At 50.7% G+C, this 138,455-nt stretch overlaps 5 protein-coding genes across 12 annotated transcripts; 3 read left to right on the plus strand and 2 right to left on the minus strand.

Moving 5' to 3' along the window:
- Positions 1-28,495: 28,495 nt before the first annotated feature.
- On the plus strand, positions 28,496-31,497 carry NXT1 (nuclear transport factor 2 like export factor 1). Of its 3 annotated transcripts, none has more exons than XM_004325659.4 (2): positions 28,496-29,458; positions 30,832-31,497. In XM_004325659.4, the coding sequence occupies exon 2, from the start codon at positions 30,891-30,893 to the stop codon at positions 31,311-31,313; it is 423 nt and encodes a 140-aa protein (XP_004325707.1). In that variant the 5' UTR covers positions 28,496-29,458; positions 30,832-30,890; the 3' UTR covers positions 31,314-31,497. The 3 variants fall into 3 exon arrangements, with proteins under 3 accessions (XP_004325707.1, XP_019783117.1, XP_019783115.1); XM_019927558.3 differs by having other exon boundaries at positions 28,496-28,803; XM_019927556.3 differs by having other exon boundaries at positions 28,497-28,803; positions 29,178-31,497.
- A 5,152-nt stretch (positions 31,498-36,649) lies between these two features.
- Positions 36,650-46,340, plus strand: GZF1 (GDNF inducible zinc finger protein 1). 3 transcript variants are annotated; one of them, XM_033839033.2, is made up of 6 exons: positions 36,650-36,796; positions 39,220-40,639; positions 41,788-41,882; positions 43,298-43,465; positions 43,900-44,057; positions 44,379-46,340. In XM_033839033.2, the coding sequence occupies exons 2-6, from the start codon at positions 39,243-39,245 to the stop codon at positions 44,712-44,714; spliced, it is 2,154 nt and encodes a 717-aa protein (XP_033694924.1). In that variant the 5' UTR covers positions 36,650-36,796; positions 39,220-39,242; the 3' UTR covers positions 44,715-46,340. The 3 variants fall into 3 exon arrangements, with proteins under 3 accessions (XP_033694924.1, XP_033694923.1, XP_004325708.2); XM_033839032.2 differs by lacking the exon at positions 36,650-36,796 and adding an exon at positions 38,100-38,317; XM_004325660.4 differs by lacking the exon at positions 36,650-36,796 and adding an exon at positions 38,529-38,718.
- Positions 46,341-47,681: 1,341 nt separating this feature from the next.
- Positions 47,682-87,425, minus strand: NAPB (NSF attachment protein beta). 4 transcript variants are annotated; one of them, XM_019927562.3, is made up of 11 exons: positions 87,247-87,425; positions 70,862-70,941; positions 66,193-66,309; positions 64,617-64,663; positions 64,448-64,525; positions 59,901-59,956; positions 59,645-59,729; positions 52,689-52,793; positions 51,922-51,990; positions 51,537-51,587; positions 47,682-50,621 (listed from the first exon to the last, which is right to left on the minus strand). In XM_019927562.3, the coding sequence occupies exons 1-11, from the start codon at positions 87,342-87,344 to the stop codon at positions 50,511-50,513; spliced, it is 897 nt and encodes a 298-aa protein (XP_019783121.1). In that variant the 5' UTR covers positions 87,345-87,425; the 3' UTR covers positions 47,682-50,510. The 4 variants fall into 4 exon arrangements, with proteins under 4 accessions (XP_019783121.1, XP_019783119.1, XP_019783118.1 ...); XM_019927560.3 differs by lacking the exon at positions 64,617-64,663 and having other exon boundaries at positions 87,247-87,305; XM_019927559.3 differs by lacking the exons at positions 64,617-64,663; positions 87,247-87,425 and adding an exon at positions 78,118-78,264.
- A 14,052-nt stretch (positions 87,426-101,477) lies between these two features.
- Positions 101,478-105,370, plus strand: CSTL1 (cystatin like 1). Its single transcript, XM_004329246.4, is given in 4 exon segments — positions 101,478-101,613; positions 101,997-102,342; positions 104,527-104,630; positions 105,287-105,370. Coding segments are annotated over 3 exon segments (414 nt in total). The 5' UTR covers positions 101,478-101,613; positions 101,997-102,116.
- A 4,558-nt stretch (positions 105,371-109,928) lies between these two features.
- Positions 109,929-112,869, minus strand: CST11 (cystatin 11). Its single transcript, XM_004329247.4, has 3 exons — positions 112,383-112,869; positions 111,705-111,809; positions 109,929-110,112 (listed from the first exon to the last, which is right to left on the minus strand). The coding sequence occupies exons 1-3, from the start codon at positions 112,605-112,607 to the stop codon at positions 110,029-110,031; spliced, it is 414 nt and encodes a 137-aa protein (XP_004329295.3). The 5' UTR covers positions 112,608-112,869; the 3' UTR covers positions 109,929-110,028.
- Positions 112,870-138,455: the final 25,586 nt, after the last annotated feature.

Genomic DNA, 138,455 nt, shown 5'->3' on the forward strand with positions numbered 1-138,455 from the left:
ACTGTGGGGTTGAGAGAGGGTGGGAAGGAGGGCCACCGTGTATTCTGTGCCATTTCCAGGCTGCAGACCTTCTGCCAATACTGTCAAGAGATTTAGGAAAACAAAACACACCAACCGGGAAGCCTGGGATACAGAGCAGGGGTCCCGGGGCTCTGTCCTGAAGCCTGGCCCTGTTCCCGGATGTGTCCCACGCAGTGTGACACGGCTAGGAGAAGGGGCCCCAGAGAGAGTGGGCACCCAGGGGTTCATTCTCGGGTTTGCTTTGATATGACATGCTTCCCTGATATCAGGACTGAGCACCTTTATCAGCAGGAAAACATTTCTGCAACAACAGCAGGGTCGGGTGACATCATGTCTTCATTCCAGAGGCGTGAGGTGCTGGGCGACCCCCGCCCCCGCCCCCGGTGCCCTGGGACGTTCTTCCAGGCAGAGCAGCCAATCGAAGTCACTGATGGTGGTGCCCAGCTGTCAGCTCTGCCCGGACGTGGCGTCATCACCATGGGAGCATGAGGAAGGGTGCGGAGCAGGCCACCAAGAGGAGACACAACTGTCTCACTGGACCAACCTATCCCGGACGGAGAGATGGATTCAACAAGATACGGGGCTACACACTGGGAGTCAGGCTTTCTGCTTCTTCTGACCTGTTTCCTCCCTTCACAGATGTCTCATCTCTTAATCCCTAACACGAATCTCTCTCCCCAGCTACCAACTCAGTTTTTAATACATGAAGTGTCAGCAGTAAACCTAATGCGGCAGAGCTTTTCTTTGTGGAAGATTTGATTACAGACTCAATCATCTTACTATTTATACGTCTATTCAAATGTTCTGTGTCTTGGGTTCATGCCTGGTAGGTTTGTGTTTCCAGAGTTTGTCCATCTCATCTAGATTATCCAATTTGTTGATGTACAAATGTTCATAAAACTCTCTTATAATCCTTTCCATGCCTGTAGAATCAGTAGTAATGTCCCCACATTAACTTCGATTTTAGTAATTTGAGTCTTGTCTTTTTCTTAATCAATCCAGGTAAATGTTTGTCAATTTTGTTGACCTTTTCAAAGAACCATCTCTTGGTTTTGTTGATTTTCTCCATTGTTTTTCTTTTCTTTGCTTCATTTCTCTCTACTCTAATTTTTATCAGAACTGAGAGACAATACCTTTCTGTTGTTTGAGTCCCAGTCTGCGGTCTTTTGTTTCCACAGCCTCAGCAGACACACACTGATACATTTACTTCCAAGGAGAGTTACCCGGGCAGGGTAATGGGGAGTCGGGGTGTCGGCAAGGGCAGGGAGCAGCTGGCGGGTACCTGGTCTCATGAACCCAACAGCAGGGTGTGGATAATGAGCCTCCCGGACCCCACATGAGGGACCCAAGGCTTACAGAGGTTGGAAAGTCCCCAAGGTCACAGATGGTCCAAGGTCACAGGGTGATGAGCAGAGTAATGTCTCAAACCTGCAGGGCAATTGCAGGGCTCGTGCTGAGCTGTGATAGGAACTTCTAAACATCCTCATCCCATCCAAACGTGCTTGCACGTTTCCAGCCGAAATGAAGAAAAAAAAAAAGATGAGACGTTTCATTGAAGCTAGAGGAGGATCTGGAAATCTCCACTGCCCGTCCTCGCCACTAGCAGAGATCCGGCGCTCACACATGCGGTCCCCTCTGAGGGCCTGTTGGGATTTTCGACGGACTCTTCTGGCATGACTGATCCAGGGTCCAAGGCCTTAGGGAGTCTGAGTAAGATGCTCAAACTCCTAAGGAGGTGAGCCCTCCAGAGGGGAGTAGTATGAGCACCTTAGGGAGGGCGGACAGGACAGAATGGGGAGGAGCCCCGCACACTGGGCATGGTCCCGCTTCAGCTGACCCGCAGGGACTGCTCTCAGAGTTCCGAGCACTCAGCAACGGCACCGGCAATGGCACCGGATGCAGGGCAGGGCTGGGAACCAGGGAACAAAGTGAACCTGCAGACGGAGGTTCTGAGCAACAGGGCAGTGGGAGCCCAGGTTGAGGGAGGGGAGGGGGAGCCCTGGCTGGGGGAGGGGAGGGGGAACCCGGGCTGGGGGAGGGGAGGCCTCCAGGGGTCCCAGTGCTGCTCAGTCTCTTAGTTTGCACCCTTGTTCCAAAGGAGGAGTTTCTACTCCATCAAAAGACCGTGAATGGGGCCAGCTCCCCACCACTGCACCCAAGCCCCAGGTCAATAGGAGACAGCGACCCCCCAGCCAGGCTCAGCCCCAAAGCCCCAGCCAGAGAAGCCAGGACCGACAAGAGTCCCACCTGGTGTCCCAGAGCTGAGACCCCTGGCGGGACACCTCCGACTCACCCACGAACCCATCTTGCTGCCGACATGCCTCCACCCCGCCCAGTCTGGGGGTCCGTCCCTGGAAAGGCAGCTTGGCATAGAAGAAAGGGACCCACATTAATTATTCACCCCGCCAAGCGGCCTTTCTCTTACGAGCAAAATAGATAATTTCCCTACTTCACAGGGATGTGTGACTAAAGGAGATGGCACAGGTAAAGCACCTAGCCCACAGGAAACATCATGAATTCTAGGCCTTACCATCAATCCCCTGTCCTGGGAGAGAAAGCCCGGCAGGCCAGGCCTGGTACCAGTCACTGATGGACGGAGCCCCACCTGCCTTCCTCCATTCTTCTCCGGATCCCAGCACAACCTGCTGCAAACTGGTCCCCAGGCCCAGACCCCCTGCCGCTGCCTCCCTGCCAGACCCAGACCTCTGCCCTCTCCCCGCTCCCAGGCCCTCTGGCCTCTTCACACCCGACCCTCCTCAGCGAGAACTGATTCGGGTTATCCACCAGGCCTTGACAGCCCTCTGCTTTCTTGGTTCTGCTGCCTCTGATCAGGACCATTTTGTTGCCTTCACAGCCCTGGGCTGTCTCTCAACTTGCAACCAAAGAACAACCATGCTATCTGTGGAAAAGGAAGCTGAATGTCAGGGGCCTGTGGAACTGGGAGGGACGCTGGCCCCAGTAGGGTGGTTTCCATCAGTGTTAGGGGAGGACTAGGTTAAGGCACGAGGCAGAGACAAATGCCCCAGACCCCAGGGCCTCACACAGAGGACACTTACCTCCTGCTTCTCCTCCCACAGCCTTTCGGGTGGCGGTCCAGTGGTTAAGACTCCATGCTTCCACTGCAGGGGGTGCGGGTTCGATCCCTGGTCAGGGAACTAAGATCCTACATGCCACGTGGCACTGTCAACAAATAAAAATAAAATTAAAAAAAAAAGATGGGAGGGTGGAGCAGGCTTCAACAACCTGGGATGACTTGCCTCTACATCCACATGCTGTTACCAGAAGAAAAGGAGAATTGGCTGTCACACGATGAAACATTGCTTTCCCCCAAATTAACCTTTACATAGAACCCCAAACTGGGTGCTTCTCTGTTTTAAGGGGGAAGGGGGAGAGGCCTCTTGAAAGCCCACCCCTCCACGAAGGACCAGCCTCAGCCTTCTGTCCATGGAGCAGAGGGGGCAACCCGGTGACAGGGTCTACGTCCCACCCCCATTTGGCACATTCAGAAAAGACCAGCAAAGCCAGGGGTTCCTGGCCAACACACAGCTTGCCACTGGCGGGGAACCATCCCAGAGACTTCTTGCTTTCGGACTGACCAGACTGACCGACAGCACTTCTTAAAGGACAACACAGTGGATGAAGTCGCCCCCAGCATGGACTTCAGACAAAATCCTACCCAGTGTAATTGCATAATCCTATTAAACCGTGATGCAGGCGAGGAAAGGGAATATTGCAACACACCCACATCCGGAGAAGACTTTGCAGTATCTGAGAAAGTTCAGAAATTCATCTGACCTTAGAAAATGTCAGAGGAAGGTGCCTGATAACAAAGGCCAGGGTGTTAAGTAAAGAGACAGGAATTAATCTCCATTCATTAATAGGAATCTAACGTGACCTTTAAATTAAATCGAAGTCGCATCATTGAGGAGCAGAAGTTCAGGCGAAGTTCCCTCCCACCCATGGCGCCAGCCCTCTCCTTTGCCGATGGAGCCTAACTGACGTCTTCCCTCTGCCTCCGTCCCTCCTCCAGCTAAGGACATGGTGCGTGTCCAGAGGAAGCCACGCATCTGTGCCAACTGGGTCACCCTCCACGGAGCCAGATCGAGACCCGCCCCCATCCTCTCAATGGTCTGCTTCCAGGAAAAGCACCGCGGCCCCCATGCACCTGTCTCTCCAACCCTGCCCTGCCCCTCCCGGCCCACCTGCTCTGCGCCTGCCCCTTGATCACACCTGTCCTGCCCCCTCCTCCCTGAGGTCTCGAGACCTGGACTGGCTGGGTTGCCCAGGAGCCTCCAACGTGGTCTCCCAGCCCCGGCCTCAACTTGCACACACAGCTGCTGCCGGGTCCGGTGCCCCCTCTCACTTCTGCAGCCCCGCGGCCCTGCCCACCCTTCCCGTTAGGCACCGCGCCTCAGGTTGTATTTTATGAGCATTCCTTCCACCCCGCTTTGTATCCTGGTAACTCCCTGGGCTCAGGGATTTGTCCTCATAATCCTGCCTCCTACGGAGACGGTTGCTAAATACACACTCACACACATGCACGTATTATATATACGTACACGCACATACATACACAGGTGCGTGCACACACCCGCACACACAGGCATGTACCCACATATACGCGCACGCACATACACACACACAGAACCCCACCCCAGCACACCCCCTTGGCCCTCCATGTGGAGAAGCCCCTAGCAATGTGTTTCCAACCAGGAAAGAAGCTGAAAGCTGATGGGAGACTCGGCCAGCAGAGATGAGCCTCACATCATTGTGAAGTGTCCTCTCCAAGGCTGGGCTGTGCTGTCCAGCATGGTCCCCTGGACACACATTCTACCCGTAGTTGCTACTCCAGCATGAGATGTGCCTTCCTGTAGAGCACACGCCAGGTTTTGGGGACTGTGCTGGAGAAGGGTGTGAAATATCTCATTTTCAGTGACTACGTGTTGAAATGATAATACTCGAGATGTACTGGGTTAAGTAAACTACACTATTAGAATTAATTCCACTTCTTTCTTTTTGCTTTTAAAGTGCCTACTGAAAAGGGTACCATTACATGGGTGGCTCGTATTATCTTCCTACTGAATAGCACCTCCCTAGGAGCTGGAGACAGCAATACAGCCACGACCGGAAGCCCCTTGCTGGACCACAGCCCTGGCCTCGCACTTGCTGCAGGTCTGAAGATGCATCACCCAGAGCGGAGCTGAGTCCTCGTGATGAGACCAGCAGCCTGCAAAGCCGAAAATACTGACTTCCAGCTTTGACTGACCAGCTGAGGCTGGTCCTTCGTGGAGGGCGTGGGCTTTCAAGAGGCCTCTCCCCCTTCCCCCTTAAAACAGAGAAGCAAGAAACAGCTGACCTGCTCTACAGTTAGACAGTGGATGAGTGGGCTGTGCTGCTTGGGGGAACATAGCAAAACTTCATCTATCCGCCATCCACGAGGCTGCGACAAATTCAATCTAGTTAACCGAAAACTCTAGAAAATCTGGGTAAAATTTGTTAGAACTGCCCCAGTAATTCAAAAGTACATTTCTCAGAATTTGAAAAATAACGTGCGTGTGTGTACAACTGAATCACTGTGCTCCACACCAGAAACTAACACAACACTGTAAATCAACTATACTTCAATAAAAAACATACATAAAATAAAATAACTTTTTAAAGTACATTTCCCTGAGAAGTCAATTATCAAATACGATAATAATTCAATTATGGACTATCGTTGTTAGAAAGTGTGAGATCCCGGGTGGACTCCGCTTCTAACTTCGGGAGAATTTTGTTTCTGGCAGCGTTTTGGTGACTGACAAAGAGCGGGCACTGGCATTTCGTGGCACCTGCTGCAGGCTGGACCCTGAGCCAGGGGCTGGACAGATATTCTTTCTCTTCTTCGAATTCCTGGTTTTTTAAATCAAGTGGCTTCCACTTAGTCTCGGTTTCTACTAATAGGGAGCGTAACTCCTTTGGGTCCTGTTATAGGCTCAGTGAGACCCCAGGACGGGCTGCACCTTGCGTAAGGAAGGCAGCATGGGTCCTCCTCTCAGGAGAGACCCTGAAACCAGCCACAGGGTCCCCCCATCAAGGAGACCTAGTCACCCCCCGGCCAGAAGGTTCTTTGCTGAGTAGCTCCACGGACTGAGACCTGTCAGGTCTGTGCCCCCTCAGGCTCCTCCCGGGCCGAAGGAGCACTGCAGGAACTTAGGGAAGGTGGGGACGGACCGTGGCGAGAGGGAGTGCCACCTGGCCGGCAGGGAGACCAGGGACCCTTGGCCTTACAGGTCACTCGCTTCCAGAAAGTCCTGGGCGAGAGACGGTGCCGCGTGCTGAACACTGCTGCAGGCTAGTGTTGAGCTGAGGAAACTCTCTCTTCCTGACTCTGGCCAACAAGTGCTGACATGAAAGTGAGACACGGCCGCCCCCAGTGTCAGGATGGCTGCAAACACCCACCTACCCAACCCCAGGTCCAGCCAGCCACTCGACCTCCTGTCTCCCAACTGTGGGAGGGGAAGCCTTGTCATGAAGCCACATCGCGTCTTCTGCACGTTTCTCCCCACCCTGCTCCCTGCCCCACAGAACACTTCCCAACCCACAGGGTTAGCTGTGACCCGCAAAAAAAATAAAAGAAAAGAAAAAAGGAGAAGAAGTCTGTTCTTTGGCAAATGTCTAGGGAGCGTGGGGTGGGAGGGACACTCGTGTGTCCCAGAGGGACGCAGCCTGGGCAGTGTGCCCAAGCGTCCCCTCCGCCCCGTGGACACCTAATGCTGTGTTGGAAGCAAACAAGCTCCTTCTGCCCTGGCCTTCCCGGCCTCATCCCAGCCGCCACCACCGTCCCCGTTCCCCTTCAAAGCTGCTCCCACCCGGAGATGGCATCCTTGCTCCCATGAGATTTCTAATGTCCGATGGTCTCCAGGACCTCAGCCAGAAGGCTGCGGCCTCCAGGGCTGAGCGGATGGAAGGCAGCAGGATGTTCTCCAAACCACCAACAAATGACTTGACTTTCCCAAGAAGAGGAAGCTGACAAGTCCTGGAAAGGCCTCATCCTGGGCAGAATCCCAGCCTTTCCTAGGAAATGGTGAGGAGGGGCCATTCTGGCCGCAGCCAGACAGCTCACGTGGCCCAGCAGCCCTCGTGGAGTTGTTCTACTTCCCTTCAGTTCTGAACAGCCCAAAGGTGGACAAGCTGAGCGGGCACGCGGGCCTCCTCCTGCAGCCCATGGCCATCCTGCCCCTCCCAGAGCCCTTGCCGTGGCTGTGTGCCCACCGCCCTCTCACCCTCCCTGCATCACGGCCCAGGCTCAGGCTCCAGGCCTCTGTGTCCGCCCTCCCACCCCGGACAGCTCCCCCATGCCCACTCTGCCCGGTGAGCTCTGCACGGCTTCCACCTGCCCCTCCGTGTCTGTGTCCCTGAGTGGCTCACACACGCCACGCCTACGTCCGTCTTTGTTGTCTGTCCCTCCTCCCTGCCTGCACTCAGATGTTAGCACCCAGCTCCACACCGGCAGACGGGGGCCGGGGACCAGTGTGGAGAGTCATTCCACAAGGCGTTTCCTCCCGGGTTCCTGCAGGAGCCCCCCTGCTAAGGGGTTCTGCCCCCGAGGAGCTGAGAGACACTAGGATTTTATGTACACCCCATAACTATGATTGAATGCCGCCCATTTTGTGTGTAAGGCACAGTGTCATGTGCTGCAAACACAAAAAAGGAAAGGAAAGGACTTCCTAAAGGTGCTCTGGTAGCCGCTTCCAGCAGGCATTTGAAAGGCCCAGCCTTCGTGTGGTTGGTTCACATCTTACGCCCAGAAAGGTGCATGTGAAAAAAAGTCATGTTTTTTTATTTTCATTTTAACTTTAATTGCATTGATCTTTTCATAGGTGATGCATTTATATGACAGAACATTCAAAAAGCTACACAGTGAAAATTCCCCCTCCAGCTCCCCAACACCCAGTTCCCTTCCTTGGAGACCACCCGTTTCCTGTCTGTCCTCCGAGGTATTTCTACTCATCTACAAACTAATACAGAGGCTTTATTTTCTCAAATATTTATAAATTTGACTCCAGCCCCCACGTCACTTAACCAGGCACAAAGTCCACTTCGATGGTACTAGGCTCACCGGCCACTCCAGAGTCACAGGAAAACCAGGTGGCTCGGGCTTCCCTGCTGGCGCAGTGGTTAAGAATCTGCCTGCCAATGCAGGGGACACGGGTTCGAGCCCCTGTCTGGGAAGATCCCACATGCCGCGGAGCAACTAAGCCCGTGCGCCACAACTACTGAGCCTGCGCTCTACAACCTGGAAGCCACAACTACTAAGCCCATTAGCCACAACAAGAGAAGCCACCGCAATGAGAAGCCTGATCACCACAACAAAGAGTAGCCCCCGTTCGCCACAACTAAAGAAAACCCGTGCAGCAAGGAAGACCCAACACAGCCAAAAATAAATAAATAAATAAAAATAAGGTTCCCTTTAGAAAAACAAAACAAAACAGGTGGCTCACGCTAGGCCCAGAACACGAACCCGGGGGACCCTCATCTGCACCGTAGCCACGTCTCCCGGTCCTGGGACACCACGGCCACCGTTCTTCTCTGAGGCGCTCTTCCCAGCTGGGGAAGTGTGGAGAGTGGGGTGCTACTGACCAGTGCTGTCAGAGTCAGGCTGGGCCGAGGGTGCAACGTGGGAGGAGGCCCCTCTGTGGCGGTGCCGTTGCCCGGCCTGTGAGCTGTAGCTGTCCCAGCGGGCATGTGGAGGAACTTCATTGCGATTTAACTGCATTTCCCCAATGTCTGAGGAAAGCGAGTACCCCTTCACGTGCTTGTGGACCATTCCTGTAGTCTTTGGACAAAATTTTAAAGGACTCTGAAAAGGTTTGGGGCCTAAACGCTCGCACCCAGGGGTTGTCTCCCAGGCCCTCCCACCTGGCCCTCCCTTTACCCCCTCATCCCACCCTCCCAGACTCCTTTCCCTTGCTGAGAAGTCTTAGAACCAGCAGACCCCCGGGCCTTGGGGAAGGGGACTAATATCTTGCACCCAATTCCAACGTGCGGGTTTCTTCCCAACACATCCCAGCGATTCTGTGATGTCAGCTGGGTGCCCTACAATTCAACTCCATTCTGACGCCATCTACCTGGAGACGGCATCAGATCCCACAGAGTAGGTCAGTCCCTCAAGGCACTGCCCACTCCCCACCGTCCGCCCCTGCTTCTACTTCAGGTCCTCACCTGTGCTTCTCACCAACCAGCTATAGATCAGAGGTTCCCACAACCGCCTCCAGTGTTTGATTAATTTGTTGGAGTCGCTCACAGAAGTCAGGGAAGCATTTCACCTACCAGGTGACCAGTTTATTATAAGAGGGTGTAACTCAGGAACAGCCGGTGGACAAGATGCACAGGGCTGGGTGTTGGGAGGGGGGGCCGGGCCTCCGTGCCCCCTCCAGGCTCACCACCCTCCCCAAATCTCCACGTGTTCACCAACCCGGAAACTCTCTGAGCCCGTCCTTCTGGGTTTTTTATGGAGGATTCAGTATGTAGTCATGATTGGTTAAGTCACTGGGCATCGGTGATGGATTCAACCTCCAGCCTGTCTTCCCTCCCTGAGGTCAGAGGTCAGGACCCAATCACGTGGTCGGGTCCCCATCCTTAGGTGTTTCCAAAAGTCGCCTCATTAACATGGCGAGACGCCTGTATCTTTCTCATCTCTTAGGAAATTCCAAGAGTTTAGGAGCTCTGGGCCAGGAGGGGGATGGAGAGCAAACATGTATTTCTTATGATAAATCACAGTATCACAGGGACAGAGGTGGTTTTAGCCTTGATTCAAGCATTTCCTCAACAAAGAACATTCTCCCCTACAGGGACTCTGCTGCCAACCACGAGGACCCATTATGGCCACCGTGTCACGTGTGTCACATGAGAACTGCCTATGGCCTTCAGCAGGTACCTTCACTCCTCAGAGGAACCTGGTGAAACAGGATCTGAGAGCCCAAGTGCCCTTCCCAGGGGACCCCGGAGGACAAGGCAAGGTTCCCTGTTTCCAGGACAGGTTAGGGCTGGGCCTGCTCTCAGCCAGCTTCCCTTCCTGACTGTACATCCATCCAGCCCCGAATCCCACCAGCCCCCTGCTCCCTCCTGGGTGCTGCCTTCCGCCTTGGACCCTAAGCCAGCCTGGCCCAGCCCTAGCAGCGAGAGCAGTAGAACAGCTTCCCCACTGGGCTCTGCACCCAGGACAGCACCCCAGAAGCCACTCTACAAAACAAGAACTCTGTCACTTTCAATCCTTCTCCCAGAGCCTCCCTGCCAGCAAACTGGCAGACTTGGGGTGTTGCCTCCATCGCTGGAGCTGGACCTTTGGGCAACGATTCACCCACACAATGAAAGGAGCTGGACCAGGTGAGGAGAAGCCAGGCCTGGTCTCCGTGTGCCGCTAAGGGGCCACCCTGGGCAGGAAGGGCCCCACCGGGATGGGGAGGCCCCCTCGATCAGGGCCCAACTGGAGGAGTCAGGGCAGCCACAGGGGGTTGTCAGAGCCCCAGAGGAGGACCAGCAAGGAGGGGCCTGGAGGGGTCAGGTTTCCGGCCCCTGCACATCTTTTCGGATGGGTCATGCAGCCAGGAGACGGGCCCCAACCTGGGTGCCCATCCCTGAGGCTGTCCTGGGACGCTTGGCTTGAATCCTCCAGCAGCTATGCCCCTGAGTCTGATTGCCTCCATGCGGGGTCACCAAGGTTCTACCCGCTCCCTTCCCACCACCCCTCAGAGAAACTCCCCAGCAAAGAATCAGAGGGGCCAAGCCTGGGGCAGCTGTTGGCCTGGTGGACGAGGAAGCTGGGAGTGATGGCAGCCAGAGGAAAGGCTCTTTGTTCTGGGAGAGCTGGAGCTGGGCTGCGCCTGGGTGGGTGCCCACACACAGGCCTCAGCCCAGCCCTTCCACCCTGGGCTGCAGGGCACTGGAGACAGAAGGAAGGGGGGCCCCTGAGCCGTGCAGAGAGGATCCAAGTGTTGGGGCGCCAGTGCAGAGGGAGCTCTCTTGGGGGAGAGGGACATGGTGGTGACGGGGCTCAGAGGCCAGCCAGGCTCCGAGGAAATAATGATTTCTTCCTTCAGAAGCAGGTAGCTCTTGGAAGCATATACTGGGAAAAAAAAAGAAAATCTGTGATGAAACCCACTTTTTAAGTCCCTGAGAGATAAGGTGTGTTTGTTTGTTTGTTTGTTGCGGTACGTGGGCCTCTCACTGCTGTGGCCTCTCCCGTTGCGGAGCACAGGCTCCGGACGCGCAGGTTCAGCGGCCATGGCTCACGGGCCCAGCCGCTCCGCGGCATGTGGGATCCTCCCGGACCGGGGCACGAACCCGTGTCCCCTGCATCGGCAGGCGGACTCTCAACCACTGCGCCACCAGGGAAGCCCAAATATGAGGTGTGTTTAAGCTAACGCAGACCTGCAATGAGCCCCCAGTCAGATGTGGAGGGCGTGACCTCTGGACCACTTGTGCCCCGGGAGTCATGGAGGGCTGGGGATCGGAGCTTCCCCTGGCAGGTAGCATCTGAACAGGAACTTTCCAGAGTTCCACTCTCTTCCGTGGAAAAGGACCCCAGTGTCTGTCCAATGCGCCCCTCCGAATGACGCCTGAGTCCCTGGGGACCACTGGGAGGGTGGGGGAAGGAGCCCTCCGTTGTGCTTTACTCTGAGGGAAGCTGTGTAACCTGATTTCTCTGAATCAAAAATACCTGTCCGATTATGATTTCAAGTGGTTTCTGTCACTTTCTCTGACACATTTCCATAGCAAGAAGCCCGTCTTGGATGCCAGCTGCCTCTCATTCTAATCATGCAAAATGTGCATAACGTACCAAAGCATGCCTAAAACGTATTGAAATACGTGCTGCCGTCTGTAGGTCCAGCAGCCCAGCGTGCAGGGAGGGGAACCAGACCCCACCTCTCAGCGGAAAGAGCAGCAGAGCGTCCAGCCGTCCCTAATCAGCCACACGAGCTTTGCATGTTCTGTGCGTCTGTGCTGTGTCGTAAGTGTTGCTGTTGGCAGAAAACGACAGAAAGACAGCGAGGTCAGAGGAGACGGGAGGAATCCACTCCCACCACGAGGACAGGCTCTCCACACTTGGGACCTAAAAGGGGCCGGCCCCCAGGGGCACAGAGGGACAGCTATTTTAAGGGAAAGGTCCGGGGACATGAACTACGCTTGAAACTTGATGAGCTAAGATGCAGCCTCATGGAAACACTGTGAAACAGGAATGGGCCACGGAAGTGGTGGAAGAGCCAGAAACCCCTACAGTCTGGCCGCGTCCAGGGACCCTCACTAACAAGAGCTGCACCACCTCCAGGCGTGTCCAGGGATTCCGGTGTCTTGCTCAGTCCGTGTGTTTTGCACACCCTTCCCTTCATGAAAGACAACAGCGAGGTGGGCGCTCACCCACCTGCTCTGCCTGAACCGGCCCACCCTCATGGGGGCAGGGCTGCCACACTGGATCCTGCCTGTCTCAGAGCCAAGGTGCTGGTGTGACAATCAGCTGGCCAGAGCCTTCCCGGTGAGCTAAGACCACCATGACCCTGGGGCTCATCTTCCAACAGATGTTAAGGCCCTTCCTCCCAAGATTAGGGCTGGGGAGTCAGCACGCTCCAGGGAGCTGACCCACCCGGGCAGCAGAACCATGTTTGGACAAAATGCCTGGAGGACCTCTGATTCTTTACCCTACAGATGTTACCTTAAAAGAACAAAATAGCACAAATCATGTGGCGGATGATGGAGAGCTTGAAGGGAGAAGGAAGGAGGAGAGTTTTCCCCACAGGAAGTGGCAGCTAAGACCTCAGGGTCCCTGCAAAGACCATCTCCCAGGGGCCACGTCTGCAGTCCAACAGGGTGAGGAGAAGCCGTGTTTACGGCTCTGCTGAGAAGTAGGTTTGCAGAACTGCGGGGACCTCAAGGCGAGGCAGGGAAAGGGGTCCATGTCCCCAAGCCTCCCGCCTTTCACAGGTGTCAGAGCCACGTTGCACAGGCCCCCTCAGTCCCATCTCCTCTACGGACAAGTTGCTCCCCAATCTTGGCATCTGCTTCCTGAGCTGACGCACGACCCATGTTCACCTTGAGCATCTCTAACTGCGGAAGCTCACAAGGAAGCCTGCTCTGCTCTGACGTGATGAAAAGAGCTCGCTTATCATCTGATTGCCGTGCTTGCAGAAAGCAGACGTCCTCACGGACGGTTCAGATGGAACCTTTAGTGGAGGGAGACGCATGTAGGGATAGGAAACAAACTAGGGCTGATGAGGCACCTGAGGCTCCCCCAACAAACCTGAAGCTCTTTACACCCTAAGCCTGAAGGGGGGACTGTGTTCCTGCAGCCCCATGGGACTGGAGCCACAAGGGTGCAGCCACTATGCAGCGTGGTACCAGGCAGGGAGGGGGCATGGGCTGCAGTCCTCTGGGCACTGGGCAGGACGGGGATGGACAGGAGGGGCGAGCAGAGAGAAGCATCCTCGCACCAAACTGCCGCGTCCCTTCCTTAGTGCCCACTTGTGGGTTCCCGGGCGTCTCCCTTGCTGCTGTTCTCATTCTGTATCCGACCCATGATTCCCCCAGTAGCTCCTCTCACGTTTCAGCCTAATACTCACTTTCACACTTTCCCCGCCGGCTCTGGGTTCACGCTCCAGGCCTCGTGATGACGCACAGGGGTCTCCACCTAACACACCCCACTCCTCGCCGGGGCCCCTCGTGCCATCAGCTGAAGCCAGACGGAGGGTGTGGCACCGACGGGGACCCTGAACTCATCTCCCTACACACACACTGTATCTTGAGTGGAAACCCCTGGCCGCCTGAAAACGTTTACCAAACCACAGAACCCTGTGGACTCTTGTTGACAGCCACTGATTTCAGAAGTCAGGGACCACCCGAGCCCGCCTCCTTCTACCGACTGTTTGTGGTTAAAACTAGTTTTCCAGCTGACCGTGGCCCTCCCCACGCCAAGCCTGCAGATCCCTGGCGACCACTGCACATCCACTCAATGCCTTGAAACCAGAGCCAGAGTCCAAGGAACTTTCACCATCACTGCGAAATATATTAAAAATATGAAAAATATCTGAAACATACAAAAGTCCCAATTTACTCAACAAATCCCGAGGGAGTCGGTTGCCTCGCTGTTGTATTTTATGCGGGGCAGCCATGTGACCCCTCAGGCCTGGGTTTTTATCGTCAGTAGCAGCTTCACTGATGCACTGATCCAAACGCGGTGCCCTATTTCTGTCACATAAAAGCCAAGGAGCTGTGATACAGGATAGAAAAAGGGACCTCCTTTATCAGCACGATGTCCCGGACTGTGTGACTCTTCCACGGGAGAATCTGGACTTAAAAGTACGGCAAGCTTTTTATTCTGAAAACTGTACAACCACTGCATTACAGAAAGTGTTGAAAAGGACAAAAGGCTTTGCTTTTTAGTGGCATCCTCCGACAGGGCTTTTCCAGACATGCATTTGCTACAGAAGGAAAGAACACCCCAAATCAGCCATCTAACCCCACCCTGAGAGTGACATGGGTTTTCCAGGAGCCGAGGACCAGTGAGTGAAAACCCAAGTGTCTCCACCCCAGGCAACACATACCCCAACCTCCCATGGACCCTGCAGAGATGCATGCCCTCTCTCTCTCTCTCTCTCTCTCTCTCTCTCTCTCTCTCTCTCGGTCTCGCTCTCACTCTTTCTGTGTCTCTGTCTCTCTACCTCTTTCTGTCTCTCTTTCTCTCCCTCTCAATCTCTCTCCCCACCCCCAGGCTCACCTGTGGGAACGGCTGGCCATGCGGTGAGGCAGCCCAGGCCACACGGAGGCACCATGGGGCCCCTGCTGAGACCCAACAGCCCCTGGGGGCTTGTGGGTGGGAGACTTCAGGTGACTCCAGTCTCTGGCCCTCACATCTCCCAGCTGAGGTCTCGTTCTGTAGCAAATATAAGCCGTCCTGCTGTGTCGAGTCTGAATTCCTGACTCGGGGATACCGTGGCAGACGGTAAAGCGTCGTTGCTGTTTCAAAGCCCAGGTTTGGGGGGATGTGTTATGTGGTAATGGACAACTTCCTGGGCAGAGGGCAGTCGGTCAGCAAGCATCTCAGAGCTCCAGCCCCACCCACCGCCCCTCCAGCCTCCTCCCCATGTCCCCTCACTGCCCCGCCCTACCCTGCCCCCTCTGCCAGAAGGCCACGCTTCCCAGGCCCAGCGCTGTCCCCCTCAGTCTGCAGGTCCGTGTGCAGCTGGTTATGTTGTTTCCAGACTCGGTGTCCCTGCAGCCGTGGTCCCACAGCCGGATGTGGTCCAGCATCCCAATTAGAGACAACATCTCGGATGGGAGGCCTGAGGGGGCCTCTGCCTCTGCACCCATCTCCCCGGGGGTAATTATGATGACAAGGAAGTGACTTCTAGAAAGAAGTCTCCCCTGGGATGCTTTCCATGCCACAACTTCAGCTGCATCTGAGTCCAGTTCGGGGGCCCCAGCCTGGACGGCCACCCCCTCCTCCAGCTTAGTTGCTCCATCAGTTGGAGCTTCAGCCAGACGCCAGGTGCCCTTCAGCCTCCTCGCCTGGAACACTCTTTCTTACCCCTTGAAATTCCCACTATGGCCAATCTAGTCTACTTCTGTGAATGGGAATAACCCTGTTAACCATGAGAACTCAGGGCCGATTTCTCCCCCGACCTCCAGTTTTCACTGTCTGACTGCCTCGGGACCACCCACGTGGGTGCCCCGTGGACCTCACGCCCCAACCGGGTTCAGATGGGGCTCCCGCTTCCTCCAAAGCAGAGACTCTGAGACCTCCTTATCCTGGCCCATCAGGAAGTCCTGTCCGTATGATCCCCAAATGCACCTCACCCGTGGCCCCTTGTCCCCGTTTTCACTGCCACGGCCTCCCCCAGACACTGTGACCTCTTTCCTCAGCTACTTCAAACGTCTCCAAGTTGGGTCACCTGCCTTGGGTCAAGCTCTGAGCTCCAGCCTGAGAAACAGGAGTGACCAAGACACCCCCCTGCTCTCCAGGAACTTGCCTGTACATGGAGTTGGCATTGCCCGCAGGGTTGGCGAGCGCAACGAGGGTGGAGGCGGAGGGGAGGGCTTCAGAAAACTCCATCTGGGGTGGAGGTTCGTGACGTCAGGGTTGGGCGGATGGGGAATAGGGTTAAGTGGACCACCCGAGTCCTCTCGGCTCCAGGACTGGCATCTGCAGGAACCCTCGCCTCTGTCAGGGTCTCTCATCTTCTCTCTGCAGAGCACTCAGCAGAGACTCAGTCTTATTTGTTATGTCCCCTCTTCACAAGAACTTGGGGGGCACTTTCCTTCAGCACGGTCCCCCAAGCATCTGTGAGGAGGAACCCAGCCGGGACCCAGGGCAGGTGTGAGGGCACGAAGGTGAGGATGCCATCACCTCGCGGGTCCAAGAACCGAGCAGCCCTGGAGGCTAAGGCCTCCTTCACGCAGAGTTTAGCGGGAACGCCAGGTGGTTGTTGGGTGAGTTTCTTTTCCACCTTTGTCCTTCCTCCTAAACTCCAGCCTACGGTACCTTCACAGGGAACACACTCCCAGGAGATGGAGAGGACATTCGGGGAGCGTGGCCCCCAAATCACAATAACCTTCGCATCATCATCACGTTTAGCAGATGTTCATAACCTCTTGAAAAACGATTTTAATGATTGTGATAACTGTAGAATACGCAGTGGAGTCTTTTCTTAAAAAATTACTAAATATATAAAGCAGCGCCCAGATGTCATGATAGGTCACCCTTAAATACTTGGCATGAAGACATGTCAACAACTGATTCCGGTAAGAAATAAATTCTTCGTTGTCATCCTTGATTCAGAAAGAACATGTGAAAGGAACTGGATTTTTGGTCCAAAACTTTTAAGTTTAAAAAAACTAAAAACTATCGAGTGTTGCTATGGAGGGTGAATTTCACGAGTTGGATAATTTTGTGTAAAGGTGGACTGTGGCTTATTCACCTGTGATCGATATACAGCAGTTGATGCCACATTCAAGGTACAAAAAATGACCACATGGAACCCTCCAGCCTCTCTCCAGAAAGACAGTCAAGTGTGTATCTTTTTCTGCTGCGTAACAAACCAAGCCAGTACTTTGTGGCTTAAAATAACAGTGCTTTGGGCTTCCCTGGTGGCGCAGTGGTAGGGAGCCCGCCTGCTGATGCAGGGGACACAGGTTCATGCCCCGGTCCGGGAGGATCCCGCATGCCGCGGAGCAGCTGTGTCCGTGAGCCATGGCCGCTGAGCCTGCGCGTCCGGAGCCTGTGCTCCGCAACGGGAGAGGCCACAACAGTGAGAGGCCCGCATACTGCAAAAAGAAAAAAAAAAAAATAACAGTGCTTTGCTATTTCTCCCAACTCGTGGGCTTACCTGCGAGGCTCCATCCAGCTGACACTGGACTGGTCGGCACGTGGTGCTGGCCGTCGGCCGGGGCAACTCAGCCTCCTCGACATGACCTCTCTGGACCAGGCGTCCTCCCACCCTGGAGGCCTCAGGGCTTCAGGAGAGCAACAGCCAGAGCTGTCAGGGTCCTTGAGGCTCCAGAACTTACCCAGTGTCCCGTCCTCCACGTTCTACTGGTCCAAGCAGATCACAGCGACCCAGATTGAGGGGACAGAGAAACAGGCCCCTACCTTGGGGCAGGGGGAGCAGGGCCACATCCCAAAGGCGCGTGGACGCAAGGCGGCAACTCACCGAGATTCACTGGGCCCTCATCGTAACCACCTCTCTCGTGTCAAGCAGAGCACAGAGCACGTGTGGCGCTCTGCTGGAGGTTTATAGGAAGGCAGATGTGCCCAGAGAGGGTTCCAGTGCCCAGGGGATGGGCCGCTACACCTTGGAGGAGAGCCTGGCCCAATGTCAAAGCCACCCCTTGGCCCCGCATCTCACAGGCATGTTAGCGGCTCCTTCAAACTCCTGAGCAAAGGGCCAGAGGGGCACCTCCCGTGGCTTCGCCCAAGACTCCATAGCTCAGAAGTGCGCTTGCAAACGCATTGGTCCAGGAGACTCGGCCCAGCCAGGGGGTGTCAGCCCCCTGCCCAGTGAACGGGTCTATGAGAAAGCGTGCTTTCCTGGCCTGGCTCTGGGGTGAAGGTCAGGTCATTCCCTGCTATTCGGGGGGAGAATGGGGCCGCCCCAGGCGCCTGCGGACCCAGGCTGATCCGCTCAAACACGCTGTTCTTGGCGCACCAAAAACTCCTACCTCTGCAGATCGTTCTCTGGAGTGAGCGTTCTCACGCCCTGGTTCCAGGCTCGGTCCACGGGGGAAATTACTCAAGACTCTTGAGCAAACTTGCAGAAGAGCCAGAGGTCTGACCAGCACAGACTCGCCCCTCCTGACAGCTCGTGCCACCTGGCGAGGACATGAGACGCAGCACCCATCGCCGCCTCTGAGCCCCAACCAGACAGTTCTACAGGATCGGGGACCTCGCCTCGCTTCCCAGGCAGGCTCGCCAAAGCCCACAGCACCCTGCGAGTCACAGACGGACTCCTCATTCACCACAGTTCCCCGGCCGCACCTCCGCGCCGCCAGCCCCAGGTCCCACGCCAGCCGAGCCCGCTGCTGCATGTCCGCACATCCAACCCCGCGCACCCCCGCCCCCTCCAGGGCCCTCCCTGCCACTGGAAACAGTCAGGGGTCTGGTTTGCAAGCAACAGAATCTGAAGCCAGACAAATTAGGCAAAAGGGGAAATTTTGTGGAAGGCTACCAGAGCTCAAGGAACAGATGGGAAGCGGAGAACGGTGGTCTCACGTGCTACTCTCAGGACCACCGGGTGGCTGAGAGGCTCAGGGAAGCTTCCCAGTTAACGATCCCAGAACCGAGAACTGGGGATGAACCCGAGTGGCCTGCCCACTAGCCCTGCCCACTAGCGCCCGCAAACTGGACTTTGTAACAAGAGAAAACCAGCCTGCAGGCCTAAAAGTGACTTCGGTGGCCTAGTTTGCTCTCATTGGGGGGGTAGGGTGGACGGGGGTGCAGGGAAGAGCTCCCTTTGGGGTCAGGAGGTGGGGATTTTTGTCCGGATGCCCGGGAATGACACTGGGCCCCAGTTCCCTCCATGTAAGGGAGCAGCTCTTCCTGACGACTCTGAAGGTCCTGTCTTACGTCCTATTTGGCTGCAGAGAATCCAGGCTCTCCGAGCTCTGATGTCACCTTTGTAGGATCACGGCCAGGTTTTGCAGAGCAGTCGTCATGGCAGCTCCTTTTTCTTGAGCATTTACAAAGCCCGACTCCTGCCTAATGATCTCGACACTGAGGCTCTGAGTCCCCCAGCGATCACGAGCCAGCAGCCCCGGACTCCCTTAACCTGTCCCCAAAGTCTCTGGGCTTCAAAGTTCTCAGGGTACCAAAGTACCAATGTGCCAGCAGACAACCCCACGTGGCCCACAGGCCGTGGGGCACAGGATCTGCCCACTATGCCCCTCGTCCCCTCTGGGGCTATTCCTGGTCTCCTTCTGCTGTTCACAAACCACGTGCCACTCGGGAAGAGCCCTGGCCAGCACCTGCAGTCCACCCCAGGCCTCCCACACTATTTGGATGCCAGAGCAGCCCTGGGCGCCCGTGCTGTGAGGGGCCCCTCTCTCCAACCATATCCCACATGTGGTCACTTGGCCCCTGAAGCAGCTGGGCCTTTGCCCACGGTCCGTACAGGTTCCTCTCTTGAGGAGCATCCCTGGCCTCTGGCTTTGCTCAAGCCCGTCCACGGCGCTGAGTTCAGATGCCACGCCCTTCTCTCTCAGGGCCCCAGGCCCAATCCAATCCCCTCTTCCTCCACTGGTAGAAAAACCAAAGCCCCAGGCAGAATGGTTACGTGATCTGTTGGGTCCAGTGCAGGCTGAAAACCCGGGGTCCCCTGCTCAGAAGTTGTTAAGATTCCAAGACACAACCGCAAAGCATGGAACCAAGCTCGGGGCCCTTCTGAGCACAGGGCCCTATGTGACGGCCCAGGTCACACACCAGGAAGCTGACCGTAGCCCCAGCACCTGGATGGGCGTCCACTGGCGGCGAAAAGGCCACCCAGGCAGCATCAGGAGCCACCCAGATGGGGAAACCAAGGCACTACCTGTCTGTGCACCTGCCTGCTTTCTTCCACTCACCCCTCAAAAGTGCTCAGGAAGTAGACTTGACAGTTGAAGGAGGGAGGAGTCAACAGACAAAGAATCAGAACTGGGGCTGGGCTTCTCCAGCTCCTTCTGCATTTCCACTCTTCCCAAGGCAAAGCCGCATTGTGGGCGTTGTTTTCCCCAAGGAAAATGTTCCATGCTTATCATATAACGAGGTTGGAGGCACGCTCCTCTCCTAGCCTTACCAGGAGCTCGGGCCCCACCCTCTCGACTGACCTTCCCCAAATACTTTGCAAGTGTCCTCGGGTCCCCAGACCTCGCTGTGCTCGCTGGATGCCGGACAGGCCTGGGGCAGGTCTGGAGCAGAGCAGGCTGTCGGGGGCCAGGCCCTGCCTGCAAATGATGACCTAGAGCAAACCTGCATGTCTGTCCCTGCACCCCACCTGAACGGTGTCTCTGGACGGCCCGTGACGTCCCTACAGTGTTTCTGCTTGTGTTCCGAGCCCAGCGTGAAAACCCGCTCACATCACCTGCCCGAGCCTCCCTGGGAAGCCGCGAAAGCCCATCGCACGGGCTCCTGGCAGGGGCCACTCACAGTGGGCTTGTTCTGCAAACTGCTTGTATCTGAACTCACTCCACTCCCATCCTCTCCTCTCCTTCGACTGCCCCATTCCTCTAAACGCACGACTCGTAAGCTAACAACGAGGGGGAGGATGGAACCAAAGGAGGTGCTTTATATTTTATATAAATTATAAATTTATTTAAATGTAAATAATATTCATATATTATTCAACCATAAAAAAAGAAGGATATCCTGCCGTTTTCCACAACATGGCTGAACCCTGAGAGCATTACGCTGTCGGGCAAAGACCAATACCGTATAATGCCACTTATATATGGGATTTCAAAAAGCCAAACTCACCTCTGTGGGAATAGAATCTAAAAAAGAGTGGATGTGTGTATATGGATAACTGATTCACTTTGCTGTACAGCAGAAACTAACACAACATTGTAAAGCAACTCTACTCCAATAAACATGAATTAAAAAATAAAGAAAATAAAAGAATTCAAAGACTTTTTAAAGAAAAATAAATAAATAAAAAGCCAAACTCACTGAAACAGAGTGAATGATGATGAACCAGAGGTTGGAGGTGGGGCAGGGATGGGGAGATGCTGGTCTAGGGCACCAGTTTCCAGTTATAAGTTGGATAAGTTCTGGGGATCTAATGTACAGCGTGGCGACTGTGGTTAATACTGTGCTGTGCCCTTGAAAGTTGCTAAGAGAGTAGCTCTTAAGTGGTGTCAGCCATCCCTCCACAAGTGGGAGAAATAGATTTCTGTTGTTTAAGTCCATCCAGTCCACGGTACTTTGTTACAGCGGCCAAGCTGACTGGTACCTCACCCTCCCAGCCTGCGTTTCCTCCTCTATGACATGGAAATAATCGTGAAACCTCCCTCATAGAATTGTTGTGGAGCTTTCTGGATAAAGCCGTACACAGATGGAAGTAGTTATTCTTTGGGACAGTAAAAACAGCTTCTTACTCAGAACCTTGAAAAACAGTTTTCGGTAAGGAGCATCGGTTTGCCTCCCCGCTCTACCCCTCCCACCTCCCCCGCACAAAATCTCTGCAATTTGGGAGCTGCTGCCAGTCATGACCCTGACAGTGAGTGATGATAAGTTTGCAATCCTTCTGCACAGCTCTTTAAAGTAAAGCATCATCTGATCTGACTTCCAAATTGCAAGGTTCGTTCCTAAGCAACGAGCACAGGTTTCAAGAAAAACTGACGAGAACAGAGAGAATCCCGGGCTGTGGGAAGATCTCTGGCACAGGGCTTGTGCCGGTGACAATAAGCTGTGGCCCAGTGTGCCGGCCACTGTCTACCATCAGGCCCTCTCCCTTGGGGACACCTTTTCCTCCTTCTCCCGGAGGCAGCGGACCCCAGCCCTGGTGGACCATTTGCTTGATCTCACCTCATGGGACCGGCTCTGCAGCTCCAGGAGCGCACAGGGCATCCTCTTTCCCAAAGGCTCCCAACACTTCTTCCCCGTAAAGAAAAACCCAAAGCCCCTCAGCACACCCACTGCCAAGCCACAAGAGATAGTCTTGGGCTTTGCCACATTTTCCCGGGTTTGATCTGGGAAAAACAGAGCTGCTTTGTCCTCGCAGCCCTGGAGCAGCTGAGCTGAGCAGACGTGCGTGCAGAAGCTCTTTCCAAAGTCTGGACCACACTCTCGTGGCCATTGCTTGAATAGCAGCTCAGAATCCAAGGGCAGGAAAGTTCAGACAGCGTCAAAGGTGGGGAAACCACGCACGTAGTCAGGTCTGAGCTAACTGCCAGAGAAATGGAAAGTAATGCCCGATTTAAGATGCTAAAATCACGAGGACCCCAGGGCTGGGCTGCGGGGTTACTTCCATCAGCAGAATCTAGGAAGCCTCTGCTTCAAGGGGCTTTTCTCCCAGCCTTCACCCTGCAGCACCTCGGAGCTCCATCCCTGGGCACTGTCCTCTGGTTCTCCCTGTGGTCCTGGACCAGCACTGGCGGCTCCAGCGAGCCCTGGGACTTAGTTAGAAATGCAACCCCAGACCTCACTCGTCCTCCTGAGGCAGAAACCGAGGCAAAGGCTCCAGCCTCTGTGAGTTAACAAGCCCTCCAGAGGGTCCTGATGCTTGTGGTCTGTTAGGTATGTTTGGGTTTATTTCTGTTTATTGCCGTTGCTGCAACATACCTGGTAGCCAAGGTACTGACCCGGCAAGGTGCCTGGAGGACCCCCTGGAGACTCCCCAGGACATCTTACGTTGAGACAGTCTTGTCTTCTCTCTCACTGCTGAGCCTGGGTTCCCCCAGCAGTGACCCCAACAATCATTCCCGTGTGAGTGGGGCAATGGGGAGGTGGCCACAGGACGCACGTGCTGGGCGTGGGAATGCTGAGGGCAGCCCGGCTCCAAGGGCAACTGGGGACGGTGTGTGCATCCTCAGAGATGTCCCTGCTGGGGCTCAGGAGCTGGGTTATCTATCCTCCAGCCTCCATCTGTCACTGTTGAGGGCAGCTCTGGGGTGTTGACCCCCGGGGTGTCCTGCTCCGCCCTGGGTGAGGCCGGAGTCTGTGGCCAGAGGACCCTCATCCAGGAAGGAGAGCATGGAGACCCCTACTGTCGGCCCTACGCAGCTTCCCCAGGCTGCCGGGGGGAGGAAAGTTCTAAGACTCTGGTTCCTTATTCATTTCCTCGGCATTGGTCCCGTCTTCCCTGGACACCTCGGCCTCTCCAGGTGGAGCGCTGCCTCTCTAGACACACGTCTCCACGGACTCTGGGCCATGCTGTGGGTGTGGGTGTGAAGTGGGGCCCCAGGGGACAGGCAGTTTTATGAGGCCACCTCTCCCTGAGGACCTCACGCTGACGGTCAGCTCACTGAATGCAGGGACCAGGAAACACTCTGCTCTTCCCAGGGTGGTCAGCTCGGAGCAGCCATGGCTTAAGGAGGGACACAGCGCACTCGGCTGGGTGTCTGGGGGCGGTAACACTGGCACCAGTCACCTCACAGGTCCACCCCGTGCCCACAAGGGGTGGCCTGTAAAGGACACTGGGCATGGGGTCCCCACCCCTTACAACGCCTGCCTTAGGCCATGGTACCAGGAAATGACGCCCTCCCCTCAGCCCTTGACCCTCAGGAGTTGGGTGCAGACACCTCAGCTCTATCCCCCTCTCTGGCCTCCAGGTGGGATTGTTACCTGAAAAACTGGGTCCACCTCTTGGTGGGTATCAGGCCAAAAGACACAACCAAGCCAAAGAGCGGGAGATAGGGGGATGTATTACTTGCAGGAAGTAAAGAGAACATGGAAGATCTTTCCCAAAGGAGTGTCTTCCCAGCAGCAAGACTGGGGAAGTGTTAAGCTAAGGGTATATGCATGTTCATGAAGGGGCTTGGGCAGGAGACCTTAGCATAGAATTAGGGCAAAGGTGGAAAGACTCCAAGCTTTAGTTGATTGAGGTCACAAGGGTCAGAAAAGGTCAACATTATCATCCCTGAGGTTCACTGAAGTGGGGGTCTTCACAACTGGCGTCCGACAGTTCAACACAATTCTATCTACCTGGAGATGGTGTCGGATCCCCCAGGCTGAGGGCTCAGTCCCACAAGATCCCCCCACTTCAGATGCCAGGTCCAGGTCACAAGTCCAGGTCGTCACCTGGGCTTCTAGCCAACTGGCTAGAGATCAGATGTTCCCATGACCCCCTCCTCAGGTTAGATTCACTGGAGCGGCTCACAGAATTCAGGGAAGCACTTTACTTACTAGATCACGGGTTTGTTATAAAAGGTTGTAACTCAGGAACAGTGAGATGGAAGAGATGCACAGGGCAGGGTGTGGAGAAAGGGCGTGGAGCTTCTATGCCCCCTCCAGGATCATCACCCTCCCAGCCTCCTCCTTCTGGGTGTTCTGCAACCCAGAAGCTCTCAGAACCCCGTCCTTTTGGGTTGTTTTTCTTTTTAAAAATTAATTTATTTTTACACAGTAGGTTCTTGTTAGTTATCTATTTTATACATATTAGTGTATATATGTCAATCCCAATCTCCCAATTCATCCCACCACCACCACGCCGCCTTTCCCCCCTTGGTGTCCATACGTTTGTTCTCTACATCTGTGTCTCTATTTCTGCCTTGCAAACCGGTTCATCTGTACCATTTATCTAGGTTCCACGTACATGCGTTACCTTTTGGGTTTTTATGGAGGCTTCATTACACAGGTACAATTGGTTAATCTTTGGTCATTGGTGATTGAACTCAACCTCCAAGCCCCTCACCTCCTCAGAGATCCAGGCATGGGTCTGAAAGTTCTACCCTTTAATCCTCTCATCACCAGGTGGGTTCTTCTGCAAACAAGCCCCACCCTTAGGTGAGGTCCCCAAAGTCACCTCATTAACACAACAAAAGACAACTTTATTGCTCTTATCACTGAGGAAATTCCAAGGGTTTTCAGAGTTCTATGCCAGGAAGGGGATGAAGACCAAATCTGTACCTTTTATTGTAAATCACAGTATCACACCCGCCCTGTCTCAACGGCCCGCTTCCCCAACGGTGCTCCCACACCTCCCAAATCTACAATCCGCACTGAATCCCTGCTCTGGATCTGCCACACGCCAGCAATTCATACGCAACATTCAGGGATGCTGCCGAGAAGCAGAGAAATCAGATGGCCCTGAGAGTTCCGTCAGCGAGGCACCGACTGGAGCAGACAGGGGCCACGTCACCCTTAAGAGAAACGAGGCTCGGGCCAGCCCGGCTATGATCTATCAGCCAAGTGGGAAACACTGAAGCAGGGTGGGAAAGCTCACAGGGCAAATGTGGGTGGTGCTGCTGGAAGGAGCTGTGCTCACGGGACTCTGTCTGGTCCCCCTGGTGACACTTTCCCTGCTGGGAACGCAGACCCTTGGGATCATATCGTCCACTGCCTCTCCTTGTTCTGGTCACTGCTCCAGAGCCGGCGCACCCCACCCACACCGTCCACATTGCTGTGGCTCCCACCTCCCCTGCTCCCACGAGAACGTGCTAGTCTCAAAGCGGGGAGGGGTGTTCCAGCCCCCGGGACCCTGGCTCTGGCTGCAGATGAACAAACCTCCCTCTCAGGGCTTGATTTTAGAGATGAGGAGGGAGCCGTGCGAGCAGTTCCTCGAGGCCGTGTCCCAGTGGAAGACCTGGTGGGGTCTTCAGGGTCCCTTTAACAGCAAGTGGCCCACCCAGGTCATACAGGTGTAAGTTAAAAAGGGAGATCCTGGGCTGGAGGCTCTCCTGGGGCCTCAGGACAGGGCCTCAGCGGGGCTCCGAGGGTGCTGCACAACTGACCACGGGAGCCTCGGTGCAGAACCAGGCGACGCCCAGTTATTTGCTCTGGAATCTGAGATCCATCGGGGCAGGGCTTGGCAGGGAGGCCCATTTCTGCCCTGAGCCACACCAGCACTGGCAGCCCGACCAGGACTGGAGGGTCTATTTCCAAGGCAGCCCCCTGCCCCGCTGCTGGCTACTGGGGAAGCTCAGCAGCTTCCTCTCTGGGGTGTGTGTACGTGCGTGTGTGAGTGTTTGTGTGTGTGTGTGTGTGTGTGTGAGTGTGTAGGTGTGTGCACACGTACCTCACTCCAGCTGCCCTTCTCCGTCCCTCCCTCTCTCTTGCTCACATCTCCCCTCTGGGCTCCGGCCACAGCTCAGCTTCTAAGCTAACGAGCCTCCATTCTCCCTGCCTTCCCAGAATCTCCCTAAAAGTCTCGTCCCAAGTGACCTTCCAGACATGCAGCCCCAGCTCACCCTGGTCCAGCAGCAGCTCAGATGATTCCTCTAGGGCAGGGGAAAAAACAACACATGATTGTTTTGGAGGCAATGTGTTGGAGGGACAACTGCCCAGCCATCACCGTAGACCCCCGGAGATCAGCTCCAAGTCACACAGCCTCTCGCAGCAAACAAACGTCATCAGATGCTGCACCAGAGAACTACGCTGACAACTCGGAAAGCTCGGCCCTGTGTTTACAGACCCAAAGATCCCAGTCTTCAGAGCTGCCAGCAGCTCAGTGTGTCTGATCAGCGGTGTCCTTCCTCCCTGGAGAGACTCCACGAGGCAAATGGGCCATTGGTTCCACAGCTGCTCAAACCAGGCTCATCTTCCAGAAGGCGCCCATGTGGTTTGGTGACAAATCCTACCAATTTGTCAGTACACTTGTCCCAAGTTTAAAAGCCAGGTGTTGGAAGGATTGTTGGCAAATAAGGAAGCTGCTGTCGATGCAAAATGTCAAAATACACCAACGTTTCCTGGATGCTTGCTTTGTGCTCGGCCCTGGGCTAAGGGCTGACCACAGCCTCCTCCATTAGCTCCTCACATCAACCGGAGGAAATGACGGCATTACTATCCCTCTTCTACAGGTGAGGCACTGAGCCTCAGGTAGGTTAACTCACTTGCACAATCACTCTGCTAGTACACTAATTAACTTACAAATACGTTTGTTTATGCCCAATTTTTAATAGTATTAAAAAATAAAGGGAATTTACTGGCTCTTGAAATTAGAAAGTCTAAACTTCAGAGTTGATTTGGTTCCCAACAGTCATCAAACTCTTGATTTCTCCCCATCTCTCCGGTCTGCCTCATGGTACAAGGGCGCCCCCCTCAGCGTGGCAAGATGCCTGCAGCAGCACACATCACATGTCCAGGAGAAAGACAAACATCATCTTTTCCAAAATCCCCTGGCAAACTCCTCTAGGCTCAGTGGCCCTAACCAGGCATCCCACCACTCCAGAATTGTGCCCTTGGAGCCAGCGGTGTCTCTAACCTCCCAAACTCAAGAACCACAGGGGGAGTAAAAAACAGGCTTGCTTCCAAGAGCAATGGATTAAATGTTAGAGAGGAGTCATCACAACTAGAATGTTGTGGAGCAATGAATTGAACCCAGCCCTGTCTGTTCATTCAAACAGTACTTATCGCGCCCTTGCTGTGGGTCAGGCACAACTTAGATGCTGGAGACACAAATCTGAAAGCTTCCTGCCCTCCCATCCTCCCGCTGCTGGCTCTGCTGCCTCTCAGGCTTAAAGCCTTGTGTTTTCACCAGAACTTAGCGCTGGATTAATGTCCTCCTAACCAGCTTTTCTAGGACTGAAGTGGCTCTGTGACTCCAGGCTGTCATCTAATTTCTGTCTCTCGGCCTTCTCGTCTATAAAATCAGGAATAATGATACCTCCCCCGAAGCTATGAGAATGAAATGACAAGGGCTTACATGGGAAACATAAGGAAACTTAAAAGCAGTGCGACATCCAACCCAGTGGACATGCAGGTCAACTCTCATTTTCATTCTAGAGATTCGGAGTTTTGTACATTAAACTCCAATTTCACTGGCTCGGGCTTTGTAAAGTGTGAATACGTCTCCAAAGATGCGAGTTCAATTCACCTTTCTACTTAGCCTGCAACTTATTTGTTTATAATCCACACTTTTCATTGGGGGCGGAGGGGTCGCCTATATGGAAGAGCCCACCCAGTTTCTAAACTTGTCCTGAACACTGAGAGCAAGCTTTCCCTTAGGAAAGCAGACAAAGGTGCGCCCTAGCGTAGCCAAGTTGGGGTGAACGCACACACCCTGAAAACGCGACGGCATCAATAAACTTCTCATGCCCGGCGGCTTTCGCGCAGCCTCGAGACAGCCCCGCCCCGAGAGTCGGGGACGGGACTTGCGAAGCTTCGTCCAATCAGAGGCCCTACCTAACGTCGGGCCGGAGTCTGTGACCCAGATTGACCAATGAAGACTCGAGCGTGGATTTTCCGTGGTCTTCTGGGAAAGCGTCTCTCCCGGAAGCCGCCTCGTCTCTGCCACATATGGGCGGGGCTAGCCTGCGGTCCGCCGTCCCACTGGCTGGCACAGCTGCCCGTCACGGGGCGGGGGCGGAGGCCGGGCATTCGCGTCTGCGCGGACTGGGGGGCCGCGCGCGGGAGCCTGCGGTGGCGCCGACCGGACCAGGCGGTTGCTGGGAGGAAGGGGTTCGTTGGAGGCGGCTCTTCCTGGGCCGCTTCGGGCGAGCAGCGGAGGAGCGCGGAGCCTCGGCGGGCCCGGCCCAAAAGTCCGTTGTGCCGCGGCCCGCGTGACCGGAGCCGCCCACGCCGACCTGCGCCGACCCGGGTCGTTTCGCCCACGCCTACCCGGCTGACTGAGGCCCACGCTGTCCGGTGCTGACTAGGGCCGCCGCCCCGCTGTCACTCCCGCGCAGGTAGGTGCCCCACGCAGGTCGGTGCCCCCCACTCAGGTAGGTGACCCCCCACCCAACGCAGGTAGGTGCCCTTCGGGCAGGTAGGTAACCCCGTGCAGGTGAGTGCCCCCTGCTCAAGTAGGTGACCCCCGCGCATATGGCTGACCCCCGCTTAGGTAGGTGACCCCCGCAGGTAGGTGCCCCCGACTCAGTTAAGTGATCCCCTCCCAGCGCAGGTAGGTGATCTCTGCTCAGGTAGGTGACCCCGTGCAGGTAAGTACCCCCTGCTTAAGTAGGTGACCCCCGCGTAGGTCGGTACCCCCCAGCGCAGGTAGGTGGCCCCCGCGTGGTGGGGATGCCGGCTGGTCCCGCAGCGGGTCTTGGGCCGGTCGCAGCCCCGCAGGAACGACCTCCCTCCCTGCGGACGCCCGGGCGGGCAGCTGGTTGAGCTGCGTTCGGGAGGCGGAGGCCCGAGGTGCTGGGGAATCGCGTGGACGCCGGTTGATGGGGAGTCCAGCGAGGGAGACGGGTCCACAGCGGGAAATGACAAACTGGCTATCCCGGAACCTTGAGCCCCAGACTGGACCCCAGAAGGGCAGGAGCCAGTGAGAGGACCGCGTCGTACCGGCAACAAGTTCTTGTAGTGACAAATCAGGGGTGTGACCTCCATCCACACGTAAGTTTTCTTTTCTCATTAGCGAAGTTGTTATAGTAACACCCTCATCCGTTCTCGGTGACCATTAAAGGACGTGGTGTACGAATGTAAAACACTGGGAAATAGGAGCTTGGAGTGAGTGTTTGGGAGGCTGGACTTGAGGTCCCCGAGGGGGTGACAGGACCCCGCATCAGCGCTCGGCACCCAGCGCTGCTTTCTAGATGGGAGCTCCGGCCCAGCCTGGCTAGTTCTCTCCTGGAGGCTCAGGCCTACACCTTCCTCCGCCCTTAAGAGTGCCTGACTCCTTCCCAACCCTGCCTGGGATCTTTTCTCTCTTTCATAAGATGATTTTTTTTTTTTAAGTTTGTTGAAATTAAAAGAAATATTCAGTATTTAAGTTTGTAAATCTAAACCCATCCAGTATATTAGTAATGTCCTCTGTTGGTTTTTTGTTTAGTGAAATATTTTAATCGTGCAAAAAGGAATACAGCTATAATAGTTGTACCATACCCTGAAAAAAGGTAATAATAATTTTTCTTTGTGCTTTTGGACCTTTCTTTAAGGAAATGTGACATTGCGCCTACAGTTGAAATTCTAACTTGCTGCCACCACCCCGCACCCTGTAGAATTTCTTCCATCTGGCCTGTCTTTCCTCGGCTCACGGGGCTCCCCTGTGCTCTCAGGAGCTTGGCACCAGCTTAGCTTCTTAGAGCCCGTCATGAGGACTGTAGCCACCATGTTAGTCCCGTCCTGTCCTCATGGCATTTGCTCTCTTACCCTCTTAGGAAACCTACCTCCTCCTTCACAGACCCTGTGGGTGAGCTGAGGGCCACCGTTCCCTTCCCCAGGGTGCAGCGTCTTTACCCGCTTCTCTAATTTTTTTTTGGCTGCACCGCGTGGCATGTGAGATTTTAGTTCCCCGACCAGGGATTGAACCCGTGCCCCCTGCATTGGAAGCTTGGAGCCCTTACCAATGGACCGCCAGGAAAGTCCCTTTACCCGCTTCTCTAGGGCAGTCACAGCTGTTCCATGCTTCCAGAAAAAAGCGGCCTTCCACTGTCAGTTGTACTACAGCTTATAAAACGAAATCGTTAAAATTCATAGTAATAGCTACCACTGCGGACCATGTGGGTCTCAGGCTTTTTAACTAAGCACGTGGTGTACACGGCTTCTTTTCATCCAACACTGCAGTTGTGAACAGCTGGGGATGGTCCCGTTTAAAGTGAGTGAACTGAGGCCTAGTCAGACCAGGTGTCAGCACCAGTGTGCGCCTAGAATCATCTCTCCACCATGTGTAGCTGTTCTGCCGCCACCAGAGGAGGAGGATATTCATTTGTCCGGCAGGATGGGCAATGGCATTCACACAGGGTCTCTTTCACCTTCCTGCCCCACAGCCCGGCTCCCCCAGGTACAGGAAGCACCTGGGTGGAGGCCTTCCTCAGCGGGGCCAGAGATGGCGTCCGTGGACTTCAAGACCTATGTGGACCAAGCCTGCCGTGCCGCTGAGGAGTTCGTGAACGTGTACTACACCACCATGGACAAGAGGCGGCGGCTGCTGTCCCGCCTGTACATGGGCACGGCCACCTTGGTGTGGAACGGCAACGCCGTTTCGGGACAAGAGTCCTTGAGTGAGTTTTTTGAGATGCTGCCTTCCAGTGAGTTCCAAATCAACGTGGTAGACTGCCAGCCCGTTCACGATGAAGCCACCCCAAGCCAGACCACGGTCCTCGTGGTGATCTGTGGGACAGTGAAGTTTGAGGGCAACAAACAGCGGGACTTCAACCAGAACTTCATCCTGACAGCCCAGGCCTCGCCCAGCAACACGGTGTGGAAGATTGCCAGTGACTGCTTCCGGTTCCAGGACTGGGCCTGCTAGTGGCGTGGGGAGACACCCCCAGACTGAACCCTGCGCTCCCTCGAGTCCCAGGGGCGCTTTTCTCGGCGTACACTTGTTTGTCATAGCTGCCTTTTCAAAGTAGTAAAATTCTCTATTTTTCTACTTGCCCAGTAGAGACCCTGTCTCTGGAAATTCTGACGAATAAAATGATAATACGAACGTTGCTTCTTTTCCCCTCGCCTGATGTGTTTGGTAGGTTTTGGGGAGGGGGAGCAAGAGAAGGAGGGTTAAAGGCAACAAGCTCAGCAGAAGGCACAGCAGAAGGCACTGTAGAGGCTGAGGTCCAGGGCCGAGCACCTGCCCCAGGCACAGGTGTGCACACAGGTGTACAGGAGCCGGGCTCCCAGCCTGCACACACAGGAATCGTTGGGACACTTTGAAAAATCACCAGGCTGCACATCCCGGACCAAATACTTGTGAATATCTGAGGGTGGGGCTGGCGTTGGCATTTTACAAAAACAACCTAGCTGTCCATTAAGACACTTTAGAGCACATTAGAATCCCCTAAAGAGGTGCTGGGCCCTCCCTTAGCACCTGCGCTGGGAGTCACATGGATGAGAACAGGTGAGATACCTGGAGTTAGCTAATAATTGCTTGTAAGTGAAGCAGCTACATTGACTACTCCCTTACAAAGAGAAGGAGGAGAACTGCTTTCAAGAGGAAGAAGTACTGAGGTGGGACTGGGGGGCATCAGAATTGGATGCTGGTTTTATTGACCCTGAGGACCAACCCTAACTGCATTTCTCCAAAGTAAGAAAGAGAAGAAAACTAGAAGTTTCCATCATCCTTTGATTAATAGATGAGATCTTGTGGACACATGGCTTCCCCGGGTAAATCTGTGACAAAAGGTTGGGCTAGGGGTGTGGGTTAGGATTAAGAATGGGGGAATTTGCACAGATAGCAGGGACCTCTACCCTGGGGCTGTGGCGTCCGCTGGGGATGGCTGGGCAAGGTGGACATTGCTGCTGTGTCGAGAAGGATCTCACTCCCCTCTGATAGAGCAAAGGGCCCTGACCCTGGGGATTGGACTGAGAGCTGGTGGGACAGGAACAGGGCAGGAGGCAGGACAGAGGCTGCTGTACGGGGGGCAGCTTGTACTTCAGGGCAAGCCCTGGTCAGTTTCCCTGGCTGAGATGCGGGCCTGAGCCCGGAGCCCTGCCTGGGGATTGTCTCAGGCGCTGGGTGATTGGGCCCCTGGGAGAGGCTAAGAGGAAGGCGGACATGGTCCTCAGGGTTCATAGAGTTGCTAGGGGAGCAAGAACCCCCCCAGAGCAGGAGGTCCATCCTCCAAGGCCAGATCTCAGCAGTGTTGGGGGCCTCAGAAAACCCACTCAAGTGCCCCAGGAGAGAAAAGATCCCAGGTTCAGTGACAGCCAACTCCTCTTACAGAATGCTCCCTTCCAAAGGCTAATGACTGAGAAACTCAGGGGTGATGGAGGTGGGCACAGGGGGCCAGAGGGGCTCCAGCCCGGCTGTGGGGGTCCAGGTGCAGAGCCTTCTAACACTTGAGGCTTCGGGGGTATTTAGGTTAATGCAGGACTGTCTTATCTACAAGTGAGCACGTGTCATCAGGGTGTCCCCACCGAAGGGCATGAACTGCCCTCTGACCCCATCCCACTGAGAGCTCGGTCAGACATCACTTACTCTGTGGGTGGACCGAGCACCCTGCTTTGCCCAGGACTGGGGCTTCCCAGATGAGGCCGTCAATGCTATGATCAAGAAAGTCCCAGGAAAACCGGAACTAGCTGGTTACCCTACCCTCAGCCCAATTTCTGCCACAGACTAGTAAACTCTAAACAGTATGGTGGCTTCTAGAAATAGGCGAGGAGCGGAGTGGGGTGGGCCCATTAGTGCTGGGAGCAGGAGGGCATCAGGCTGTCCCACTGGGCCTGGTGAGCGGACATGTCCCCCAGCCACTTGAAGTGTGGCTCGTGTGACTGGGGCACTGGGTTTATACTTTATTCTAGTTAATTTCAACTTGAATAGCCATGGTGCTTGGTCCCTACTGTACTGTGCAGAGATAAAGAGGAATGCTGGTCTGGAGACAGGTGGCTGGGAACCCGGAAATGAGTGTGGCCGGGGCCTAGGCGCAGGCCCAGGCGACAGAGGGGACACATGCCCCTTCTTAGCCGGAATGGGCCTCAGAACTGACCAGGTTGACATGAAGCACAGATCCCCGCTGCCGTCTCCTAAGGAGAGAATTTTGTCCTGCCCATCAGGAGGCGAGGCCAGAAAGACCTTGTTCCTCGATTTCCCAAGCACATCAGTGTTACTGAACTCAGCTCCAGATGCTCAATGCTTGAAAATCAATACTCGAGAGGGAAGTGTTGGTAGAAATGGAATTTTTTTTTTTTTTTTGCGGTACGCGGGCCTCTCACTGTTGTGGCCTCGCCTGTTGTGGGCACCTCGAGGAGTGGCCTTTTCCCCCACAGAGTGGCCAACCTGTGCCTGACCTGACCAGTGAAGTCTCCAAGTAGATGCTGCTTTGAAACATCCTGAGTTCTCGCAAAAATGGATGTTTTTAAACATTTAAAAATCACCACCTAGGCTTGTGAGAAGTTAGTGTAAAGTCCGGATATTTTGCCCAACTTGAAGGCAGGTGAAGACGTGCCCGAACTCAGACTCTTGATGGAGCCCCAGCTGCCCTAATACGCTTGGCCTGACCCACCGGAACCTGACCTCGCAGTGCACCGCACAGCCGAGACCGCGCAAGAAAACCTCGCCCGCCCTGCCGCCGCGACGCCGCCCAGAGGGTTGGAGGGAAGGCCGGGCTGACCCACCCAAATCGTGCGACCATCAGCCCGAGGCCTGGACGTAAGAGCCGCCTCCGTGCATCCGCCGGCCACTAAGGCGCGCTTCCGCGCGCACGCAAGGCGGCTGACATCATCATCAGGCGACGGCCCAGGACCAATCGGAAGATTGACTGTGACAATCTGAGATTATGACAGCCGGTGGGCGTTGAGTGCCTCGGAATCTGAGGCCCCAGCCCCGCCCCTCCGCAGCGTCGGGTGGGCGGGGCACAGCTTCTCCACCCCTCCTTGGGCAGCTTAGAATTTGATGTGGCGAGTTCTTTCCGGTCTGGTTCTATAGATTTGCTTTTAAATCAGATCATTTCCTGGGTAAAATAGCGTACCTTCTTTATTCATTATAATATAGTGAGCATTGCATCAAACAATTCAACATTTTTCCAGCTTTAAGTATAATTGACAAATTGTCCATCTTTAAAGTGTACATGATGATTTGATAAACATATACATTGTGGAATGATTACCACAAGTTCCATTAAACATTTTTTAAAATGTGCATGGATATATTATAAATTATTCAGTTGTCTCCTTTTGGGCGAGTAGATGGTTTCCAAATTTTCACTAACATAATTACCTGAAAGTTGTTCACTCCACTTCCTCAGGATGGCTACAGGGCATTACTTGGAGATAAACATCTATTCCAGCTGCTCCTGAGACTGCATTTCCCATGCAAACTTCTGCAACATCACAGGTTATGTTTAACTTCGGGTCAATTTGTTGTATTCATTGGTTTATCACTGCTTTTTATAGTATTCTCTTGTCTCTGCCATGTGTACACGTATGTGAGTTGTCTTTGTCCTTTGTTAGTTTTGCATTGGGCGGTTGGTGTTTTTTTTTCTTGTTTTCCAAAGCTTCTTTGAATAGCCTGATGTACTTCCTACCTTGGAACCTGATCAGGTACCATTTCTAAAGGGAACTGAAGATAAAACTTAAAATAATCATATCCAGTTTCTTCACTTGGTCAATCACTAAAGCTATTATGACCCTAAATAAAGAAGTCCTTTCAGCACTGAACGCTAACTAACTTGGGCAGAACACAGAATCCTGGCTGCTCTTTTCCACATATGCTGCTTCTACGTCTACTTGGACTTCTAGCACATTCTAAATACTTCGTGTGCTCTTTTAAACACTTAGGATCCTTGTTAGTGACAAAGTAAGACTGCAGTGGTGTTACGTTTTATATGAAATTGTCCTATAAAAAGCGGTGCATCACCTATTTTGACATTCTGTGTTGAAGCAAAGTTGATTTCAAAGCATTTGTGGCCAGATTAAGTTTATCCAAATGTGATGCTCATGATAAGAGGATATATGGTTTTTTTGTTTTGTTTTTGCGGTACACGGGCCTCTCACTGTTGTGGCCTCTCCCGTTGCGGAGCACAGGCTCCGGACGCGCAGGCTCAGTGGCCATGGCTCACGGGCCCAGCCGCTCCGCGGCATGTGGGATCTTCCCAGACCAGGGCATGAACCCGTGTCCCCTGCATCAGCAGGCGGACTCTCAACCACTGCGCCACCAGGGAACCCATAGATCCCTGGGCTTTTGTGAGAAGTCCTCCCATGTCCCCCCAGCATCTTAGAAACCACAACTTCTCGGTGTTCACTTTTGCACTCATGCAAACCAGACATGGAATTTCTAGGATGCTATATAATCACACCCTCTGTAGTTCCCTTTTGACGTTTACTTGATCTGACAGGAGACAGCTCTATTTTGCTGTAGCTGGGGAGGCATGTGGTCTGCGCAGAGCTGAGCTGTGGAGGTTGTACCCTGGCTCTGTCTTGCTCTCTGTGTGATCTTGGGTAAGTTGGCTAACCTCCCTGTGCCTCAGTCTCCTCATCTGTATAATGGGGGTAATAATACTACCCCCCCACACACAGAGTTTTGTGAGAAGTGACTAATACTAGTAATTGGGGGTGGGTAGTAGTGACCCACCTTCTGTAACCATCAAGCACATTCTGTTCTTATTATCCTGAGACTTGGGACCAGTTTGGGGGAAGTTGCAGGGAGGAGATCCTTTTGCAGGAGGAAGTCGGGGCCCCAAGTGCGGGAGGGCAGGAGAGTCCTAGGCTGGAGAAAGACTAAATTCAGCGTGTGCACCTGGGGCTGCGCCCAGCGTCCAGGAACTGAGGTGGCTTCTGGAAATCCTCCTGAGATGGGGAGTGACAGCAGGATCCACTTCTGGGTGCACCTAGAGGTAGGAAGAGCCCATAGGTGTGTGAGGAGGGCAGGGCTGTTCTGGAACCAGCAGAGTCCTGCCGTGTTTTTTAGCTGCAGCAGAAAGTAGAGATTGTATGCGTTTGTACAAATCAGAAGCTAGAAAGTAGGGCAGGAAAGATGGTAGAACTGCTTTGTCCTGTTTGGGCTCCACTGTGAATAGCGGCCGACCCACTTCCCCAAGGTCTGGCTTGTGTGCTGACTACACCCAGGGAGGTCAGGTGGGCACAGTGCCAGGTATCACCATAGGTGGCAGGGAGGGCGGGTGGCATGTGCCCTGCATCGAGGAGGAGCCAGGCCCAGGCAAGCTGAGCACCATCTTCTGCCACGCGGCCTCCAGGCTTCCTGGCCCCGGGCTCCTTCTACCAGTGACACTGGGTCCATCAGGGCAAGGCCTCCCACTCTGTGGAAGCGCTTATAGCCCTAAACACAGACGCTGAAGGATGGTAAGTACAGTTATTTTCAAATGCTCCCTTTCCTTCCCCCCTGACAGCATTGAAAAGAGGCTGCTGTCCGAGACCTTCTTGCCTGGACCCTCTCACCCCGGCCCTGCTCCCCGTGTCCACACTGCATTCCAGCCGCTTCAGGCAGATGCTTTACAGGCTATGACTGAGACAGTAAGAGAGGGGTTGTTCTAGATCAGGGGTCCCTAACCCCTGGGCCGTGGACCACTACCGGTCCACGGCCTGTTAGGAACCTGGCCGCACAGCAAGAGGTGAGCGGCGGGCAAAGCTTCATATGCAGCTCCCCATCGCTCACGTTACTGCCTGAACCGTCACCCCACCACCAAAACCTGTCTTCCACGAAACCGGTCCCTGGTGCCAAAAGGGTTGGGGACCGCTGTTCCAGATGATGACTGCGCAGAGGATCTGTCTCATTTCTGGACGTTGTCTACACTGCATAACCTGAACCAGATCGGCCCAGGGTCCGCTGGGCGTTTGGGAGAAATGAGGACAAACGGAGGCTCGGAGTAGCGACGTGAAGCCTCTGGGACGCGAGGGCCCGTACCCTGGGGTCGCCGGCGAACGGCCGACGGCTTGCACACACCCGGGAGCGGCGGCCGGAGCCCGAGGCTCGGAGGCTCTCGGAGCACAGACGGCCTCCGGTTCAGTTCCTGACTGCCTGCCTGCCTGCCGCGTGCCCAGAACGAACACAGCCGCCGACTCTGCAAGGCGCCGCTGGGTATCCAACAACCGCTTCTTGCGGCACGTGGAGGCGCCGAGCCCTCTCCCCGAGCCGCGCCCTCTGCTGCAACCTCCTCCCGCAACCTCGTCCCGCCGCCCCGCCCCTCCACCTCCCTGCCCTCTCTCTCCGCCCCGCTCCTCCAGGGGCTCCACCCAATCCGGCGACCCGCCCACCTGCTGTACAGCCCGTGGGCTGGAGCCGGGGCGGGACCCACGTGAGACGGTGTGCGTGCCCCGCCGGTCACGTGATTTTCGGGGTGGGCCGGCCCTGCCCCCTCCGCGTAGCGAGAAGCGCAGAGCCGCCGGCACAGTGCTCTGCGCAGGCGCAGACCGTGGTTCGCGGTGGGTGACGCAATCCTGCGCAGCCGGCCAGGCGTACGGCGGCAGCGTGTGTCGGATCACGTAACTTCCCCGAATGGCCTCCGCAGTGGGACGTGCATGCGCAGGTCCTCCCCTACCCGCGAGGGACGGGGCCAGGCCCACCGCGCCCAATCGGCGTCGCCTTCGCCGGCGCCGCGCCCCGCCTCCCCATCCGTCGGGCAGGCTGTCCGTTCCGGGGCCTAGTCCTCGGAAGCTCGGCGGCGGCGGCCGGGCGGTGTGTGCGCGGCCCGCGAGGAAGAGGGCGCTAGGCCTGGGTTCCGAGTCGGGGTCAGGGGCCACGCGCGGGCCGGGAGGCCGCCGGGGAGTCGGGGCTGGCCTAGCTGTCGGCGGGCGAGGGCAGAAGCAGCCACCTGCGGCCATTGCCCCGCCGACCGGCGGGCGCTGAGGAGCTGGACCGGGCAGGTGAGGCCGGCTTCAGGGACCCGGCCGAGCCTGGAGGCGGGCGGCAGATGCGGGAGCTAAAGGCGGGTGCGCCGGGGGGAGCGTTCGCGCCGGGTCCGGGAGGACGGATTCCCGGGCGGTCCGGGCTTGGCGGCGGGAAGGTGGTGCGCGGGGAGGCCCGAGTCCGGCCCGGCCGCCCTGTGACCTTGTCAGGGCCTCCCCCGTGACGCCTGCTCGAGGGTCGCCGGGACGGCCGGCGCGGCTGCAGCCCTCATGACGGCCTGTCAGCCTCCAGCACGGGAGCCACTGCGGCTCGGAGGTGTTGAGGGCCCTGCTCGGCGTAGCGCAGCTGTGCCCCCGGCGCAGTGCCCCGCATCGCTTCGCTGCAGTGACGGTGACTCCAGTGGGAGGGATTTAACGAGGTTGGAGAATGACTGTGAATTGTGGGCTACTTTCCATGAAATTTTCTTCATATAAAGTAGTTTAATTGGTTGTTTTCAAAGGTAGACAAGGTTTGCTTTCATCCGTGGCCGCCATGTATTATATTTTATTTGGTTTCCTGATCAAAGTAGTAGACGTTATTTATTGTTGCTATAAATTCTGTTAGTTTGGGGGTCTGGGTCTGTATGTAAATTACAAAATGACCTAGAGAAGCCCATTACTGCTTTAATGTATTTCATTAGTCATCACTTTATCTTTAGGGCAGTCTTAGTCTGTTTTCATGCAAATATCTCATGAAGGTGCATCAGGGCTTCAGAAAAATGCTAAGAAGTGATGCGTGATTTGAATCTGTACATGAGAAGAGTTAGGTTTAGGTCGTTAATCAGCTTATATCCTCTAAAGAACTGATATAATCCTCATAATTTTTAATCCTTCTACTTCAGAGGTTGCTCATGCATGAATAATTCTTGGTTTGTTTTCAGAGCTGTTCCTGGGAAGAAGAAACATGGAGAGTGGTGCAGTTCTGCTGGAATCCAAGTCCTCCCCGCTTAACCTTCTGCATGAAATGCACCAGCTCCGGCTGCTGGGTCACCTGTGCGACGTGACTGTCAGCGTGGAGTACCAGGGCGTCCGGGAGGAATTCATGGCCCACAAGGCGGTGCTGGCAGCCACCAGCAAGTTTTTTAAGGAGGTGTTTCTTAACGAGAAGACTGCGGACGGCTCGAGGACTAACGTCTACTTAGACGAAGTGCAGGTGGCTGACTTCGCTTCTTTTCTTGAGTTTGTCTACACTGCAAAGGTCCAGGTGGAGGAAGATCGGGTGCAGCGAATGCTGGAAATGGCAGAAAAGCTGAAATGTTTGGACTTATCTGAAACTTGTTTCCAGTTGAAGAAACAGATGTTAGAGTCGGTACTTTTGGAGTTGCAGAATTTCTCGGAGTCTCAGGAGGCAGAAGGGAGCAGTGGCTCCCAGGTCTCTGCTGCTGTCTCCCCTGATGCTCAGGCAGGTGTGGCTGTGGACAGCCCTCTGGCCAACGGCGTCGCGGGTTCCTTGGATCCCCCAGCAGCAAGAATCGGCAACAGCCTGTTGCCAGATCTGCCCTCGAGAAAGGCCAGGGAGAAGCCAGACAAGAGAAAGGAGATCGCTAAGTCCCCCTACCCCAAGCTCAGAAGGGCTAGCGGGAGGCTGGCTGGGAGGAAGGTGTTCGTGGAAATCCCTAAAAAGAAGTACACTCGACGACTCCGAGAGCAGCAGAAGAGTGCCGAGCAGGACGCCGGGGACCGCGGGGGCCCCCGTGAGCCCAGCCCAGACGCCGGGGGAACGGTGAAGGAGCTGGTCACAGTCACGAAAGACGAGGAGGACGGCGGGGCTGGGGCTGAGGCGGAAGCAGTGCTGCCGAAGGCGGGGCAGGGGCAGGGGGAGGAGGACGAGGACGAGGATGAGGACGAGGAGGGGGAGGAGGGCGCGGGGAGGCGGAGGAGCAGCTTCCGGTGCACGCGCTGCGAGAAGGCCTTTCTGTACGAGAAGAGCTTCCTGAAGCACGTGCGGCACCACCACGGCGTGGCCACCGAGGTGGTCCACCGCTGCGACACCTGCGGCCAGACCTTTGCCAACCGCTGCAACCTGAAGGGCCACCAGCGCCACGTGCACAGCAGCGAGCGCCACTTCCCGTGCGAGTTGTGCGGCAAGAAGTTCAAGAGGAAGAAGGACGTGAAGCGGCACGTGGTGCAGGTGCACGAGGGCGGCGGCGAGCGGCACCAGTGCCAGCAGTGCGGCAAGGGCCTGAGCTCCAAAACGGCGCTGCGGCTGCACGAGCGCACGCACACGGGCCACAAGCCCTACGGCTGCACCGAGTGCCCGGCCACCTTCTCGCAGCCCTCGGCCCTCAAGACCCACCTGAGGTAGGCACGGACCGCCTCGAACCCCAGAACGCACGTGGAGACGTGGGGGGCGTGCAGGAGGCAGCCGGTGTGGCTGCCTCGCGGGATGGGTCACTTTTCAGTTCGCTCCCTCTCAAAGTCGGGGGCTGTGTTGAGCCTCCGCGTTCTCTCTCGAGGCAGAGATGCGGGCATGGCGCTCCCTGGGCGCGGGCCCGGCTGATGGGGACCCGCGCCTCCCGCTCAGGCGCGGGGGCCTCTCCCGCTCCTGGTGCTGAGGCCTCCTGCCACCCTTGCCGAGTGGGGCCAACGACCCCGTCCCCCTTCCTGACCCTTCATTTGGGACTCAGTCCTGTGACCGGCTGGGTGGCGAGTCCCACTGAAGACCTCAGCAGGGCGACACTTCTTTGGGCTTGGAGAGTGCCTGTCGCCAATCTAAGCTCCAGGATTAGGACGGACAGGGACTCCAGTTACTGATTTTTGAAGTGTAGGTGGGTGACATTCAGTTTTTAAATAAATTCCCTTGCAGTGCTCAGTACTTATGCTTGAAATCCAGACAAAGCAGTTTTCTACTCTCCCCTAGATCTGCCATCATCCTGGGCCAGTCCAGGGGTGGGAGCTGGGTGTTTCTTGTCCTTTTATTGTCATTTATAGCCCGGCTCAGGAAAGGCTCAGTAAACATGGTGACAGCCACTCCATCCTCGCCCTGAAGTGCAGTGCTTACGCATGCACCCCAGGGACCGGCTGGCTTCGTGTGTTGATAACAGTTCTTTCTAGACTGTTACGTCAAACTAGGAAAGGATGGTAAACATTTTGATCACGGGGTACTTTTGTCAGCCATGGTTCCTAAGGTGTCTGTGGGTGACTCTTCTCAACGAGGGAGCTTTATAAATACCACACGGTGCTGTTTGGTGTTGCAAACAGCCTGCAGAGGCACAGCCTGTGCCTGCACCTGGGGGCAGCACGCGGGGGGACTCGGCGTCTGGCGGGGATGTGGCGGTCTTGACTCGGGCAGAGACTGATTTGGGGGTGAGAGTCCTGGGCCTCGCCGCCTTTCAGTCCTTCGCATTCGGGCTCCTGGAGCAAAGCGTCTCCCCAGGTGAGGGAGGAGATGGTAATGCAGAGTGAGCTTTGACACATCCTGAGTTACCCTCTGAATGTTGTGCTTTCAGAATTCACACAGGGGAAAAACCTTTTGTCTGTGATGAATGTGGTGCAAGATTCACTCAGAACCACATGCTGATTTATCATAAAAGGTGTCACACAGGTAAATACTCCATCGTGATTGAATGTCCTTCCTGGCTGTAGGAGGAAAACTGCAGTTTTCTTCATTTAGAAGTTGGCATCTGCCAAGTGGTTTAGGTTAAAGCCCTGACACGCTCTTCCGTCTCGTGAGTGAGCATAAGTAAATGAGTAAAATCCGCCCGCTGCCTCCAGGGCTGTGTGCTTGTGGCCATGACCTGAAAGAAATTGCTCAGAGTATGGGAAAAGCTGTATGCTGTTATCCCGCTTCTTGCCATCTCTAGGAACAGAGCATTAGAAGAAACCTGACTGTCCAACCCCAGGGAAGTGGTTCAGTAAATGGGTAAATCCACCCTGTCCCGTCCCAGGCCTTTCTGACTAAGGTCTCTGAATATTACGAAAAACACCTGTGTTTGGCTGTTGACTTGAAAAATGCACAACTGAGCATACAGTGAATCCCAGCTTTATTGAAAACCTGCAGAAATAAAAGTAGTTACATGCTGTGTTAAGGTGGGGGAATCATGAGGTTTTCAGAACTTCTGTGGTACGATTTCATCAGGTGAGGGAGAACATTTAAGCTCTTTATTCTGATTTTGTGCAGTGCTCCTGGGGTTCAGAGCCCTGGGGCGTGTGGAGTCTAGCTGTCGGGTACTGGGCTTATCACGCTAACCCAGTTCTGCTCCCATTTAAAAATGTTTACTTCTTTGACTGTCCTATGAGCCTCAAGTTCAAATGGTGAGATAGATGAGCCACTTAATGACATGAATTAATAGACTAAAATGAGCAGAATTGGTGTCTGATGGAAGACTGGGGTCGGGGGAGGTCAGGCCACCCCGAAGGATTAAGTTAGAATCGGTCATTTGATGAACATGCTAACATATTTGGGTTTTATTAAAGCCAGTAGTTTTGTTTTGATGTTTGAGAAATTGGGGCACGCCTGACAGAGAAGTCTAGTTTGTGGGCCCTCAGGGCCCCAACTGCACAGCGTGAAGGGTGGACGCCCTCCTTGCCCTGACCCCACCCCCGGCGGCTGGGAGCTGCTCCAGGACAGCCCCGTGTGTCCACCGCACACTCCTCTCCCTTCAAGAGGGGCTTCTGTTCTGATAGAGACCCACAGAAGCCCTGTGAAAAAGTCCAGCTGTTCCACCAGACCAGTTGTCGAACTGTTTTTCTTGTTTGGGATGACTGAATTTCCAAAACGTGAGCTGGCTGAATGCGCTCTTTAATTCTCATCTACTGGGATCTTTCCTGAGATTTCCAGGGACATTTTACACCAGCTTTCAGCAGGTAGCAAGCACTGGACACAAAGAGATATTTTATGACAGTTTTAACTAGAAAAGAACGCGCTGCCTGCCAGGGCACTTGGGAGGGTGGACCCCATACTCCGCGTGTTCTAGCGCCCGTGTCTCTTCTAACTTCGTGTCTCATGTCTTCATGTAGGTGAGAGGCCTTTCATGTGTGAAACGTGTGGCAAGAGTTTCGCTTCCAAGGAGTATTTAAAACATCACAACAGGATCCACACTGGGTCCAAACCCTTTAAATGTGAAGTTTGTTTCAGGACTTTTGCTCAGCGGAATTCGCTTTACCAGCATATCAAAGTCCACACAGGTATGGCCGGAATGTTGCCAGAGAAGGGAGGTCAGTGTGGCAAGAAAATATCCCGAAGGTTTTAGATTTTCTGGAAAATTATTTGGAATTTGGCTTTAAGTCGTGCGTCCTAATAGCATTTAAACATTTTTTGAGTGTCTAGTTTCTGGCTCTGACAAACTGGAAAGGTGTGAATGTGTGAACATGGATGTGGACGTGTGAACCCTTGAACACCTTGAGATTAGAATTAGGGGTGATGATCTGCACGTGCTGGTGAACACTCACACCCGCGCAGGGTCACTTACGACTGGAAAGCTGTGGGTGAGGCCACGGACCCCTGGGGCTCCTGCATGGTCGGCTGCTCGTGCCCGTGTCGCCCTCCCCATGGCAGCTCGGGATGCCGGGCGGCCCAGAGCAGCCGGTAGCTCTCGTGTCCTCCGTCCCTTCCCTCCCAGGGGAGCGGCCCTACTGTTGTGACCAGTGTGGCAAGCAGTTCACGCAGCTCAACGCGCTCCAGCGCCACCATCGGATCCACACGGGGGAGAAGCCATTCATGTGCAATGCGTGCGGGCGGACATTCACCGACAAGTCCACGCTCCGGCGGCACACCTCGGTGAGCGGCCAGGCTGGCCCCCACGGACAGCTGCCGGACAGCAGAGCCACCCGCCCCCCTTCCCTGAGGCCCTCAGTCTGTAAGGGGGTCCCAGGGGAAGGCGGGGCTCTCCCTCCCCTGCAGCGAGGGCGGCCAAGGCGGGGGTGAAGCAGGGCCCGGGGCATGCTGAGTTCTTTCTGGCAGGGACCACGGTGGCAGACACGTGTCTGACGGTTGGAGAAGGCTGTTGTACTTGGTAACGAGTGGCTGTGAATTGGGGGCTCTGCAGATCCTGGTTAGGGACACAGTGGGTGACCTTTCTGTTCTGCGTTTGGTCCGCAGATCCATGATAAGACAACTCCATGGAAGTCTTTCCTCGTCATCGTGGACAGCTCTCCCAAGGATGGCGATGGGCACAAGACTGAGCAGCCCGATGAAGAGTACACGCCATCCAAACTCTCTGATAAATTGCTGTCTTTCGCAGAAAATGGCCATTTTCACAACCTGGCCACTGTGCAGGGCAGCATGCCTGCCGTGCACGATGACAGTCCTGCGGACCCGGCCTGTAAGTCGGACGGCCCTGTGGGGTCCCAGGACACGCTGCTGGCCACCACCATCAACGAGCTTAGCGAGCTGACGCCGCAAACGGACGCGGGCCCACACAGCTCCACTCTCTGACTCACACGGACTAGAGCACGGGGTCACCTGCCCCGCGGTCCCAGCCTTGCACCTGCACGCATAAGGGCTGGACGCGAGCGTTCGTCAGGGGTCAAGAAGAACTGTGGGCAAAGAAGTGGGCAAGGATGGCTTCTGCAGTTTCTTGAATTTCTGCTAACTTGCACGTCTCTATCAAACCATTTCTCATGCTTTCCCTTAGAAATCCTGATCTGCATGGTCTCAGCCACACTTTATCAGCAAACAAGGCAGTTAACATAACCTCACCTAATTCTGGTGGAATTATCCTAATGCTTGATGACCTTGACATTCCTGAGGCTGGGGTTACTGCTCAGCTTCGTGGAAGTTTATTTCTGATACTTTAAAGCTATTTTTCTACCAACCTGAAGTAAAACTGGGACCATATATTTATTTTCAGCTGTTTCTTTCCTGTTGAAGCCAGTCAGGTGCTCTGGGACACTGGAATGGGGCTAAAGAGACAGATGACTGCACTTGTCCCCCTCTGCCCCCCTGTTTGTAGGCACTAAACTGAACACTTGTAAAGCAGCTGCTCACGGCACACATGCAACTAGGAAGTCTGTCATAAAATGACCTGAGAAGTGGCTACAGGTTTCATTTCTAAAAATCCAATTTTAAAAAGCTGTCCTACCAAAGACTAGCAGAAAACAGCATAGTAGTTTTTGCAAAGAGGTGTGAAAAATTAAGCCAGGGGCTTGAGAACACTTGAAACATAGTGTAGTTATTTTATCCACGAGTAGCACTGAGGTGGTGGTAGCCAATCTCAGAACACAGAATACTAGTAGTCTTGCTAGGTTCTTTTGACAATTTCTGTGATTTTCAGAAACCCAGCATTTCTCATTAACATGTCAAGACGCTGACACAGGCAAGTCACTGGTGCACACGTTCCCCCGGGAGCATGAGTGAATTTAGCAAAAGGGACCAAAAGCCTCCGTAACACTCCTCTTTGATTAGCCTTAAGAGTGCACCATGGAGCCGCCAACCTTGTTTTAAATGCACCTCTGTCTCATGCTGGCCTTTGGTAATTCCGCTGGCCTTACCCAGCCTGGTTCTTGATCCAGTGGTGAGGGCGGGTCGCCGTGCGCACAGTGCTTTGACTCACACGTGACCCAGGTAAAAAGAGAAGGGGAATTGTCACTAGTTGCTCTTTTTCTTACATTTAATTTATTACACTTGCTGTTTCCTCGTTTTCTAAGAGGAAGGGTACTTTATGCAAGTCCGGGAAGAAGACATAGCTGCACGAAATGCCAGAAAAAGACCGAGGACACTTTCTTCCCCATGAGACGGTGATGTCAACACCGAAGGTGTCGAAGGCGTCCCAGGTGCTGACACGGGCTGCAGGTGGCAGTAGTGATTCCACCTCCAGCTGTGACAGCGTGACCCACTTGTGTTCACAGAACAAAACAGTGACTCTCACACACAATTTACTCTCGAAAGGAGAATGAACCTGCCCGGCTAAGGAACTGTTTCTTGGGGTAAAGTCATCTTAATGAGAAGAAATTTAAATAATAGATTATTTTGTTACCTATCGGAATAATTTTTGTCTTGAATTTGTTTCTTTAGAAATTCTACAGAAAACTTTAATGTGTTAATAAATGTTTTGTAAAAATAGTTTCGCAAGTCTAAGTTTATTTCCATTATTAGAATTTAGGTTCTACAGAAATAAGATTCCTGATTCATACAGGTAGCTTAATTCCCTGGTCCTTGGAGTCTCTCCACCTCTGTGCACTGCACGTGTGTTCCTGACACGGGACGGGACGGGACAGGCCTGGCCCCGCACGCGCTCGGCCTCGGTAGCTGGTGCCAGGCGGCGGGGAGGGGCCCAGCCTCATTGCAGCCACGGTGACTCTGTGCCTCAGAGGCTCCTCCATCTACGGTCACTTCTCTGCTTCCCGGGAGGGGACAAGAGGGCTGCCGCCCCAAACCCTGCCGAAGATGCATCTCACCTCGGGGATTTGTGGGGCGTCTCCGTTTCTCCCCATCCAGGTGCTCTGTTGCCACGTGACTGTCAGCCCCAGACGATCAGGTCAGGCCACACCAAGGCGGCGATTTCACGCCTTCCAACCATCGTGTGGGAGACGCTCTCAGCCCAGACTCCAAAGCTCCCCTGCCTCTGCTTTTAACCAAAATTTGTTGTACAGTTTGAAAACAAAATTGGCCAAGTGGTGGGGTAAAGCCTTTATTAAAGGTGATCTTCACAGAAATGTGGTTTTGCCAAAGGTGATCATCTAAACTGACCAATTTGAGTGTAAGTTATCATTTAATTCTAACCTGTTGTATATCTTGCCAGAGCAGGGACATTTTTTGAGACCAAGCAAGTGCCTGTCCCCTTAACTGAACTTGATGGTGTTCCTGTCACTCTAAGTAACATTATTTCAGGCGAAAGTCCATTTGTCCACAGGCACCAAGATGGGCAGATGGATGCGGGCACAGGGCCGCCTGGCACATCTGTCACCCCCCAGCTGAGCCCCGGGAACTGCCCACTTCCCTCCACCAGTTTGCACGGGCCTCTGGGACCCTCACCGAGGCTGGCAAAACCCACCACGGGAGCTTCTGTTAGGAAACAGAAGAGACATTTGAATGAGAAAGTAACCCTGAATATCAACAACCTGGCAGAATTCCTAGATGGGACGGCCTGTTCGACCATTCATTTTGAATTTGCCTCAAATGATCTTTGAGGGACCTGAACAAGGCCCGCTGACAGCACCAAGTCAGCATAGCTCCACCAAGGGAGATGGGGCTTCGGGCCCCCGGCCTCCCGCTCTGAGGTCTCCTAGGGGCCACTCCTCCTTCAAGCCTGCCAGTGAGATCCCTGACCAGGCAGCAGGAGGGAAGGGAACGGGGAGCCTGCAGAGCCCGGACGGCTGCTGCCCACTGCCCTGAACCCCGGGGGACACCTTCCAGGACAGGAAGCCACTCCCGACCTGTGCAAACCAACCAGGAAACTCACCATACCGTTCACAACTTCGACTTTATTTACTGTACAGGTTCACATGAAACACACAGGCTCTTTGCGAAGGTGGATTTATCATCACAGGATGAGTTCTCATAATACAACCTCCCCGACAGCGCGGGGGAGGAGAGGCCGCGCCAGGCTGGGGCCCCGGGAGGCAGGCTGCGTGCCACAGGCCCTGAGAAAGCCACGGGGGTTGCCTCTGGGCATCTTAACTGCACAGTATCAGAGGAAACAATAAAGGTTTACAGGGGCATCGTCACACGTGGCCGCGACCGCAAGAATACTGTTTTCAAATCATTAAATAAAAAAGGAATTCACATAAGCTATAAAAACGTTGCCACAAAAAGCAAAGCTTTCCTGTAAGAAATTTTAACTCATTCTGACAATGCACTAAACACGATCTGCTAAAACACAAGGACTGTAACATAAATAGTCATTATACTTTGTTCATAAATAACGATCTGTAAGTCCTGGAAACCTGACCCGGGCTCTGAGTCACAGCACTGCCCACTTTGACAGAACACTTCAAGGGAGAAAGTCTGGATACTGTTAATGGGACTTTTTTCTGCTCATTTTCCTGTTACGTTCTGGCAGGTCTGCTCTAGCCATTACAATTATATTTTACTCTTTTTCACGTGAAATATTAAAAACAAAAACATCTTAACCCAGGCACTGATCCCAGTGTTCATTTCAACACAAGCAACTCTAACTGATGTGACAAAATGCTGCCAATACTATTTCTCAAAACCACAGGTCTTCTGTCAGGGGTGCAGGATGAAAAGCTAATAAACTGCCTTAAAAGACATCATTTGCTTTTTACTTTACATGGTCAGACCAGGTTCCTTTAACAAGTGGGAACAAAGCTTCCAGACTAACGACAGAGCGCACATGCTGGCGGCGAGGGTTACAGCCCCTCAGGTGGGACAGATCTGCAGCCGGAGGACACAGGCCCCACACCCTTCTCACCCAAGTGCTTCTGGCCGGTTGGCACTGGATTAGGTAGAGCAACAAAACCCCACTTTTCTCTCCAAGCGTTTTCCATAGTTCCAACAGGAAGTGGAGAAGTACCAAGCGGCTCCATCCCCAAATGTACCGTAACTGACAGCCAGCTTTCTTTTAAGAGTCCCAGACCTCTGAAGGAAGGAAGGAATCCTCATTGCATGCCAGGGCCCAAGGTCAGAGCGCCTGCGTCTCCTGGTCTGTTCCTGCTGCCCTCAGCCAACACTGTGACATGACTGCCCTGCCTCTCCACCAGCCCAGCCTGCACAAGTGACCCCGCAACTACGGCCACCGAATCCTCACGGCTGCCCACAGGGCTTGCTCCATGACCGGGTCCCAGCTGGCCCTTCTTAGCCTCCTTTCCTGCCACTTTCTGCTTCATCCCAGACGGACCTGTTCCCCATCCCCAAGCCTTCCTCTCCGCTCAGCCCTCAGCCTGGGCACACCCTCTATTTCTGCCCAACAGCAGCTACCAATCCCCGTCGAGGACCATCCAAAAATGCAAACACCATTCAAATACCAGCTAACGTTGACAGGGCACAGGAAATTCCACTTATCTGTCAACACTGTCATTACCTGGCAATTAACACACATCAAACATAAATCATTTATGCCTAAAAATATGGACACAGGAGATTCAGGAAACAAGACCACGTCTAAAGTACAATGTCAGCACATAACATAATGCGCAGGGATCAAGTTCACAGGTCAACAGGGCACATATATAAGCCAAAATAATAGGACAGAATTCAAACACACAAGCTAGAACAACTCCATCAGCTAAGCGCAGGTCCCCTCAGAAGCTAGTTGGGGATCTTTTCCTGACTCAGCACAGCAAACCTCTGTACCGTACTCAGCCTACCAAGCCCATCACATCCAATTAATGGATAAAATGAACATGACACACAATTAAAAATTAAAATTAATGACACACACGCTCCGACTGAGGTAACCTCCCAGCCCTGGTGAGCACGTATGTGAAAGGGCACACGAGGCGCCCTCTCAGCGTGGAGAAGTGTGTGAACACAGAAGTAAAGGGATGTGCCCGTTCAAACACCTTCCTGTGAAGATGAAGCAAGGGTCCCGCCCCAACTAAAAGTGGACGCCATCTGCAGGAAAGGAAAACGCCCAAGTCTTCTAGATCTTACATGTGTGTGCACTTGTATGTAAGATCAGGCCCACCTCCACACGTGTCCACACACATAACCAGGCAGTGCCAGGAAGCTCCCTCTTTTCCCACTGTAAGCGGCTGGCAGGCCCGGCTGATCTGAATTCTCACACGCACATTACCTACGGAACGATATAGAAAGCAAAGAAACTGGTCACTAGCACCATCCAAAGAATCACAAGACAACAAAAAGGATAAATAATTTCTCACGAGGAAAGTCATAAACGCGCTCCTAACAACGATCCTACACTAAACACACACGTTTAGAGAATCCATCCAGGTGCAAGTTCACGGAGAACATGCAAAGCGTCTATTAGAACTGGGCTGGGTACTCAAGTCCAGGAAAAAGGACATAAAAATATGTGGCAAAATTAAACAGGAGCTCTGCATGTATCAAAATAACAGGAGTAAGATTTGGAAGCAGTTCTCGGAAAACTCTGGGGACTGACAAGCGGGAAACAGCCTGTCACACTCGCAATACACACAGGAGCCGCCCACCCATCCACTGCACGGTGACACACATGGCGGCTTAAACACACACACATCATCAGGCTCATGTGCAACAAAATGAAGCCATTGAATGGGCATCCCATAAGGATCACTGGCCCTAACACGAAACTACAGAGGACTCGGCGGCATGCCACAGAGACACAGCGCTTCACTTGAGGTCTCCATCTCCTTCCCCGTCGCCCTGGATGGACTTCTTGATGCGCAGCAGCATGGTGGTGAGCCACTGGTCCAGGCGGGATATCGAGTCAAATTCCTTCACCTGGTTTAAGGGAAGAGGAACAGGAATCATTCCATGGAAATACAATCAAACACAGAACTACACTGCCCCACACTGCTTAAACATTAACTTTCTTCATTTAAAATCATTCGTTCAAGCTTGCAACTTTCTTCATTAAAAACTTTTTTGATATTGCTCTTATGCTAACGTGTGATGGCAAAGCTCCATAACCGCCTACTGGACGAAGAGCACATTTAGCGTGACAAAGGACATGAGACCCTGCACAAGAACAAGGGGACATGGAAAAGCAATGTGGCTCCAGTATCCACTGAACACAAACAAACGCATTTGCAGCAAGGGAACATGTGGAAGCAGAATTCCTTTAACTCATTTCCACAAGTTCCTGAAGAATGGACTTGCATAGGATGAAGAGGGTTTGGCAGCAAAAGTTAAAGGGGAAACCTCGCCTTCCCACTATTGCTTCAAAGCCAGGATGAATGACTTAATGAAGGACACTAAGAAATTCACTTGATTATGAACATAAGATGGAAAAAGATGGGAAAACAGGAAACTGATGAATGTAAAACTAATTTTCCCATTTACTTTATGCCATGAATATAACAAACTCTCATTGCTTTGTTTTTGTTTTAAATTTAAGTGATTAGATTTCACTGATTTTACTTGACATTTATTTATGGAGCAGATTATTTTCCATAGACAACATCCAAACAAGTCATAACATTATGTGATGTCTATTTGCCTCACAGCTAAATTCAGCACAGCTCATAGAACTGTCTGATTGTGAAGGCTGGTGGGATCTAAAAACATGCCTTTTGGAAAACACAACGTAGGTATAGTGCAATAATGTCCAAATAAATGTTCAGCGTTTATACGATGAAAAGGAGTTCTGTAACGTAAACTTTCAGAGAACATGCTAAATCCCAAAAGTGAACGTACTGCTTCCGTGTAAGCTTCACTGTTCTGCTCTTCATGAGCTTCTAGAAGTTTCTGGGAACATAAATACAGAAAAATTAGTTTGGTAGGCTAAAAAGTTCCGTCTATGAATGGATACTTTAAATACAAAATAGCCTTCATATCACACTAACTGATGTTGCCAAATGACTTACAAAACTGGGGAAAATTCCAAATACAAGTCAAGAGTTACCCCGAGTCAGGGATCCAGCCTTGTGCTAACGTGCCTGACCCGCCAGGTTAAGAGCAGTGCGCGCCTGACCCTAACGGCACCTGAGGCCTAGTGTGCAAGAGCAGGAAGGCACGGGGCTACCCAGTGAGCGGATTCACAGGAGGAAAACGTCACTGTATCCCAGCCCCACCTACTTACTTTCAATAACTTGCATTCTCTCGAATCAGTGAACGCCGGAAACATTTCCTCATATTTCTCCAGAGCAAGCTGGGAAAGAAAACCACTCGTTAACACCTGAGTCACTGAACCAGGAAACGAAGCTTTGACATTCTACTAACTTCAGTACGATTTATTTACGTCCTACTTAATTATCAGACTCAACATCAAAATCAACCTGTGTTGATCAAACCTGTTGATTGTGAATTTCAATTTCAGTTAAGAATAAACTTCTAAACCAGTTTTTCCGAATGAGGTTGCTGTGGGGAAGACCACGTGAGCCAGATCCAATGTTCGGACCTCCCAGGGCAGGCGTCTATTTTCACGCGCTGGAGGAGGCTCTGCCCGGAGCCCGGGGCCCTAACCCCGACCCCGAGGACACCAAGGCGGCCCTGTCCCTGCCTCCACCTCCAGCTCTCTCTTTGCTTTTCTCCCAACCCCTCACCCCAACTCCATTTCTGAGTTTAAAAAAAATTCTGCTTTTACTGTCTCCCCTCAGCCCCTAATTTCTTTAAACCAAAGCTACTGAAGGAAGTGTGGCCCCCAGGGGGCGTTCACTTAAGAGAAGAGCCTCAGCAGCTGTCACTCCAGCTGCGGTGGTACAGCCAGGACAGGGTCAGAGTATCACCCTCCATGTTGCCTTTCATGTACGCAGCACAGTCTTCCTCCGAGCTGGTATCACAGACAACGGCTGAGCACCTGTGCTTAGGCGTGAAGCGCCTCAGAACCCACACCGCAGGGCCCCTCACCTTGGCATTCAGCTCATCCACTATGAAGTGACAGAGGGCAGCTTTAAAGAAGTAATCCTTTGCACTGTACTTCAACAAAGGGTTATCCATGGTGTTGGCCCCAATCTAGGCAGAGAAAGTGGAGTCAGAGTGAAAAGGTTTGCCCTCCTACACTAGGCATGCTGACCCTCATCTACTCTTTAGCAAGTACGCTGCATCTTACGTTAGTTAAGCTATGAAATCCATTCTTTTAACCCAAAGCCACGTACCAGAAATGTTACTAGACAAAAAAACAATATTTAAGACATAAAGTGCTGACCTGTTAAAAACGACTCAGCAGAATTCCACATCCAGGAGGATGGAACAGACATGCTGTCCTCTGTCCCTCCTGCTAAGTACAACTAAAAGCCCTGGATCTTTTATATGAAACTAACACAGGGAGACTGAAAGGTGGAGAGAAGAGCAGAGAAGCCAGGGACACAGGGCAAACACGGCAGGGAGTTCCCTGGTTTTTCTTTTTCTTGCATAAATCCCTGACTTGGAACAGAAAAAGCCAGCAACCCATAAATGCCGGTGGGTGCAGCAAAAGAAAGAGAGAGAATAGATGAAAGCCTGCTTTCTCCAGCCAGAGGACCAGGAGAGGGGCAGCTAGCAAGACAGAAAATGTTCAGATGACACCTGCTTTGATCCATGCCACTCACAGCAGCAAAAGCCAAAGAGGAAGACAAGACGCCCATCCTCCTGGGAGAGCCCCACTCTCCTGCCAAGGAGGCCAGAGCAGGAGCCAGCCTGCGCCCCCATCACAGAGGCACTGGAGACCACGTGGGGACTGCGTCACCTCCTCCCAGTGAGAAAGAGGCCCCGTCATCTCCCAGCGGGCATGGATTCACCTTTACCTGATGGTAACCAGGCGGTCAGGTGGGGAGCTTGAACCCTACCTCCACCTGGCAGGAGCGAGGCCACACCCCTTCAGTGCCAAAGAAAACCAGCTGAGAGTGGAGTTAAAACAAGACCCTGTCTTATAACACAATATACGAATATCCAGTTTTTAATTAAAACTCACTTGCAATACCAAGAAAAGGGAACATCTCAAGTTGAATGAAAAAAAGACAACTAATCAGAGTGAAATAAGTTAGAAAAACAAATATCGTATATTAATGCATATATGTGGAACCTAGAAAAATGGTACAGATGAACCGGTTTTCAGGGCAGAAATTGAGACACAGATGTAGAGAACAAACGTATGGACACCAAGGGGGGAAAGTGGTGGGGTGGTGGTGGAGGTGTGATGAATTGGGAGATTGGGATTGACATGTATACACTGACGTGGATAAAATGGATGACTAATAAGAAACTGCTGTATAAAAAAATAAATAAAATTAAATTAAAAAAAAAGACAACTAATAAACAACAGCTCTCACATAGCAGAGATGTGAGACTTATCTAACAGATTTTAAAGGGGCCTTTCTAAAATGCTTCCACAAGCCATTAGAAAATTGCTTGAGACCAGAGGAAAACCAAAGCATCAATGAAGAAAAATTCTCAGTAAGAAACCCCAGAAGATACAAAGAAGAAATGAGTGGAAACTTCAGAACTGAAATACACAATAACTGACATAGAAAGTGGATGGGTTTTCAACAGCAGATCCCATGGAACACAGGAAGGACTCAGTGAACTGATGGTAGAACATTAGAAATTACTCAGTCTGAACATCAGAGAGCAGACAGACCCAGAAAAGAGGAGCAGAGCATCGGGACATATAGGATGATAAAACAAGGCATAACATCTGGGCTGTCTGAGCCACAGAAGGGGAGAGAAAGAGGGAGTGGCTAAAAAAGCACTTGACGAAGTAACGGCTGAAAACTTCCTAAATTTGGCAAGAAACAAACATAAACCTACAGATTCCAGAAGTTTACTGAAATCCAAACAGCATAAAAGCAAAGATACCCATGCTAAGCCACATAAACTTCTGAAAACTGAAGACAAAGGAAAAACGTTTTGAAAGTAGCAGAAAGAAACACCACCTCACCTACAGGGAAAACAGCTTGAATGAGAGCAAACTTCTCATTAGAAACCACGCTGGTTGTCAGGGCACATTTTTCAAGCACTGAAAAGAAAAGAGCTGTCAACCCAGAACTGTACACCCAGGGAAGATACGCTTTAGGAATGAAGGGGAAATCAAAACATTCCCAGATGAAGGAACACCAAGAGAATGTTTAGCCAGCAGACCTACCCTAAAAGAATAGCAAAAGGTTGTTCTCTAAGTAGAACAAAATACAGGAAGGAATCCTGGAACATCAGGAAGAAAGAACACATTAAGCAAAATATGGGAAAATACAATGGGCTTTTCTCCTCCTCCTGAGTTTTCTAAATTAAGTTGGATGATTGAAGTAAAAATTGCAACAGTGACTGATGTGTCTAAAAGTGTGTAGAGGAAATATTAAAGACAGTTATATATTGAATGGGGGAGGATAAAAGAACAGAAAGTAAGGTAAGATTTCTGTATTTCACTGGAACTGAAAAAATGATGACATCATTAGCCTGTGATACTTTATGTAAATATAATACCTATAGCAATCACTACAAAAGCTATTTAAAGAGATACACCCAAAAACACTACAGGTAATCAAAAACCCCCTGGAAGGTAGGAAAAAGGAAACAGAAAAACAGAAAACAGAGGATAAACAGAAAACAAAAAAATAAAATGGCAGACTTCAGTTCTAATACGTCAATAATTACATTAAATGTGAATGGTCTAAACATACCAATTAAAAGACAGAAACTGGCAGAGTAGATTAAAAATATGACCTAACTCTGTGCTGTTTACAACAAACACACTTCAATTATAACAATATAGGCAGGCTGAAAGAAAAAGGATGCATAAAGATATATCATGTAAACATTAATCAAAAGAAAGCAGGAGAGGCTATATTAGTATCAGATAGACTTCAGAGCAAAGAAAATTACCAGAGACAGAGGGGGACACTATATAATGATAAAAGGGTCAGCCCAACAAGAAGACACAGCAATCCTAAATATGTATGCACCAAACAGAGCTGCAAAATATTGTGAAGCAAAGACTGACAGAAATGAGAGATAATCAAATCCACAGTGATAGTTAGAGACTGTAACACTCCACTCTCAACAACAGAAGTAGAAAATCAGCAAGTATACAGAAGAACTCAACAACGCCATTAACCAAGAGGAGCTAATCAACATTTATAGAACATACCACCCAGCAACAGCAGAACCACAGAATATATGCCAAGACCATATTCTGGGCCATAAAACAAACTTCTAAGAATTGAAATCACACAGAGTGTATTTTCCAGCCGCAACAGAATCAAACTAGAAATCAACAACAGAAAGATAACAGGAACACCTCCAAACACTTGGGAATTAAACAAAACACTGATAAATAATCCATGAAAATTAATAAATAAAACAATGTAACAGAACTGTGAGACACAGTCAAAGCAGCACTTAGAGGGAAATTGAGAGCACTAAACATGCCCACACAATAAAGAGGAAAATCAATTAGCTAAGCTTGTACCCTCAGTACCCTAAAAAAGAAGAGCAAAATAAATCTGAAGAAAATAGGATAGAAATCAGGATAACAATAGGAATCAATGAAACTGAAAACAGAACGCAGAGCAAAATCACTGAATTCTACCAAATGTCTAAAGAATTAACACCAATCCTTTACAAACTCTTCCAGAAAAGGAAGAGGAGGGAACACTTTCTAACTCATTCTGAGGCCAGTATTACCTGGCTACCAAAGCCAGACAGAGACATTACAAGAGAAAATTAAAGGTCAATATCCCTTATGAATACAGATGCAAAATCCTGAACAAAACACTAGCAAACTAATTCTAGCAACTTACAAAAAGGATTACACACCATAACTATGTAGTAAAGGATTAATTTTGTCCAAAGTGTCTTTGCCCATGATTCCTGGTAGATAATCTCTAAGCCCCTGGAATGTCCTGCCTGAAAGAGTGTTTTTGTTTACCCAGGGGTCTTAGACCATGTAGTTTAGCTCAACCTATGGAGGGACTGCAGAATAAGGCCTACCATGTTCAGGTGAGTTTCTTCCCCGGTGGCAATACCCTACACATGCTTTCACACATCACTGTTGGGAGAAGTCAGTGCTGTCTGCACAGTTCCACAGTTCCACAGTCCCAGTCTGGGCAGGACAACAGGAAGCTCACACTCGGGGCTCGCCTGACCTCCTCTCTGTGCCTCTTCCTTTGGCTGATGTGGGTCAGCATCCTTCTGCTATAATAAACCATAACTGTGATATAGCAGCTTTCATTGAGTTTCGTGAGTCCTTCCAGAGAATTATCAAACCTGAAGGTGCTCTTGGAGACCCTGAAACTTTTCAACAACCAAGCAGGTTCTATCCCAAGGATGGAAGGTTGGGCCAACAGATAAAAATCAACCAATGAAAGACACCATGTTAACACAACAAAGGACAAAAACCACATGATCATCTCAAAAGATGCAGAAAAAGCACCTGACAAAAACAAATACGCTTTGATGATAAAAACAACAAACTGGGAGGAGAAGGGAACTTCCTCAAACTGATAAAAGGCATCTGCAAAAACCCACAGCTGACATACACTCAATGGTGGAAGACTGAATGTGTTCCTTCTAAGACAGAAACAAAACAAGGATGTCTGCTCTTACTACTTCTACTGATCATCGTTCTGGAGGATCAAGCCAGAGCAAATGACAGGAAAATGAAGTAAAAGGCACACAGATCAGAGAAATAGAACTATCGCTACTTGCAGAGGACATGATTTTGTATAAAGAAAATCTTAAGGAATCCATAAAAACTCATTAGAGCTAGTAAACAAGTTCAGCAAAGTTGCAGTATATAAAATTAGCAATTAAAATCAGAAAAGAAAATTGAGAAAACAATTTCATTTACATAGCATCAAAAAGAATAAAATACTTAGAGTACATTTAACCAAAGAAATGCCAGACTTGCACACTACAAAACTCTAAAACGTTGAACAAAATTAAAGATGATCTAAATAAATGCAAAAGCACCCTGAGTTCACAGATTATAAGACTTAATGTCAAAATGACAATACTTTCATCAAAATCTCAGCTGACTTTTTAGCAGAGATTGACAAGCTGATCCTAAAATTCATGTGGAAATGCAAGGGACCCCAAGTAGCCAAAACAATCTTGAAAAAGAAGGACCAAGTTGAGGACTCACATTTCCTGATTTTAAAACTTACCACACAAAGCCACAGTAATCAAAACAGTGTGGTACTGGCATAAAGACAGAAAACCAGTAGAATAGAATAGAAAGCACAGAAATAAACCCTTACTTATATGGCCACATGACTTTCAACAAGGGTGCCAAGACCCTTCAATGGCAAAAGGACAGTGTATTCAACAAACAGTGCTGGGAAAACTGGACATGCACACGCAAAAGAATGAAGTTGGACCTTTTACCTTCACCACATACAAAAATTAACTCAAAATGGATGAAAAACATAAACCTAAGAACTAAAACTATAAAACTCTTAAAAAGAAACATGGGGAAACGCTTCAGGACATTGGGTTTGGTAATGATTTCTTGGATCTGACATGAAAAACACAGGCAACAAAAGAAAAAGACAAATTGGACTTCATCAAGACTTAAAACTTTATGCATCAAGCGACACTAATAACAGAGTAAAAAGACAACCCACAGAATGGGAGAAAGTATTTGCAAATCACGTATCTAATAAGAAATTAATATCCAGAATATATGAAGAACTTCTAAAACTCAACAGAAAAAAAAAACCCAATTCAAAAAGGGACAAAGAGGGACTTCCCTGGTGGCACAGTAGTTAAGAATCCATCTGCCGATGCAGGGGACACGGGTTCGAGCCCTGGTCCAGAAGATCCCACATGCCGCGGAGCAGCTGAGCCCGTGCGCCACAACTACTGAAGCCTGCGTGCCTAGAGCCCGTGCTCCGCTACAAGAAAAGCCACCGCAATCAGAAGCCCGCGCACCACAACGAAGAGCAGCCCCTGCTCGCTGCAACTAGAGAAAGCCTGAGTGCAGCAATGAAGACCCAACACAGCCAAAAATAAATAAATAAAAAAAATTATATATAAAAAAAGGACAAAGAAACTCAATAAATATTTCTACAATGAAGGTATACAAATGACCAATAAGCACATGAAAAGATTCCCAACATCACTAATCACTAGGGAAATGGATATCGAAAACACAGTGGGATATCACTTCACACATTAGGGTAGATATTGTTACAACAGAAAACAAGTGAAGCATGGAGAGCTGGACCATGTGCGCTGACAGAGGGAATGTAAGATGGGGCAATTTGGCAGTTCCCCAGATAGTTAGAAAGGGACTTGACGCGTGACCCAACAATCCCAATTCTCGATATATAAACTAGAGAACCGCAAACATGCCCCCCAAACCTGAACACAAATATTCTTAGCTGCATTATTCATAACACCCCCAAATGCAAACAGCCCAGATGTCCATTAATTGATAAACGGTTAAACAAACTGTGGAGTATTACAGTCACCCCTCGGTATCCAGTTTGGAGTCACCCCTCCAAACTGTGGAGTATTACAGTCACCCCACGATATACAAGGGGGACTGGTTCCAGGACCACTGAGATACCAGTGTCCATCGATGCTCAAACCCCACAGTCGGCCCCCCATATCCGAGGTTCCACGTCCACGGACTCACACTCCACGGGACTGGGAGGAGGGGAGGATGGGATTTCTTTGTGCGATGATGGAAATATTCTAGAACTAGGCAGTGGTGCTGATTACACAACTCTGTGAATATACGCAAACTCACTGATGCGCACTCTTTCAGAGGCTGAGTTACATGATACGTGAATTAGATCTCAATAAAAATCATTACTAAATAAAAAGTTGAATTTAAAAAGAAGATTCAGGATGCCTTCTGCCGGAAGCTGCGCAGACAGCAGCCTCACCTGCTCGAAGATCTCGATGGCCTTCTGGTACTGCTCCAGCTGGGCGGCGTACGCGGCCACTTTCAGCAGACATTTGTTAGCCGAGCTGAAACCGAGAACCAGAGCAGAGAGAAAACACTCCCAAAGAGAAATGACAAGACATCTCAGTGCACCTTCACGTGGTATGATGCAAGGGGCTCCCAGAGCAGAGTGAAGGTCTGTCTTTTATTACATGTAACAAAACCCACTGAATTACATCAAGAAAAATAATACTTGCCTGTTGGATTCTTCCCCTTTGTAATAATCAGCTGACTGTTCGTAATGGGCGATAGCCTGCAAACACACACACATTTTATTCAAACTATTTGTTTGAAGAGTTGCATTTAAAAACTACATTTGCACAGATATTTTCCCTATAAATAAACCTTTTCCAGCAGCAAATCTTTCACAACCCGGCCTGCTTTATTTTGGGAACAGAAGAGAGCACGCGCTTCCAGCAGATGGCTTGCTGTCCATCAAAATCTCTTCTTCCCTACCTCCCACCCAACAAACACCCTGCCACCCCGTCTCCCCAGGCCTGCTGCAGTTAGGGGCAGCCAGGTGACCTGTCCTTCCCAATGGGCTGTAAGCAGACACGCTGTGGGCCACCTCCAGATGTGACCCACACATCTGACTCTGCAGCCTTCTCCAGGCCTGTCCCCTCCCCGTGAGCTGGAAGGCAAGGGCCACGTCTAGTGATGCTGGAAGCCACAAACTGAAGATGGCAGCCCTTCTGTCAGCCTGGTTCCCAAGTGATGTCCCCACGACCGCCAAACCCCAAGCAGTGACAGTGGACTGTTATTTCAGAGACGTGTGACGCCCTATTCCATTCAGATCTGTGGCCTGCTGCAGCAGCACAGACGTCCCTCACGGATACCTAAGGGTCATCCAGAGTAAAGGTGTTGCCTTCCACCTAAGATGGGGGAGCCGTGAACAATCAAGTGGAGAGGAAACAGGCTGCAGCCTGGAAAGCTAGAAGCCCTCGTCATGCTGCGGCTTAAGACTTAGTGAAATCAAGCACCTGACAGCTCAGAAAGCAGGACCCCGCCTGCTGGAGCAGTGACCCCATGGTTAAACATAATGGGCTACCGGGCTAAGACGAAGAATAATGATGCAAAGCACCAGTACAGAAGCTCTTCATGAAGCAGTAAATAAAAACAGCCAGAAAAGAGTATATACAGATACACAAACACGTGGAGGAAACACCTGGAATCCACCCTTTTGGAGCACCGTCAGAGCCCTCACACACACACACGCGCGCGCACGCATGCTTTACTCTCCCACTACACCATTAGCTCTGAGGGCAGGCAGGCCCACGTGCCTTTGCTCCCAAGCCCAGCGCGACGCCTGTCACACAGCGGGTGCTCAGCAAACAGGTGCTGAGGGGACGTGGGCAGCTGCATTTCACAGGTGGTCCGGATTACACTACCAGTACCATCATGACTCATGGGAATGCCTATCAAAGAAAGGTTTCCCATGAATTTCTGATTAGTCAAACATTATCTCTGAACTGTCCTCATTCTCTGAAGTACTTTGCACCCTTTCCCATCGTAATAATGGGGTTAAGTATGGGAAACAATACCAAATCACTGTGTAAAGAGTACCAGGCTGTATAACCTCTTCCCAGGGAGGGAGCTCACCTTTCTGGCTCTTACCGCCCAGAACTCAGGGAACAGTGCTGGGCTGAACCATGTGGAACTGCTATTTTGGAGGGTAAAAAAAAAAGGCCAAATGCGGATGATATGGTGTAACCTGACACGCAGTAAATAATGACACTGGTTCATCAAGACATTATAGCTCTAAACTACAGCTAGAGTTATCATAGTAAAAGAAAAAATCTGTTTGGTTTTTAATAATTAATAATGCTAATTAAACCACTAATCAAATTTCATGGTATTCCCAAATTTTGACAGAAAATAGTGGAAAAAAACCTTACCTAGCGCTTAACAGAGAAGTTTCAGAGAAAAGAGGTTGGGCACGGGTTATCTTTGGATGTTCACACTAGTGTGGAATTTTAACACATAGTGACATTAATCAGGCACAAGTCAACCCTTACACGTTAGAATCCAGCCCAGAGTATCTTACAATTTCAAGGATGATAATAAATATCAAAAGTAGAGGGCTTCCCTGGTGGCGCAGTGGTTGGGAGTCTGCCTGCCGATGCAGGGGACACGGGTTCGTGCCCTGGTCTGGGAAGATCCCACATGCCGCGGAGCGGCTGGGCCCATGAGCCATGGCCGCTGAGCCTGCACGTCCGGAGCCTGTGCTCCGCAACAGGAGAGGCCACAACACTGAGAGGCCCGTGTACCACAAAAAAAAAAAAAAAAAAAGTAGAACACAGCCGCCAATAACAACAGCACATGTAACAATAAATCCAGACACAAAAAGCAGTTATTATCCTGTAATTTGGATAGCGTGCCAAAGGAATCACAATACTCCTCCTTGGGGAGTCTGGTAGGCCTCACGGTGCTGGAGAACACTGGGCCCTGAAGGCAGAGACCGGACTCTAGGACTGCGCTCACCAGCGGAGTCTTAAGGCAAACGCAACAGCTGAGGGTCAAGCTCAAGAGTCCACTTTGCAGGTGAAAGAGCCTTAAACAGCCTTCAGATGGGATCGTCCTTTCAGAACCTACGTCCTGAGAACCTGCCATAGACACTTACCCTACACTGTAACAGACAACACGAAATCACGTTCTCCAGGGGCTGAGACGGACACGAGCCAGAGCTCCTCTGGGTCACTGAATATTACTGATTATTATTATATTAATGTTTTACTTGGAAGTCAAAGGAGTATCGTGAGTTTATGGAACTTCACGTTTCCTTGTTCACCAGCTAAAATCTGAGTGAACCAGGGAACACATCGCGGCCACGTTAACAGGGAAGAAACATAATGAATCAGACATAAGATGCCTCAGTGTAACTGATTTTTCAAAGCAACATCACGCGCCACCAACACAACCTGGAGAGTCCCGCCAGGGAGGCGAGGGTGAGGACGCTTCTAGACACAGGAGCCCAACGTGAGGCAGCAAGACGAGCTGAGCCCCACGCGTGTGCTGAGTGATGCGGTTCTTACGACGCACCGTGACATGCCCCACGTAAGCGCCAGGAGGTGCTGCCCACGGGCACCCTGCAGAATGGCAGGAACACCGCGGGCGACAGGCTGCAGAAGCTCCTGTGCGTGACAAACTGTCAACTTCGTTCAAGAAGAAGGAAAACAAGAGTTCGCCACAGGTCGTTTATCCACCCTGAATCTTCTGGAGATGCATGTCGTAAAGAGGCTGCCCAAGACCACCCCGGAAGACAGAGGACTGACCACCGAGGACAGGAGCGGACGCAGCGGCCTCGGCGGGAGAAACGCTCTGCCCAGCGGCGCTCATCCCCGCAAGGTGGTTCAGCTCAGTACAGATGTGGAGCCACCCCAGCCACCGGACTCGGCTCCTCCTGCTCTGCCACCGACTCTGCGCCTGGGGCTCATCACCTCCTCCTGGGTCTGCAGAAAAGCTCCCCACAGAGACGGGGAGGACGGCCCTGATGTAGTCAAGGTCTAAGGGCAGCCTCAGAAAAGCGTGGCACAGTATGACAAAAACGGCTCAAAGCCAAGTCCATGAAACGAGCCAGAGAGTTCTGAGCTGTGTGACCACAAGGGGCGTCAGCATGAAGTCAAAGGGCGACGTTAACAAGGCCTGTCTGACTGCAGTACCGAGAGGGCCTCCCCGCCCGAGACTCCGTCTGCTCTGGCGGGTGCAGTGTGACAGTGAGGGCATCCTCTGCTCACTCATCAGAGCCTGGGCTCTCGGACAGACCAGTAAACCACAGGAAGGTTCGGGCTGACGTGGGGCACCCACTCCAGTGGAGGGAGCCGGCAACCCAGGGACGGTGAGCAGGCCATCAGAGTGCCTGTAAGGGGGCCACTGAGGTGGGAGGGCGTCTGGGTGTGTCCCCGCGAGGGCTGAGGTCCCAGTTTTAATTAGGTGGCTGTGATACTTCTCATCACAGTTACAAATGAGCAAAGCTCTGAAGGACAACTGACGTGTGGGAGAAGAGCTCAGGGCAAAGGGACAAGCAGCGCAAAGACCCTGAGGCAGAGAACACCTGTGCGAGGGTCAGCAGAGGTCAGGGTGGCTGCTGCAGGGGGAGCAGGAGAGCAAGGGGGGACGAGGAAGAGGGGAGCCTGAAAGGTGCTGGGTGAGGGGCCAATCCGTGGGGCGCAGGAGGCCACCTGCAAGGTTGGAAACAGTGGAGAAACAACCTGATCTCCTGCGAACGAGGATGGCGAGTTGCCAGCATACACGGGACACTTCAAGCTGCGACGCTGCGTGAGCACAGACAGGAGCACGGGAGCGGGCACAGTGAGAGCGGACGAGGACCCAGCCCCAAAGGGAGAGAGGAGGAACCTGCCAAGGGTGGGGGGCAGAGAACCAAGCGGGAGCCGTGCTCCAGAAGCCGAGGGAAGAGGTGAAACAGGAGAGGAAGAGAGACAAGAGTGACAACGGTCCAGCGCGAGCAGCAGGCACGGGGTGAAGGGTGACCTCTGAGAGCTCAGCGTCCGCCCCAGACAGTGCAAGCCGTCGCTCCCTGACTCGCGCCTGCTTCCCACGGCGCTCGGTTTTACATCAACGCCGTCCCCAGTTGGAGGGAGGCAGCCTGGGGAGCTGGCAGGGCTCTCCCTCCTGCCCCAGCCCGAGGTCTCCACATGACCCTGTCTGCGCGCGCATCCCTCTGCCCTCATGAGCCCACTGCAGGGGCGCCTGGGGTCCCTGCCCGCCGCCTCCCCCGTCCACACACCTTCTCGATGTCCACCAGCTCCGTCTCGTAGATCTCCGCGATGGTGATGTGGTGCTTGGCCGCGATCGTGAACCTTCCCTGGGGAGGAAACAAAGCAGTCACATCCCGGTTAACTGTGAGCTATCTCGAGGGTTCCACCCCACGGCCGCTCAAGCAAGGCATGTCTTACCATGTCTGTGTAAATGTCGATGGCTGCATTTAAGCAGTTGATAGCCTCTGAAGCGAAGGCATTCAAGAAAGACAATGAAAAATCCATTCAGTCAGAGGGTTCGCTGAGCCTGTCTTCCTGGCTGCTTCTACATGGCTAAGGGGCCCCGCTGGGGCGGGGCGGGGGCAGGGTGGTTGGCAAAAAGCAAACACACGTCCAGCCCCTTGCGGAACCTGTCCACGGAAGTGTCATCAACACCTGCCAATCTATCCACTAAAACCTTAAGTGCAGTGCACTCCTCACTGGTATCACGTGTATGTATTAATTTTGAAAGACAGTACTTTTTGTACAGTGTTAAAAGACGCTAACTTTCGGTGTACTAACAAATACCAATAGGAAGAAAAAATCTAATAAACGAGAGTGCTAATGACACTCATTTTCTGAAACAGTGAGCCGACAGCTTCCCACCACACGGTGGCGTTTACAACGCTGGCAAGCGGTTGGCGGCTCCAAGTTTACTGCTTTTGCTCTAAAGAGGCAGCAGAGCAAAAAGGCCTGACCGAAGGATCAGAAAGACAAGTAGATTAGTGAAAATAAAAGCAATTTCCCCCTAAGCTGCATAAGAAATGTGGATTGTTATGCCGTTAAAAATACAGAAAAATAGAAAAGCTACCCACAAAACCCGCTCAAACCCCCGGCTAGGAATTTGATGCCCTTTTCCTCCCTGTGTTTTCTGGATGCATTTCTATGAGCACTGACGTATTGTGAATTTCAGATTTCGGCTCTCCACGGTTCCTCAGCTGCCGTGAGAACATTTCCCAGGTCAGTGAGACACCCTGACGCCAGGGGTTCAGTGCCTGCAACACACTCTGAAATACTGACGTGAGGTGATTCTACTGTGCACTTAGGCTGTGCCCAGTTTTTCCCTTTGGAAACTAAACTGTGGCTAATCCTTATACCACAGTCCTTGAAATAGCTTGTTTCAGTGTGATATATTCACAAGAGCTGGGATTTCTGTGTTCAAACGGGCTGCTGAAACAAGGAGGGAGGTTCCACAGCCACCAGTGCACGTGTGGAGGGAGGAGATGAGGCCTTCAATCGCTAAGTGTGCGCTCCTCTAACTCAAAAAGAAAGAACGTCTGCAAAACTTCACCTCTTCAAATACCCAAGATCATTCTTTCCTCAAAACCTAAAGTGTTTGAAAAACACTTTTTAAAGAAGTCACATGAATGCTGTGTGAATAAGCTGTTTTCAACTATAGGATTTTACGACCTCCCATTAACTGGATCTCCACACACACTATTCGGGAGCGAGGGAACACTCGTTTCCTTTAGTGAGCGATGTACACACTCACACAATTAAGGTAAGACTTGGATAAAATTAACGCTAATTTCCAAAAAACTGTCCATAACGCAACTCCGCAATGGAGTTCAAGGAAATGGTGTGGAGCACTAAGCTGGATAAATTTAATAGATTTCGCCTCATAAAAGCTTCAGTTAAAAATCCCCAAATCTCCACCGTCCTGAAGCACGAGCATCTCGCTCTAGCAGCACAACCTGCGTGAGGTCCAGGGGGCACGGGACAGAGCGCGGCTCACCTTGGGGGTCTGCCTTCTTGTAGGCGTTCCCAGCATCCACAAAGCTGGTGGCGGAGTCGTGTTTGCTCTGCAGCTGCATATGGAGCTTGGCTGCCTGACAAAACGCATTTCCTGCAGCTGAAGAAGATAAATGACTCAGTTAGCACAGAGGAGCAAGCACCCTGCAGAGCGGCCCTGCTCCAGGAGCCCGGCCCACGCCCACCTGGGGAAGGCCCCATCCCTGACAGCAGCACACGTGCCTGTGACCCAGTGCACCTTGGGTGGTCACGAAGACGCCCAGGACCCAGGGGGACAGCAACAAGGGCTCCTCTCAGCCCCAGGCCTCCTTCCACACTGACCGCCTGGCGGCGGGTGTTCAGCTCTGTCCCCGGCACAGGCCCCGCACCAACAGGGTGTCTCCGCGGAGGCATGAGGCCAGGAGGGCCCGCAGGCGAGGATGAGCACCGCCCATCTCTCTGCGTCCACTGGCTCACCTGGCATCTCCGGAGAAACAGCGACAAAGGCTCCCAGAGCAGGCTCTCAAGGAATGAAGATGAGGCCCACAACTTCTAAAGTCAAAGCTCTTTCCTAAGTTTATGACAAAGTCTGACAGAGACCCATGGGGTTGAACTGTGCATGTCCCACTTGGTGTGGAACTGGCACACCTCCCTGTAGTCACACGGGTGCTGTCCGGGGGCACAGCGTGAGAGGTTCATGCACTCAGCTCTTCCAGAAAAGGTTCTGGATCAGGAAATGTGGCTTCTGGTGGGGCTGAAATGGAGGAACGAAGGAGGAAGGACCGGACTGGGGCGGAAGAGGTCAGGCCCGCCCAGGAGGCTGTGAAGGTCAGCATGGGACCTGGACGAGGATGAACCCACTTCACCACTAGGTCCTCAAGCGCAGGGGAGAACCAGGACTGGGGGTGGCTGATGCGGGTCTGGAGTCGGAAGTCAGGACCAGCAGGGATGGAGGAAGAGCTCGCCCCATTAGGAAAGGCACGACCAAGAGTATCACAAAACCTCCTGGTACTTAAAAAAATTTTTCAGTCATAAACGTTTCAAAGACATTCAGAAAAGTATAAAAAACAGTGACAGACGCCTAAGAACCCTGATGGTATTAAACATTTACTTTAAATTTCTTTTCAGAAACAGAACAGTCAATTCCACTGAAGCTTCAGTGGCTCTCCGTGTCCCAACCACACTCCCAGAGGAAACTACGTAATTCCCACTGTGGTTTCTGGACCTCCACCCAAGGGAGAAGAGGCAGCACAAACCCCTGAGCCAGCCTGCCCAGATTCAAGTCTTGCTCTGCGCAAGACAAAAGAGCGCCCAGGCACTTCTGAAAATATTTACCCACCAGCATGGCCTGGGCCCTGCCAGTCCAAGCAGACACTGGCCTGCGGCTGCAGCTGGGACTGCAGAAGCCTGCCCGCCAGGCCTTGACCCCTACCTTGGTGGACCGTGAACCCAGAGGCCCAGAGGAGGGGCCAAGCCACTGCCAGGGTGGTGGGCAGGCACCCAGGTCCTACGGGCAGCTGTGAACTTCCCGGTGGCAGTTCAGGAACGTAGCGGCCAAAGAGTGGTTCTGATGGGCTCGGCCTCAGAAGCGTGTAGCCATCACTTGGACCTTCTAGGCAAAACACTCAGAACAGCCTGGCCCCAGGCACTTGCACGCATGTTGGCCATTGTCATTATCACACGTAAATGTCCTTAGAGAACACCTGTGCTTTGCTGTGTTTAAGTGTCATCGTTTCTTTTACAACCGAATCCTCCCCCTCCCACCAATAATTTAGTTTTTGACAGTTTGTGCTGGCCGTCCCAGAACCAATCGTGGTCCATCCTTCCCTGGCTGAGGATAACAGCACGGCATCCAGGCTCTGCCGTGTTGGCTCCACTTCCCCGGATGATCTATTTTCTTTTAATAAATTGATTGATTGATTTTTTTGGCTGCGTTGGGTCTTTGTTGCTGTGCGTGGGCTTTTCTCTAGTTGCGGTGAGCAAGGGCTACTCTTCGTTGCGGTGCGCGGGCTTCTAATTGTGGTGGCCTCTCTTTGTTGTGGAGCACGGGCTCTAGGCATGTAAGCTTCAGTAGCTGTGGCACGCAGGCTCAGGAGTTGTGGCGCATGGGCTTAGCTGCTCCGTGGCATGTGGGATCTTCCTGGACCAGGGCTCGAATCTGTGTCCCCTGCACTGGCAGGAGCATTCTTAACCACTGCGCCACCAGGGAAGTCCTCCCCAGACAATATTAAGAGCTTTGATTTTACAATTTCACACTCCCACCTTCCAAAACTAGGTGCTGGCTCACTTTTTCAGTCTGCACACTTACTCCAAACACCGCTAAAAATGCCAGCTCCATCTCTCCAAACTTGGAAGTGGTTTAATACATGCTCCTTCAAAGACAAAGTTACACACTTTCTCAGGCCCAATTTCCTCAACTGTAAACATCTAATACCTGCCAGGATGACCTCTCAAAATTGGAGTAGCAGATGAATTACTTTATAAAAGAACTTCTAAAACTATAAACAAATGCAGTGGTGCCATGATCACCAACCACTAGGACATGGAAGTCATTTCAAAGAACCTGATTTTTTTTCAGTTTCTTATTTCATTTTTTAACCATTTTTTAAATTGAAGTAGAGCTGATTTACAATGCTGTGTTAGTTTCAGGTGTACAGCAAAGTGTTTCAGTTATATATATATATATATATATATATATATATAGATTCATTTTCAGATTCTTTTCCATTATAGGTTATTGCAAAAGATTGAGTATAGTTTCCTGTGCTATACAATAGGTCCTTGTTGTTTATCTATTTTATGTATAGTGGTGTGTATCTGTTAATCCCAAATTCAAAGAACCTAATACTTATTAATTCACTACACAAATATGCTGAGTATCTATCGTGTTGCACATACTGGTCCAGGGCCTGTAGGTAGAGCAGAGATAAAGGCCAGAAACACCTTGGCTTTCTAAGGTTTATGTTCTAGCGAGGAACAGCACATAATAAAAGCACAGACAATACAAATGAACAAATGTACTTCATTTATTTTTGCTAGATGGTGGTAAGGGCATCGGAGAAAAGGGAACGGGGTTTCCCAGAAGAGAGGACTGCTATCTTTAAAAGCGACGGCCAGGAAAGACCTAAGACGACGATGACATTTGTAGAAGGACCTGGAAAAAACAGGGACTGGCCACGCCCTACTGTAGGGAAGAGAGTGCCAGAGGGACGGCACAGCACAGGCAGAGCCTCAGAGGAAAGAGCCAGGGAAGGAGTGGGTGGGCAGGAGAAGTGTCCAGAGTCGGGAGGGGATGGGAGATTGAGTAGATCCTGAAGGGCACCGTGAAGGACTGTAGTTCTGATTTGAAATAACATGACCTGACTTAAGATTTAATGGGATTACTTTGTTTTCTTCATTAAAACACACTAGGAAAGTAAAGAAGCAGGGAGGTAACAGTCCAGGCAAGAGATCACTGGGGTCAGGGTGGGGAGAGCACACACGTCCCCCTCGGTTACATAACCGGTAATGTCCTGCTGAAAGGCATTTCCAAAGTTTAGAACATCTGGTCACCAAATAAATAAAGGGTCTTTTTAGATAAGATCACTTTTTACGTATGATTACAGGACCTGAACCAAACAAAAGATGTGAATGCTAATACTCTTTTCTCCTCCATTTTAAAATACATTATAATTCAGGTATAAATGCACTTCGGAAACAGAACATACCTTTTTAACCTACAACTAAACCTATAAAAATAATTTTACAGCCAGAAAAGACCTTTTAGGGTCATCCAGTTCAACAGCATTTTCTTCACTGAAATGATTTTAAAGTGTCAGCCTTAGAAGCAAGGGGGGAAATCATCACACCGCACACCTCACGCTTACATGATGCGATGTGTCACTGACATCTCGATCAAGCTGGGAAAGCACACGGGGAGACACACTTAGAGAGGGCAAGACCCTGCCTCAGGTCATCCGCAGGTGTGAGGGGCCTGGAGACCCACGTCCTGCCCTGTCAAAGGCTGTCTCCACCTGCACTACAGAAAAGCCCCAGCACAGAACTTCTTTCTCCAGGGGTAGAGGATAAATTTGTTTCTCAAATCAGTGTTAGAACAAGCCATCCCCTCTCAGAACAACGAAAAGAATTCTGATTTTATTTTGTGTAATTTCCCCCAGTAGAAAACATTATGTTAGAAACTGACGAGTCTGTCAGGGTTTATAGAAATAACACCTCCCACTGCTGCATTTCTCAGTGGATTACAACCAGTTATCAGAGTAAGGAATGGTTAGAAATTCTCCACCAAGGTTTAGGTAAACAAACACAGACTCTCCTGTTTATCCTACTTGTTTTCAATAAGTTTTACTACAACTTTCATTCCTTGCGGTACTGAATTTATTTAAGCACATTAATAAGAAGCAAAGATTACTATTCTTAAATCCAAGTAACTTTAAGTCTTTTTAATCACCACATGCCCACTGTATGAAATGGTTTACAGACACTAAAACAGACACGGCCTCTATGCTTAAACTTCAGCCAGGATTTCAAGCTTTGTTCCCTTGGATCAAGGCCCCCCCTCTCCCGGTCCACAGCCAGCAGTTTTTCTAAGGGGAAGGCAGACAGTCATTTCCTCCTTCAAAGTGATTTTAAAGTTATTTGCCTAAAAAGCAAACAAACAAAAACTTTATACATACCACTCCAATTCTTAGCCATCTTGAACATATTTGCAGCTCTGGTATACATTTCACAAGCTTCTTCTATTCTTGTGTTTCCTCTGAGAAAAATTAAAAAATGAGGTTAAGTTTTACTATAACAACCATCCACATCCCTAATCCTCCCCTCCTCCCTCAAACAATAAACATTTAATGAGCACTTACTATATGCCAGACCAGCTTTAGAGAACCTTAACAGCTGTTCAAAGGAGTTACTCTAATTATCCCTGCTGTCCAGATGAGGAAACTGAAAGCATAAGAAAGTAGCCACACAGCAAGGATGCCACAGAACTGAGACTCAAATACAGATGTGGCAGGACTCAGGGCTTACACCCTCAACCAGAGTCTTTTCCATGCTTGAAAACTGAAGTTTTACTCATTCTGAGAAATGAGAAGTATATTTTTCAAAGGAAATTAGGATAAAGACATCTTGACACTTTTAACATCCAAGAGTTCAGCACTATGTTTATTCAGACTTAAAAGTAAAAACAAAACCCAGGGCTTCCCTGGTGGCCCAGTGGTTAAGAATCCGCCTGCCGATGCAGGGGACACAGGCTCGAGCCCTGGTCCGGGAAGATCCAACATGCCGCAGAACAATTAAGCCCGTGCGCCACAACTACTGAGCCTGCGCTCTAGAGCCCATGCTCCACAACAAGAGAAGCCACCGCAATGAGAAGCCTGTGCACCACAACGAAGAGTAGCCCCCGCTCGCCGCAACTAGAGAAAGCCAGCACATGGCAACGAAGACTCAACGCAGCCAAAAATATGAATGAATGAATGAATGATACTCAACATCATTAGCCATGAGAGAAATGCAAATCAAACCACAAACGAGCTATCGCTTCACTCCCACTAGGCTGGCTAGAATCAAAAGACAGATCTAACAAATGTCAGGGAGGATGTACGGAAACTGGAACCCTCACATACTCCGGTGCAGGCGGCAAATTGTATAAAAAGCCACTTTGGATAACAGTTTGGCAGCTGCTCAAAGGGTTAAACATAGTTACTATGTGACCTAGAAATCCTACTCCCAGGTACATACCCAAGGGAAATGAAAACATCAGTCCACACAAAAACCTGTACACAAATGTTCACAGCAGCGTTACTCATGACAGACAAAAATGGACACAACCCAAACGTCCATCAAATGATAAAGGAGGTACACACACAATGGAGGAGATCAGACAATAAAAAGGAATGAAGTACTGATCATACTACAACGTAGACGAGCCTTCAAAAAACATAATGTGCAGTGAAGAGCCAGTCCCAGAGGAGCACACCATTCACATGAAAGGTCTACAACAGGCCGGTCTACAAAGACAGAAAGCAGACTGGTGGTTGCCTAGAGCTGGAAGTGCTAGAGAAAAATGAGGGGGGAGGGTACAGAGTTTCTTTCTGGGGTGATGAAGATGTTCTAAAGCTGCTTGTTGCGATAGTTGCAAAACTTGGTGAATATGCTTAAAACTACTCAACTGGACACTTTAAACAGGTGAATTGTATGGTAGGTGAATTATATCTCAATAAAGCTGCTCCTCTCCCCTCTAAAAAAAACCCCTTTGGAAGCTATGTCACACAACCAATGATAGGATGGCAACAAACCACACCAAAAATGAAGCGTCAGAATAGGCAAAGCCTTCTCTCACTCACACCTTCATGTTTCTTTTTCTCTACTTCAGAGCTACATTTAAAAGAAAAAAAGAGAAAAAAAAAAAAGCTAATTATCCCAATGGAAAATTCCCAACTTGAGAAAGCTTTCAAACTTAGCCACAGCTCCTTGGAGCTAACAAAGGCTTGCCACTTTCTGTGTCTTATTTTTCTAACATGTACCAGGAATCTTGAATTGTAATTATAGTGCAATCATTCTTTTTTTTTTTAATTTATTTTTGGCTGCGTTGGGTCTTCATTGCTACTCGCAGGCTTTCTCTAGTTGTGGCGAGCAGGGGCAACTCTTCATTGTGGTGCGCGGGCTTCTCATTGCGGTGGCTTCTCTTGTTGCAGAGCACGGGCTCTAGGCGCGTGGGCTGCAGTAGTCGTGGCACATGGGATCAGTAGTTGTGGCTCACGGGCTCTAGGGCGCAGGCTCAGTAGTTGTGGCTCATGGGCTTAGTTGCTCCGCAGCACGTGGGATCTTCCCAGAACAGGGCTCGAACCCGTGTCCCCTGCACTGGCAGGCGGATTCTTAACCACGATGCCACCAGGGAAGTCCAGTGCAATTGTTCTTATTAAAGGTTTCCAAATAAAACTAGCTTAATTAAAATATATTTTATCCTATTATTTTCAGAAGCAGGTTCAGCTAGGAATAATAGACCACCTACATTATGCTAGGTTTTATGCTGCATATTTCCACATGCCTTACGTCATCTTCATTATTACAACGACCACAAAAGATCTCCATGTTACAGAAAACTGTACCTGGAGGTCAATGGCTTGCCCAAGGTCATCCAGCCAAGGTCAGTGGTGGAGCTGACACCTGATAACAGGTTCAGTGATGTTTATAAAAATAATGAATGAACCCTGCCTCACCTCTCCTAAAACAGAATCACCAGAAAATTTCTCATGTTAAAAGCACCAGAGAACTCATGTGTCATAAACAGACATAACTTAAAGAATTCATGAAAAAAATATACTTTCAAGTCACTCCAAATGCCTACTGTGTTCTACACCCATGAACGCTGATCTTTATAAGTTTTAAGGACAAATATTCAGAATTCACATTCAAATAATTCAACTGATCATTCCCCAGAGCCCCCATAAGTGAGGTAGCTCCTCAAAAACAGAAACAAGTTTCACTGAGGGAGTCTACATTATAAAGTGATATAGTACAGTACATGGCACCGACCTGCCAGAAATCACTAAGAAAACAAAGTCCTTACCCAGGAGGAGGTCAGAATGCCAAGAAGAGTATTTAACTTCAGGGCTGGAGAAGTCTGAGAGTGTCTAACATCCCCACCCCAGGTTCCAAGGAGATGGGGTGAGAGTCACACGCCTCCCCCAGCCCCCAGGAGCAGCAGAGCTGGGCCCGAGCCTGCCTGCAAGCCCCTGCCTCTCTTAACTACCTTCCCCGGCCCCCACCTGTTCTCATTTTAATGTTTAGGAGGAAAAAAAATCAGCCTGGGAAAAATCACAGCCCATTATTCCAAAGAGCTCCAATGACATCTACACGCAGACCAGCCTATTAATCCTCCACTCATCCAAAGTCTTGCATTTTCCTCATGGTGAGTGAGAGCTATCTGGGAGCAGCGGGAAACTGCAACTGAGCACGTGCGCAGGTGGGGGCCAGAGACACCAAATCAAGAGCCGTGGGGACCAACGACACACACCAAGAGATATGCCCCAGAGAAGTGGGGCAACTGCTGAGGCGGAAAGAACGCTGCTCTTAACCCTCGAGACCTGGCGCAGAAGTGTCCTACCGCGTGACAATCACTGAGCTGTGATGATGCCAAAGCAGGACTAGAGACAGAATTCAGCTTCATCATCAGAACACCCTGAAGGGCTGTCAAACCGTGTGGAAGACTGAACACAGGGATCACTCTGAGTTTCCCAGGGCTAGGAGGGGCTCCTCCTGCTCGTTCACCAGTGACACCACTCCAGCCACCAGGCCGATGCCGGGACAGGGTCCAGCACAGGGCCTGGCTCACAGGCCTCGATCACGAGGCTGAAGACCCAGCGTCTGCATGGAAGAAACAGCCCACATCACAGATTTGCAAGTTCTCCCACGTGTCCCTCAAAACAAGCAAATACAGAAAGCTTCCCGAAAAGAAGTGAAAAATTCAAAGTCTGTTTAAAATACCTCTATCATTAAAGGAAACAGTTTCTCTATTCACAACACTTCTGACACCAAACGTGGGTTTTCTCTGCTAAGCAGCTCTCCAGTTCCCTGCGGCCACCAGGGGGATGTCCTGAAGTGCGGGTTGAGCACCCGCACTTCAGGTGCCCGTTGCAAGTGCTGGGTCCTCCGTTCTTCTGACTGACCGGCTACAAATCAGTAGTTCCCACAACCTCCTCCTCAAATTCGATAATTTGCTGGAAGGTTTCACAGAACTCAGAGAAACACATTCCTATCACTGGTTTCTTATCAAGGACACAGCTGAGAAACAGCAAAACGGGAGACAGGCACAGGGCAGGCGTGTCAGGAGGGCACCCGGAGCCCCCCTCTCTCCGGGAGCCCCCCTCTCCCGGGGAGCCCCACTCCCCCCAGGAGCATCCTCTCCCTGGGAGCAGCACCTCCATGTGTCTCCAACCCGGAAGCTCTCTGAGCCCCATCGTGTAGGGTTTTTACAAGGTTCATGGCAGAGGAACTGACTACCCTGGTGACTGACTCAATCCCCTCGGGGGTGGGACTGAAAGTTCCAGCCCTCTAATCACTGGCTGCTTCCTCTGACAACCAGCCCCTATCCTGAAGCCATCAGGACCCACCTTGAGTCACCTCATTAGCATAACCCAGGTAGGGTTGAAAGGGGCTTATTATGAATAACAAGACGCCCCTCTCACCCTCACCACTCAGGGTCTTACAAGCCTTTACCAGCTCCGTGCCAGGAACCCAGGGTGGAGAACAAATATATATATTTCATATATCACAACATCACAGCCATATACAACTATTTATTCTACTTTTTACCCTCCAACAAGCAATTTACTTTCATCTGATACTTTATATCTGTAATCTCCACAGATTCTAAAACTTGGGAGTTTTCCTAGATAAACTTAACCCTTTCAGGGTTATTTTAGTTCTGGGTTTAATATGTCTGTAAACAGTCCAGCTTCCTCCACCTGATGACGAAGCAGAACGCCTGCAGCAGGTGGAATGCAGAGGCCCCAGGGAGATACTTTTCTTAGTGCTCACTTGAATTCTTATACCAAATGCCTGTAACTGCTTGACTGAAGTCCTCTGCTTTTTCACAAACCAGTAACAGGAGGAGTAGTGCAAGCACGCAGGCCTTGGAGTTGGACTGCCTACCACAAACATAGGCATCTGTCTGCTCCCCTCCCTCCCCGCCCCCCAAGAGCAGACACAGCTCCACGCCCCAGAGCACCGCCCCCAGAGCAGCTGGCAGGAGACAAGCAGGGGCCTCATACTTGACAGGTGGCCTCAGTGCTTTGCCCTGGACCCTGGGATTCCATCTTCTGAGAACATCTCACTTCATTTCCATTTATGTAAGAAAAAATAATCACAGATTCTCAGACACAGGAAACAATCTGAGACATTTAAAGACTGTCTGACAAAAGTATCTGCATTTAAGCATAACTTGCTGAAATAAAGTTATAAGAACAGGTGCAGCAAAGAAAGCTACTTGGACTTTATTTGTAATAGTCCCAATGCCTTGACTTGACATGGGGAGTCACCTCTCTTGAAGAGGAGAGATATGTATAGATTGGACCTTTTAGTAAAACAAACCAAGATTCTTAAATATTACAAGGAAGCCAAAAATAGGAATTACTGGATAAACTCAGAAATGACACACATAACATGACTTGCCAAGAGAAGTTTTTATATTTAATTTCAATCTTTATAAAAATTCAAGTTTTAAACTGAACTTAATCTTTCAGACTTGCGATTCCCATAGGACAACGATGGCTGCCTAAATACAAGCGCATCCTCACATCCTTGAGAACCACACAGATCGACAAGGAGCAGATACAACCACCCGTAATACACCCACGGCAGAACTAGCGGACAGAATTCAACAAGACTTCATTTAAATAAAGACCCTGAACTAGCAGAGACAGGGACACAGCCCCTGCTAGAAATCAGGAGGGGACGCCTGGACACAAGACGGGGTGCGGCAGGGTCCCAGCAACAGCAGCTCACAGACAAGACCCCAGCAAGAAGGGGCCGCAGAGTGGGGTCAAGGAGGCAGGTATGAGACCTGGAGCACCTGGGGGGCTGGAAGGGTGGCCTGGCTAGAGGCGGCAGACTCCAGAAGACGTGCTTCTGCGGGAGGGAGGGGGAGAGGAAGCTTGGCAGTGAAGGGAAAGAAAGCGAGGTGGAAATAAACTCAGGGTCTTAGGAAACGGGAGGAGGCAGAACTGGAGTGGCAGCAAGTCCCAGCCCACCCCCATGACCCTAGTCCTCAAAGAAGCCGCACTAACTACTGCTAGAAGGCGGAGCGCTCAGGAGGAACCAGGCTTCCCATTTTGATCCTTCCCCAAGTTAGGGATACGCAGCAGACCCTCTCTTGTGATGGGTCTGGCAGGGACACCAGCTGCGCTCGCAGTCAGCCATGTGATCACCGACACACTCACAACCATTCTGGACCCAGATGCCCGCTCTGCTTTTCACTTGCAGTACCTATTCAACGAACAGCAAGAGACATTCAACACTATTATAAAATAGGCTTTGTGCGAGATTGTTTTGCCCAACTGTAGGCTAATGGAAGTGTTCTGAGCATGTTTAAGGAAGGCCAGGCTAAGCTATCATGTTCGGTAGGTTACGGGTATGAAATACATTTTCAACTTACGAGGGGTTTATCAGGACATAACCCCACTGTAAGCGGAGCAAGAATAACTGAACCTCTCCGATACACACACACCCTGGATAGAGGGGCAAGTAGAACACCCTCTCTGAGTGGCACATAGGTAGGTAATGGATTTTTCCCAGGGCAGACAAAATACTAGATCCTAAGTAAGAAAACCGAGCGAAGGGTATTAAAAAAGATTCATGGCATAAAGGTAGCCAGTAAAATAAAATTATGAAATTTCCTAAATAAAAAGCAAAGAAAAGAGATCACATGAAGAAAAACTGCAAATAAAACACAATACGGTTGACCCTGGAACAGTGCGGGGTGTTGGTGCGCTGACCCTGGTGCAGCCAGCCCTCCAAACACGCAGTCCCCCGCCCGCACCCTCGCGTTCCACAGATCAGGCAGCACCGCAGTACCTACTACTGAAAAAAACCTGCGCGTAAGTGGACCCACGCAGTTCCAACCCATGTTGTTCAAGGGTCAGCTGTACATAACAAATATAACAAAATGACAGAATTAAAAATCAACCATATGCTAGTCATACCAATAATGTAAATGTGCTGAAGATGTTTAGATTTGCTCACAAATCTAAACAAACAAAGACCAACTCTGTGCTCAATGTGACAGACACAACTAAAATAAAGCTATTCTGAAAGCCTCAAGGTAAAGAGCTGGTCGGGAGTTTGCCAAATATGTCAACCTGCGTTTGCTAGATTTGTTGCAACAAGAAATATCCCCAAGTCTTCCCAAAGCTTCTCCCTCTCTCTCTCACGCTACCTTGTGCTGGTTGTGACTCTGCTGGCTCTTTCTCCGTGGGTCTTCTCTCTGATCTAGAATGCGGCCCCCATCGGGTGTACTCCTCTCATGACGGAAGCACAGATGACCCCTGCAGCTTCTGCTCTCACTTCCTACCTCAAAGTCAGTCCCGGCCACCTTGCCTGGCACTGCGCCTGGACTCAACGGGGAGGGGAGGTGCCCTCTCCCTGGGGCGAGGCAGCACAGGCCACATGGCAACAGGCATCAGATATAATCCCCTTACCTAACACAGCTCTAAAACAGGCAAATGCAAGTAACAAGAAAGCAGGGATTGCTGGCATCAGACAAGGTAGAATTTGGGCTCAGAAGTATCAAATGAAATAAAGAAATTCACTTCATAATGCTAAAGATACAATTCAAATGAAATTATATTAATTGTGAATATCTATGTACCAAAACCTGGCAGCCACCTTTCTACAGCAGAAATTACAGGAATCCTAAATGCCAAAATAATCTTGAAAAGGAAGAACAAAACTGGAGGGCTCATACTTCCTGATTTCAAAACTTACTACAAAGCTACAGTAATCAAAACAATGTGATACAGGCATACAAAAAGACATACAGACCAACGAACTAGAATAGAGAACGCATGAATAAATCTTTGCATATATGGGCAAATGATTTTTGACAAGGGTGCCAAAATATTCAACAGGGAAAAGACAGTCTTTACAACAAACGGTGCTGGGAAAACCGGATACTGACTTGCAAAAGAATAAAGTTGGACCCTTACCTATCACCTTATACAAAAATTAACTCAAAATGGATCAAGGACCTAAACGTGATACTTAAAAAAAAAAATCTTAGAAGAAAACAGCAAAATCTTCATGACACTGGATTTGCCAATGATATCTTGGATATGACACTAAAGGCACAGGTTAGAAAAGAAAAATAGACAAATTGCATTTCATGAAAATTAAAAAAAATTTATGCATCACAGACACTATTCACAGAGTAAAAAGACACCACACAGAATGGGAGAAAAGACCTGCAAATCACATACCTGATAAGAGATTAATATCCAGAATATAAAGAGAACTCCTAAAACTCAACAATAACAGAAAAAACAAACCAATTCAAAAATGTGCAAAGGACTTGAATAGACATTTCTCCAAAGAAGATATATGAATGGCCAATAGGCACATGAAAAGATGCTCAACATCACTAATCATTAGGGAAATGCAAATCAAAGCCACAATGAGATATCATCTCACACCTGTTAGAATGGCCATTATTAAAAAAAAAAAACAAACAGAAAATAACAAATGCTGGCAAGCATGTTCAGAAATTAGAACCTGTGTGCACTGTTGGTGGGAATGTAAAATGGTACAGCTACTGTGGAAAAACAGTATAGCAGTTCCTCAAAAAATTAAAAGTAGAATTACCATATAATCCAGCAATTTCATTTTGGGGTATATACCCAAGAGAATGAAAGGCAGGGTCTTGAAGAGATATTTGTACAATCATGTTCATAGCAGCATTATTCACAATAGCTAAAATGTGGAGGCAACCCTAGTGTCCGTTAATGAATGAATGGATTAGCAAAATGTGGTATATACATACGATAGATTATTCAGCCTCTTACAAAGGAAAGAAATTCTGAAATATGCTACAATATGGATGAATCTTGAGGACATGCTAGGTGAAATAAGCCAATCACAAAAACACAAATACTGTATGATTCCACTTATATGAAGTACTCAGCATAGCTGAAATCATGAAGAAAGTATACGGTGGTTTCCAGGGGCTGGGGGAGCAGAGAATGGGTAGTTATTAATGGGTATAGAGTTTCAGTTTTACAAGATGACAAGAGGTATGGGATGGTGGTGGTGGGTGCACAACAATATGAATGTACTTTAATACTACTGAACTCTACACTTAAAAATGCTTAAGATGGTGAATGTTATGTGTATTTTACAATAAAAAAAGAATTAAAAAAATTACAATAGATCCAAGAAGACAGAAATACACTCATAAAAGGAGATATTAATATAACCTTTTAGTCCAAAACAGGTCAAGTGGACAAAAAATATAGACATGAAAGACCTAGACAACATAATCAGTAACCAGATCTCAGGGATCTCTAGCAAGTCACACACTCTGAAAAGAGAAAACCCACTTCTTCTTAAGGGCACATGGACCACTAATGAACACCAATCACATATTAGGTGGCAAAGAAAACCTCAGTACGTTCTCTGATCATAATGAAATAAAGCTAGAAATTAATAAGATTCAAAAAAGGCCCTTCTACCTGGTACAAAACCCTGAAAGAACTCCTGGGTCAAAGATGAAACAAATTAAAATAAAAACACTATATATCAGTATCTATGGGATGCAATTAAAACAGTAATACAGTTATAAAGGAAAATTCATCCATGAGTATTTGGATCCATATAAATAAAATAGAAATAATGAATTAAATACCACCCCTCACCCCCCAAAAAAGCCAAGGGAAAAAAACAAAAGAAAGTAATAAAGGCGAAAGAGAAATTAATAAGGTAGAAAACAGGAAACTAGTAAAACTCATAAGTCAAAATATCAGTTGTTTAAAGAAAAAGAATCAAGACAAAACGGGGACAAGCCCTAACACATAAGTAAGAAGTAAAAAGAGGGAAATAACTGCTGCAATAACATTTTAAAAGTCATAAAAGACTACTTTGCACAACTCTGCAAATAAATTTTAAAACTTAGATGAAATGAATAATTTCCTTGTAAAATACAATTTACCAAAACTGACCTCAGCAGAGATAGAAAGTTTAAACATTATAAATTCCAGAGGGAAAAAAGAGAAAGTTATCAAAGAAATACCCACCAAAAAGCCCAAGATGATTTCACTGTAAGAGGATTCTATTTAAAAATCCAAAGACCAGAGCATGGGAAAAAAGAAAAACTTACAAATTCTTTTTATGAGAGTACCTGTGACATGCGTGCCTGTGACATCAATACTTCAATCTGAGAAAGACTATACACAAAAGAATTGTAAATAAAAGAATTTGAAGTAAAATATTTAAAAACAGAATCCCATAGTAAAAATAATACATTGCAATCCAGAGGGGTTATTCAAGGGATGCGAGCAGAGTTCAATATGAGGCTATCCATTAGTTAATATACGAATAACTAAGAAAAAAAGTCACGCTTACCTGACAGCTATTGAAAAGGCCCTCATTCAATCCCTAATGAAAACACCCATTAAAACCGAATTGGGGGTCTTCCCTGGTGGCACAGAGGTTGAGAATCTGCCTGCTAATGCAGGGGACACGGGTTTGAGCCCTGGTCTGGGAGGATCCCACATGCCGCGGAGCAGCTGGGCCCGTGAGCCACAACTACTGAGCCTGCGCGTCTGGAGCCTGTGCTCCGCAACAAGAAAGGCCGCGATAGTGAGAGGCCCGCGCACCGCGATGAAGAGTGGCCCCCGCTTGCCACAACTAGGGAAAGCCCTCGCACAGAAACGAAGACCCAACACAGCAAAAAAATAAAAAATAAATAAATAAAAAGGCTGTGCTGAACTGTATGGAGGAGTTCGGGCTTTCTGAGCGTTGGCTGTCCTGGACTCCTTGGATGGCGCCTCACAATAAACGCTGCCCTTTCGGTCCTAAGCTAATGAAAAAAGAAAAAAAAACGAATTGGAAGATACTTCCTTACGGTGAAAAACATATTTTAACCCAAGAACGAACTGATCTATTACTTTGTTAGATTTTAATTAAATTGCCATTACTTACGATAAGCTCTATTCAAATACAGACGTGATTAACACTCTGAGATTCTATTTTCAAAGTCTCCTTACTGCGCACTCACAAGCATCGCTAACTGAAAATTCCTAAGGTACGGAAGTTTCACCCATTTTATCATCTAATCAAATGAATGTAAAGTGAAAGCATAAAAACAGATTATAGAGTCGCCTTTAACTAGGATGATCCTCCGTCCTGGTTGCGGGGACACTCCTAGGTTATACCCGTTTTCTTGGCAACTCAAAAATATCCCAGTTTGGACATGATACTCACAGCCACTCTATAACTCACAGAAATAGGGAAATATCTGAAAAATTTTTAAAGTAGAATTATAAATTTAAATGTTACTTACATATAAAAGATAATATTTGGAGATTGAGAATTAACTAAAATCAAGAGGTGAAGGAGAAAATGCACTGCCACATAAGCTATGTGGCAGGGTCGACAAGTATTATCTAAAATTAATCTATCTGGTAGTAGAAGTATTCTAAAATTACTTAGACTTATGGCAATAACCATCAAAAGAATCAAAATGAAAGTTAAATGGTTACTTCTGCTGAGTAAGATTTAGGAGAGTGAGGACTCAGGGAAAATTTTACTTTTCAACTGAAACCCTTCTGTACTCCTTGCATTTCCCTACCATATATGGATTTATTACAAACACATATTTAAGAAAACAGAAGAAAGTGACATGAACTCCCCTGCTCTTTGTTACCTTTGCTCTTGAAGCTAGACAAAAGTGTACAAGAAAACAAATCAACATCTGTATCCGCATTCACCATAGTCCACGCGCGCCTGCCATAGCCACGTGCTGCGGGAGGTGCTGGGCCAAAGCCACCAACTAAGGCAGACGCCCCAGGACCTTACATCCTAGAGCCACAGGCCACCACAGTCCTCCCTACTTCTTGTAAAGGACTCTGCACCTCGCAGGGCTCACAAGAATGAGAAAATATATGGTGGACACTGCAAAAATGCAGACAGAAAAAGGCCAATCTTGTGAGAGTTTATCACTTGATATACAAACTGTAACTTGACATTGACACTCAAATTAGGAAACCAAATGATTATAAGTAGCAGTAATATAGCTCCGTGCAGCTTAATAAGCATTCTGACACCTCATTCAATCCTTACAACTCTGACAAGTAAATTCTTTCCCTCTGCCCATTCATTCAAAAGCCGAAAAAACAGAAGCTGCGAATATTATTTACTTGGCCAGGGTCACCAAGCTAGTAAACTAGAATCTATATTTGGTCTTCTTACATATAATAGTATATATTATTATGCTTCATACATAATATACCTTATATAATATATAATTATTCAATATATAGGTTATTCTATTTTTTCTTTTTTGGGGGCTGTGTTGGGTCTTTGTTGCTGCGCGCAGGCTTTCTCTAATTGCGGCGAGCGGGGGCTACTCTTCGTTGCATGTGTGGGCTTCTCATTGTGGTGGTTTCTCTTGTTGCAGAGCATGGGCTCTAGGTGCGTGGGCTTCAGTAGCTGTGGCGTGCGGGCTCAGTAGTTGTGGCTTGAGGGCCCTAGAGCACAGCATAGGCTCAGTAGTTGTGGCACATGGGCTTAGTTGCTCAGCAGCATGTGGGATCTTCCCGGACCAGGGCTCGAACCCGTGTCCCCTGCATTGGCAGGCGGATTCTTCACCACTGTGCCACCAGGGAAGTCCTCTATTTCTTATTACATAGAAAATAAAGAGTAAATATACATATATATTTCTTATACTATACTACCTGTCTCTGAGTAAATCTGAGCTTAATGCTTTTTTTAAAAGTTTAATCTGCATTTGAATATCTACTGCAACTGAGGCAGACCTAAATACTTTATAAATGCTTTCACATGCCCCCACCATATTTTGGCAAAATTTAAACACAATCTTTGACAAAATAAAGCTAAGTGAAGAATACTGATAATGGCCTATAATGCTTAAGAAATATTCCCAATTTTTACAACTAGCTAAGAAATTATAAACTTATAGTTATTTCAAGATAACCCTACAGGGCCTTTCAATAAATTTACTTCAACACTGCCAGATTTACAGCTCCTTATAAGCTTCGAGACTGGGGAACGTTCAAGAGCACGAGAAGGAAGCATTAACCATCCAGAACATCTTCCCACGGTCTGTCTTAAGCCACTTTCTCCATGTGCGCTGGGCAGTGTACCCAGTGTGGTCTCCTATAACAAGAGAGATGCAAAGCTATCTTGCTGTCAGACCCAGGTCAGCTAACCATCATACCAGTAGTTAAGATGCTAAATTAAAATTTGAAATTAACTACAAAGTTCAATAGCTCATCTCTGGAAACAAATGAAACCGAAACACAACTCTTTCGGTGGTAATTTTGCTATACTAAGCTCGGTCAGCAAAGAGTAAGTTTTAATTTCATTCCACAACTACAAAAACACATCACTGTTTAACTGGCAGCCAAACAGAAAGACAGACCACCACGACAGTGGCTTCTTGTGATGGCTGCATCCCTCAGCAGCTCCTTTCCTGCAGGGGGACGCGGGGAAGGAACACTGACATCTTGCAGACAAGCCTAGACTTGTGCCTTACACACAGAAGAACGCATGACTGACTTTTTCTCGGGAATACACAATGCATATTTTCATCTAATTTTACTGAAAGCAACAAAAAAGGAAGAGCTACAGAACAGTAGTGAGAATACAGTATTGCCACAAAACTAGCGTGGGTGGTGGATCAGCACTGAGTGAAGGGGACCAACTTCTAACAGGTTTTAACCTGCAGCTGGGTTAATGAGTCCGTTGTGTGAAACATCTGCAGTGAAGTACACTGAGCACCTTGTGATGGCTGCCCCAGCCCCAAACAGCATCACGTGCCCCCTTTAAAGCACTGTTAGCTCTTAAACAGATGGGCTCGGTGATACTGGTGATACTCATGCAGGTATGTTTTGTTAATTAAGGAGCCTGACATGAAGATAGATTACACTGTGGTTTAAATAAAGGAAAACAAGTAGATGGGAAAATTCTCAGGCTAAGGGAGTGGGGGTAGGGTGGAGGAACATATATCCCAGCTTATAAGGGTGATGACAGGGGCAAGTGATGCTAGATGTAACATCAGATTCTGAACAACTGAAACTGATACAGAATCTGTCTTCCCACTGTCACTGAGAGAGAAACTAGGCCTGGTTTTCGGCTTCAAAGAATTATGTAATGCTATTAAACCTCACAGAACTCTGAGTACCCTCTTCCCCAAGTTTTTCTGGAGCCAAGTATTACTAAAAACACAGTCTTCCATAGTATAAACAACCCTTACATGGTGCAAAGCTCTTTCAAATACTTTATTTCATTAAAAGACCAATGATACAGTCCAAAAGGTCTCTGGCTCCGAAATCCTGGCAAAGTCACTTGATCTGTCTGGCTGCTTCCTTGATAAATAACTGGGCCTGAAAATTTTGATGAAGATACTAATTAATATTTCATAATCCCCATCTTCAATGACTAAATGTTTTACAAGCATATACTCACAAAACCCTCACTCACTATGAGATATACCTTTCTTACCCTCATTTCATAGCCCAGGAAACTGAGGCACAGAGGGGCTAAGGAACTTGCCCGAGGTCCCAAAGCGAGGATAATAAACTGACCTGCTGGATCCAGGTCAGACCTAGGATGCAATGACTTTCAAGCAAACTGAGTGTGAATGGTGAGGATGAAGTCTTCCTACACAGCCTGCCAATGAAACAGGTGATCAAAGGCCAAGGAGAAAAAAGACAAGAGGCCTTTTTAAAATCCCTTAAGGATTACTGATTCAAGATCTGGCATACTTTCACGAAAACAATAACGCAACACCTCTTCACAGAAAGGAGCACGCCCCTGAGAAGCATCAAGTGCTCTCCGGCTTTTTTCCTCTGCCGATTACAGATTCCCTTCCAGGGAAGCACATCTGGACTTGAAATGCTGGGCCTTTACGATCACCTCCCAGTGTGAGGTGCTATGACATTAAATTTTACATAAATAAACTGTAATTGTTTTGTGAACAACCAGAGAAAGGAGCTATTGTTTGGTGTTAGCATCGAGTATTAGGCAGCGCTCCTTATGTCTTGCCATAACTTTCAAAGGGGAACAAATTTATAATTCACTGCTACAATGCAGACCACACATCACATGAGAAATTTAGAAACCAGCTGGGATAAATGCCCCGAGAGATTTTTGAGGACAGGAACCCTTACCTTTCTGCATCTTTGCACCCTGCACTACGTGCACTGCATGAAACCTGCATATGAGCATTTCCTGGAGATTATCAACAACGGTAAAGTATTACCAAAAGAACGAAGGTGCCAAGACTAGCAGATTCCAAACCGATTTTGTACAGAAATAAAACTGCATCTAATCATGCAACAGTTAAATACGGACCCCCGGTCCTTCTCAGAATAAAAACATGCTCTGGGTGTTGGCCGAGGACCTTTCACTTCCAAAAGGAAAAAGAGTAAACCACCACGAACTTTCTGCCTCTCTCATCCTAAACAGCTGAATCATTCACATATTCAACCGCCCAGAATTCTTCCAAGGACTGTCAATGCAGGCTCTGCTTCTTGGGAAATCCGAATTTAAGACCTTCCCTAGGAGAGCACAGAAGAATTATAGGAAATGAACGGGATTCCCAAATGACGCAGACTTAGAGGAGTTGCGTTATCCCTAATCCAACAGGAGGCCCTGGATATCACATCAATCTCCAGTGAAGGAAAGACACCAGTTTGAGAAAACGTACTCATTCCTCCCACGGATATTTATTAAACCTGTACTTGGCGCAAGGCGCACGGGCACCGGGTGGTGGAATGCGGCTGCCGCGGCCCCACCGCCAGCCTGACGCCCCCAAAAGACCGCGGGCCAGGCGCTGGGGCTGGGGGTCCGGCACCCGGCGCCTCACGCCCACACGGGTCTCCCGAGCTGCGTGGGTTCACTCGTGGCGAAATAACAAACCGGTGTGGCCGCCGCGGCGAGGGTCACGCACACCCGCGCGGCCCGTGGGACACCGCACCCGCGCTGGGGGGGGGGCCCTCCGGGGGTCATAGGGAATCCCTGGAGGGCGCATGGGGGCCCCTGGAGCGCCGTGGGGTTCCAGGGGGTGCGTTGGGAGGGCTACATGGGTTCCAGGGTATCCCTGGAGGGCAGGTGGGGGACTCCGGGGGTCCTAGGAGGTCCCTGGAGCGTGGGGGGGGCCAGGGGCGTTCTGGGGATTTCAGGGGGCGCCAAGGGGCCCTAGGGGAATCTCTGGAGGGCGTGTGAGGGTTGAGGGCCCCTGGGGCGTTCTGGGGGCCCCCAAGGAAAGTGGGGGGGGCCGCCGGCCAGGGACGGAGACCCCCGATCAGGGCACGCGCGGTCCGGCGCTCACCCAAAGAGCCCTCGGAGGAAGGAGTGGGAGGCCTTGACTCGCTTCTCGGCCTCCGCCATCAGTTGCACCGCCTCTCGCTCCTTCCCCGCGTTGTCCATGTCGCCAGCCGAGACCGCCGCCACAACCTCCTCTACGAGTCGGACGCGCCTCCCGCGCCTCCCGCGCCTCCCGCGCCTCTCGCAGCAGCGGGCCGCGCAGCCTGTCGGGAGTTGCAGTCCAGGCCGCGCCCGGACCGTCCTCTAGCAGCTGCGGGGCGCGGAGGCGCAGCGTGCAACCTGTCGGGAGTTGTAGTCCAGGCCGCACTGTGCGGCGGGAGCGAGCGAGGCGTCCACTACCATACCCAGAAGGCCGCAGAGTCCGCGGGCGTCGGGGGCCTCGAGGCGGGGGTCCTGACCCTCTGTAGGGCCCTCTGCGAAGGGGAACGTTAATCTTTTAAGGATGTGGGGAACGGAAAGGAGCCCGTGTCTTCCAGAGAAGACCGCCTCAAACTCAAGCATCACGTTGGATCAGGAGTCTGCCCAGCACGACCGTGGCCGGGGGATGGACGGGGACGCGGGGACAACGGGGTGGATGAGGACACGGCGGGTGGCAGGCTGGAAAGCTTTACTGCACGCGAATTCCGCGAGCGTGTAAGGCGGCCAGGGACGCAGCTGCAATAACCTTGCGATGCCCCGCCCACCCACCCTCCAGCTCCAGCAGGAGGAGGAACCCCGTTTATCTTCAGAGCAAGGCATTTAAGAGGGAAACCGTTGCCCCAATATAAATTCAGAGTTGGGGCTTCCCTGGTGGCGCAGTGGTTAAGAATCTGCCAACCAATGCAGGGGACACGGGTTCAAGCCCTGGTCTGGGAAGATCCCACATGCTGTGGAGCATCTAAACCTGTGGACCACAACTACTGAGCCTGTGCTCTCGAGCCCGCGAGCCACAACTACTGGAGCCCCCGCGCCTAGAGCCCATGCTCCGCAACAAGAGAAGCCACCGCAATAAGAAGCCCGTGCACCACAAGGAAGAGTAGCCCCCACTAGCCGCAACTAGAGAAAGCCCGCGCGGCGCAAAGAAGACCCAACGCAGCCAAAAATAAATAAATAAATTTATTTTTTAAAAAATTCAGAGTTGTTTTTCAGTCTCTGCATATTGTAACTTTCTGTCGGTCCTCCTCCTTGGTTAAAGAAGACTTGCATATATGGGATATGTGCATAGTCCTCTGTTTTTACTGACTGAATTCTTTTCAATGGATGTGAGCCATTGAGCTCTCTTATTCTTTACATAATGCTGGCCATAGTGTGGAGTGGGTCTCCTGGGACACAGTTCTGCCTGCCAGGAACTTATAATCTCCTAGGAGAAGTATCCGTAGATAGACGCTACCCTGTGCCAACGATTTCCAGGCCTGTCCTGGAAGGACAGGGGGAGTTATTTTTTAATGCAAAGTCTAGGCCATTTACATTTGGTAATGCTAAAGCAGAGGTGGTGAAGCAAATATGAAAATCGCTGCGAAATGAGAACTTGTGACAGTTTCAAACTATTAATAAATACACTGTGGGCACTGGCACACAAAATACATCTAAGCAAATGAAGCCTGAACTGAGAGAGCAAGGTAAGAAGGGCGAAACTCCTAAAAAGAAAGGTCACTAAAGCGTATGTCACAGAGTCCCTACAGTGCAGCCACTCTAGAGACGGAAGGAAGCCTCAGATCCTCAGGCAGAGTTTATTAACTTTTACTACATGCGTTATTCTAATTTCAAAAAGCTAATCTGGAGCAGTATTGGTGAAGAAGGAAGCAGGAAACTAGAGGAAGTAAATGCAGGAGTAAAGAGAAAAACTGCGAAAAGTGGACACGAGCAGGCGAGGAGCAGAGCAGTCTGTGGGGATTTGGTGGAGGGTCCAACTCGAAAACTCCAAGTGCAGCGTGAGTGTGTTGATTAAAGCAGTTCCCAAAGGATGTTCAAGAAATACTGATCCCTGAGCTCCTCGCTCTTTGTTTTGGCATTTCATGGAGCTGGAGTCTAGGAAGTGTGCGTTTAAGGAAGAACACCACTATTCTGAAGCATGCAATTCTAGATTCTCAAATCTGTAGTCAGCGGAGAAGGAGGCAGGATGGACTGCCTTCTCTAAACCAGAACTTGCAGTGATGGGTGGCAGGGGGACATCTGGACAGTTTTGATGTTTCTGGGTATTTCGCTCAGTCTCTTCTCTCTCACGGGCACTCCCAGCCTTCCCCGCCAGACCACACCCCTGTGGGAAAAAACGTCAAACCTTCATTGTTGTGTCAAGTGCGTGTTTTCTTCTCCTGGTGGCTGGGTGAGGGGAGGTAGCAGGGCAGAGGGACAGACCTCTCAGAATAAGCACTGACCAGAGGGATGGAGGAGGGATCCTCAAAGCAGGAGGGAGGAGCTGTAGTGGACCAGGGAGGGGGCGAGGCCCTGGAGTAGATCCGAAGGAGCCGTGGCCCACACCTGTGCCAGCCAGGATGGTGGCCACTTAAATTTAGATCAGATAATATGAAATGAAATGTAAATTTCACCCCTCAGTCACGCCGCGTTTCAACCGCTGGGCAGCCACATGTAGCTAGTGGCTGCCGTTTTATCACTGTACAGAGTTCTAGTGGACAGCACTGGCCTGTGCATACCTTGCGTTTTAGCAGCTCCGGACACTTTGAAGAAAAGAGGAAGACGGCTTCAGAGCTTCTGAGAAGATGGAGCTGGGAAAGAGGAGCCTCACCCCGAACGAGACGGAACCAGGCAAAAGCTGCAGGCCTATGCCTGTGAGCAGGTCAGGTGACGGACACACAGGAGTAGATGGAATGTCGTGTCCACCCACCCACCTGAGAGGTGGCCTGCAAAGGATAGACACAGGCCCTGTGACAGCTGCAGCTCTAGGAAAGGCGGGTCAGGAGGCGACCCACGTGGGAATCTAGGTGTGGTGTCTGCATGTGCTCGCAGAGGGGCTGCAGCATGGGGGTCCCGTGTGGAGCCGGTACCTGCGGGGGCAGCGGGCGCCCTTGCGGCCTGCCTCAGGGTGCCTCTGACTGCTCAGTGGCCAGGCGGCAGCTGCCAGGTACAGCTCACCTAGTGTCACCCTCTGGTTCTAAAGTCAGTAGGAAACTTCTGACGGTGACTAGCACTTAATCTTCCTGTCCCTGCTGCTCCCGACTGCCACCACCTGCAATTCTCCTGACGGTTCTCTCTGGCCTTCCAGCCTGCTCTGATTGGATGCTGCGGGAGGCAAGGGGGAGGTAATTAACCTCATGAACAGGGGAATTCATGCCCCTTTGCCTCTTGGGAGCAGCCCTCAATCAATGACTGTTAGAAGTTGGAGGATAAATACCCCTCTGGTCGGTATTTATGTGAGGAATGTTCTACACTCTCCCCCGAGGTGCTCAGTGGGAATGAGCCCCCGTTGCCAAAAGGAGAAGGTAGCTTGTTCGGTGCCCTGCATTGGCTTCCTTCCCCGCCCTGTCCCCACACCCCTACTGGCGCTGCCTAGTGGTGTCACCTCCCCACAAACTGCTCTCACTAGAATCCTTGTCTCGAGGTCTGCTTCTGGGAGGACACCAGCCTGGACAGGGAGAGTGTGCGCTGAGGACCAGTAGGTGCGTTCCGGCCCCCATGCTCATTGCAAGTTCATCAGCCGAGCTTCTCACCTGTGGGTCACTGCAGACGCAGGGCTGTGGTTCCCACTTCCAACGTGGTATAAAACCACAACAGCCATTTGTCACTGGCATCCCCCGTGGTCGAGGCGCTGCCTGGGATGCCTGGCATCTCACTCAGGGTCTCTCAGTGAGGGTGTAGCTGGAGCTGGGGTTGACTCTTCCCACTCTCCTGGTGCCGGGGGTGGGAAGACTCATGTGGCCCCTTGCAGGCTCTCTCTGGACTCACGTGGCGGCCAAAGAACCAAAGGTGCTGGGGGCAGGCACCCAGGCAGCAGCCCCGTCACCTTTAACCTAGTCTCCAAAGTTTCCAGGCATCACTTACGTTTCCCGGAAGGAAATCACTCACCTGTGTTCAAGGGGAGGGTCTCAAAGGCTTTGCAGACATGTTAAAACCTCCACAGTTAGGTTCCAGGGAGCCAGTCCCCACCCTGGTCCACTCTGGTTGTGCTGACAAAGCTGGGAACCAGGAGCCCCCAAGCTGGGAGCCACCCTTTCCTCCAAGGGCCCTGGAGCCCTGAGAGGCTCTGCCCCATCTTCAGCTGCCTCCTCCAAGGACATCTCGGCCTCGCTTCCATCTGCAGCATGAGTGGCTCAGAGGCAGCCAGTCAAAGCCAGGCCCCATCCACTGCTCCCCTTTAGAAAGAGGGAAAAAGGAAGCCATTCCAGAAGGCCCTTCATCCAAAAGCATCAAAGTAACGAATTCAGGACAAGGAATAGTCTCCATTCTTGTTGATGAGGTTGGGCTTCTGTACTTTTTGCAGCATTAAGGACAGAATTTAATTACTTTATTTCCAGTGGTTCTTTTCATTTTCCTCAAGGACTTGCAAAACGCAAGAGCAATTGAATGGGGAGCTTCAGAGGAATCATTGGATCTGTGTTTTTTATTACAATTGTTTTTACTTTTCGAAACAACATTTGGGTATGTGTATGTTTGAGACATTTCACATCATGTCAAAATTTCTAGAAATATTCCCAAAGGCAGCTTTGTTAATATTATTTAACATTTCCTTAAGAAATTATTTTATAAAATTTAGAACAAAGCATTAGAAAAGGTAAAATTAATTTAATACACAATATCTGTTATAGGAAACATAGAAAATCTTAAGGTAAAATAAATACTCATGAAAAAATAGTATTGTTGTTAATGTTATTCTTCTAATTAATCTATATGAAACTCTAAAACGTGTTTCGAAATTAACTTGACGCATTTAAATATGGCAAATAGGCATAAAAACAAAGATGACACAATTTTTATTCATATGATATGTTCAAAGACCTCTCTTTTCTCTCGGCTTCTTTTCAAAGTTATGGTTCTGAGCTACAGGGAAAAACTAGTTTATTTCCTGGACTGTTCTGATATCCTTTCACATTATTTTTTAAATGGAATTTGTTTATTTTAATATTTATTTATTTATTTATTTATTTATTTATTTATTTGGCTGCACTGAGTCTTAGTTCCCTGACCAGGGATTGAACCCGTGACCCCTGCGTTGGGAGTGCAGTCTTAACCACTGGACCACCAGGGAAGTCCCTCCTTTCACATTATCATTTAATGCTACAATAAAGGAAATTTTAAGAAAAAAATGTTCACCCATATTTCTACCTACCTGAGACTTCCTGTTTCACAAATATGTTTTCCTATCAAATCTTTATCTTTTACACTGCTGTATTTAAAATGGATGACCAACAAGGACCTACCGTATAGCACAGGGACCTCTGTTCGATATTATGTAACAACCTAAATGGGAAAATATATAACTAAGTCACTTTGCTGTACCCCTGAAACTATCACGACGTTATTACTCAACTATACTCTAATATAAGAGTTAAAATAAAATAAATATTTAAAATCTTTATCTTTTAAACCTACAAATATGCAGGAATTATTAGTGTATATTTGTATTTTGTTGAGGAAAGAAGCATTTTCTACGTTGCTACAGGTCTTTGTAATTGATTGCTCATGGGTAATAGTTCACGGCACTGAATTTAACATATCCGTTCCCCATTGTGGCCTATTTGGGTTTTGTCACATTTGGCTATTACCAAAACGCTCAGGGCCATCCCAAAATGCAAGAAGGCTTTTCCCAGCAGCGGTCACATGGACTCAGCTTCTCTAGGGTGTAGTGCCGACCGCTCTTCACACTCCGCCCCTCTGTACTGGTGACATCGGGAAACACTGGTGATGTTTGTTGTCCACGGATTCTGTGCCTGCAACTGTGCCTATTCCCTAACATTTACTTGTAACCAAAATCAACACCCAGGGCCCTTTTGCGGTCATTTGCAGACGTGTGCAGAGCAGGAGATATTGGCGTGCTCGATGCAAACGAGGATGAGTCCACATGCTGGTCTCATGTTGTAAATGACTGTCCTTCTCGTAGTCTATTTAGTGCCACGTTTTTCACATTGTGTACTTTCTGTTGGCGATTTTGCTATTTAAACCGGCCCCCGAGCATGGCGCTGAAGTGCTATCTAGCGTCCTCAGGGGAGAAGGCGGGCCATGCCCTCCAGAGGAAACGCGTCTGTTGGATAAGCTTTGTTGAGGCACGAGTTACAGGGCTGTTGGCTGTGAGTCCCTGTTAATGAGTCAACGAGATGTCAAATAAAACGATATATTTCATATACAAGATGGTGACATACTGATGGGTGACCAGACACTCACGGGAAGCAAACCTGTGTTACCCTGGGATGGCGATGGTTCGGTCTTTGTTAATTTAGGGATTTGTGCTGACTTTACAGAACGGAACGACCTCGAATGATGAGAATCGACTACATTAGGAGGGTATCTGGTAAAGACAATGAAATGAAGTCAGATCAGGGAATCTCTCTTTCCCACTCCTTAAAAGAAATGGATAAAGTAAAAATCTAGCAACTCTTCCTGAGAATTAAGACAGAGAAATCTCCCCGTGTCAGATCACATTGCCCCCAGCTCCACTCACCACCCATCTATGAGATGTCTGTCCTGTGGTGCTGACCTGTACGGACTCCATCAATGGGGCCCTGACCTCTGACTTCCTGTTGTATCTGGCCAAAAATGTGCCCAACCTGTGGTAGAGGGCAGAAGGTAAGGGACATCCCCTGACCAGGTGGCCAGCTGAGGCTCCCCTCATCCCGTAGCAAATGATGGCCCTATGCCCTGGGCTCCCTTGCCCCTGCAGCATTGTAGATAACCCCATAAATAAGCCCTCCTATTGCTAGTGTATCCTATTTACTACCGGGACCCTGACAGACACACTCCCCAGCTCATTGTCTGAAGACGGTGAAACCTTGAAACCCAGACCAGAAAAGGTCAGTGTGAGAAAGGACAATTTTAGGCCAGTCTCACTTAGGAACATGAACACAAAAATTTTAAACAAACATTAGCTAACACACCATGCAAAAAAAATCTTGATGGTTATGGACGTAAATGTGAAATGCTAAACTTTAAAACTTTAAGAAGTTTTAAGTGGAAATACAGGAAAGAAGCTTTATGACCTTGATTTCCTAGATAGACATCAAAACTGCAAACCGTAAGAGAAAAGATCGATACATTCACTCCCTTAAGATTAAAGATTTATTTTCACCAACTTTGACTCCAACGAAAAGACAAAACCACAACCCAGAAAAAGATATCTGCAGCACATTTGCCCTCAGATAATTATTATTAAGGGTAAAGAAATTCTACAAATCAATGGAAGACCAACAACCGAATAGAAAACATGGGCAAAGGACTTGAAGGACTGAAGGTTGCAGCAAAGTCTGGGTCCTCTTCAGCTCTTGCTGCTCATTGCCTCAGGACAGTGGTTTGTTCACAGAAAACCAGAAAGACAGCAGGGAAGCAGCCAGAGGCCTGCAGGGCCTGGGTGCCTTTTCTTTGCTTTCAGGACGGGGCCTGATGGCTGTTTAAGTGGAGTAGCCTGTTAGGAACTGGTAAACCAACATTGCAGGATTATGGACACCGTCTGCAGAAAAGCAACGTGACAAAGGACAACGGCGTGTGACAAACCCACCACCCTCGGTCCCCACGTAGAAGTCCCATGGAGACAGAATGCCAGCCCCTGTGACCTTCTGAGTCCCATGGTTTCTCAGGCGTCCTAGTCTGGAAAAAGCAGACGTCCGCTGGGCCTTTGGAGGTGGTGTGAGCTCCAAGCCATCTGGAGCTCCGCCTCGTCACGGCTGGCTTTCTGCTGCTGGCCTGCTCCCCGGGACCAGCAGGGCTCCCCAGCCAGGGTCAGCCACGTCCTTCTGCTACAGCGCAGGGATCAGGGCTGCCGCTGGCGGCTGGCAGTGTCCCCTGCAGCCTCCGCCGGGGGCGTGCGGGGCAGCCACCCCTCCATCCCGGGGCTGCTCCTTGCTGGGCTCTCTTTGAAGGGTTTCTGGCAGGGTGAGCCCCAAATAGATTGGCATCCTGCCTGGGTTACATCCAGGTCAGCAGCCAGGCCGGATCAGGACTATTTAGGGGAAAAGGAGGAGCTTATCAAACACAAACACAAACAAAACAAAACGGAAAGACAGTGGAGAGAAGAGCCCAGAGGAAGCCAGCCTGCTGTTTGCAAGGGCTCAGTTGTTCCCGCAGATAGAGGAGAAGAGGCTTGGGAGCAGACGCAGGTCCCTAAGAGAGCGTGACACTGTCCCGTGTCCCAGGCCCAGGCCGGCAGTGGCAGAGGGATGGAGGGAGGGAATGGCCGGAAGCCCAGGGCCAGTCCACCTGCCTCACCTCCTCCTTCTTATTAAAACAGCTGAAGCCCTGCCCCAGGCACTTCTGTACCTTTTATCATTTAACTTTCACAGTCAGCTTCCTATGACACCGATTTTACAGGCCCGGAAAGAGACTCAGGAGGTAAAGCAATGGCCGAGCCACAGTGGCGAGGCTGCCCCACCTCGGCCCCTGCTAGGCAGCGGCCCCCTTCACAGCAGCCCAGGACACACAGTGAGACCAGACTGACCACTGACCAGCCCGGATGTCTGGACCCAGCCTGGCTGGGCAGGGGATGCTCTACCTGGCTACCTGTCCTGGAGCATGCCGGGCACCTAGGGCATGGGTTCCCACCTGCTACATGACCTCCAGGTCCCCCCACACTTTGGGGAGCAATGCCACCCCATTTCAGATGTCTAGTCAGAGCATAACATGACGAGCAGAGGTTTTGACCAGGGTGATCTGTGCAGGCCATGGGAACTTCGTGGGACGAGGGCAGCAGGGGTGGGGGACACAGCAATGACCAAGGTAGGACCAGGGAGTGGGTTAAAAGCCACAGCCAGGAAACTCCTGTCTCCAGACCCCAGCCTCACAAGCAGAGCCTTTCTGCTGAGTGCTAAGGCAGTTTCATTTCCTGCTTATTTGCCCCTGGGAGCAGCTGATAAAGAAATCCCAAGCCTGGTTGGCAACAGCAAAACCAGGAAGTTGTGCAGCTCACAGAGGGGCCCCCCTTGGATCCCTGCTACCTGACCCACACACAACCAGCCAAGGGCTCACCTGAGATGAATCCCATCCTCTTGCCCCCGTGACTGGTGCAGCCATGGCTCTGCTACCAGGTTCAGCCTGTGAGTCAGGAGGTCAGGTTTGTTGGACTCTGGGGAAAGATGCTTCCTCTTTCTTAAGAACCAACTATTGTCTTCCTCTGGGTGGCGTGGCAGCAGACGAGAAGGTAGCCTGGGTCCAGGCAGGTGGAAGGGGCCAAGGTGCAGACCTCACTCTTCTCATCCTTGCCCCCGCAAGGCTCTGCAGGGGCAGCCCTTTTCCACTCAGTGGCCCGGGTACCAGTCAGGAAAAGGGGTGGTGGCAGGAGGGGGACTCCAGTCTGAGTGTCTGTTCCACAGGGAGCTCTGTGCTTATTCCTGCACACCCTTCATCCATCTATCCATCCACCTGTCCACTCACTCATTCATCCATCCATCCATCCATTCATCCATCCATCCCTCCAATCCACCCAACTGTCCATCCATCCTACTATCCATCCATCTGTCCATTCATCCACCTGTCCTTCCATCCACCTGTCCACTTACTCATTCATGCATTTGTCCATGCATCCGTCCATCCATCTGTTCATCCATCCATCTGTCCTTCCATCCACCTCTCCACCCACCCACTCATCCGTCCATCCAAACTGCTCTTTTGAGGTATAATTGACATACAATGAACTCACATAGTTAAACTCACACTTTGATGAGCTTTGACATACGAATCTCCCATGAGATCGTCTGTAAAATCCATAAAAATCTACCCCCCCAAAGATTCCTCATGCCCCTTTGCGTTCCCTCCTTCCCACCCCTTGTTCCATGGACATACACAGGCCCCATATTTGCTATGGTTCCATGCTATAACCAGGCCATATTTTCCCCTTCTTCTATTGACAAGAACAGGGTTCTCATTTTTCACTTTTCATGAACATACCCAACAAGTGTACCCTTATTCCATGGAAATAGTCAGGCTCCCTATTTTCCTCTTACCCCTTGGCTGTAACCAAGCAGCATATTTTCCTATTATTCCATGGAAATAAATACGTCCTCTATTTTCCCCTTGTTCTGTGGACATGATTGGGCCAGATACGGAGCCAGGGCCTCTAGCGCCCTGTTAGTTATTTCATGGACATAACCAAGTTCCCTATTGTGGGATAATAGAAAATATACATACTGGTGTCTGCCCCTGGTTCCTGGCACAGGGCTCCTTGAACCCGTAACTTCCTGGGTGACGGGGGTGTCTTCTGTTCTAACGATGTGACTCTGGGTGGTTTCTGGATGGAAGCTGGTCACCAGAAAGATCAGGCCATGACTGGAAGCTTGGGATTTTTAGCCCTACCTCTGCTTTCTTTTGAGAAGGGAGAAGGGCTGAGGAGTTCGGTCATGCCTACATGATGAAGCTGCCATGAAATCCCGAAAGTATGGGATACAGACACTATCGGGGTTGGTGCACACAAGGAGGTGCTGGGAGAGTGGCGCCCGGGCAGGGCGTGGAAGCTCCGTGCCCCTCTGCACACACCTGCCCTACGTGTCTCTTGCATCTGGATGGTGTCTGTATCCTTTAACATATCCTTTTATAATAAACTGGTAAACCTACGTAAATGGTTCCCTGAGCTCTGTAAGCCTCACTAGCAAATTAATCAAACCCGAGGAGGGGGTCATGGTGACCTCCGATCTCCAGCCGGTCGGTCAGAAGCACAGGTGACGACCTGGACTTGCGGTTGTCCTAGAAGTGTGGGGCGGGAGGCATCTTGCAGGCCTGAACCCTTACCCTGTGGAGTCTGATGCCGTCTCCAGGTAGATGGTGTCGGAATGGAGTTGAATTGCAGGACATCCAGCCAGTGTCACAGGGAGTTGCTTATTGTGGGGAAAACACCCACCTATTTGGGAACCAGAAGTGCCAGAAGGTGTGTTTAGTGGGAGTAATAAAGGAGGTTCATGGGAGACAAAGACATAGTCGGGGAGAAATGGGTTTTTCCTACACAGGTGGAAAGCTGAGTTTTTCCTTTATACCGTTTTTCCCCTTTCCCGTAGAAACGCCCAGAGACCCTCCTTTTCCTAACCCCATGGGTATGCCCAGGTTCCCTGTTTGCCCTGTTGATGGATGTGATCGGCCACTTCCTCTGACTTCATGGACTTGCCCAGGCCGTGGGTTCCCCCGTATTCCCCGGACATAGCCGTGTCTTCTCTTTTCTTCTCACTGCTGGACACCAAGGGCTCCACTGTCCCATGACTCCACGAAGCAATCAGGCCTCATACTCTCCCTTTCTATGGATTTTATCAGTCTCAATATTTTTCTCTTAATTTGTGGACAGAGGCCCCTATTCCCACCGTGTTTCATGGACATGACAGGTCCACGGTTTCCCTTTATTTTATGGACATTAAGTTGCTGCCTTCCCCCGCAGCGTGTTCCAGCTATTTCCCCTTATTCCATGATCTTAACCAAGCCCCTGTTTCCCCTTCTACCGTGGACATGACCAAGGCCCCAGTCTCCCCCTCAACTATGGAAACAATCCGTCCTCTGTATTTTCCCTCTGATTCATGGACGCGGCACTGCTGCCGGATTCATCTTTGCCCCATGGATGTCATCCAGCCGCTGTTCTTCCCTTTCCACGGACGGGACCAGGATGCCATTTCCCCCTTAGTCCGTGATCATGCCCTGCTGCCTCCTTACTCCTGGGGAGAACCGTAGCCCTGCTTTTTCCTCATTCCACAGGCATGACTGGGACTCCTACTTCTACCTTAGGTATAGAACTGATGGGGCGTCCTATTTCCTCCCCTTTCCTCCTGTTTCCTCGGATGTGTTCATTCCCCTTCTCCCTTTCCTGGGACGTGACCAGGGCCCCTGTCCTCCCCTTGTTCCATAGATATAAGCAGCCTCCGATTTTCCCCTAGTCATAGTGTGATAAGCTAAATAACGTCCCTCCACAAGATATTCACATCCTAACCCCAGGAACCTGTGAACATAATCTTAAATGGTAAAGAAGGACTTTGCAGAAGTGATGAAGTTCCAGATCTTGAGGTGGGCAGACATCCTGGATTCTCCAGTCAGACTCTGAGTATCTCCCCTCTATCCTCACTAAGAGGGAGGCAGACAGGAGCAGGGAGGCCACGTGAACACAGGGGCAGAGATGTGCGTGATGAGGCCACGAGCCAAGGACGCTGGCAGCCCCCAGAAGCTGGAGGAGCCAGGGAACAGATTCTCCCCTGAAGCCTCTGGGGGAGGACAGGCCCCGCCGGCACCTTGATTCTGGTCCAGTGAAAATGACTTCAAACTTCTGGCCTCCAGAACTGCAAGAGAATACACTTCTATAGTTTTTTTGGTGTTGTTGTTGTTTCTATTTTTTATTTTCTTTGCGGTACGCGGGCCTCTAACCGCCGCGGCCTCTCCCGTTGCGGAGCACAGGCTCCGGACGCGCAGGCCAGCGGCCATGGCTCACGGGCCTAGCCGTTCTGCGGCACGTGGGATCCTCCCGGACCGGGGCACGAACCCGCATCCCCTGCATCAGCAGGCGGACCCCCAACCACTGCGCCACCAGGGAAGCCCAATAATTTTAAGGCATCAAGTTGGTGGCGCTGTGTTATAGTAGGCACAGAAACGAATACACATGACCCTGTGCTCTCAATTTTCTTCTTATACCATGGGCGCTTCAGTGGGTAGAAGTGTGTTACCCCCCAAATATATGGCCATGTCCTGACCCCTAATACCTGTGAACGGGAACTGACTTGGATACAGAGTCTTTACAGATCTAATGAAGTGAAGGATGTTAAGATGAGATTATATAAGACTGATGTTCTTTTTTTAATATATATAAAATTTATTTATTTATTTATGGCTGCATTGGGTCTTCATTGCTGCGTGGGCTTTCTCTAGTTGTGGCGAGCGGGGGCTACCCTTCGTTGCGGTGCGTGAGCTTCTCATTGCAGTGGCTTCTCTCATTGCGGAGCACAGGCTCCAGGTGCGTGGGCTTCAGTAGTTGTGGCAGGCAGGCTCAGTCGTTGTGGCTCACGGGCTCTAGAGCGCAGGCTCCGTAGTTGTGGCACGCAGGCTTGTTTGCTCCGTGGCAGGTGGGATCTTCCCGGACCAAGGCTCGAACCTGTGTCCCCTGCATTGGCAGGTGGATTCTTAACCACTGTGCCACCAGGGAAGTCCCAAGACTGATGTTCTTATAGGAGAAAGATGAGACAGATTTGAGACCAAGGGAGGCAGGGGAAGCCATGTGAAGAGGGAGGCACGGATTGGAGTGACACTGCCACGAGCCCAAGGACTCCGGGAGTGACACGACAAGGCTTCTTTTAGTTTTATTCTACAGACATAGCCAGGGTTTATATTTTCCTCTCATTCCATGGAAATCACCAGAGTCCCATTTTCTCTTATTATGCTATTAATCTACAGACTTTATCCACGTTTCATCAATTGTCCCACTAATGTTCTTTTTCTGGAGCAGAACCCCATTCAGGATCCCACCTTAATGAGTGTCTTAAAAATAGGGAGCTCTTACAGGCTTCTGGGTGCAGGTGATGGGGTTCAGGACATGCTACCCCCAAATATGGCACCTTGGCTTATGGACCGTCTTAAGCTGGAGGAGTCTGAAAAAGTGGCAGAAGCAGGAAGGTCACTCTGACCTCCCACTGGCCCCTCCTCCCTGAAGCAGGAGATAAATGTCCCAAGTGAAAGGTCCCCTCTCTGCACAGGAAGATGGAGGATGTCCTGGTAACCAGAGACGGGAAGGCAGGGCCAAGGAGGCTGCTTAAACTAACTTGTTACCCCTTCACCACTGGGCACCCCGAGCCCAACCCCTTTGTCTCGGCAACTCCACAGATTTATTGTGTCCCTGTCTACAAAGTATGAAAGCTCCCTGTTCTGGTCACTTCTCTGGGTCTTCATTCTCTTGTGAAGTCTCCCACGTACATGTCAAAGCCAGTCAAGTTTGTATACTTGTCTCCTGTTCATCTGCCTTCTGTCAGTTTAAGTCTTAGGCTCAGCCAGAGACCCAAAGAGGGGAGAGGACATTTCCCTTCCCTATATGGGCAACACCTAACCTTCAGGGATCTGCAGGATTAATCTCTGAATAAGGCTCACAGCTCATTCTTCCCTCACAGAGAGGCTGGGGTTACCTCACAAAGCTCCGCTGGGGTCACACCAAGATGGTAAGAGCTAGTGCTGGGGTGCAGGCACGGTGGGATCCAGCAGGCTGAACTCTGTGGCGAGTGGGTGGCAGAGATCCAGTGTCTAGAGGAAGTACAGAATAGTGGATGGCCGGGCTGGACGGCTGGAACCCACTGTAGGTAATGTGGAATGTATCCTGTTCAGTGTCCCTGATTCCTTGCACCCCAGTTCAAACATTACCTTCTCCATGGCCTTCCCCGAGTCCCACAAATGGGCCTTCTCTGTCTGATACACCAGCTCTTCTTGCCTGTGGGGTCTGTTCTGGGGGCTTTTGTCCTCACTGGGTGTGAAGGTAATGAGAGGGTCTTGCCAGCCTTGGTGGGTGTTTAGAAATCACACTTGCCTCAATCACTGAAGAACCCAAGGGGCAAGAAAGGTGAACGAGCTGACGGCAGGTTGGGCAGCCGCGCGGGAAGACTTCCCCGGCGGGTCCTCCGGTCAAGTCATGGGCAGGACCTGAAGGAAGGGGTTGGGGCCTCAGTCTCTGTTTTATGGCAGGCGGGCATCTCCTGGGGAAGCCTGCGTGGCGACGGCTGCGGGGAGAGAGGGTGAGTGGACGAGGCTGGCACCTTTCTACCTGGAAGGCCTGGTGGAGAGGAGGCTTCTGAGGCCACAGAGATGGGAGCTGGACCCTGGGGGAACCCTCTGCTGCTGCTGGCGGCCCTGGCCCTGGTGGCCAGGCTGGGTCAATTGCAACAGTGGAGCGGCTTCCAGCAGTCCACGAGCCCAAAGAACGTGAACTCCACTGTCGCCTTCTTCATGGAGACGTACAACAACAACAGCGATGACTCCTACCTGTTCCGCGTGGACCAGCTTCTCCGAAGCCAGGTGCAGGTGAGAGCGGGTGAGCAGGGCCTCGTGGGCACAGGTGTGCCTCCCAGAGAGGACCAGGGGGCGCCTTCCTGGAGCAGGGTCGTTCAGACCCAGAGCCGCCTGAGCACCGAGGTTACTTTCATTTGAACGGAAATGTCCCCGAGCTCCTCAGCTGCTCTTCCGAGGGAAGAATCGCTTTCATTCAGAAATTTGCCAGAAGGACAGCAAAGGAGGATGGTCTCGTCTCCTTTATTATTCCTCTCGTTTGGCAAAACTTAAGTGTTCTCTGTATGTTCCCCTCAGCGATAGTTTTTCCATGTCCAGGGTTGTAAACTCTGAGTCTCGATGTTCTAGCGTGTCCTTCAGGAAGCTGGAATGACACAGAGGACCTCTAGCAGGGTCCTATAGGAACCTGGAGGTACACGTCCTCTCTCATTTTGTTTTACATATGAAGTTTCTCTGAAATACATCAATTGAAGGATAACAGAGGAAAGAAAAGTTGTTGAAAAAACACTTTTGTTGGTCCAACCTGCCCTCAAGGTTAGATAGTAAACTATATGAGTTAGGAAAGAGGCAATAATGCATCTTTGTTCAATTAACTGGATTTGGAAAAAAAACTGACTAGGAGAAAAGGGTTCTGGCCAGAGAGAGGGACGACAGGAGCACAGAAACCAGCCACGGTGGGGCAGGGTAGGCGGGCAGTGCTAGTGTGACACTAAGGGGTCTCACAGGGCGTGGACAGCAGCCTGTCTGCCTGAGTCACACACTCTTGCTGCAAGACGGCGGCTCGCGGCGCCAAGGACATTGAGGTGACATGGCCACAAGGTGGCGGCCATCCACCAAATTCTGCCCAAGTTGGCATTTTCTCCCCCATCAGTCTTTGGGGTGAAGCTGGAACCCAAGGAGGCCAGTCATGTGGAGTTGGTCCGTTGTCACTAACAGTTAACAGAAATCATTGTTTATAAGCAAACTTTTGATGTCATACAGCTGGATCAGTGGACAGAGCGAGTGCACCCCTGGGTAGCTGGGTGACGATCGCCTGCTGCCACGTGATTGTGTCCGTCTGTACCTCACAGAGGGCAGGGAGGGGATGCGGTGGCCGTCTCTGCTGGGCTCCTGGTCCCCCTTCTGGGTTTGACACCCAGCTCCTCCTGATCGTGGAGTCTTGGTCAAGCACCATCCATACTCTCCAGGCCTCAGTTTCCTGACCTGCAAAGTGGGCAGAATAAGAGTGAAGCGGCACCTGTGAGAACATTTGTATCATCATGATTATTCCTATTATTATTTAACTAACGAGCCTAAGACTGAATAAGAAAACACTGTGCACTCTGAAATGTTAGTTAACTTTGCCACCAGTGTTTTAATTTCTTCACGCATGCGGGGTGTGCTGGGGGTCAGTGTGAAACCTCTGGGCACCAGCCCTGCAAGCTGGATACAGCCGTCCTTCGATGGAGAGCCAGAAGCCCTGCATCCTGAGGTCCTTCCAGTGGCTGCTGGGACCAGGGCAGTGGTCCTGCCCCAGGCCCCTTCCCCTGCTGCTCTGCCCTGAGGTTTTCTGGGGGGCTGTCCTCCCGGGGGCCACCCCAGAGAGTGCCCAGCCTTCTCACTGGTTTGACCACTGACTTTGGGACAAGGCAGCGGGGAGGGAGGAAGAGGACAGAGGCAGAGCCCAGGGAACTAATGAGGCTCCATCCATGCATTTTGAGGACCCTGCTGCAGACTAGGGGGTACGATGGGGCCAAGCTGCCTCCCTGGTCCCAAGGATGCGAGGGAGACAGGTGAGAAGCCACCTGTGGCTGCAGCAGTGGAGCCGGTGCAGAGCAGGGACCGGGCTCTGCACATGCTGGGCGCTGACCGGGGACCACTGAGCATCCTCCAGCAAGGAGAGGAGGAGGGAATGGGGACAGAGGCTCCTGGGACTTCACTCTACAACCCAGCTCCTCCTGGGGAGCATCAGCAATGCTTGGAGTCAAAACTAACAGCCCTTTGGGACTTCCCTGGTTGTCGGTAGGTAAGACTCTGCGCTCCCAATGCAGGGGTCCCAGGTTCAATCCCTGGTCAGGGAACTAGATCCCGTGTGCATACCGCAACTGAGTCCACATGACACAACTAAAGATCCCATCTGCCACAACTAAGACCTGGCGCAGCCAAAATAAATATTTCAAAAACAAACAAACAAATCTAATAGCCTTTGCTTCTTGGTACCTGACGACAGGCGTGGAATACCTAGTCACCGTGAAAATTAGCCAGACCAAGTGCAAGAGGAACAGCACGAACAACTCCTGGTGACCCATTCAGAGCAAGAAGAAGCTGCAGAAGGTGTGTGCCGGAAGCTGTCTGAGAAGGCGCTCCGGTCAAGGGGGGAATAAACGTTTTACAAGGAAACATGGACAGGATGTCAGAAGCTCTGGCAGCCGTGTGGCTGGGACAGAGTGAGGACGCAGCCCCAGGGCTGCCTGATGCCACCGGTGGTGCCTGGGGCTGGGAGAGGGGGAAGGGAAGCCCTCTGACTGGGTGTCTCCCCACCCTGCACTGGCACAGCCCTGGCACCAGGCCTCACGGCTGCTGGACACCTCACCAACCTGACACACTCCCAGACCCTTAGATGGAAGCGGCTTTACCTTCCTCAGGGACCTTGTTCTGTCTGGGCTGCACCGCTGGGTCCATGTGGGTTGTCCAGTCACCTCCTTGCCTTCCAACATATGTCCTCCTTCTGGTCCCTCCTAGCAGCACCTCCTGCAAGCTGGCAGGTGCAGGAGGACTGGGCGGGGGGGCCCAGGGTGACATTCCTGTGCCGGCTTGGCTGACCCTCTCACCCCCAGCATGTGCCAGTGAGTAGATCTGGCCTTGCCCACGTGTCAGCCCGGGTCCAGACTCCCCAGGCAGGGGCTGGTGGTGGAGGCAGGAATTTTTGTTGCCTTCAAAAAAAATATTTCCCTGAAAGCTGATTGTCCGTTTTCTTTCTCCTTCCACAGAGTTTCATTTGTGATTTTCTGGTATATACTGTGCCCTGGATGAACCATTACCAGCTGTGGAACAACTCCTGTCTGGATGCCTAGGTGCATATGTGCAAAGGTCCTTGAAGAAACGTTGGACGGTCGTGCTGTGTGCTTTGCACTGTAGAATCTGAAAGGCCCTTGAATCCCTCATCAGGATCTCGGAACACGCTCACACGTGCATGCACACTCACAGCCACCCAAACCTCACACGTGTGCACTCACACACTCATGCCCACAGTCAATGGTCTTTAGGCGGCCGATGTGGTTGGAGCAGAAGGTTGTTAGTCCTTTGGGGGAAGCTCATCACTTAGTTTCTACCTCCAGCCCACATCTCTGAGGCTTTTCACGAGTCAGGTACATCTTGACTCTGGCCTGAGCTTGGAGAGCCCAGGTTCTGTCCCACGCACGTACAACTCTGTGACTGACACCTGTCTTTGTGAGTGTGTCAGGGGTCCCCACGCCCACCCTCTGGCTCAGGAACTCACTAGGAGGATTCCCAGGACCTGGCAGGTGTACAGTCGTACTCAGGGCTGTGAATTTTACAGTGAAGGATACAGGACCAAATTAGCCAAGGGAAGAGGCTCGTGGGGAGAAGTCCCTGAAACCAGGGTCCCCTCCGGGGGCAGCCACACAGGACATGCCTCATTCCTCCAGGAATTAGACAAAGTGTGTGCCGGGGAAACTCCCCAGGGACTCAGTGCCCCAGGATTTCACTGGAGCTGCTCACATAGGCAGCCTCTGCCCTGCATGTACCGAAATTTCAGATTTCTGGAAAGAAAGCAGGTGCCAGCATAAATCCCATTGTTTGTATAAACATTGCAGACCTAGTGAGGCCCTCTTATCACTTAGGGCAAGTTTTATATCAGGAATGGTTTACCGTCCTAGTTCCCAGACTCCAGCCAAGGCCGCCTTTGCAAGCAGGCCTTTCCGAGGACCCTGTGTCTTGGGCTGGCCGTGGGATGGTCTTCCTGACAGAGCTCTCCAGCCGCTCACGGGCTCACTGCTGGTGGAGTGGGGCCCACGGTGTCTTCCGTCATGTGACTCACAGTCAAGCAGAGAAGGTGTGGCCTGGACCACACCCAGGGAGTGGCTGTGGGCTGAGATGCGCCCCCAGACCAGCTGGCCTCCTCCCCAGGGAGCAGTCCCACCATCAGTCACACTGGCAACTCGAGAGAGTGTTTCCTGAGGGGGAAGAGTAAACACACAAACCAGAAACTCACATTTGCCAGAGGGGCCTGAGGCAGAGCGGAGGATGGAGGTGAAGGGTTAAAGGTGGTAAAATTCTTGTGCAAAAACGAGGGAAGCTGGAAGCATCTGGTTTTGCAAATCTGACGTCACTGGGGGCTGCCCGGGGGCCTGGTGCTGCCTGCTGCCCTCACTACCTCACTTGACAACCCTATAAAGGGGCAGCTTGTCTCCACGTCACAGGCCAGGAGCCTCCAAAGGAAACTCTGTCCAGATCCTAACATCCCAGCCGAGGCTGGCCTGTTGGCTGAACTTCTAGAAATGGAATGTAAAGGAAGGTAAACTTTCTCTCAAACTGGTAGAATACTGACACCAGTAGACCAAATTATATATACATAACGTAATATCTAGGCAACCACTAAAAAGGCTATGCAGAGATACACTCAAAAACAGTATAGATTCGTGCAAGGGGAATTCTTAAAAAAGTGTTCAAGAAACTCACAGGAAGAATAAAGAAAACACAAATAAAAAGTAGAGGGCTTCCCTGATGGCACAGTGGTTGAGAGTCCACCTGCCGATGCAGGGGACGCGGGTTCGTGCCCCGGTCCAGGAGGATCCCACGTGCCGCTGAGCGGCTGGGCCTGTGAGCCGTGGCCACTGAGCCTGCGCGTCCGGAGCCTGTGCTCCGCAACGGGAGAGGCCACAACAGTGAGAGGCCCACGTACCGCAAAAAAAAAAAAAAAAAAAAAAGCAGAGAGAACGGAGAACAGATAGTAAAATAGACGTAAGCCCTGACATGTTAATAATGTCATGCATGGTATGTACAAACCACATGTAAATTGTCTAAACAAGCCACTTAAAAGACAGATAGTGATAGAGTGGATTAAAAAAGTGACCCAACTGTGTGCTGTCTACAAGAAACTTACTTTAGATATAACAATACAGGTAGGTTGGAAGTAAAAAAGTGAAGGTTATATTATGCGAACATTAATTGAAAGCAGGAGAGCCTATATTAATATCAGATGAAGTTGACCTCAGGGCAAAGACTATCACCAGGGATAGAGGCGAACATTACGATACATCTACTCTGAAGAAGTTTGACAGTTTCTTTAAAAAAAAAATCCTAAAATATACTTTAGCGTACAAGTCAGCAATTGCATTCCTGGGCATTTAACCTAGAGAAACGAAAACTTAGGTCCACACGTGAACCTTCCAGGCTTGTACGTAGAAGCTTCATTTGTAATAGCCCCAAACTTGAAAACCACTAACACACCTACAATGGGTAAATAGGTAACTGTGGTGCTGAGGATGGCGTGGAATGTCACTAAGCAATTAAAAGGCACACACTACTGATGCATGAAACAACTTGGATAGATCCCAAGGGCATTGTGACCAGTCTCCAAAGGGCACACACCGTATGATGCTATTTACACAACATGTTTGAATTGCCACAGTAATAAAGATGGAGAAGTGAGTGGTTGCTGGGAGTTTGAGATGGTGAAGGAAAGGTGTGACTACAGAGGGCTTAGTGCAGAATGTCTTCGTGGTGGCGGACACACAAATCAACACATATGACAAAATGACACACATACACACTGTACGGCATCCGTTTCCTGCTTGTGATATTTTTCTGTAATTACAAAAGATGTAACCATGGCGGGAAGCTAGATGAAGGGTACAAGAGCCCGCTCTGTACGCTTTGTAACTTCCTGTGAATCTGCATTTCAAAATAAAAAAAAAGTTTCAAAAACCCACTGGGCTGAGAAATCCAAAATCAATGAGCACAAATGTCCTACCTTTCCTTTATTCTCCCCTCCCACCCTCACCTCCAGACATGGCAACCAAAGTGCCGGAAGAGAGCTGCATGGCTGGTTAATATTAAATTATACTGCTGGTGCCCGTATTCTTACGAATCCCTGTCTGTTTGAATATCTGCTTTGTGTTAGGCATTGTGTTAAGCAACTTACAAGCATTATCATCATTAATCTTTGCAACTCTTCCAAGAAATAGGTACTGTCATTCTCGTTTAAAGATGAAGAAATTGTAGGTTAGCATTTTCCCAGACAGTTGGCGGAGGGAACTCTCACCTGGGTCCCACCTGAAATGGGGTCCTGAGGACTCCGGAACTTTCATAGGGAGAGTAGAAGTTGAAAAACATTGTTCTTTCAAAGCTCCAGCCTTCTCCAGCTGGTGGGGACGTGGGTGGCCGCTGTCAGCTCACGATTCACCTGTCCCTTTGGTGTTCTGCCCGTGTCCTCTCACATCTCATCCTTCTGTGCACACCAGCTCCAGATTCCAGCACCTGTGCCCTGTCACCTCTGGCTGTTTGCTCTGCCCTCGAGCCACCCCAGGCCAGAGGCTCCAGGGAATTAATGCCCCACAGGAGCTGTCCTGCAGCCAGTGACTGGGGATAAATGTCCCAGCTCCCTCTCTCTGCCGGTCGATGGATGCTGTGTGTGCTTGTGTGTTTTCCACAGAGTCCCTGGGATTCCCCTGCGATATTAAACCCCAAGGCTTTTGCCCGAACTCTTGTGGATGGGCTCGTCCTTTCCCTACTTGATGTGAACGAGGGCAGATGTGACCCAGTGAACTGCTAGCACCGTCTTGAGACCACATGGAGGAAGTCGAGGGGAGACCTGAGCCTGATGACATTATTTGAAACACTGAATCAAGCTGGTGGGTGAAGGATGCTTATTCCTCACTGCTAATGTGACATCCATGAAAAGGACACCACTTTAATGCAGCATTCCTGGTTTCACTCTGCCCTCGATCATTCCCCTCCTGCAGGAATTCATCAGATGGGTCTGTTTGGGAAGAATAAACGGGGCGTTATACCCACGTCTTCCTCCTCTCACAGGCACCCACATTTTCCGTGCCAATTCTAGGAGAGGAATCTCTCTGGGAAGAGACCAGCTCTGGTCCAATGTTGCTGATGCTGGAGGTGTGAGTCTAATTCTGGAGTCTGGTATCAGAAAGTGCACGTGCCTGCAAAAATAAGGCACATCTCCCAACCTAGTTCTTACCAGCAACAAAGGCCCTCCTATTTTCAATTACTTGCATTATTTCTCCTTGTTTCCCCTTGCTTCACACTTCAGGCAAGGAAGATTCACTGGGTCCCTCAGAGATGTCATCACAGGCATTCTTGCCAATATCTCTTAGCTGTTCATTTAAGTAATTAGAGCATCCTCCCTCGTTCTCCTTCTCCCTTTTCTCATCTCCTTATTTTAAAATCTAAAGAATCCTACTTGATATAAGGATGAGGCTGAAGGTCTGCTATCCTGCAGGTAGAGGCTATAAGACCAAAAATTATACATGTCACCTCATCTGGACCCCCAAACTGCCCTAGCCCAGAAGACCTTCAGATCATATTATTATGAGTTGAAGAATTTTGGGGGAAAAAGGAGTGGAAACATAAACATTCAAAGCATTAAGAGCATAGGCTGACCAACATTTATTTTCTATGTTGAGAACTCGTGTTTAATTCAGGGTTCTTTTTCACACAGTGACTCCGTGTGGGCTGCACTCTGGGACACCTAGCCATCCGTGCAGTTTCGGGCCAGAACTTTATACTTTTCAAACCAGGGAATAACAAATACTGAGAAGAAGCAATCGATTTTCTGAAAAAGACAAGAAAACAAAATATAAAAAAGATCAACATGGAAAGAGGAAGGTGTAAGACAAGCAGATGGGGAAAATGACCCTGCCTCACCTGCCTCCAGTCCACAGGCGGGCCCATCTTTATTTTGATTTCAATGACTTGAGAGTGTTACTGCTGAAACCACCCCACAAAATGTCCTTCTGCTTGTGGTTAGAATTGGAGACTGGAAATCAAGTGTCCACCCGCCCACATCACCATGGTAACGACTGATGTTTCCTCTTCTTTTCTGCTCATGTGCTGTTCATACAGTGAACACACTTACCCTCACTTGGCTCCCTTTCTCTTTCCCTCCACCCACTCTCCCACCTCATCCCTCCTGCTTCCTTTCGCCTTCCTTCCACCCAACCCATCCCCTCTCCTTCCCTCCTGCTGTCCTTCCTTCCTTCCTTCATCCATCCGTCCGCCCATCATCACATCCTCTCCTCTCCCTTCCCTGTTCTATCTCAAGATCCCCTTTCTTCTCCACCTCCCTCTTCTCCCACAAGGAAAGATCAATCAATGTATTTTGCATATTATTTTCATTTCGTAGTGCGATTTTGCTTTCCTGCTCTCCGCTGGGAAGCCAGGGTGGGGATGAGGTGATGTGGCAGGCATAAAAGTTGACATTTCTCCTAAAGTAGAATTCAGAATATTAACCCCACAACTTAATCTCTCACAGTGATGAGACTCTCTAAGTTTACCTTACTGTTATCGTCAACTAGTCTTTTCGTAGATTTCATGATCTTCTCCAGGGAAGAAGAAAAACGTCTAACTTGCTAGATTTTGAAGACTTCTCCATGGAGGGGGGGGCCCGTGGATGGACGTGTGTTTGTCTTGAGAAACCTAAGCCATTAGAACTAGGGTGACCATGGAATCTATGAACCAAACCGGGACATGTTGTAGACAACTGGGGATGCTGTTAACAGTGACACTAAGAAGCTGGGCACAATCAGGACTGTTGTAGGCAAGGTGGGTCATGTGATCACCGTCATGTTAGTTCCTTTGGGTAAAGAGCAGAGATTTGCAGGGCCTGTAGGACTTGGGACCTTCAAGGCCCCTGAGCACGTGGGCCCACCTGACGCGTGTGCGTGTGATGGTCCACCACTTGCAGTGATGACGGCCCAGCCGGCTTCCCCGATGTGACAACACTGGGTGGGGACAAAGCCACTGTTGGGAGGTGGGCCTGCATCGGGCCACTTGCCTGCAGGCTTGTCCCCTCTCTGACCCACCCCACAACCAGTTGAACTATTTCTGAACGCATTTTCCCACCTCTTTCTCCTCCTCTTTGCCTAAACACTGCTGGATGAAAGAAACAGAGGCTGCAGCCCAGCGACCGTGTCTTACGTCAGCCTGAGGTTCAGATATTCAGTGGGTGCACCAACAAGGTCCCCCGGCTGCTAAAATATTATCATAATCAGCTACTTCTCTCGGGCCCAGAGTGTCCCCCCACTCCCCCGCAGCTCAGCCACCTTGGCTTCTCCCTCTGGACCCCCCAACTGCTTCATCATTCTTCCAACGACAAAGGAGCAGAGCACTGAGAAATAAGCTCTTTCTGGGTGACGTGACCAGTACCTTGTAGAGCTCGCCTTCCTGGAAGGAGCAGTTGTTCTCCTCCATCTTGAGGCAGATGGTCCGCCGCATCTCCAGGTTTATGCGATACTCCATGTGGTCAGTCACCTGTCGGAGGTAAGGACAGGGGGATAAAGGACCTCCTCTCCTTTGTCTGTAGCTTCTGGGGCTGGGGACTCCTAGTGTGGCGTCCCAGGTCGAGGGCCTGCACTGGACAGACCCGTGGGCTCCCCCCACCCCCTGTCTGCCTCCCGTGCCCCTTTCTGCCATTTGAGCAGAATTCCCCAGAAGCCACTCCATGGGCAAAGTCGCCCTTGGGTGACCCACGTGATGCTCACGGTTAGTAAAGGGCAGAGAGCAGCAGCCTAGACTCTGAGGGCCAGCCCGGCTCAGCTGTGGGTCCTGGCGCTGCCGCCCCACGTGGAAACAGCCCCCGACGTGCACACATGTGGTGCGCCTGGCACCCTGGAGACCCCTCACGCGGGGCCACAGGCGGCTCGGGCCCTCAGGCCGGGGTGTGTAGCCCTGGTCCTGGGTATCAGTTAAGCAGCTCCACTTCATCCACTCCAGGGGATTTCTGCTTCTCTTAAAACCTCCACTTTGGACTAAACGAGGCTGAGTTCACTTGCGTGGCCACCCCGAGCCTGCGGTGGCCTGGCGCGATGGGAGGGGGACACTAACCCTCTTCAGGACCTTGAGGACACGCGCAATCCGGAAGTTGTACGGGTCCTCGCTCTTCTTGTTGAAGTCCTTGGTCACGAAGTCCAGGGTGGTCACCACGACAGGATCTGACGCGGGCACCTCGCTGACACTTAGGAAGGTTTTCCTCCTTGTTTGGTAGGTGAGGGCCACCAGGGCCCCCATGATGGCCAGCAGCAGCCTGGGGCCCTGCTGGGTTCTGGCCATCGTGGCTCACCCTGCCAAGGCTGCTCTGCACAGACGGATTTAAGGCAGCCGGGGGACGCCCATGCGTGTCCTCCCTCGTTATCCGTAGCCGAGGCTGCGGGGAGATCAGGGCAGACTCGTGTTCTCCTCACAGGCCTCCGCATCTCACAGGCACACACACACCGAACTCCCCTCTCTCTATGGGGGGCTGCTGTCTCAGCAGCACAGACCCTCCTGCTGCCCCAGCATCTCTGGGTGGGAGCCAGGCCGGGGGTTTCTGTCTGCTGAGCTTGGCCCAGCCAGGCCGTGGGAGGCCTGAGCGGCAGGCAGGAAGCGATAAGCACTTGGGGGCGCTGGATCCCAGGGCGGTGGAGCGAGACGGAGCCCTGAACACCTCGTCCTCCTGTCCCTGTGATCTTCCTCAGACTTTCCTCTGGTCGTCCCCTCCCCACTCCCCGGGCTGGCTGGGATGCAAGCTCGCCCACAAGCCCAAACCTTGGCATCTTCCTCCTGCTAATATTTCTTAACCCTGGGAGGTAACTGGGCCTCCCTGGAGAAGCTGCTACTCCCCAGAAAACGGAGGGCGTGCCCCGTATGGGAAGCTTGCGGGTGTGGCCACAGCGCGGCTCTGTGCTCATGTCCTGCTGTCCCTGTGGATGCATCAGCCATGCTATCCGTCCCTGCGACCCTCTGTGGTACTCGTACAACACACGCACCCTTGCTCCAGTACCAAGGGGCCAGGGTCTTCAGATGCCCAGAGCTTAGAAGGCACTTGGAGCTGCCCTTCTCCATTCTGGAGGCCTGCCTGGAGAGGGAAGAGACGGTTTCTGTCATTCTCCTCTGCCCTCTGTCTGCCCTGCCTCCCGTCTCACCACCCACGGGTCCTGGACCTTCCTGGTCTGGATGAGGCAAGGAAGGGGAGGGACTGGGAAGCTCCAGCTGCGGGGCTCCCGCCCCGGCGGGATTCTGGAGCTGACTGCCAAGCAGGTCCCTTCCCTGTTCTCCCCCAGCCTCCATAGCAGTGACCTCTGCTCTCCTGGCACCTGGCTAGTGTCCTGTGGCTGTGGTGACAAGTGACCACCAACAGTGGCTTAAGACGACACACACTTATTATCTCACAGTTCTGGAGATTGCAGGTCCTAAAATTACGGTGTGCACAGGGCTGCACTGCTTCCAGAGGTGTTAGGGAAGAACATTCTCTTTGCCTCTTCCAGCTTCCAGAGGCATTGCTCAGCCTGGGCCCCCTTCCTCCATCCTCCCAAACAAAAATATGAACATTCCCTATAGGATGTAAGTAAGATATAGTCTCATAACACAATTTTCAAATGTCCCGGATACAATCCAAGATTATTCAGCATATGAAGAACCAAGAAAATTTCTCTCTGTTAAAGAATTCCTGGGCTTCCCTGGTGGCGCAGTGGTTGAGAGTCCGCCTGCCGATGCAGGGTACACGGGTTCGTGCCCCGGTCCGGGAGGATCCCATATGCCACGGAGCGGCTGGGCCCGTGAGCCATGGCCGCTGAGCCTGCGCGTCCGGAGCCTGTGCTCCGCAGCAGGAGAGGCCACAACAGTGAGAGGCCCACGTACCGCAAAAAAAAAAAAAAAAAAAAAAAAAAAAAAAAGAATTCTCTTAGCCCTTCTTTTATAGCAGGTCTGCTGGCAATGAAATACTTTAACCTTTCCTCATCTGGTAACACCTTTATACCACCATTATATTTTCCCTAAATATAGAATTCAGGTTTGGCCGTTCTTGTCTTTCAGAATTCAAAATCGTATTCTACTTCCTTCTAGCCTCTGTGTTCCTGGTGAGAAATCTGCAGTCCTTCAAATCTTTGTTCTTCTGTAAATTATGTCTTTTCTCTAATGGCTCTCAGGTTTTTTTCCTTTGTCTTTAGTTTTCAGTAGTTTGAGTATGATGTGCTCTGATGTGGATTTCTTGGAATTTACTTGTTTCGGGGTTCTCCGAGCTTCTTAAATCTGTGTTTTCGACAAATTTGGGAAAGTCTCAGCCATTATCTCTTCCCCTTCTTCTCCGTCTTCTCCTTCCTCCTTCTCCCCTCCCTCTCCCCCCTTCTCTTCCTCTTCCTCCTTCTTCTTCTTCCGGCACAACACTTTCTCCTCTCCCTCTGGGAGTCCAATGACATGAAAGACTTTCTGATATTGTCCCATAGGCTTCCGAAGCTCTAGTCATGCTTTTTAATGTTTTCTTCCTCCTTAGTGTTCATAGCGGATAATTTCTATTGATCTATCTTCAAGTCCACAGGCCCTTTTCTCTGACATCTTCAGTCTGCTCTTGAGTTCATCCAATGAGATTTTTATTTTGGTTTTTGTATTTTTGCAGGATATCGGTAAAATATCCATCAGGTTTGTACCGATAGCTTCTATTTCTTACGAATAGTTCCTACCTTTCCAATCTTTGAAGAGTGTTTACCCTTACTAGGAACCTTTTGATAACAGCTGCTTTAAAGTCTTTGTCAGATATTTGCAACATCTGAGTTATCTCAGCATCAGCATCTGTTGATTGTCTTTTTCCAGGAGAGCTGAGATTTTCCTGATTCTTCATATGCTAAGTAATCTTGGGTTGTGTCCTGGGTGTTTTGAAAACTGTGTTATGAGACTCTGTATCTTATTTATGTTCTTTGGGGAATGTTGGTATTTTTGTTTCCGCAAGTGATTCAACCAGCTGCATTCAGGGTGCAAATTCTGCTCAGCCTTCTGGGAGCTGTGATTTCACCGTCAGGTCAGCTCTGTGTCAACCCTCTGCAGGGCTCTTTGGGTCTGTGCACGTGTGTCTCCCAGAGGCTAGGCTGGCTGGGTGGTGGTCTGTCCCTTCCTTCAGTTCACATCTTTCATGTGCCATTAGGGTTATACCCACACTTGTGCTGTTCAGGGTTCACTTTCCTGAGCTCCTATGATCCCTCTGGTCCTTTCTGGTTCCCTGGATCTTCCTCACGTCGCTCAGCTTTGCAGGCCCACATCTAAACCCAATTCTGGGGCCACAGCGCAGGAGGACAGAGATGGGAAAAAGCAGTGGAGGTTTACCCCACCCTCTTAGAACCACAGCTGCTCTGATCAAAGAGGGAGGCTGCGCCCCCACCAATGTTTATGTGGCTGCAGTATCTGCCGTCCCTGTTCTGCTGTCAGGGCTACTGCCATGGATCGCGCAGGGGCTGGGGCAGGAGAGGACTAAGGAGAGAAATGACAGGACTTCTCCCACTGTCCCTGTGCTTGCGAGCTCCCCATCCTGCTCCTAGAGGGCTTCTCCCAGAGCTGTCTGTCGGCTCAGCCCCAGCTACACACACGGGGATGGGCACGCCTGCTCCACCCCCGGTAATAATGGGGCATCAGGAGGTATGTGCCAGCCCTCCCCAGAGCACTTCCAGAAAGCCCCCATTCTCCCCATTCTCCCCTCACAGGGGCTGGAGCAAGGACCTGAGTCTGGACCAGAGCAGCCCTCCTGGCCCAGGGCATTGCCAGGAGGGGGACAGGGCCTCCCCCAGGGGACAGAGCAGCAGAGGGCCCCGACGTGCCTCCCAGCAGAACCGGGCCTCCTACCATGTTCCCTGTGCTTTGCCTGAGGCTTCTCTGGCTGCGGGCACGTGTGCCCACGGGTGGGCACAGGCCAAAGCGGCAGGCGGTGGGAGCAGCCTCTATACAAGACAGACAGGAGCTGGAGACTCGATACCCCCCTCAGGTGGGCCCCTTCGAGGCACACACTCTGTATTGTCTCCCAGGAGCCCTAGAGGAACAGAGCCAGTGTCACCTGCTCGCCAGTAGCCCCGCACTGGCTTCCCTCCACCGCTCTCACTGTGCGCCCTGAGCGCCACCAGCACCACGGGGCCTCCACCTGCCTGAGGAAGGCGGGCCTGAAGCTCTGCTTAGGGCCCCCTCTGATGGCCTGGGGACTTCAGCCAGAAACGCTCCCACGGAGCTCTGCTCCCCTCCTCGTGGAGGTGGCGCTGGTCTGTGTTTAAGTCACCTCCAGCTGCAACAACGTGGGATTCCGTGTCAGAAGCAGCAAGGTGTGTTCCCGTTGCTAGATCAGGGGTGGTGGTCCCAGGACTGCCCAGGCACACCCTCCGTTGCAGTTGGTGTCCCCCAGTGCGGGGACAGCCCCATCCTGCTGGGCTCGCCTCCCCTCTTCTGACCCATAACCACATACTGAGGGGATCGCTGTGTCTCAGTCCTGCTGTGTTTTCAAAAGTAGGTTTCATTTTTAAAAGAATCTCAAACCCCCCAAAATCCTTAAGAGAGTTATTTAGGGGGAGGGGAAATGAACCCTCTGGAAGAAAAGTTATGTTGAGGGAATGATGCCCAGCAGAAGGGTAGGTATGTTGCTAAGTCCAAGTGAATAGCAAATGTGTAAGGCAACAATCATATTGTTCTATGGACTTTCAAATATGACAATAACACACAAGGCAGAAGTGGGGTTAAGAGCAATAGTGTTCCCGCCATCTTTGAAACGGTAAAGGTACTAATTTACAGTAGATTCAACTAAGTCAGTGGTGCTCATTACAATTGCTTGAGTTACCACTGAGAGAAGAGAAATAAGGGCAAATAAAGCCATTGGGAGGAAGAAATGGAACAATGAAAAGACCATGAATAATGCAAGAGAACACAAGAAAGTAGAAAAGAAGGAACAGAGACAACCAATATGAAGAGAAAACACACAGTAATATGGTAGATTTGAACCTGAATATACTGATAATGATCAGTAATAGGAGTTATCGCAAATGGGATTAAATCACCCAAATAAAAGAATGTTAGACTGATTTAAAAACCTACATGCTGTTTACAAAGACACTTTTTTTTTTTTTTTTTTTTTGCGGTACACGGGCCTCTCACTGTTGTGGCCTCTCCCGTTGCGGAGCACAGGCTCCGGACGCGCAGGCTCAGCGGCCATGCCTCACGGGCCCAGTCGCTCCGTGGCATGTGGAATCTTCCCTGACTGGGGCACGAACCCGTGTTCCCTGCATCGGCAGGCGGACTCTCAACCACTGCGCCACCAGGGAAGCCCCACACAGACACATCTTAATTATTAAGGTACCATCTTCGAGTAAAAAGATGGATAAAGATACATAATGGAAAAGCTAATGAGAACGTTGCTGATGTGGCTACTCTGATGTCAGACAAAGCTGATTCTAGAGCAACAGCATCACTGGGATGCAAAGGTGTGACTGATGAGGATAAAATGGCCTAACAGTTCTGTTTGTACAATCACTTAATGACAGAGTCTCAAATATATACAGCAAGAATTATGAGAAAAGAAGACCAGACAAATCTACAATCATAATCACAGTGAGAGACTTTAATGCATCTCTCAGAAACGGACAGAACAACAGACCAAAACCCAAACCCAAACCAAAGGAAACTCAATAAAACAAAGCAAAGTGAAGAAGTCAATATGTGGAAGGTTTGGTCACATGGGCGACCTGAGTTATGTCAATACCTAACTCTGCACCTGAAAAATGCAGAACATACAGTCTTTTCAAGAACCTGTGGGGACTTCCCTGGTGGTCCAGTGGCTAAGACTTCGCCTTCCAATGCGGGGAGTGTGGGTTCAATCCCTGGTCAGGGAGCTAAGATCCCATGTGCCTTGCCGCCAAAAAAACAAAACCTAAAACAGAAGCAGTATTGTAATAAATACACTGAAGACTTTAAAAATGGTCTACATCAAAAAAAAAAAAAGAAAAGAAAAGAAACTGTGGAATATTGGCCATAAAACAAATCTCAACAAATTTCAGAGAAGAGACATAATAGAAAGAACATTCTCTGATGTTGTAGTTTATCTTATGACAGGGCGAAAATAAGCTCATCACATGAGATGAATTGTGCCGAAGCCCAGCAGTAGAGGGCTGCCGCTCGCTCAGGCAATACAGCGCCGTCTGTCCTGCTGTGGTAGCTTTTATTGAAGCATTATCTATGTTTACGTTTTAAGACTTGTTTTCTTAACATTCCAGAAATGCCAAAGCAGCAACGTATGCTTTTATTGATTATACACGCAACATGGGCTTTCTTGAAGACATGCCGTGCTTCGTCCTTGAGCGCCAAAGCAGCACAAGGACATTGCCTTGTGTTTCCATTATTCTGATTATACTGAAGTAGCACAAGGACATTTCCTTGTGTTCCCACCGTTCTGATTATACTGAGGACGTCTCATGGATCAGTGCCCAAAGCACTCAATGCTTATTCGCAGGCCCCCGGTTTGCCGGGGCGGGGACGGGGTGGGGGGCTCAAAGCATCCAGGACTGTTCACAGTTCTGGCTTATTCGCATGCCCCCGGTTTGCCGCGGGGGGGCGGGGCTCAAAGCAATCAGGACCGTTTGCAGTTCTGGCTTATTTGCCAGCCCCCAGTTTGCTGGGGGGGGGGGGGGGTGGGTGGGGGTGGCTCATGGGTCACGTCTCCTTTCCATGTCCTCGGTTATTCCACTACGTTTCCCCCTTTATGTTTTGCAGCTTATGCAGCATCAAGGAGAACACGGCAGCTTGTTGTGATGTTGCATGGCGGGTAGCTTTCACTCGTCGTTGGACTACAATTAAACATATGATTATTATTATAATGAGCGTTCACAATCCTGTAGTAGAACCAAATAAAGCATGTAATTTAGACATGGGATTTAAATTATTAAATCCTTGAGTAATTCCAGACCCTATTTCTTGCAAATTAAGTCGTTGTAATTTCTTCTGAAAAGTTTGTTGAATTTTCCCTTGTAAATTCACAATTTCTTCTGTCAAATTTTTGTGATGTAATAAATGCTTTTTTATTTTTGCCCAGGGGAATGCAGACTGATTATATGGGACCAAAGTGACACAAAAGGCACTTTGATTCCAGTCACAACGTAGCTTCATTTGTCTTTGTAAATTTACAAGTTGGTCCCCCAACATAACCACAGCTTGTTGTAAGTCTGCTATTTCCGAATGTATTTCCGAATCAATCTGTCGTTGAGAGGACCAAAGCATTTCAGAATTTTTATGCCAATCAGTTATATAATCAACGGTCTGAATAGATTGTTCTAAAGCAACTCCAGCTACTGCAGTAGAAGCTGTTACAGCTATAACACCCATGACGGCTGCAATCAACGTTCCTACAAATCTTTTACTTCTTTTTAATGCATCAGCTAAATATTGCAAAACAGCCATAGGAAGAGATTCTTGCCGTCCCCTTCCAAGATTGACAGGAAGCCAAAGACCTGTCCGAGCTCGTAAGATATACAAACTTGCAGTAGATATGTTAAAAGATATACTAGAGTTAATGCAGGTATACAGAGAGCAATTTTTACACATTATAATACCTTGAGTCTCATTCCATACAGCTGGTTCCTTTAACAATATATAAGGTAATTTTACACAACTACGAGTATACCGAGTAACATTTTTATGAAAAGTCAAACTATGATTTCCAGATTTGTTAACCATATGTCCTACTCAAGCATTAATCTTTTTCAAAGTTGCCATAAGCTTCCACAAGTCCTTTTGGATAGGATATCCATTTAAATGAGGACCTGGAGGAGAAAACCCTCCAGCATGTCATACTATGGTATCATTAATAGTATTGCTATCAATAGTGTTATCCTCTCCATGCCAGTGTAAATTCTTCAGACCCCTTTTTCCTCGGGCGGAGCCAAAAGGGCTCCAACCAATGACGCTTCCCCAAGTAGTATTAACAAGAACCCGAGCCATTTCTCCTCAGCATCGGGTCCAATGGACCCAATCCGATAATCGATCCACAAGAGGCAGCTGGCATGGAGGCAAGTAAGGTGCGGAAACATTCTCATTAAGAGTGGAATTAGAACTTTTAAAACTATAAGCACGCAAAAGATATAACCCATGATATCTGATTTCATTTTTGACAACACTTAACCATGCCTGATAATTCATTTTAAGGCAATGATCTCCCTTTCCCATACAAATAGGAGGTCCACTAACACCCACTGTGTAATTCTCTATTATCCTTCCTTCTTCTTCTGGCTTCAAAGGGCCTCTATCATCAGAAGGACCAGGCAACCATCCAGACTCATTTACATATACAAGAATTGGGGCATCCCACCAGGTAACCCCCATATTAAGAGGAGGGTTAGGAATATAAGTCCAATACGTATGGTTAGTACAACTTATCTCATTGGCTGATATGCTTATTACCTGTGCAGACAACACTGCCATCATGGCCACAAAAAGATTGGTGCTAGTGAGGGGTTTACCCTGCGAAATAACAAGATTTTCGGCAGTGCCTGCAAACTTTTTCACTTGCCCCCAGGTCAATGGAGACGCCCTCTTTGTTCGATCCAATGGCACACGGGATGCTCTCTTGCTCAAATCCATGTCCGCAAATCCCTTCGTCATTTCCGTCACATCAAAGCTACGCTTAGTTGCCATCCCGAAGCTTTATCTTCTTAGCCGGCACCCAATAGGATTCAGCTCCTGCAGAAACAAAAGCATATCCCCGGCCCCAGCGAAGAACCTCGGCAGGTTCCCAAGTGTTAGTATTTTCATTTAATATAAAAACAGGTTGCCTAAGTTCTCATGTACTTATTTTTGTCCAATGTCTGTCAGCTGCACTAAAATCATCTTCTCCGTGATTCAAAAAATTAAGAGTAAATAAAGCAATATGTATTCTTTTCCTAGGACTTTGTACCTCATCTCCCCCTTTTTGTTTTATAAGCATTTCTTTCAAAGTGCGGTTTTGTCGTTCAGTAACCGCTTGTCCCGTACTGTTTCCTGGGATACCTGTAACATGCCGTATATTATGTGTGGCGAAAAAAGTCTGACATTTTTGAGAGTGATATGCAGAAGCATTATCGGTTTTTATGCTGTCGGGAATTCCCGTAACAGCGAAAGCTTCTAATAAATGAGTTATTACAGCATCAGCTTTTTCAGAAGATAATGGAGTTGCCCATGAGAAATGAGAGTAGGTATCTACAGAATGATGAATATATTTTAACTTTCCAAAACCAGGATATTGAGTTACATCCATTTGCCAGATAGCATTAGCAGATAAGCCTTTAGGGTTAACTCCAATATTCAAACAAGGTTGATTAATAGCATCACATTGCGGGCATGTACGGAGAATAGTTTTTGCTTGTTTCCATGTAAGATTAAATTTATTTTTCAATTTTCTGGCATTAGTATGATATCTATGATGTTCTGCTGTAGCTAATTGTACGGTACCCACTAAAGTATCAATAAAATCATTTCCAGCTACCAATGGGCCGGGTAAATGAGTATGAGCACGATTATGAGTAATATAAAGTGGTGCAGTACGTAGTCTAATTATATGTTGTATTTGCAAAAATAAAGAGTGCAGTTCTGATCCATTATTTGGGATAAAAGCGGTCTCAATATTTTAAACTGTAAATTCCACATACTGAGAGTCTGTAATTATAAGAGCAATTGGATAATCTTGTAACAATAGTATTACAGCAAATAGTTCTGCTTTTTGAACTGAAACATATTGAGATTGTAACACCTTTTGATCATGACTGTTAGCATATCTTGCTCTTCTCGTTTTATTGGCATCAGTAAAAAAGGTTGGTCCTATAACAGGATCTGACTGAACTATTTTTTTCAAAATCCAATTAGTCTTCTTCAAAAATTGGAAACGTTTATCAGAAGGATAATGATTATGTATTTTACCTATATAATGAGCACAGGCAATTTGCCAGTTATCCTCTAGTTGAAAAAAAGTTTGTATCTCTTTGTTTGAAAAAGGAACTATAAGTTCATGTGGGTCCTGACCACATAATTGCCTTAATCGTAACCTACCTTTAATAAGAATATCAGCTATTTTTTGTACATAAGATTGTAATTTTTTTTGAGCTTTATGAGCTAAAAATACCCACTCTATGAGATTATCTTGTTGTAGTAATCCAGTAGGGGAATGAGGAGTATGAAATACAATAAGTCGTAAATGATCCAGAGACTCAATCCGATCCAATTGTGCATCATGTATATGTTTTTCTATCCATTTAAGTTCTTGTTCAGCCTGGGGAGAAAGTTCACGGTGACTATTCAATGCTGGATCGCCTTCCAAGGTGTGAAATAAATTTTGTAACTTATAAGTAGGAATTCCTAGGCTAGGACGTAACCAATTAATATCTCCTAGTAATTTTTGAAAATCATTTAATGTTACAAGAGAATCTCGTCTAATTTGTACTTTCTGAGGAATAATTTGAGTATTGGTTACAATTTGTTTAAGATATTGCCAGGAAGCACATTTTTGAAGTTTTTCAGGAGCTATTTGTAAACCCCATTTTTAAAATTTCAACTCTGCTTGTTGTAACATCTGTTGTAACATTTGCTGATGAGAATGAGCAAATAGAATGTCATCCATATAATGAAGAATACGTGTCTCAGGATATATGTGACGTAATTCCTCCAAAGGTTGATTAACAAAAAATTGGCACATAGTTGGACTATTTAACATCCCCTGAGGGAGAACTTTTTATTGAAATCTCTGAGCCGGATCTTTTTGATTTAGGGCTGGTACAGTAAATGTAAATTTTTCACAGTCTTGAGATTGTAATGGTATAGTAAAAAACCAGTCTTTTAAATCTATAATTGTAAGTTCCCAGTTGCGATGGAGCATTGCAGCAGATGGAATTCCAGGTTGCAATGCCCGCATAGGTTGAATAATCTCATTAATTTTTCGTAAATCTGTCAACATTTTCCATTTTTTTGATTTTTTTTAATTACAAAAACAGGTGAATTTTAAGGGCTAGTGGATACTTTAATATGTCCTGTTATTAATTGTTTTTGTATTAATTGGTGTAATGTTTGTAATTTTTCTTGAGTTAAGGGCCACTGCTCTGTCCATATAGGGGTCTCTTTTAACCATTTTAATGGTAATGCAAATTTTTGAGCAGTGGCCCCTACATTAAATTTGGATATCCAAGCCCAGTATAATCTTTTCCCGTTTTAGTTACATATTGGGGTTTAGTAGCATTTAACTGTGAATAATCACATTTTATGTTTGACATCATTTGTATTGTTTTAGGGGAAATTGTTGGTGTGGAGATAGAGGTTTTCTGTTGTTGTAGTATATCTCTTTCCCATAAATTAATTTTAATGTTGGCCACATATGGTTGTAACATGGCTTTTTGTCCTTCCGGGCCTTTACATCTCAATAATTTTTTATTGTGTCAAACCATATGTAATGTTTTTATTTTCGTAAAAGTAGCTTCCATCTTTTTTAAAGGCCAATATGACGGCCATTCAGACTGTTTTATTATAGACACATCAGCTCCCGTACCAACAAGGCCCGTAAATTTCACATTATTGTTAAAAGTAAGCGTTAATTGAGGACGTTGGTCGTTGATAAAGGATTGCCAGAAAACATTTTTTCCCGTGCTGCCGAACCCCCCAGTAGGCTTTACTGGGGCAGCTGCTTGTTTTACGTATGGTAACAGTAACAATTGAGCAATTCTTTGTCCCTTATTAAATTCTATAGATTTTGTAACAGAAATCATCATAGAAATTTCTCCATTATAATCCTCATCAATAACTCCAGTATGAACTGTTCCATCCTGCAGAGTCAAACTACTTCGTTCTAATAATAGTCTCACGGTTTCTGTAGGTATAGGGCCATAAACTCCTATAGCTAATTTGTGTATTTCTCCTGCTGGCGTAAGGATACCATCTCGAGGAGCACTCAAGTCAACGGCAGCACTGCCGCTGGTAGCATGCATGAGATCAGTAACTAAGAGCTGAGGTTGAGACTGTCCTGTAATGTCTGATAAAAGCTGCCATTGCTTACTGGACACTGTTGAGAGTTTACTGTCACTTTTCCCGTATTGTTGTTGCGGCCCCAGGTTGGGCCTAGCTTCCCATTTCCCGAGACATCATCTCATGGAGGCAAAAGATTTCCTAACTTACCCCTTTTGGAACAGCATTTATTAGCCCAGTGTCGTCCTTTACCACACCGGCGACACATACCAGGTAGCTGCTCATTCTTAACCTGTTTTGATATCTGGCCTTGCCCTTTTCGACAATCTCGCATCACATGTCCATACCTTCCACAACTGTAACATTTAGTACGATTATCTTTCAACCCTTCATTTATGGCAGCTGCAAGTAAATTGGCCTGATAAGTAGGAGATCCAATATCATGGCAAGCTTTTATATACTCCTCAAGGGGAGCATTTACAGCCTGTAAAGGCCGTAATGCCTTCTGGCATTCAGAATTTGCATTCTTAAAGGCCAAAGATTGTAATAATAAATCTTGCATGTCTATTTGTGCTACAGCTCTTTGAATGGCTGCATGCAGCCTAGACAAGAAATCAGCGTAAGGCTCACCAGGCCCTTGCATTTACTTAGTAAAAGATTGTGTTGTTTTTTCGGGGGGTTCCACTCGTAACCATGCTCGTAAACAACACATACGTATTTGAATGATTTGTAAATCATCAAATTGAGCTTGAGCTTGTAGATTACTAAATGCGCCTGCTCCTATTAATTCATCTAAAAGTGGCCCTGGAGGATTGCGGACCGCATTAGTCCTTGCCATGTTTTCAGCTTCCTCTCTCCACCAAGTCTTAAACTGCATATATTGTCCAGGTTCAAGAACAGTTTTGGCAATCGCTTCCCAATCATGAGGAATTAATATGTTTTCAGTAGCATACCCAGACAAAAGTCCTTGAACATAATTAGAATGCATCCCATACGCATTAACGGCTTCTTTTAGCATTTTTAAAATTTGTATATCATGATGGTTATACTCAACACTTACATATCCATTCGGAAATGGATCATTAGCAGGCATAGCTTGTCTAACAATAGGGAAAGCAAAAAAGGATTCAGAATATTGCTTTTCTTCCTTATTCATCTCTTCTTCCAACAATAGTCTATTAGATTCAGGTTTTAGAGGAATGCGAAACTGACGAGAGGCTCCAACAGGATAAGCTGCTAATTCTAAAGGAGGAGCCAAAGGAATAGTAGGACAGGGCTCCTGATGTAAACGAGCGGTAGCATTGTTTTTATTTTCTTCCAATTTAACCATCAAATTTTTTAACTTTGAAAATATATCAGAAATCTCATTCTGTTGAGAAAGTGGCATCTCATTTTGTTTGCTAGCCTGCTCCCGATCTTTATCATCATCAGAAAAAGCCCCTTCATCACTGGAACCTGAAAAATCCTCTCCTGTCTCAGACACAAGGGGAGGAGGAGGGAGGTCCTCTATAGGAGACTCACGAAACAGAGTACGAAAAGCAGCAGAATGATCGGGAGCAGAATTCGGACGCTGAGGGCGCGCCCCATTTTCACTTTCAGTTTCAGATTGTAATGGTTCCAGGGCAAGGGAAATTAATTTACAAAGAGACCAAACACGGACAGATATAGGGTCTCCATGCTGATGAGCTCTTCTTAAGGCTCGCATAACCTGTTTCCAAACTTTTAAATTCAACTGGTTATGACCAGTAGGTTGAAACCAGTAACAATGTTTACGAACCAGCGCAAACAATTCATCAAAAGATTCTGGTTTCACTTTCACTCCTGAACTCCGTAATAACTGTTTCGGGAGTCTAATGTATTGAAATTCTACTGAATGGGAATTCCCCATTACAGTTACTCCACTGCTCCCGAAGGTTTCGCTTACTCTTGAGCGGACCAAATTCCCCTTCGGTCCCGCGATCACGCGATAACTTACCTTCAGGTCCCTGTTTGGGCACCAAATGTTGTAGTTTATCTTATGACAGGGCCGAAAGTAAGCTCATCACATGAGATGAATTGTGCCGAAGCACAGCAGTAGAGGGCTGCCGCTCGCTCAGGCAATACAGCGCCGTCTGTCCTGCTGTGGTAGCTTTTATTGAAGCATTATCTATGTTTACGTTTTAAGACTTGTTTTCTTAACATTCCAGAAATGCCAAAGCAGCAACGTATGCTTTTATTGATTATACACGCAACATGGGCTTTCTTGAAGACATGCCGTGCTTCGTCCTTGAGCGCCAAAGCAGCACAAGGACATTGCCTTGTGTTTCCATTATTCTGATTATACTGAAGTAGCACAAGGACATTTCCTTGTGTTCCCACCATTCTGATTATACTGAGGACGTCTCATGGATCAGTGCCCAAAGCACTCAATGCTTATTCGCACACCCCCGGTTTGCCGGGGGGGCTCAAAGCAATCAGGACTGTTTGCAGTTCTGGCTTATTCGCCAGCCCCTAGTTTGCTGGGGGGAGGGGGGGGGTGTCATGGGTCACGTCTCCTTTCCATGTCCTCAGTTATTCCACTACACTCTGACTGTAGTGGACTTGAGCTGGAAGTCGATAAAAGAAAAGACAATTAGGAAATCAACTATGGTTAGTAATTCCTATCAGGGCAGTGATGAGGACAACTCCTCCTAGACACCTCCACAGCTGGCTGCACACCCCGTACTCCCCTGTGCCCAGCTGGTGGTGTTGGCTCCAGCCAAGGTCATAGGGAGGCTTGGCTTCCTGGAGCTCCCAGGAAATCACAGGACTTTGGCAGTCCCTGCCTGCACAGTCCCCAGGGCAAGCAGCGGGGATGCAGGGCCCTGCGGAGTGGGACCCTGTCAGGATGAAGCTCTGAAAGCAAGGGGGACAGAGCCTGCTCCATGCGTGTCCCCGCATCCAGGCTTTCTGTGATGAGACAGGGATGTAACCCCCTGCTCTGCCTCTTTAGTGCCGGCAGGAGGGACAGGCAGGGGATGCAGAGGAGGAGGTGGGCACAGGCATATTCAAAGCGGGAGGCCAGCGCGCAGGGCTGCATGGGCTGTGGGCTGCGGAGGGCCGCCCCCCCACCCTGCCCCCAATCACCTGTCTTTCGTGCTGACTCTGGACAGCATGTTCCCAAAGGCAGCTCTGCTTCTGGGGCTCCCTGTTGTGGGCATTCACGTCTGGATCATTCAAAAGGAACTTGTAGACATTAGTAAGGACCACAATTATTTTGCGGTGTCTGTGGAGTTCGCCGTGGCTTTGTTCAACAGCGACCATGAGGAAGAGCATGCCGACAGGCTGCTGGATGTCAGGCAGCCCAGCAAAAGGTGAATGACAGTCGTGGGCCCAGGCTGCCGGATGGCCAGCCCCGAGCCGGCCCAGGTCAGCGGGGCTCTGATGTGAGGGTCCGCCGCTGCACACACTCCTGAAGGGACTGGAGGCTGGCCCCCTCCCTGCACAGACGGCCCTGGCTTCCCTCAAGGGCTCTCATTTCCTGACCGGCTGGCCCTCTTCTGGGCTGCGTCGCAGCCCTGGACCTGGGGAGGCTGAGGGCCCCTCGAGCATCACTGCAGACTCAGCTGCCCCCAACCCTCGCCAGGCCCTAAGCCCGTCTTCGCCCAGGGTCCAGCGGCAGTGCAAGGGGCTGGGCATATGTGTGTGTGTGTGTGTGTGTGTGTGTGTGTGTGTGTGTGTGTGTGGCTGGTGGCATCAGCTGCAGGCATTCCTGAGCCCCTAAGGAAGCCAGCTTTCTAGACAATTCCAGGTCAGGGCCGTGCTCCTCCCTATGGAAGTTTCCGGTTACATTCCTCTCCGTGTTGGAGTTCTTCCGAGTTTTCCGACCTCTCTGTAGGGGATGAAACCCTGTCTTGTGTTAACCTCTTAGAGAAGCTGATGAACACACAGAGCAGCACCCGGTTCACAAACATCCACCTGGATGAAGGTTTACAAGGTGAGCCCTTTGGTGCTGCAGCTGCCCCAGGAGAGACAGAGCATCCAGCCCCCAGCCCCCTGTCCTGCTCTGGATGCTGCCCCCGAGGGACAGGGCAGCTCTGAGGGCGGCTCGGTGGATAAGCACCCCCATCCGCCTCCCTAGAAGGAGCCGTGCGATGCCCTCCGTGTGTCTGGCGGATGCGATCGAGAGCTGGGTCTCGTGTCAGGTGTGCTGTGCGTGTGCTCTCAGCGCCGGGACCCTACCTCCCGTGACCACCCCCCTCCCCCACCGCCATGTACTGGTGATGTGGCTCCCGGGTAGCGCCATCAGGAGGGTGGCAGGGAAGGGTCCAGGGCTGCCGGAGCTGCACTCAGGGACATCTTTTCTACTGGATTCTTTGCCTTTCTGTTTTCTAATTTCTCCTTGACAGAACCGGACAATGATATATTTAATGGACCTGGAGCTAGGCCGCACAATTTGTAAAAAACACGACGAAGACATTGACCACTGACCCTTGCAAGAAGGCCCAGAAGAGAAAAAGGTTTGAGAGTAAAATCAACCCAAAGCATCACCAATCTGAGAAGGAAGAATCATATCAAGGGGGGGGTATGAAGAAAACACATAGTTCCCGCGCATCTCCTTTATTCCCTACGCTGAACACCTCACTACTGACCCTTCTGGTCACCAGATGTGTGGGGTTTTTCCCCCACCAAACAATTCTCGGGGACACCAGTTACCTACCTGGAGGGGGCATCACGTCTCACAGGTTAAGGGCTCAGGCCCACGAGACACCCCAACCCATTCAAATGCCAGTCGCAGGGAGTAGGTCCCCAGGCTGCCCACAACTTCTGTCCAACTGACCACAGATCGGAGGTTCCCATCTCCCCCTCTTCAGGTTTGATGAATTTGCTAGAGTGGCTCACAGAACTCAGGGAAATACTTAGTTTCCCATCTTATTAAAAGATATGGTAAAGGATACAGATGAACAGCCAGATGTGGAGATACACAAGGTGAGGTGGAGGAGGGTTCTGAGCACAGGCGCTTCTGAGGATCGAGGAGTATCACCCCTCCCCCCAATGTGTGGATGTGCTCACCCACAGGGATGCTCTGAACGCCACACCATCAGGATTCTAGGGAGGCTTCCGCACGTAGGCAAGACTATCCCTAGCCCCATCATTGGTCATCACTGGACTTTCTGCTGACCAGCCCCCAGCCAGGGGCCCACCCAGAGTCACCGCAATAGAACAAAACATGCTCCTGGTGTTCTTATCGCTTAGAAATTTACAAGGGATCCAGGTGCTCTGTGCCAGGAATACAGGCAGAGACCAATAGACATATTATCTTAATCTCACAGCATGCCGAGGGGAGGGTGCATAGGGAAGGCCTCAGGGGTGACCCTGGGGCAGAATGACAGGCCCTGGCCCCTCCCTGCCAGGTCCCAGGGCTCCCCCTGCACAGAGATGCTCCCAGCACAGCACCAAGCTGGGCCCTGTGCTCACAGCCCGGCTGGCCCCCCAGAGAACCCCACAGACCCCCATGGGCCCTTCCCTCTTGGATGGAGCCTCGCCAGGCCCCAGCCTCCAGCTTCCTGAGAACTCGGGTCCAGGAGGACGCTGTTCTCCCTGTGGGCCTCTTTCCTTTGCTCCGATTCTTCCGGACAGGAGGACAGTTTAGTTTGCTGGTCGCCCCACCCCTCCCTCTTGTCTCCTGGGTGGCAAGGAGGAGTCCCGGTCAGTCAGACCGTTTGTCATCACCCTATGAACTGACATCTGGTCCGTTGAACTGAAACCTTGCGGATGGGCCTCAGTCAGGGTGATGCCCTCAGTGGGGCTGGGGTCTCCCCGGACCCCAGCCTTGGGGTAGCCTCTCCTTGGGGTGGGTTTGCAGCTGCAGCTGATGGCGGGGTCGGCACCATCTGGGCCATCTCCTGGGCAGTCTGCTGGCTCCCCCAAGAGCTCAAGGGGCAGAGACCCTTCACGCAGCGTCACATGCCCTGGGTGGGGGGGGACCCTGAAGGGCAGGTGATGGCCCCACCAGGCACCCTCTCAGGAGCGCCTGCCTTGATGGTGGAGACTAGAGCTCTGGAGCCCAGCCCCAGGCCACTGTTTGATTCTGCTTTTCTTTCCCCTTTAGTTCTTAATGCACCTTGAGCTCCTGCTAAGTCCTTCCTGCTAAGCGCTCTCATTGTTACATTGTTCTGATTTGATGTCTTACATAAAATTACTTTTTTCAGGTGAGCTGCACTTTCATTGTGGACTTACGCCCATGGTTTACCCAGTTCACCCTCCTGAACAGCACCTGCCAGCAGAAATGGGGGGAGGAGCTCCCGGCTCCCACAGCAGCTCCTTTCCTCCTGAAGAATGAGAGTCTGCAGTCCTAGGTCTGCGTGGCACCAGAGCAATTAAAGGCATCTCAGAGCACATCCTGGGTCCCTGTCAGTTTTGCATTCTCCCTGTTGGTTTATTTCCATGGACGTTGCTGCCAGTGACAAGCGATGGAGAATTTACCATTGTTCTCACCTTGGCTGTGGGCGCAGGGTGCTGAGTCAATCCAATTCCTCAGCTCATGGGAGGGTGCCCTTCCTGGTTCTTGCAGGGTCCTCATGGTTGGTGTGTGTACTCAGTCGTTCATTCTTTCATGTATTCTCCATTTGTCCATCATCTGTCCATCCATGCATGCATGCATCCATCCATCCGTCCATCCATACATCTATTCTTCCATTCCTTTGTTCACCATCCTCCAATCTCTCCAGGCCCCCATCCATTCCACTCAAAAGGAATCCAGACAGTTTTGCCAGGCGACAGACACCTGTGTCCCTTCTGTGTCCATCTCTGAGGCCAGATTCACAGTGAGTGGCCCTTCTGCGGTGGTGGTGTTGGGTTGATGCCCAGGCACAGAGGTGGGAGGTGGGTGACAAGGATGATAGAAGGCTCTGTCCTCTGTGGATCGCCATCGGGGCGTCTGCCCTGGAGCTGCCTGACCGACAAGAAATCTTCTCAGGGCGTCTGGGGTCAGCTCAGAAGATGGCAGCTCCAGTCACACCTCCCCTCATGCTCCCTGACCCCTGCGCCCCCCATCGGCACCCAGCCTGGCCTCCATGGCCGTCAACACTGATCACCAGCCCTGCGACAGGCCCTGAGTTGACAGAACCCCCGTGAACACCTCTCTCTTCCCGGGTCCTGGTGGGGGCAACCCTGGAGGGGCCGAGGGATGGGGGCCTGGGGCTCTAAGTGGGACAGAGAGGCCATGGGACACTGTCTGGAGGAGGACTTCAAAGGGAGGGGCTGAGGAGTCTTCCCTCCACCTTTTGAGTTCGGGGATCTGATTTGTGTGTCCTGTGGTTGGCAGGCTGTCCCTTTCCTGACTGACCTATTGCCGTGATGTGGCCATAAGCACTGGTGAAACAGGCGTCCCCCTCCCCCGCCCCAGCTCCGGGCAGCTCCATGAGCACAGCTGGCGTGAGCCAGCTTTGGTCTTTTAGTACCTGTGTTTGGGATTTCTAACATCTCCCCACAATCTGATAGGTGCAAGTACAAACTGATAAGCATGGCTGTGTGGTCAGCCAAGCTTCCTTTGAGGGCACTTGGGTTCAGAAGGATGGAGCCATTATTCCTGGGCCCCATGCCGGCCAAGGCCAGACAGAACCCCCTGAGCAACAGTGGCCACCTTCACCTCAGCTCCTGTTTCCCGTCGGAAGGTCTGTGTCCTGCTCTTTTCAATTCTTCTGTGGTCTGACCTCAGATGCATTTTAACTACACCGGGGGGCTTTGCACATGTCCCTCAGCATTCAGACCCAGTCATGGGGTGATTTTAAACCCACTATGAGCCTCCCGTGGGGCACCAGGGTACCAATGCAGGTGCCAGAGGCTGAGTGCAGCCCCAGTCCTGTCCTACAACCTGTCCCCATGGTGATGGCCCAGGCCCTGCATCCTTTCTGGGATCATCATTAACATACAGGAGTCCGTCTCCCCCATGTCCAGTGTGGAGCATCCTCACGTCCACAGGCAGCACATCCCACTTTCCCGGCCCGCTTGATCCCACGGCCTGGTGTGCACCCCAGGCAGGGCACATCAGTAACACGGTTCCCGTGAGAAGAGCCTGACACGGCCACACGGCAGAGGCCACAGCGCCACAGATGGCAGCTCTGCGTGAGAATGCACATTGGCTGGGGCAAGGCAGGGCCTGACCTTCCCCAGCCCTGGAAGCCCTCCTGCCCGTGGCTGCCGCTCACATCCATTCCAGCAGAGCCCCTGCCTTGGCTGGCTTACCCCTTGTCCCCTGCCCACTGCCAAGCATGGCCAGGCCTCCTGTCATGTAGGTCAGCAGGTGCCAGTGGTGGTGGAGAGGATGGTGCCCCGGCCCCATGCTGTCCCTCACTGGACCTTCCCGTTGTGCCCTGAGGTCATCGGCTGCAGCCAAGGTCAGAGGTAGATCTGGTTTTCTCCTCGGCTCCGGGGACTCAGGACCCACCAGCATTCCTAAGTGCCCGTGACTCTGCCAGCCCAGGGAGGCACTGCCATGAGGGCAAAGCCTAGTGGGCTTGAGACCCTCACCAAGGCCCTACCGAAGCTGGGCTGGGGACGCCCTGGAGATGAGGGGGAACAGAGTCTGCATGTCCTTGGGCTCAAGGTTTATGTGATGAGGGGTGGAAATTGGGACACTCCCCCGCCACCGCCTCCCGTCAGGTGATGACGGGAGGGACAGAGAGGAGGAGCTGGGCAGAGGGCCTGGCCAGCAGCACAGAGCTGTGCAGGGCAGGGCGGCGCTGGCTGGGGAGCTGGGGAGGGCGGCCCACAGTACTGCTGGCCTCCAGGCCAATGCCGGACAGCATGTTCCTGAAGCTGTCTCTGCTCCTGGGGCTTCTTGCTCTGGGGCCTCATGTCTGCAGCTGGAAGTTTGAGGACATCAGTAAGAGTACGCAAAGCTTCCGCTTGTGTGTGGAGTTTGCTGTGTTTCACTTCAATGAACAGGAGCCAGATGAGTACGCTTACAAGCTGCTTTGGGTGGGGCGGAGCCAGCGCAAGGTGAGGCGGATGGGAGTGGGGGATGGGGGTGGGAGATGGGGGATGCGGCTGGGAGTGGGGGAATGGTGGATGGGGGTGGGAGTGGGGGATGGGGGTGGGAGATGGGAGTGGGGGATGGGGTGGGAGATGGGGGATGCGGCTGGGAGTGGGGGAATGGTGTATGGGTGTGGGAGTGGGGGGTGGGGGTGGGGAGTGGGGGCCAGAGGGTGAGGGAGGCTCCCTGTCTGCGGCTCCACCTTCTTCCTGAAGCTGGGCCCGGGGTCGGGGGAAGGGGCCGTCCGCTGTCTGCAGGAAAAGGTAAGGGATGTTTCATTTGGTCAAGAATATTTAAAAATACAAGGTACCAGAATAGAAGGGCTCCAAGTTTCTGATGTGTTAGCTTAGCGCTTGGAACAGGGAGAGAAGGAGAGGGAGGCAGAGGGCAGGTGAGGAGGGAGACAGACGGAGCGGAGGCAGCGCCCCGACATCAAAGCCCAGGAAGGGCCGGCAGCGCAGAACGGAGCCGATCGCAGGCCTCAGCTGCCAGGATCACTGCCTGGATGTTGGGCTGAGGCCCCTCGTGGAGTGAGCCGGCCTTGACCACGTGGCCGCCGTGGGTCAGGCCTGGCCGGAGGCAGCAGAGGCAGACAGGGCGTGACCTCGCAGGGCTGTTACACTGGTGATGAGAAGCACACAGGCCCTAAGTTTTCAGGTGAGATAGTGGAAGACCTGGACAAGAGCGGTCAGTGTAGGACCGCAGGGCTGAGGAGAGGGGGGGTGGGGGGTGGGGAAGCGCTCTTCATGATGGGCACTCCTGGAAGGACCCGGCCAAGTGCAGGTTTGGGGACAAGAAGGGCGGGCAGCCCCGGAGAGGGTCCTGGACCAGGGTGAGCTGCCAGTGCCCGGTGGGGCCAGCCTGAGGGCTGTGGGCCAGTGTCTCAGGGAAGGAGGTTCAGAGAGGTGGGCGTGCAGGGTGGGTGTGTGCCAGGGCTGGGTCAGGATGTTATCCTCAGAGGAGCAGGGACTCATGGAAGGAGGTCGCTCAGCTTTGTCCAGCATCTCTCTGGACCCCGTGGGGGTAGTGGGCTCCACAGCTTGGGGGCAAGTTGAGACCAGGGTGCAGGAGCTGGGCCCTGGACGACAGGAGGCAGAGGAAAACCGGCTTCTGAGTCGGCTTGGAGGTTGACGTGGCAGGTAGTGGGGCGGGGATCAGGCACAGACCCCAGGTCTTTGTCCTGAGCAGGTGGGCAGAGAGCAGAGTGAGGGGCGGGGGAGAGAGGAAGATGGCCGGGCCGAGTCCGTCACAGTCAGTGTTCCCGAGGCAGTTCTGGGAAAGAAGGTCATAGGTTACAGAGCATCAGGGTGGGGAAGAGGGGGCACCTGATGGGAGTGTGGGTGCCCTTAGCACCTGGCTGTGCAGCGCTTTCCCACCGATGCTCATACCTCCCCCGCCCCAGGTACTTTGTCTGGATTAGTTGTTGTCCAACAGTCTTGAGCCCAGACCGATTACTGGCCCCAGATGGTTAGCCCCAAGGTGGCCCGGGTCAGCGGGGCTCTGATGTGAAGGTCCCCCGCTGCACACACTCCTCATGGGACTGGAGGCTGTCCCCCTCCCTGCGCAGACGGCCCTGGCTTCCCTCAAGGGCCCTCATTTCCTGACCGGCTGGCCCTTCGCTGGGCTGCGCCCAGCCCTGGACCTGTGGAGGCTGAGGGCCCCTCGAGCATCACTGTGGACTGAGCTGCCACCCCCCACCCCCACTGCCCTAAGCCTAACCTTGCCCAGGGTCCAGCGGCAGTGCAAGGGGCTGGGTGTGTGTGTGTGTGTGTGTGTGTGTGTGTGTGTGTGTGTGTGTGTGTCTGTGTGTGTGTGTGTGTGTGTGTGGCTGGTGGCATCGGCTGCAGGCATTCCTGAGCCCCTAAGGAAGCCAGCTTTCTAGACAATTCCAGGTCAGGGCCGTGCTCCTCCCTATGGAAGTTTCTGGCTACATTCCTCTCCGTGTTGGAGTTCTTCCGAGTTTTCATGACCTCTCTGTAGGGGAGGGGATGAAATCCTATCTGTGTTAACCCTGAGGGACAGGGCAGCTCTGAGGGTGGCTCGGTGGACAAGCACCCCCATCCGCCTCCCGAGAAGGAGCCGTGCGATGCCCTCCGTGTGTCTGGAGGATTGAGAGCTGGGTTTCATGTCAGGTGTGCTGTGCGTGTGCTCTCAGCGCTGGGGCCCTACCTCCCGTGACCACCGCCATGTACTCATGACACGGCTCCTGGGTACCAGCTATCAGGAGGGTGGCAGGGAAGAATCCAGGGCTGGAGCTGCACTGAGGGACATCTTTTTGTAGGAAGAGTAGAGAATTAAAATGAAAAAGTAAAATAATACATAAATTAAAAATAAGAAAAATGCACCTAGGTTTGTCCCAATTTATACACATGTGCACATTCATACCTATTTGCCCATTTTCTACTTGGTTGTCTGTGTTTTTCTCATTACTGCAAAGTAAGTATTTCACAGAAGTTTCTATAATCTCTCCTTGACAGATGTATACTTGGATATATTTAATGGACCTGGAGCTGGGCCGCACAATTTGTAAAAAACACGACGAAGACATTGACAACTGCCCCTTGCAAGAAGGCCCAGAACAGAAAAAGGTTTGAGGATAAAATCAACCAAAAGCATCACAAATCTTCAGAGAATGAAAAATAATGTCAAGAAGGGTCTATGAGAGGAGCCTTGGAAGGCCTCAGGGATGACCCTGGGGCAGAATGACAGGCCCTGGCCCCTCCCCGCCAGGTCCCAGGGCTCCCCCTGTACAGAGATGCTCCCAGCACAGCACCAAGCTGGGCCCTGTGCTCACAGCCCGGCTGGCCCCCCAGAGAACCCCACAGACCCCCATGGGCCCTTCCCTCTTGGATGGAGCCTCGCCAGGCCCCAGCCTCCAGCTTCCTGAGAACTCGGGTCCAGGAGGACGCTGTTCTCCCTGTGGGCCTCTTTCCTTTGCTCTGATTCCTCTGGACAGGAGGACACTTTAGTTTGCTGGTCGCCCCACCCCTCCCTCTTGTCTCCTGGGTGGCAAGGAGGAGTCCCGGTCAGTCAGACCGTTTGTCATCACCCTATGAACTGACATCTGGTCCGTTGAACTGAAACCTTGGGGATGGGCCTCAGTCAGGGTGATGCCCTCAGTGGGGCTGGGGTCTCCCCGGACCCCAGCCTTGGGGTAGCCTCTCTTTCGGGTGGGTTTGCAGCTGCAGCTGATGGCGGGGTGGGCACCATCTGGGCCATCTCCTGGGCAGTCTGCTGGCTCCCCCAAGAGCTCACGGGGCAGAGACCCTTCACGCAGCATCACGTGCCCTGGGTGGGGGGGACCCTGAAGGGCAGGTGATGGCCCCACCAGGCACCCTCTCAGGAGCGCCTGCCTTGATGGTGGAGACTAGAGCTCTGGAGCCCAGCCCCAGGCCACTGTTTGATTCTGCTTTTCTTTCCCCTTTAGTTCTTAATGCACCTTGAGCTCCTGCTAAGTCCTTCCTGCTAAGCGCTCTCATTGTTACATTGTTCTGATTTGATGTCTTACATAAAATTACTTTTTTCAGGTGAGCTGCACTTTCATTGTGGACTCACGCCCATGGTTTACCCAGTTCACCCTCCTGAACAGCACCTGCCAGCAGAAATGGGGGGAGGAGCTCCCAACTCCCACAGCAGCTCCTTTCCTCCTGAAGAATGAGAGTCTGCAGTCCTAGGTCTGCGTGGCACCAGAGCAATTAAAGGCATCTCAGAGCACATCCTGGGTCCCTGTCAGTTTTGCATTCTCCCTGTTGGTTTATTTCCATGGACGTTGCTGCCAGTGACAAGCGATGGAGAATTTACCATTGTTCTCACCTTGGCTGTGGGCGCAGGGTGCTGAGTCAATCCAATTCCTCAGCTCATGGGAGGGTGCCCTTCCTGGTTCTTGCAGGGTCCTCATGGTTGGTGTGTGTACTCAGTCGTTCATTCTTTCATATATTCTCCATTTGTCCATCATCTGTCCATCCATGCATGCATGCATGCATCCATCCATCCTTCCATCATCCGTCCGTCCATCCGTCCATCCATGCATCTACTCTTCCATTCCTTTGTTCACCATCCTCCAATCTCTCCAGGCCCCCATCCATTCCACTCAAAAGGAATCCAGACAGTTTTGCCAGGCGACAGACACCTGTGTCCCTTCTGTGTCCATCTCTGAGGCCAGATTCACAGTGAGTGGCCCTTCTGTGGTGGTGGTGTTGGGTTGACGCCCAGGCACACGGGTGGGAGGCGGGTGACAAGGATGACAGAAGGCTCTGTCCTCTGTGGATTGCCATTGGGGCGTCTGCCCTGGAGCTGCCTGAACGACGAGAAATCTTCTCAGGGCGTCTGGGGTCAGCTCAGAAGATGGCAGCTCCAGTCACACCTCCTCTCATGCTCCCTGACCCCTTCCCCCCCCATCGGCACCCAGCCTGGCCTCCATGGCCGTCAACACTGATCACTAGCCCTGGGACAGGCCTTGAGTTGACAGATCCCCCCATGAGCACCTCTCTCTTCCCGGGTCCTGGTGGGAGCAACCCTGGAGGGGCCGAGGGATGGGGACCTGGGGCTCTAAGTGGGACAGAGAGGCCATGGGACGCTGTCTGGAGGAGGACTTCAGAGGGAGGGGCTGAGGGGTCTTCCCTATGCCTTTTCAGTTCAGGGATCTGATTTGTGTGTCCAGGGTAGATAGTCTATCCTTTCCTGGCCAGTTGGTTCCCTTGACGTGGTCATCAGTGCTGATGGGACAGCATTTCCCAGGACCACTGAGGACAGCTCCACTGGGCAGGTCACAAAGACAGCGGCCTGGGTCAGCTTTGGCTCCTTGTCCAGCCTGTGCATAGAGTCTGTAACATCGTCACGCCCTGCTAGGGGCGTGTACACACTGACGGGGTGAGTCTTAGGGTCAGCAAAGCCAGCCTGTTGCCCACCCTTGCCTTAGAGCTGTTAGTTCTGAGGGTCGTTGCTCTGGGCCACACACGCTGACCCAGGAACAACAGCCCTGCCCTGAGGGCCAGCGGGCTCTGCTCACAGGTCAGCATCTTCAGCCCAACCCCCATTCCCCTGGGGAAGGCCTGCCATCTGCTCTGTTTCATTATAAGTCAGTCGTTTTCTACTTTGGAAACCCCAGTGGCTTCATTTCACTCATCTCCTAGAGACCCACTCCCCCCATCTCTGCTACCTGATGTCAGAAACACACAAAGTCCCCAGGTGGTTGGCACTTGTGCCCAAGATTGGGA

The sequence above is a fragment of the Tursiops truncatus genome, chromosome 15 (assembly GCF_011762595.2).
Source record: "Tursiops truncatus isolate mTurTru1 chromosome 15, mTurTru1.mat.Y, whole genome shotgun sequence".
Classification (NCBI taxonomy): Eukaryota; Metazoa; Chordata; class Mammalia; order Artiodactyla; family Delphinidae; genus Tursiops; species Tursiops truncatus.

What these genes read in the sequence shown, in the direction of transcription:
- NXT1 (XM_019927556.3), top strand. Translation starts at nt 30,645, where the DNA reads ATGGTCCCGTTTAAAGTGAGTGAACTGAGGCCTAGTCAGACCAGGTGT.
- GZF1 (XM_033839033.2), top strand. Translation starts at nt 39,243, where the DNA reads ATGGAGAGTGGTGCAGTTCTGCTGGAATCCAAGTCCTCCCCGCTTAAC. An exon ending in TCATAAAAGGTGTCACACAG is followed by an intron (nt 41,883 to 43,297) that starts GTAAATACTCCA and finishes GTCTTCATGTAG; the next exon opens with GTGAGAGGCCTTTCATGTGT. An exon ending in GCATATCAAAGTCCACACAG is followed by an intron (nt 43,466 to 43,899) that starts GTATGGCCGGAA and finishes CTTCCCTCCCAG; the next exon opens with GGGAGCGGCCCTACTGTTGT.
- NAPB (XM_019927562.3), bottom strand. Translation starts at nt 87,344, where the DNA reads ATGGACAACGCGGGGAAGGAGCGAGAGGCGGTGCAACTGATGGCGGAG. An exon ending in TGGATGAGCTGAATGCCAAG is followed by an intron (nt 51,991 to 52,688) that starts GTGAGGGGCCCT and finishes TTTCTTTCCCAG; the next exon opens with CTTGCTCTGGAGAAATATGA. An exon ending in GTGAAGCTTACACGGAAGCA is followed by an intron (nt 50,622 to 51,536) that starts GTACGTTCACTT and finishes CCCTTAAACCAG; the next exon opens with GTGAAGGAATTTGACTCGAT.
- CST11 (XM_004329247.4), bottom strand. Translation starts at nt 112,607, where the DNA reads ATGGCCAGAACCCAGCAGGGCCCCAGGCTGCTGCTGGCCATCATGGGG. An exon ending in TCCTCAAGGTCCTGAAGAGG is followed by an intron (nt 111,810 to 112,382) that starts GTTAGTGTCCCC and finishes TACCTCCGACAG; the next exon opens with GTGACTGACCACATGGAGTA. An exon ending in AGGAAGGCGAGCTCTACAAG is followed by an intron (nt 110,113 to 111,704) that starts GTACTGGTCACG and finishes TGTCTTTTTCAG; the next exon opens with AAAATCGATTGCTTCTTCTC.